The sequence below is a fragment of the Populus trichocarpa genome, chromosome 7, assembly GCF_000002775.5.
Source record: "Populus trichocarpa isolate Nisqually-1 chromosome 7, P.trichocarpa_v4.1, whole genome shotgun sequence".
Lineage (NCBI taxonomy): Eukaryota > Viridiplantae > Streptophyta > Magnoliopsida > Malpighiales > Salicaceae > Populus > Populus trichocarpa.
The window spans coordinates 2890017-3034195 of record NC_037291.2 but is presented as its reverse complement, the minus strand read 5'-3'; the positions used below and the strand labels follow the sequence as shown (position 1 = coordinate 3034195).

The 144179-nt window shown below is 35.0% G+C and overlaps 6 protein-coding genes and 3 long non-coding RNA genes across 13 annotated transcripts; 5 read left to right on the top strand and 4 right to left on the bottom strand.

Moving 5' to 3' along the window:
- The first annotated feature begins 5456 nt into the window (after positions 1-5456).
- On the top strand, positions 5457-9409 carry LOC7477976 (autophagy-related protein 101). Of its 2 annotated transcripts, none has more exons than XM_024604945.2 (7): positions 5457-5622; positions 5740-5776; positions 6151-6236; positions 6627-6722; positions 7134-7296; positions 7398-7557; positions 9027-9409. In XM_024604945.2, the coding sequence occupies exons 1-7, from the start codon at positions 5590-5592 to the stop codon at positions 9100-9102; spliced, it is 651 nt and encodes a 216-aa protein (XP_024460713.1). In that variant the 5' UTR covers positions 5457-5589; the 3' UTR covers positions 9103-9409. The 2 variants fall into 2 exon arrangements, with proteins under 2 accessions (XP_024460713.1, XP_002310165.2); XM_002310129.4 differs by having other exon boundaries at positions 5458-5622; positions 8967-9409.
- Positions 9410-10792: 1383 nt separating this feature from the next.
- On the bottom strand, positions 10793-42657 carry LOC7477978 (salicylic acid-binding protein 2). Of its 3 annotated transcripts, XM_002310718.4 has the most exons (4): positions 42513-42657; positions 11746-12141; positions 11484-11621; positions 10793-11304 (listed from the first exon to the last, which is right to left on the bottom strand). In XM_002310718.4, exons 1-4 carry the CDS (start codon positions 42546-42548, stop codon positions 11023-11025), a joined length of 852 nt encoding a protein of 283 aa, XP_002310754.3. In that variant the 5' UTR covers positions 42549-42657; the 3' UTR covers positions 10793-11022. The 3 variants fall into 3 exon arrangements, with proteins under 3 accessions (XP_002310754.3, XP_052310600.1, XP_002310756.2); XM_052454640.1 differs by lacking the exon at positions 11746-12141 and having other exon boundaries at positions 42117-42548; XM_002310720.4 differs by lacking the exons at positions 10793-11304; positions 11484-11621; positions 11746-12141 and adding exons at positions 41168-41678; positions 41858-41995 and having other exon boundaries at positions 42117-42548.
- Positions 11226-42289, top strand: LOC127905579 (uncharacterized). Its single transcript, XR_008059726.1, has 2 exons — positions 11226-11372; positions 41747-42289. It is a non-coding gene; the product is annotated as an uncharacterized LOC127905579 (long non-coding RNA).
- On the top strand, positions 30029-31229 carry LOC127905578 (uncharacterized). The gene is made up of 3 exons (XR_008059725.1): positions 30029-30169; positions 30503-30654; positions 30840-31229. It is a non-coding gene; the product is annotated as an uncharacterized LOC127905578 (long non-coding RNA).
- An 18102-nt stretch (positions 42658-60759) lies between the features above and the next one.
- LOC18101196 (salicylic acid-binding protein 2) lies at positions 60760-62004 on the bottom strand. The gene is made up of 3 exons (XM_006380668.3): positions 61559-62004; positions 61351-61461; positions 60760-61249 (listed from the first exon to the last, which is right to left on the bottom strand). Exons 1-3 carry the CDS (start codon positions 61931-61933, stop codon positions 60971-60973), a joined length of 765 nt encoding a protein of 254 aa, XP_006380730.1. The 5' UTR covers positions 61934-62004; the 3' UTR covers positions 60760-60970.
- A 9823-nt stretch (positions 62005-71827) lies between these two features.
- LOC7477980 (salicylic acid-binding protein 2) lies at positions 71828-96266 on the top strand. The gene is made up of 5 exons (XM_052454441.1): positions 71828-72132; positions 82712-82736; positions 95283-95398; positions 95525-95635; positions 95737-96266. Exons 1-5 carry the CDS (start codon positions 71899-71901, stop codon positions 96013-96015), a joined length of 765 nt encoding a protein of 254 aa, XP_052310401.1. The 5' UTR covers positions 71828-71898; the 3' UTR covers positions 96016-96266.
- Positions 96267-100262: 3996 nt separating this feature from the next.
- On the top strand, positions 100263-121271 carry LOC127905538 (salicylic acid-binding protein 2-like). The gene is made up of 4 exons (XM_052454440.1): positions 100263-100623; positions 114059-114174; positions 114301-114411; positions 120888-121271. The coding sequence occupies exons 1-4, from the start codon at positions 100365-100367 to the stop codon at positions 121164-121166; spliced, it is 765 nt and encodes a 254-aa protein (XP_052310400.1). The 5' UTR covers positions 100263-100364; the 3' UTR covers positions 121167-121271.
- A 9530-nt stretch (positions 121272-130801) lies between these two features.
- LOC127905575 (uncharacterized) lies at positions 130802-131736 on the bottom strand. Its single transcript, XM_052454596.1, has 4 exons — positions 131545-131736; positions 131354-131464; positions 131153-131263; positions 130802-130975 (listed from the first exon to the last, which is right to left on the bottom strand). The coding sequence occupies exons 1-4, from the start codon at positions 131683-131685 to the stop codon at positions 130802-130804; spliced, it is 537 nt and encodes a 178-aa protein (XP_052310556.1). The 5' UTR covers positions 131686-131736.
- Positions 131737-137988: 6252 nt separating this feature from the next.
- LOC112328138 (uncharacterized) lies at positions 137989-141886 on the bottom strand. 2 transcript variants are annotated; one of them, XR_002982775.2, is made up of 4 exons: positions 141136-141886; positions 140918-141045; positions 140544-140652; positions 137989-138035 (listed from the first exon to the last, which is right to left on the bottom strand). It is a non-coding gene; the product is annotated as an uncharacterized LOC112328138 (long non-coding RNA). The 2 variants fall into 2 exon arrangements; XR_002982772.2 differs by lacking the exon at positions 137989-138035 and having other exon boundaries at positions 140326-140652; positions 141136-141881.
- Between the last annotated feature and the right edge of the window lie 2293 nt (positions 141887-144179).

Here is a 144179-nt window from a genome sequence, read left to right as displayed (position 1 = left end):
GGAAATTGTAAGTTAGAAAAGGCTATGCTTGATTTAGGAGCATTAATTAATGTCATGTCACTGTCAATTTACAAGGATTTGAATTTAGAACCTTTAAAAGAAACAAATGTAATAATTCAATTAGTGGATAGGTCTAATTCTTACCCTGAAGGCGTTGTTAAGGATGTTCTAATTGGAGTAAATAAACTGATTTTTCCATTGATTTTTACATTATTGACATGGATGATGACTGTCGCACGTCGGAAAAACCCCGCGCGGCGTCCGCTTCCTGGCGATGGCGGTTTTTTCTCTCTGTTATTGGAATTGATTTTCTTTGGAGTCGCCACCTAGTATTTAATTGAGGGTTACTAGGAAACCCAGGTTGACTGGTCTTGTCAGAGATTTGCGAGTAAGGGACTGATTGTGGTTAGGGAAGGTATTAGCACCCCTAACGCACCCTACCTGAGGTAAGCTGCTTCGTGGTTGTGATGTGTCAAAGAAGTTTTAAAAATTTTGTCTTTTCATCGGAATTTAGAAATACAACTTTCGTACAAGTTTGTACTTCTACACCGTGATCCGATCAAAATATTAAATCCTTCTTTATGCTTTGCCATCTCGTTGTAAAAAGATCCCTGAAATAAATACAAACATGCATTTTTTGTTTTTTTTTGTTTTCTTTCTTGCCTTTTTTGTTTTTTATAACATAATAAAAAAACAAGCATAAACACACATTTTTTATTATATTTCTTCTTCTTTTGTTTTCTTTTTTCTTTTTCTTTTTTTTTTCTTTTTTTTCTTTTTTCTTTTTCTCCCTTTTGTACATCCACAATACAAATTATAATATTCAAAAATGAATAAAAACTACATCAAATAATCCAAATTTTACAAAACGGTCCTCAAAACTCCAGAAATTGCAAAGGAACCCTTCTGCATAGGAATTGGAGGCAGGAACAGCTGGCGGCGCGTGGCTTCACGCGCCGCCGCCGGCGAAGACCAGCAAGCTGGTAGATCGGGATCGTCTCCTTCTCCTCTTCTCTGTCCGTCCGTACCGGCGGTGCACCTCCCAGTCACCTGCAAAGCAAAACAACAACACAAACAGTTCCGGTTCTCCCCTTTTAGATCTGCCTCGGGTCAGCTGTTATGGGTTTCACCTTCTTCTCCTCTGCTTCGGGTAGCAGATCGGGCGGCGCTGCAGCGCCTTAGTCGCGGTGAAAAGCTGGACGGGTGCTGCTACTGTGTGACCTTGTGGAGCCGGCGTTGATGGAGATCGGTCTGTCCGTTGACCCGGAGGGAAGTGGGGGGTCGGTTGAGAGAGACCCGACTGTGGGTTGTTGCTGCTGCTGTTGTGGTGAAGCTGTCAAGGCTGGTGGCGCGTCGGTGGTGTTTGCTCCTGTTGTTGGTAGCGGTGGTTGGCCTTGTTGCTGAGTGCTGCTGCCGCTGCTCTTGGTGGAGGAGATGGAGCGCCGGCTGGAATGGGGCAGTGGCTGTGCAGAGGGGAAGAAAATTGATGAAGAAGGAGATGAAGCCGTGAATCTCTTCGGTTGGGTCTTTTGGCCGAAGGAGATGATGAAGAAGACGGGTTGAAATGGCTGGTCAACGGCTGGAAAAAGAGACGATGATGGCGCCGTTGAGGGGAGAAGATCGGGCTATGGGAGAAGGAAAATCTGTCGTGGCCGAGAGGGAGGAAGTGGTGTTGGGCAGCTGTGGAGAGGGGAAGGAAATGGTGAAACGGCGTGGAGAAGGAAAATCTGCCGTGGCCGGCTGAAGAGAAAACAAAACCGAAAATCCAATAAAGAAACAGGGGGGGCGGCGGCTGCCCTGGAAGAGAAGAAGATTAGGTTTTTTTTAGGGTTAGGTTTGTTCTTTTTTTTTTGTTGTCAAAAATGCCCCCCTTGCTTAGCTGAAATTGAAGGCTATTTATAGGCAAAATAGTTTTTCGGGCTTCAAAATTGGTCCCTCAAGTTTTGTGTTTGGCCCCTAATTTCAATCAATTCACTTGGTAAAAATTAAATTGGATCTCTTAAAATTCTGATTTTTCAATTAAGTCCAAGTTAAGCTCCCAAACTTAATTTTTCACCAATTAAGCCCTCAAATTAATTTGACCCGCTTAAAGTATAATTAAGTCCTTGCACTTAATTAAATCCTTCAATTGGACCCAAATTAATTCTTGAACATAATTAAAATTCAATTTGGCCCATGATTAAATCAAATTGGCCCATTAAAAATTTAATTATGTCATTGGACTTAATTTTTATGCAAATTCGTCCAATACTCATTTAATTTGACCTTTGAATTTGCATTTTTCTATTTTTGGGCATAACAGCGTACACTTGGGCCTTGAAATTCCTCCGAAAATTGCAGCTTGATTTTCGCCTATTTTTGCAGCCTTTCTTGGTCGGCTTTCTCCGCATTGCCAGCCTTTATTTTATTTTTTATTTTTTATTTTTGGGAAAAAAATGAATTTTGGGGAATCACCCAAAATTGGGTGATGACAATGAGTTTGCTTCAAATCCAACTCATATATTGTTAGGCAGATCATTTATGAAAACAACAAGAACTAAGATCGATGTGCGTAAGGGTACTTTATCTTTTGAGTTTGATGGAGAAATATTAACATTTAACATTTTTAATGTTATGAAATATCCAGAAGACTCTGAATTTGTTTTTCATGTTGTTGTAATTAACCTCATTGTGCAAAATGATTATGAGCATAGTTTCTTAAAAGATGAGTTGAACTTCGTATTACAACATAGCAAGACAGGTAGTGATGCAATGCTGGAGAAGAATAAGAGCTTGAAAGAATTAATTATGTCTTTGCATTCACTACTTAAAATGTCAAACAGGTTGGTTAACTCTCCTTTACAACTATCAAATTTTTATGAAAGGGTTTTACCTTATGTTGAATAGGCTCCAAAGCTAGAATTAAAGTCTTTCCCAAACATTTGAAGTATATGTACTTAATAGAGGATGAAACCTTGCCAGAATTAAAGTCTTTCCCAAACATTTGAAGTATATGTACTTAATAGAGGATGAAACCTTGCCAAGGCACTCTTGGGAGGCAACCCAAACGTGGTGTTACACCACGAACAATAAAGATTTTTTTGGTTTTGTTCATTTTATTGCTTTCTATTTCAATTTAGTATTGTTTATTTGATATTTTCTCAACCATATTTTCTTTGCCAGACTATATTCCCTTAGGTAAAAATGTAGAGCACACCAAAGAACATATCCAATGTTAAAGATAGACAACATTGTGTAAAAAGAAAAATCAAGACAATTTTCCCTTCTCTCTTTAAAATGTTTAACTGCAAACATTGAGGATGATGTTCATATTAGGTGTGGGGGGAATTAATGTGCTTTAAAATTTTAGCATTTTTGGATGAAATTTATTTTAGGTACTTTTCAATGATTGGAATGTTAATGTCTTTAACAAATTTTTAGTTGAGCTAAAACAAAATCATAACATGATTGAATGATGACCTAGTTTCTTAAAATTGTCTAGTTAAACTATTTTCTTTGGGAATTAAGTAACTGGATTTGGTGGACACAGACTTGTGAGACTTTGAACTTTAAAACCGAAACATCCATATTGATCTTTATTTTCCTTGCATGTGTGATTTTCTTCCATTGTTATGTTTTTCTAGAACTTGCTTTGATTCTTTTCGAAACCACACGTATACATGCATGCATGAACAAGATTAAGGTCTTTTTTTTTTTTTGTTAAGTGTCATATATAGCCTAATACTCCACCTTTGGATTAATCTTCCCTTGAAAACCTGTTTGAGCCGATCGACTATTTCTTTGAATTATAAACCCGCACTACAAATTTTAAACCAAAAGTGTCTTACCCAAGCTATAGAGCTAATGAAGCATCATTCATCATTATTAAAACATAGGAATACATGAAATAAGTTTGGAGGTGTCTTAATTTGCAGAGTGGAGGCAATAGAAAAAGTTGTTATGTCGAATTTTTGGAGTTTTATAAATTTATAGAAAAAAGAAAAAAGAAAAAAAAAACAACTTGTTCTAACTTCAGTGAAGGGTTAAGATTTAAAAGGAGAAAAATCGTTCCTTAGTTTGAATGCTATCAATGGATGATCACAAATTTTAATTACACTGACAATAATTTATTATTTAAGATGCACATGACATGAATTCATCAAGAGGAAAACTGCAGGGGTGAAAATAAAAAAGCTTTCGAAACGTTGGAAGCTTCCATTTGACATATTATATATTATGGATAATTGATTGATAAGTTGTTTAGCATAATAACATTTCGAGTTCAAATATGAGTTGAAAGAAAGACTATCAAAAATAAAATTTTCATCAATGAGTTAATATTTAGACGTTGATAACGTGTTTTCAAGAAAAAAAATATTTAGAAATTAATTTAATATAATCTGGTCAACTTAACAAGTTTTAAGATAACCTAAACAAAAAAAAAAACATAATTTGACTGGAAAAACTTCAGGACAACACATTTTTTTAAAAAAATATTAAGATGACAATATATTTAATCAATTTGGGTTAACCTAAGTTAACATGTAAAATTCACAATCCAGATCATGAGACTGTGATAACCTCATAGAAAACAAATCAAAAAATATTTTGAAACTCAATTCTCAATCAACTCAATATTAGAAGATGAAATTGAAAAAAAAATTAAAAAATAATAAAAAAATAACTCAAGTTAATCTGGGTTAACCTGTCAAATCTAAGTCATGAGATTAGGTTAACCCAATAGAAAGCAAATGAAAATAGGTTATGAAACTCAATTCCTAATCAATCCATTGTTGAAGGATAAAATTGAAAGAAAAAACCAATTAAAAGGATAAAAAAAGACCTAAGTCCACTGAGGTTAATCTGTCAAACTCTTAACGATGGTTAAAAATTTTAGTTTTTTTAGGAAAAAAAAAATTAAAATCATATCAGAGGTCAAATAAGTAATTTCAAATATCATCCTCAAATCAAAATTATAAAATAGACATAACTCAAGTCATTGAATAGGAATTAACTTAAATTAATCTGGGTTAATCTATTATTTTAAAGTAAATTAATTAAAATAATATTATTTTATAATTTTTTTAAAAATAAATTATTAGTTAATCTAATCATGAATTAACTCAGATTTTTCATTGTCACTCAAATTTTTTTTTTTTTTAATTTAAACGGTCAAAGTTTAGAGTCTATTTGTTTCTATAATTATAACTGTATTTTGCCACAACTATAAATTCAATTAGTTAATATAATAAACGTAAGGTTTTGCATAATTATTAATTAAAATTTTATTTTGAATATTAGTAGAGAAAAAATTAAAAATTAAAATTTATAATTCTTTTTATTTTTTTAAATAATAATTATAAAAATAATTACAATACCAAACATACACTCAATCAAATTAACTTTACCCAAAACTAAACCTGTTCTTAGCTTAAATTAATAAAAATAGTTTTTTTAAGATAAATAATCCAATCATTAGAAGAAGATCATCTCCTTCAATAAAAAGCTTAATCTCACCGACCCGTCATTTACTTCCCCAATCTCTTTACTTGAAAAAAAAAACTTCTCAATATTTGAGGTTCCACTTTAGCAAAATCATCAGCGATCATCATGAATTGTGAAGTCTGCCAACTCAAAGAACTGGTAATCAAAAACCACTGTCTAATCTCTTTTATCAGTGAAATTTTTGTGTTTTTGTTTCTGGTTTTTCTTGATTTTGAAGTTTGAATTAAATTAAATTTGTTTTGTTTTGTTTTTCAGGAAGTTGAGCACTTTGAGATACGAGAAGTTCTACGTTGTGAGTAAATTTTAGAAACTGGGTTTTGTGTTTTGATCCAGTTTGAGGTTTCTGGGTGGTTAAAGTTTTATATATATATATATATATATGTTATTAGTTAGTGTCATGTTTTGCGTGTACTTTGTTTTAAGAGTTTTGAGTGTTTCTTATGTTGCTTGGAGAATTTGATGTTCGTGGATGAAGATTAGTGAGTTATTACTTGTACGGTTATGGGATAAAATGAAATTTTATTATTATTAATTTTGTATCATGTTTTGAGTGCATTCGTTTTGGGCAATTGATGTTATCTTGTCTCATTCTGGCTTTGTAAAGTGATAATGATTATATTCATAGTGTGTTTTGTGTTCAAATTGATGAGGTGAAATTGATTGCAGGCATCTTACACACGATTGTGTTTCATAGAGCTTTGGGTCTGGTCCGGCCTAAAGACATTGATTTGGAACTTTTTGACATTACATATGTAAGTGATTCTACATTCTTTCATGTTATTGCTACAGTTTCTCTTGGATGAAAACAATCTAGAGCTTCATGATGATGTTTGTGAAAACTTGAAACTTCATGTAAGAACTAGTGATGGGAGACTACATTACTTATGAACTGTTTGTTGATGTTGCACTTTCACTATTTAAAATACAAGTGTTGACTCACCATGGGAAAAAAATGCAAATGAAAAAAATGTTCTGGCTTTTAAACGAAGCAAAAATGAATGTGTGCAGAATTTCTTTCCCTGCAGAATTGCTGGTTGACTGGAGATCAACACTTCAACTTCTGATGTCTCTCTTTGAACTGGATGTTGTTGTTTATATCGTGCTGATTGTTTTTTGTTCCATCTTTTTTTCTTATCACTTAGGTACAATGTGGTGAAGTAGAACTTGAGAAAAAGATAGAGGAGAAGATTGATCAATTCATAAGTTGGGTAGAGAAACACCCGAATAAGAAAAGTCAGGTAGGCAGTGTGCTGCATTCTTGAAGTTGATCCAACCAAACTGTTTAATGGTACAGGGATTTATCTTATAGTTTTCTAAGACATTCCTTTCATTTCAGTGGACCAGGTCATCGTCTTCTTCTTTTTCTCATGTCTCCTAGTGTTAGTTAATATTTGAAGTTGTATTTTGTGTTTGGCTCATGCATTTCATCCTCTTTGTCATCATTAGGTACCTTGCAAGTGTCAGGCCACCAAAATTCTAGTGCATATGCATACTAATCTCTGGATGCTTAACATACTTCATGTGCATAGTTTACACATGATTTCTGTTTCTAATATTATTCCTATAGCTTGCTCTTTCATTCACAAATTAGTAATTTTCATCTCTTATACTCTTTCTATAGTTTGCTGACTTCTGGATTGACCATGCAGATATGCTTATCTTTCTATGAAACGAAAAACAAACATCCATCATGGTTCAACAAAACTGAACGCCTGTTTTGGGAACAGTGGTATGTCAACTTGCATGTAACACAACATACTAAAGCACACTCTGGAAAGTCTCATCATTCAAAACCAATGGTTGACCTAGGAGGTAACATCACACTTATGTATCAACCTGATGAATTATTAATGCTTAACCCTCTAATTGCTGAAGTCTTCCCCCCCTAACTTTACTGTGTTTCATCATTATAGAAACTGTATCTGAGGACAGGGGTGTTCGTAGGGAAGCACTTGAAGCATCTCTTCATGAGGTTTTATTCCAAATAATAAAATTTGTGAATGAGAAAAAAGATCATGTTCCCCCCATAAATGAAGACATTATCTGTTTTCCCTGTGAAATTACCATCCCAAGGTCAGTCCTAATTCTCCCCGTACACGTGATACAAAACAATATATTCATAAAAAAGTTACTTATCATGTGTGTTTCTAAGCTGCAGCATGTTGTATGCCTCTCTTTCTAGAACAGTTTACCTTTTTGTTCTTTGATTTTTTTTCCTTTTAATCTCTCATTTTTCTGTAGCATCTTTGTTGTGGATGATTTTTTTCAGCATTTGTTAACATTATATCTGTATAGCTGCATTCTGTTTCATGAAAGTTCTTTTTATGAAGTAGTTTTATCACTTATTTGTTTCATGAGATCTTTCCTTTCTTCAAACAGAACTGACAAAGCGATAATCATATGAAAGGAAACATTTTAGCATTCACATTTCTTAGATGAAATGAGAAAACGGAATGTGGAAGCTGTAAGAGTGAACAATCACACTTCATGAAAAAGGCATTCATCTAAATTCATTATAATCTGCAGATAATTGCTGATGTCACTGAAATGACTTCCATGTAGCTTCATGCTTACATGCCCATTCCTTGTGGCTTTTATATGCTATAGTTTTTTGGGCTAGCTGGATTGTTTTATTACTTAGATCAATAGTTGCTTCCACGGAAGAAAAGGGTTTGTTCGCAGTGGGAGCAAGCAACCGCTCTAGAATATACCTCTTAAAATTGGTAAAACTCATTATTTGCACCCTGTTTTTTTGTTAATTAATCATAAAAGCCTCTTTATTATCATTTCAATCAATTAAACCCTTGTATTTTTTATTTCAGCCAATTAAGTATTATTTGCGAAATAAAAAATGATACTACTTGACAAGGAGGGTGGGAGTGAGTGATGATGTTAATGGGAATGAAAGGAAAGTTGATGATGACTCAAGTAGTGAAAAAGACTACTCAATTAGCTGAGAGAAATTTTCAATTTTGGCAAATTGAGTGGCAGAGGTGCATTTTCTTATGTAATGGAGAGAATTAATGAACGAAAATAACATCAAGTGTGCTAAAGTGATTTACAGGTCTTATTAGCCGATAATGTGAACTACCTTTATTCTTGTTGTTGGTACCAATGCTTGAACCTTGGTCGAGTGGTGGGTAATATAACACCAACCACAAGACCCAGGAGCATTGGCAGTGAAACCTTCATTATCAGCCCTCATTCATGTAGTGCACAAATGCAAGTTAAATTAACAGGTCCAGTTGATTGGAACTGCTTACACCTGTGATGCCAACTAAAACCAGTCTCCTGGCTTAGCAATGTTGATTTTACCTGATAAAGAAATCAAAGAAGTCTGTTACTGGCATTTTAACTAACAAGCTGCACTTATATTTACTCTAGCTGTAGTTGGCAACTACTAGGATTCATTGAATGCCCTTTGAGGCCTTGCCCTTGTCTTGATAATAAGATATTGTTGTGTCATCATTTCTCTTTGTTAGGAAATTTCTCTGAGGCTCATGATTAGACTGCTGAGTTAACATTATACTGCCATTACTCAGTTCATCGGATTCTCCTTTTGGGATGGATGTGTTCAAGAGGATGCTACAGACCGGGCATCCAACCATGCTCAGTTGATTATAATAGTTGGCCACCTGAACTGCTTCGCCGACTACTTGGAGGTTAAAAAGATTCTATTATGTTCGTGATATCTTGAATTGTGTACATATCAGGTGGGCGGCGACCTTGTGCAGACTTATGGGGCAACCAGGGTTTGATTCTCCCTTGGTGCTTGTTTAGATGCATCATCTTTCGTAATATTTGCCCTTTTTTTTTTATCTATCCTTTGCCCCTTTACCATTTCTCTCTTTACTCGACTTAAACTGCAATATATGTACTCTGTTGATTCTAGTACAATAATATTATGCGTATTATGTTGCCAGTATGCGATTTGTTTTTGTTAGGGTTGCAATTTTGCAATGCTTGCATGATTCGGCAATTTGACTCCAAGCAACCTGTCCAATTTGGATGCCATGTGAACTTCATTCTCAGTTGCTTAAAACCTCTGAGAAAATGGTATATTTTATGTGGGATTCACGGAGGAATTATCTATGACAAGAAACGTGTGCTCCCTACAGGCCTGAGTCTTTGAATTTATCACTTGATATTATTAATTTTAAGTTTTCGCCGAGCTCTTTTCTTTTTTCTAGTGTCAACAATTCAATTACTCAGATTTTCTTCTTATCCGAGACCCACAGGCATCATTGAACTTCACTGTTCATTTTGAACATTTTGGTACTTCCAACACTTGATTCAACTGGGAACACTAGCTAAGAATGATGATAAGGAACCAATAAGAACAATTATCATTTTGGTTTAGCTATAGAACAAGATTGGTGAAGCGCTGAAGGCTAGATAAATTTTTTTCTAACATAAAATAAAGAATTTTTATATTTTTTTTTTACATTAAAAAAAAACTTATCTCTATTATGAACATTTAAATTGAAAACAAAAGTTAAATTAAAAATTTCAATTGTCAATTAGTTTAATAATAAATGATAAATTTTTTTTAAAAAATCTCAAATTAAAACACTCACCAAAGCAAAAAAAGAAAAAAGAAAGAAAGAAAGATTGAGCATCAAATATGAAAAAAAAAAAAATGAAGGGGTAAAATTGAAAAATAAAAAACTATCTCAAATAAAAAGGTCAAAATCAAAAGAACAAGGATATAATTTGATATATAAATAAATTAAAGGAGGATACAATTAAAAACAAAAGAAAATTTGATAAATGAATTATAACAAAACTAATAAATATATAAAAAAATCAAGGACAAAATCAAAAGAAAAGGAACTTGAAAGGCTAATATGAGAAAGTAAAGGGTCAGGCATGGCTTTCTAGGACGAAAGAGGGAGAAAAAAAAGGATGTTGGCGACATATCATAGGTTTGACAAGTACACGCGCCATACAAAAAAAAAAAAGGTTGAGATGAATAGAATGATATGGCAAAATTAATTTTTTGACACGTCTTATGAAGACAACGAAGCAGGTGACGCGCTGATGCATGCAATGCACGCGGTAGCAGTTTTTTAGATTTTTTATTTTTTTCAAAAACACCTTCCTAGCTTCCGAACCCAAGTATTATTAAAAAAAAAACACTTTTAATTACGAATTAACCTCTCATGTTAAGCTTTAAAAATTTTGAATCTAAGAGTAATATCATAATTACACTGTAATAAAAAATATAAAATGCCAAAAAAAACCCTAAACTATAGGTAACCAATTATTTGTTTTTAAAAATAATAAAGTTATTTAACTATACAATAGATTAATGGAAAGACACCAACCCTTTAACAATTCAAAAATAACAAATAAAACGTTTTACATTACAAATACACACACAGTAGCATATCTTGTCTCTTTATTCTATTGACCACGTGAGCAATTAATGCCACTCATTATTGTTGGAAATAACCTAATTTCCTTCTTCTTTTTTTGGTCTCAGATGGATACATATATCTGCAAACCACTATAAGTAAGGGTGCTGATAAGTACAGCTTAAGCATGTTTATTTGCTATCTCTGAGAGACAATGGAAGAGTTCTTGTGGCTTGCTGAACATAACCATATGGTCTGCACCTTCAATTTCCATAACTTCTTCAACAGCACTGTTTTCAATCATCCAGCGTTGAAACTCTTCTGGTATCGCTAAATCTTCATCGCAGATAACATACACTCGTTTGACTGACCCATAGCCCGTCGTGGAGAAACTGTTTGCCTTTGACAAATCATACAGAAACAGTGATCCTGGCCTTACCATAGTCTTTGCTTGCTCAAGATCCTTGAAAAATACAAAAGCAAGGCATGTTTAGCAATCATGTAAAACCTGCAGCGCGCTTGCTCTACCAGGTTTGACTTGATCAAAAGGAGTAAAGAAGAGAGAAGACTACTTTAACTGTCATGTTATAAAGTCCACAACTAATGTAACTGTGAATTTGAAGATGTTGATAAGAAAGGTACCTCAGGTGGGCTTAGCTGATAGAGCTTGGAGGATAAGAATTTGGGTCCAAAAGACATTGTCGTGAGATGACTTTGAGAACTGCTGTATGGTAAAAATTGAGTGTCCAACCAGGAATCCGCCGGGGTCCTCTCGTTATACTTTATAGATTCAGGGGAAAAAAATTAGAGAAGAATTCAACTTGAGAAGCAATTGATATTTTCAAATAGCACTTCAAAGAATTATTATTATTATTATTATTTTTGCCAATATTTCTAGCAGTACCTGATCCAAGACAAATGATGGCTTGTGTGTGGTATCTGGCATGAAAGCTGATAAGAAAACAGCAACAGCAATCTTCTCTGGGAACTTTTCCATAGCAAGAGCCAAACTCAAACCTCCTAGGCTGTGCCCTACTAGAATGACCTTCTCCTTCGGTTGTAATGAGGCCAGAAACTCTAACAAAGGCTCCGTATATTCATCAAGTGTTTCTACATCTTGGATTGCCTTCATGTTGGCGCCTGAAGCAGCAAGGTCAAGCACCGTGACCCTGTTACTTGCTGACTCAAGCAGCGTTTTGAACTTTTGCCAGCACCAAGCCCCATGGCAAGCTCCATGTACTAGAACAAAATGCTTCTGATTCTTGGTCTCTACCATTGTTGTTTTGATGCCGGTAAGCACCTGCATCCCAGTATATAGGGTGGATAGATGCACTCTGTATTACTTAATTCATCTTGGACCCCGCCTCATGGAGGAAGAGAAAGGTCACAGTTGGCGGCCAGAGAATTTCCAAGGAGATATTTAGAAGAGCCAAACAGATCAAAATTTATCTTTTTAAATACTATAAATATAATTTTTTATGTATATTTTAATAATAAAAGATTTCTTAAATATTCAATTGTATTTTAATATATTTAATATACAAAGTTCACTTCACATCTTAAACATAATCCAACTTAATATTAAAAGTTAAAATTAATAAAAAAAAATGTAGATGAATTTACTAAACTCATAACAGAAATTAAAATACTAGTATAATCTTATAAAATATAAACTAAAAAAATATTGATTTAAAAAAATTAAAAAACTACTAAAAAAATCCTAATAAACAGTATTTTAGCATTTTACTGTATATATAGTATATATAGGAATGATATTTTTGTAAGAGAAATCAAGGTTGTCAATTCTGTTCTGTTTCGTCCGGAATGGCCGAAACATTCCATACCAATTCAAAAAACAGAACAAAACGGAATAAATTTCATCTCATTTTAAATCTCGGTCCGTTCCGGATTTTTCGGCTAAATTTCGCCCGGAATGTTCCGGTTTCATTCCACATGTTCCGTTTCGCTCTTGAAAAGTCATTGAATCAAATTGAACCTTGTTCAATTTAATTAATTAAATCACCCAATTATAAAAAGCTCTTTTTCATTACTATTTTCAATAACAATGATATTAATAATAATATTGAAAATTATTATTACTATTTTCATTAACAATGATATTAATTTTTTAAAATTAGATTTATCACTAATATATATGGTTTATATTCATGTTTTGTTTTTCATGTTTATACTTTGTAGGAATTTGAGCAAAATAAGGGATGCTTTATATTCCATTAGCCTTGATAACATTGACCTAACTTTATATTTAAAATATTTGTGTTAAAACATTTTACTTTCATAATATTTTGATATTTTATTTAAATTGAATTATTTTAAATTAAAGATCTATTTAATCTTGATTATTTAGAAATATTTTAAATTTTGAAATTATATTTATTTGGCATTGTGTTTGTATTGTATAATTTATAATTAATTTATCTTGAATTTGAATTATGTTTGTTGAATATATATATATATATGTGAACAGTACAACCTCGAAACGGCACGTCGAAACACTTCAAAACTGAAACATTTTATTTCAATTGAAAAAACAAAACATCTATCGAAACGGAATTGATAATCTTGAGAAAAATAATAAAATAGTATTTTATTTAAAATTCTTTTTAAAGCGCATATAAAATAAACATTAAAAAATTAAAATAATATTTTTTATTTTATTTTTAAATTTTCATTTAGCATTTCTATTTCTCGATACTCTAAGGATAATTCAAGTAGCCCCACTTTTGTTTCGATGTCGGGCTAGAACTCCCACCCCAACACGTAGGGTTGGTAGATTAGGGAGGTCGAAAATGGTCAAACGAGTGGTTGAAAATCAAAAGGACCACATCCACGTGGTATTCGGTTGTTTGATGCTATTTTTTAAATATATTATTTTACCAATATTTTTAAAGATCAATGCTAATAAACAAAAATAATGGGAAAAGAAAGCTCCCTATAAATCTATGTATCTCTAGGCTCATGAGTTCCTACAATTATACTATTCGGCAGGAGAAAAATATTGTGTATTTAATATAAACTTAGATTTATTGTAATATCAACAACACTGTGGGAATGATATTATAGTGACATGGAAGCGTTATTTTTACTGTTTTTTAATTAAAAAATATTGCTAAAAATATTGTTTTTTTATTTTTTATATTGGATTTGTCTTAGTAGAGCCAAATCCAAATCTTTTTTAATATGTGTTGGGTTTGGTTTGACAGCCAGACCCAATGCTATTAGGTTGAACTTGCCGAAGTTAGATATGTTTAATTTTTTTAATTTTATTTATTTATTTTTTTATATAATAAAAAAATAAATTAATGGATTTTTTTTATTTGAAATTTAGTTAGGTTTTTTTTTTTTTTTCGTTGGTTCTGCTGTCAGAACGCAATAGTATTATTTAACTATATGATCTCGATATTGCAGTCCAGTTTTTTTGTCGTTTCAATTCCACTGAAACAAAAAATCAATAACGTGCAAATCCACACACATCTCTGATTTGTGGGTAGATGAAATTGAAGGAATTACAAATCAATCTAAGTTGATTCTGGTAGGATGTGATGTTTGGTGGGACAGAGACGGTGGCGTCGGCAATAGAATGGGCCATGGCGGAGCTAATGAAGAGTCCAGAGGATCAGAAAGAGTCCAGCAAGAGCTCGCAGACGTGGTGGGTATAGAGCGGCGCGTGGAGGAAAGTGATTTTGACAAACTAACATAATGTCTCGAAGAAACATTTCCATAGACGATACACGAGTTGTCATGTATGTATTTTTTTTTCTTTCAAAAAAAGAAATAAAGACATAGACCCACGGGCCTCTCTTAAGCCCACATGAGTTTTTGTAATAGGTCCATAACTTCTTTTATTTGTTATATGAGTTTTTTTTATTTTTTTTATGAAATTATTTTTTTAAAATTTTATTATTTAATATGATTTTTTTAATTTTCTTTGGGTTTTTTTGCCCTTTTTTTTTTTAATCTTATCTTATCTTTTCTTTCATCCTTTAATATGAGGTTTTATTTAGTATTGAGTTGATAATAAATGGTATTTCATATTTTTTTATCATACAATAAAAGCTTTTTTACTCTTTTTTTTCTTGCTCTTTTGTTTTTTGTTTTAATTTATTTCAATTTCATAATTTAATATAGGTTTAATTTTATTTCCTTTATGTTTCTTGGTCTCCTTTTTATATTTTATATATTTTTTTTCAATTCTATCCTTGAATACAATATTTTTATTTAATGTTGTTCGTTAATATTAAGTTGATAATAAATTAAAATTTGTATTTTTTTTTATAATTTAATAAAAAAAATTGCTCTTTTTTTATCTTTTCATTTTTTTTTAATTCTATCCTCTAGTATGATTTTTTTAATTCCTTTGGGTTTTTGGAGCCTTTTTTTGTTGTTTTTTTTTAAATTTTATTATTTCATAGAAATTTTTTAAATTCTCAGAGAAATGTGATGTTCCAATGAATCCTCGAATCAAATATAGTTTTTGTTGACATCTTCGATGCTTTGGCATGGCAAGAGAATTGAGAATCTTCCGTACCAAAAAACTTGTTAATAAGTTTTTCAAATTTATACTTAGTTGGAAAAACATATTTTAAAAGTTTTTCATAGTTTTTCGTTTATAATTTTTTTACTGTTTCTAAATAAATAAAAGGCATGAACAATAATTTTTATTTTATTTTATATATAAACAATTTTTAACAATGTATATGATTTTTGGCTTGTTATTAATTAAAATTTTTTGCTTAAATTAATTCTATAGATAAAATTAGATACTAAATTACCATCGTACCAAATTGTCCTTATATATATATATATATATATATATATATATATATATATATATATATATATATATATATATATATATATATACACACCAGCCGCAAGAACTGGATCTTGTTTCAAACAAGAAATAGATTAAGATTGCGTTTGTGTTTTTGGAAAGTGATTCATTTTTTAAATTTTTTTATGTTTATTTGTTATTATAAAAGTTGATCAACAGAAAATATTTTCCAGTCAAAAAAAAATTTGGTTTGATTTCCAGAAAAGTTTTTTTCTTTTATTTTGGATGGAAAACACTTTCCGTAAGTTGTGAAAAATTTAGAAATGTCATATTATTTACTGATTATATCAAATTTGGTTCTCAAACTTTTGATTGCTATATATATTTTGTTTTGAATATTTTTTTTTCAATTTCATCCATTAGAATTTAATTTTTATATTAATTTCGGTCCTTATTTTTATAATTGTTATTTGCTTTTTCCTTATTATTTTTTCATTAAAATTTTTTATCTATCAAATTTGATCCTTATTCTTTTGATTGTTACTTATTTTATTTAAAATAATTTATGAAATTTTAATTATTATTATTTTAATTTCTTCATCTTTCAACTTGAAAAAAATAAAATATTAATAAATTATTTCTCAGTTTATTTTTCAATGACATAAACAAACACTAGAAAATGTTTTTTAATTTATTTTTTATTACACTATCAAACATAAAAAAATAATTCAATTTTCTAGAATTTAATTTTCTAAAATTTACTTTTTTTAAAAAATATACTTTTCAGTAAAAAAAAAAAAACTACGCGCCTAATTGTATCTTGTTTAAAACAAGAAATAGATTTTGCCGTGCAATTCAATTGGGGGGCGGCAATCATGAAGTGCTGCCCAGCTCATTGGTGACCTGAGCGGCAATCATGAATGTAAATATTGGGTGTCATTCATTTGCGGGGGATAGAGAGAGAGAGAGAGAAAAAAAAGGGAAAAGAGAAAGGGTCGAAAAGTTTTTCGGTTTTAAAAAAAACGCAAAAATCCTGCTTTGATTTGCTGTTTAAAATCTCAAATAAAACAAATCAAAACACTTATCTAATTCTTCATCTTTATCATAAGACTATAATAACTTTAAATAAAATAAATTAAAATAAATTATAAAAATCAATTATCAATAAACTCAGTGTTAAATAAAAAAATTATAAAATCTAAAAAATAAATACAATAAAATGACATTTATGAACAAAATTATAAAAATATTATCAGGAGTTTCGCAAGACCTTTCAAACTCTGATCACTCTAAAATTTTAATAAGAAATATAACAATACATAAGGAGACTCCTCATAAACATTTAACCTGATTCAACGGTCGAATTAAAAGATATAATTGATATTGTAAAAGTACATATTATTTTTTATTAAGAAACAAAAAATAAAATTATTCGCAAATAGAATTGGAATGAAATTGGCGACCTTTTTCAGGCTATGAACTAACTAAAAAATTAGGGAGAGTGATTAAAAGAAAATAAAATCCCATCCTCTGTGCATAAACAAAGGGAGAAGTTATATATATATAAACACCTCAATATTTATGAATAATTCTATGTAAGAATACCCAAGAAGTTTATAATTAAATGATCTCAAGATTTTTTTTAAAAAGAATTGAAGAGTATTTCGATAGGTTATACCTTTCAAGTCCCATAGGTACATGTTCTAACTCTTTTAGGGGTCTCCCAATGGATAGAGGAACAAACTTTTTTTTTTGTTTTATTAATGTGAGTGTTCGGACCAGTTTGCGTGTACCTCGACTAATTCCATGTGCCTTGAGATTAACGACCATGTAAATCTCCAGTAGCCCTAAGGTTTGTGGGACTTAAACTGGTAACCTTCAAACTAGTAATCTAGAGCCTGACTAGTTGAGTTATATCTTCTCAGGATTAGAACAAACCTTATTTATTCAACTTAGTCGGGTTGGTCCTCATTCCTACCATTACTCAATCAACATACAGGTACCAGAACAAGAACAAGAACAAGAACAAGAACAAGAACAAGGATTTCTCTTTGGCGAAAGCTGCCGCACCTGAACCGTAACCAGCTAATGCATCGCCTTCTATCTGCATTTCTGAGGCCAGTCCCTTATTCCGCTAACCATTTAGGTTGGTTCATCAGGTGCCAAGGCATCTCTTTCTCCCGGGTCCCATCTCGAACATTCCCGGAGAGGCGAGTCAGCCACAATGGTAATAATGATAATTAAAATAAGATTAATTTTTGGATTCTATGTATTGGGGAATCCTGAAAAAACAAAAAATAGTTGTTAGAACAAGTGAAATTTTTGTAAGATAAATAAACACCGACGATACTCTCAGGATCCCACTAGAAGTGCTGGGATCCTGAGTGTTGGTCGAATATAAAAAAATATTTAAGTTAATACTAACCTTAAATCTTCCAAACCATGCATCAATCATAGGTTTCAATTCAGGATGTTTGGAAGCTTGACTCCATAAAAATAATAGAATTTCCATCGACGATTTCATCGTCGATGATATGGTTCTGACAACCTCAATGTTTGTAAACCAAAAATTGCATTCGTTAATTGAAATTAATTTTTCAAAAATTATTAACATGTTGTTGTGAAGGGAAAACAAACTTACATTGAAATGTCATGTTTCCACTAAGCCTGATACTTCCCGGTAAATGGACCCACTTTAAAGGGACCCCATCTCGACATGGTGACATCGCACTCGTCAAGCCCACGTCAAGTGTGGATGCATGTGTCGAAGGATTCTATACTTGGTCGGCACCTAACGAGTCATGGTCATCAGAAGCACTGTTAGAAGAACTAGCAGCGATCATGCCCGTACGACGAGCTATTAACTTTCCCCTAAGGATCTACACAAATTAAAAGATTAAGATACCATAAAATATTCATATTTTTAAAAAATTAGTAGCACCTCCCTTATATGGAAGACTACCCAAAATCTTTAAACCTGCAAATACACAACTATTTAAATTTAATTGCCATAAACCATTTGATTTTATTCAATTTGTTTCCTTGTCATTGAGTGAAGAGTTCACTCAACTTGTACTCAGCCTAGTTTTTAGATTATTTTTTTTTTGAAATTTTCTTTTATTAATAAATATATTTATTATAGAGTAAACCTAATTATTGAATCTCTACTTTTTTAACTAGAATTTTACTTTATAAACAGAAAAGCTTCTTTTCTATAATTAGGTTATATATACAATTATTATCATAATAATATTATATTGTATAACATATAAAAATCAATCTAAATTTATAACTTTTACTTTTTAATGAAATTGGACTTATAATTATGAATATATGATAATCAATGATTATCAACTAGGAATATTTTAAATTTATTAATGTTTAATAGAATATTATTAACTAATAATAATTAAAATCAATCCTATACATTTAATTGAATTTGAACAACAAAATTGAAAAAAATAAATCCAACTAAAATTCAACAAAATTGTTCTCATATTAAAAAAAAAATAAAATTCCAACAACAACATTCATACAATTATTAAAAACAAAAAAAATTAAAAAAAAATAATGCAAAATAAACACAAAAAAAGAGAAGAAAAAAAGAAAAATCTTACCTTGATTTCGTTGTGATTGAAGTTTAAGAAGAGAAAAAAATACAACAAATTCAAACAGTATGTTAATTAACAAAAAAGAAAAAGAAAAACAAAGAAGTTAGTAGAAGAAGAGAGGAGAAGACATACCTGCGTGTGGAGAAAAAGAGAAGAGAAGAGAAGAGAAGAAGTTGAGGAGAGAATGAGAGAGAGAAGAGAAAGAAAGAGAGAAACATTGGTGTTTATTTGCGGAAGAGGAAGAGAGAAGAAGAAGAAAAAGAGGAAGAGAGAAGAAGAAAGTCAGCATGTCTGTTAAGATTTTAAGGATTTTGATCTTTTAATTTGGGGCTTTTTACTAATGATTTTACCGACAAACAATTAAATATTTTTAATTTTTTCGTATGTGATTCTGTTTATAACATCTAATTAAAATTTTTAATTTTATAGCAAATTAAAAAAAACCCTAAATATCATTGACAATGTTTTTTTTCATTGGTAAATACATATGTACCAAACAATAATTAAAAGTGACTTCAAAAAATGAACAATTATATTGCTCTCTAGAATATACTGACGAACTCAATCCGTTGGTCATACCTTATGTATACTGTATGTAGAGTTTGTAAAGTCCAATTGAAAATTTTAATTTAATCAAAAAAATTTAGAAACCCGCCACATATTACTGGCGTCTTTCTTGTCAGAAAAATAAAAAATTAATATTTTAATTTTTTCATCGGTGTCTCTGTCTGTAAATTCTAATTGAAACTTTCAATTTAATTAAAAATTTCCAAAAAACACGCCAAATATTGGCGATGCCTTTACCGTCAGAAAATAAAATAAAAATTAATATTTAATTTTTCCGTCAGTGTCTTCGTCTATAAAGTCTAATTGAAATTTTCAATTGAATAAAAGTTTTTCGAAACCCGCCAACTATTACATTTGGTGATACTATATGTAATGAACAGTGTAATTTAGAGGTGAAAAGCTCCAATGCTCTCTAGAATATACTGATAGACTTAATTTGTCAGTGATACCCTCTATATTGAACACAATAAATAGTGGAATTGAGAGGGAAACAATTCCATTGCTCTCTGGAATATACCGACAAACTTAATCTGTTGGTGATACCTTTTGTATTGACCATAATGAACAGTGCAATTGAGAGGTGAAAATCTCAAATGTTTTTTGCAATGTACCGATGACCTTAATCTGTCAGTGTATTTGTTGGTATTTTGCAGTCTATCAGTATTTATAGCGGTGTACAACAGTTTTGATTGCCAAATTATATCTTTATTCCTTATCTATACATCCTACATATATTTAAAATCACAATAGCACACATAACACGAGTTCTATGTAGAATATTAAAATCACATAAAATTAATGTTTCCTTGTCATTTAATAATAAATTAATGTTATTTTTATTACATTAAAGTTAATCTCGTCCATAAATATTACATTATAATTTATGGCATTACACATTCGTGTTTTTACAAATTAATTAGAATTGTCTTCTTCTTCTTCTTCTTCTTCTTCTTCTTTAATTTTGTTATCTTCATCACAATCTTCTATGTTGATTTCATCGCTATCATTTATATTAGACTAGGCCTCCAACTTTTTCCTTAAATAGTAGATGTATAGGTAGATGCTTCATTGAGTTGAAGAACGGTGGATGAAATATCATCTTAAATTTACAGATTGTCTAGATGATATTCATTTCAAGCCTCTCTATGTGTTGTGTCTGCAACTTGTAAGAGCATATATCTTTAAAGAAGTGACTGAGCTCCATAGTGCATGCATCTCATACCCCCTTTGGCAATAAATCCTGGTAAGCTAGTGAAATGAGTGTTTGCATAAACACGTGGCAGTCATGACTCTTCATTCCATATAATCTACAATCCTTCAAATTCACCAACCTTGATATGTTCGAAGCATGTCCATCAAGAAAACGCAGACTCTTAAACCATTGGTAGACAAGTAATTGTGCATTCTTGTCTAAGGCAAAACTGGTTTTGGGCTTTACAACTTATGACCCATCATAAACTAACTCTATATTTTTACGATGACAAAAAAAAGATATATCCATTCTATTCTTGTTGTTGTCCTTTGTCTTCCTTTCCATGTCCATAACCCTGTTGAAAATGTTTTCAAACATGTTTTTTTCAATGTGCATGAAAATAAGGTTATGGAGAAGATTAGTTTTTCAATAAGAAAAATTCTAGAAAATACTTTGCTTTACCCAATTGTGGGTCAAACCAAAACTAGAAAACTTCTACTTATCGAATTTAAAACCAAACACAATGTCATCGTACTCTGACACTGCTTCAAACAATTTTTCACCCTACGGTAGCAGCAGTGCGTCCCTTTCAACTCTACCAATAAAGAACTTTTTGTACTTGTGATCTGTTGGCAAGAACCACCAGTGGTAGTAAAAAAAAGATGTTTTACCACCATTTGTTAACATAAAGTCTCCTTATAGTTATAATGTTCTTGATCTTTGAGGGTTTTAACTTGTAACAATTATCCTTCGCTCTTGTCTGTCTGTGTGTTAGTTGGTATCAAAGCTTAAAGATTCTTGATGGTTTTGGTTGGAGGTCATAAATGATGTATTTTAGAGCTCAATGATTCCTGGTGGTTAGTTGTTGAATAACCATTGTTGTTACTTATTTTTGGGTTCCCACAAAAAAATGAAAAAAAATACAAAAATATATATTCGGAAGAAATCCAAAAACAATATATTAAAAAAAAAATTAGAGCGAGAAAAGGATGCTGGAATTGGTTGAGGAGGTTCAAAAATGCAAAAGGTTGAAATTTGACAATATATTTTTGACTGATGGAAACCCTGTTGACAAAGAAAATTCAAGTTGAGAAAAAAAAGTCTAAAATCAGATGTTTATGGACTCATTTAAATTTTATCTAAGGTTTAATTGAATTTATGGAGGGTTTGATTGCAAGAAAATTGATCTTTTAAGAAAACTTAGGCTTTTATTGGAAGAAATTAAAGTTCCGGGGTTCAATTATAATTTTGAAGAGTTGATTTAGTTAAATCAAGAGTTTAATTGCATAATTATTGAAGTTTGATGGCTAATTAGGGACTTAATTGAAACAATTCGAAACCATGGACCAAACCAGAAAAGGTGATAAAATTAAGGGACCCAATTACAATTTTTCCGGGGTTTGATTACAAAATTGCGAAAATTTCAATGACCAAATCAGAAGAATCCATACGGCGTCGTTTCCATTGAAGCACTATTTACTGTCTTCTTAAACATGGCAGCTGAGGCGTTAAAGGCAGGAGACGTTAGCAGCGATAATGGAGCCGTTTCAATCAGGGGGCATGTCTCACGCCACCATGTACGGCGACCGTTACTCTGTTGCCGGAAAATGTCTGCATCCTCTGGCTATAAAAGCCAGAGGAAAGAAGCAGCCTAGGAGGAAGAAAAAAGAAGAAAACAGAGGGGGAAGAGTGCATAAAGAAAAATGAGAAAAAACACAAAAAGCATAAGAGAAAGAGTGGGAGTATAGGGGAAAACAGCAGGGGAGAATCCAGAAGGGGAGGAACGAAGAGAAGTGAAAAACAAAAGGCACGCCCTCGGCTTCTTCTTCAGTAGCAGTTCCAAAGCTTCAGCGATCTACTTCACTGTAAACCGAGCATTTCAGAGAGAAAACCAGAGGAAGAAGCTAAAGAGAATAACGAACAACTGACAGAAGGAAACACCAGAGACCAAAAGGAGAAGAACCAAACAGAAGCAAACGAGGAAGGAAAAAAAACAGAGACTGGTGCATGCCTCTGCACAGGGAAGAAGAAGAAAAACTGCAGCAAACACTGCCCGCCACCGTCATAACCACCGTGATCCATCGTCGGCTTCCTCTCCACCGCCACCAGCATCACTGTGAGCGTACCCCATTACCATCGTCTTCGACATCGTTTCCGCCACCAGGTTTGTTCTCCTCGTCTCTGTGCATGCAGTTCCATTTTTGCATTTCACTGTTCAAGTGAATTATAATTCACTTGAACAGTGAAATGCAAATGTAACTGTTCAAGTGAATTATAATTCACTTTAACAGTAATTACTTCCATTTGCATATGTTACTGAGTATGCACGCGTGAGGAAGCTCACGTGTGCCTTTTGTTTTCCCAACCCTCTCACTGGCTTGGGCCAGTGACCCGGTTAGGCCTGCTAGGTCCAGCCCAACCACATGGGCCGAGCTGGATCCAGCCTAAAAAAAAATTCTAAATTTTTTTTCAAAAAATTTGTGATTTTCTTGTATGTTTTTTACTGCATTTTGATCGATATTGGTTTGTATTTTTATACTGTAAAGATACAAATCCGGTATTAAAATACCTGGTTTTCGTAAAAAAAAATATTTTGTTTTCATGCATACGGCCAAGTCTCTCAAAACAAAAAAAATCATATTGTATTTTCATACAATAAAGAAAATTAATATATATATATATATATATATATATATATATATATATATATATATATATATATATATATGTATTAGTATGCATTTTGGTTTTAATAACCAGTTTATTAAGGCCACGAGAACTAGGCCAATATTTCAAAAATTCAAAAAAAATATTTTTTGTTTTCTTTTAATATCTAGGGTTATGATCTTATACGTAAGACGTATTCCGGATATTAAATTTCTTTTGTTGAGGTTAGAACGGTTATGTTTTACCCGATAAGATAAGGACCTCCTTACCGAGGAGTACTTTTCTTAAACCATAAATAGACCAACAACTAGAAAACACGACATGACTTTAGATTTTATCAGACAATAAAACAATGCAGCCTACCTTAGGTAGGGCGTATTTGGGGTGCTAATACCTTCCCTTTAACCAGTCTCCGTACCCGATTTCTGAGATCAGTTAGGGTTCCAAGTGACCAAAATAATAGGTGGCAACTTCCATTCTAATTTTCCATTGATAAAAGACAAGAATTCCTTGTCTCCCCACATTTGCCGCATTAGATAAAATTTTGAGGGTGGATGTTTTCGCCGAGACGCCGCATACGTGCAACAGAATGACGACTCCACTGGGGACTTTATGGACTAAGCTTTGTTTTTGTCTGATAATTGTGTTTTGTTTGGTTTGCTTGTTTTCTGTTAATAAGCTTATTTTATTTATTTTCTTACATGCTTTAATTTCTGTACATATATGTTCATGTATTGTATAGAACTGTCTCATGCATCACATACTTTAATTTTTGAAAAGCACACACAAGCTTCTAAGTTAGGTGGGGAATTAGCGATCTGCCCTATGACTATTGGTCAAGGTTCAGATGCGTGAAACACCCAACTCATATCTGAGTGTCTGCTTTGTAATGGTGGGCATACGTGCCTTAACTGTTTCTCGCAACACCCCTATACTGTCTTTACGGAGATCGTCACTAGGCAGATATGAGACTCTTTTGAGACTAGATAGTCAACCTACCTTTTGTCTCACTTAATGAATAGAACATGTCCTTAGGTTGTGCATGTTACCTTTTGTTTTGCATCAGAGTAAACCCTTCTTGAAGCATCTTGAACTCAAGACTTGTGGATGACACAATGATCGTTACTCAGAAAATTTCCGATGTAGAGCAAGAATCAAAATTCTTGCAAGGATTACGACCATGTGTCAACCCTTGAAGGGCAAGCTCATCATATAAAACATCCTCATACGTTTAAACATGCATGTTTATAGTTTGAAATAAAGGTCCCCCAATTCTGCTCTCCTTTTTCAGAGTTAAGAGTTGTCAACATCTGACGGTGGCAAGGAAAATTCGCTCAAGAGACACAGCCTGTGGTAATAAGATTCTCTGTTTCAAATGGACTCAGCTAGGGACTTGTGCCGAGATGCCATCTATGAAGTGCTGACACGCTCATCAATGGAGTTTGTGGGGAAATGGAGGCTTCTTTCTAAGGAGTACAACAAGTTGACCTACGAATCCCTTTTCACAAGGCTACACAGCCAAAGAACCAACATTGTCTCTGGTTTCTTTATCCAAAGCATGATCAAGAACAAATATCAAGTTCCCTTTGTTTCAACTGACGCTGTGAAGACCCATATGCAAATACCCTTTGATTTTCTTCCAGAACACGTGGAGATTGTGTCATCAACAAATCAAGGAGTTCTACTTTGTCATGCACATAATAAATCATGCTATTATGTGTGTATCCCTTCGATCCAACAATGGCAAAAGATCCCAAATCCAAAGACACGATATGATACTATAGAATTTGGCCTAATGATTGAAAGGTCAAAGCCTTTACGATACAAGATTGTGAGATTCTCGAAGCCCAAATTCCGCTCATATAAAGAATTCTATATGTACCAATGCATTAGAGTCGAGTTGTTTGAATCAGCAATTTGGAAATGGAAGCTTTCGGACGAAGTGAAGTTGCCTCATGAAGAGTCCATTCATCGCATGACAAAAGTATCCGTAAATGGCTCATTTCATTGGCTCACTTGGAAGGGAAACGTCTTTGCATTTGATATAAAAAGGGAGAGTCATTGTTTGTTTCCACTTCCCCTATCAACCTCTGAGGGCAATGATAAAGATATTAGACTTACTGATTACAAAGGAAAGCTTGCCATGACTTGCATTGATAGGGAGAAAAATTTCATGGAAGTATGGATCATGGAGGATCATGACAGAAAACGATGGAGCAAGAGGCATTCGATAAACATAGGGGTTTTAACAAGAAAAAAACCCCACGTAAGCCCCTTGGCCTTTTGCAATGCTGATGTTGTGCTGATGGGAGAATACTTTCATGATGTGATATTCTTAAACTTTAAGACTAGGCACATTGATATGTTACGATTAGGAAGGGGTCTGCTCCATGGGTGCTTCCCATTCTAGCTCACCTTTGCCACCAAGGAAAAATCATAGTTAGATCATTGCCCCAAGACATGATCCTCTAGACGGAATAATCTAGAGAAAAAGTTGAAGAATTGAGAGAACTTTGAAGATTAAGTCCAAAAGATTTGTGAGCAAGAAACAAGCAGATTTTGTGAAGAATGATACCAACGATCATATCATCAACAGGCCATCACCAATGAGTGATAACAAGACGTGAATGACTGATGAAGAAGCTGCTTAGAAATGTCATGTTGTCAATTGTGTTGTCCATCATTTTGGTTTTGGGATCACATCTCACCTTTTAATGGATTATGTTTTGTTCTTAGTCTTATTATTGTTTTGAAATAAAAAGATGTTTCTTTCAAAATTTATTTTGGCGAAATACTTTGATCGAACTCCAACGCACGATTAAAGCTAATCAATCCTGAAAGTTTAAAAGTATTTTGATTGCAGAAATGACTCGATGCTTGTTAAAATAATATGGGGTGACCAAACAGATTTTGAGCCCACACATGAAGCTGAACCACAAATCATGTAGCTAAGTTTTAGCAGTATGCATAATGACACGTAGTGGATTCGGTAGTTATGGACTCGTGAATCATGATTCTTACAAATCCAAATCACTACCCTGGATGAGGTCAAAATTTATCGGTTCTAACCAACCTTACTTGAAATGAGAAAAGACCATCTTTGATATCCCCTCACTTTCTAAAGATATTTATCCTTTGCAAACCCATTTTGAGCCTGATATAATATTTCTTTTCAAAAGAAACCCTGACCAGGATCACACCCCACACTGGGGGGCAAATAAGAGATTTATGTTAGCAAAGATGAGGACAATGTTAGAGTCAATTGATAAAGGGAAGGCTTAGAACAAAAGTCCTACGTTTGAAAGAGAGCTAAAAGAAAGAAGACCTAGACTTGGGGCATGTTAGAAAACTGTGAGAAAGGCTATGTGAAAGCCATAAAAAAAATTGAAAATTGCCTACACTTAAAGACAAGTTAAAGATAAAGGAAGGAGAATGCCTATCGAGTTTAGGAAAGACAAAAGAAGTTTCAATCAAGAAAAGACAACAAATATCAAAAGTTGATACAAAAAAAAATAAAATACTGAGCTACAAACATGACTTTTGGCATCCATGATAAAGCCCCTGATGTTATCAGATGATTGAGATTGATTATTCATAAAAGAAAAAGTTGGATTTGCATTATGACCTATGTTAAGAGAATTCTGATATTTGAGGTTAATGTTATATGTCGCTTTCTCTACAAAGATAACAAGATAAAGAGAAATGATGAATAATTGATGTTAATCCTAGGTTTTTGAGAACCTCAAACACCTTTTGAGCTTGTAAAATTCCTTTCTTTCATAGCCATAAACCATACCTTACATTACGTGCTTTTAAAAGCTCTTTTCGATGGAGTAAGCAATTTGAACCGATAAATGGCGCTCTCAAAGCTTGAAGAGTTTTTCCATAAGGGTCGTGACTTCATGGATTAAGCTACTTGTTATTATGCATGCTGATAAAATAAGTGCTAAGAAAAAAAAGAGAAACAACCTCTCTTGATAAAGCCTGAGTTTTGACTTTAGCATCTTGTTTTGAAATTCACAAAAAGGTCACCTCATCACAGACTATCAAAAGATATACCCAAGATCAGATATTAAAATTAACACAAAGAACCATGGAAAAAAGCCATTTTAATCTTTCAACCGGTCAATTTCTGTTTTCAAAATACAAGATAATCAAAGGACTACATGACGCGTGTCAGGTCTTTAACTAAAGAAGCTTGAATTTCAAAAAAACAAATAAAATAAAATAAAATAAAATAATACTGACATTTCTTTGATTTCATTTCAACAATTAGACTTTGAAATAGACATGATCTTTGAAATATGAGAGTTGATTCCCGAACAAGAAAGATTGTCAAACAAAAAGAGCACCGATCGAGTATGCAAAATCCTTGACAGAAGTGACATCAATACTTCTCGACACTTCTTAAAATGTTGAGCAGCCGGGGGCAGTACAGTGAAATTCACAAAAAGGTCACCTCATCACAGACTATCAAAAGATATACCCAAGATCAGATATTAAAATTAACACAAAGAACCATGGAAAAAAGCCATTTTAATCTTTCAACCGGTCAATTTCTGTTTTCAAAATACAAGATAATCAAAGGACTACATGACGCGTGTCGGGTCTTTAACTAAAGAAGCTTGAATTCCAAAAAAACAAATAAAATAAAATAAAATAATACTGACATTTCTTTGATTTCATTTCAACAATTAGACTTTGAAATAGACATGATCTTTGAAATATGAGAGTTGATTTCCGAACAAGAAAGATTGTCAAACAAAAAAAGCACCGATCGAGTATGCAAAATCCTTGACAGAAGTGACATCAATACTTCTCGACACTTCTTAAAATGTTGAGCAGCCGAGGGCAATACAGTTGACCATGAGAAGGAAAAACAAACAGTATTCAGATCAGCTAGGGGCAATAAAAAAATGATTAAATGATGAATCAGTGAGGCTGAGGACAATGGTGTTGAAAGGAATATAATCAGATGAATGAGCACTGGAGGCAAGTCAATGGCTGATTAGCAATCTAAGATGAGGACAATACTAGAAAACCTCTTGATGAGTGCTGGTAGGATGCACACAGCTAATCAAAGAATGATTCTCGAAAGAATCCAGGAGATGAAATGATTTGTTAAGCTCCTTCATGACGAATCAAGCAACATCACACTCGGGGTCATTGTCAAGCTTGATAAATAGTGAAACCAATAATCATCAAAGACAGCCTATGATAGGCGCTGCATTTATAGTGGAGTAGATGACTAACACATGAACGGGCCAGTACATGGAAAGAGTAAAGAAGGCTTTTGGATAGCAAACTAAGGCACTCTATGACAATGGAACATCAAAGAGGGGGACCTATATTTGAAATCAGGTAAGGATGCGTGCATGTCATTTAACCTTAAAGCATTGCACACATATTTTTTATTCGTTACAGGAAAATCCTCAAAGAAGTCCAGCAAGATTAAAAAAAAAATAGAAAAAAAAAAGAATCATTGAGCTGATAATAACAGAGAATCATGGATTGTGACCTTAAACGGGAAGAAGATGAGATAAACCTTACTGTCATGAAAATCTCAAAGAAATGAGAAGATCAACCTTGTCATCATGATGAGTCTTCAGGTCAACCCCGCAATAAGGAAGCACCAAGTTTTCCAACCTTGTCATCAAGAAAAATCTAGTTAATTTCAGTAATCAGGAAGGACAGATGTCAACCCTGCAATTAGGAAGGATAGATGTCAGTCCTGCAAAATCACAAAAATAAAAAAAGAAAGAAAGCATTAAGTGAAAAGTTTGATCAAACCTTACCATCAAGAAGAAAAATGACAAGAACCCTACCATTAGGAAATTTTTAAGAAGAAGAAGAAGAAGAAGAAAACGAAGGAAGCAAGTTCAAACCTTGTCAACAGGAAGAACACATATTTTGGTTCTGGTTAAAGGGGATTGCTGGATGGGATCTCAGGTTAGCCCAACCACACAGATTTTGGTTCTGGTTAAAGGGGATCGCCGATTGGGATCTCAGGTTAGCCCAACCATACAGATTTTGGTTTTGGTTAAAGGGGATCGCCAAATGGGATCTCAGGTTAGCCCAACCAAGGTTATCAAAATCGCGTTTTGACTCGTAAAATCGTACGATTTTACGAGTCAAAACATATAAAACATGCAAAATCGAGTTTAAAACTCGAAAACCAGTAAAATCGGTCAAACCCGGTCAAACTCGCATAAAATCGGTTCAACTCGGAAAAAACGTTAATCACGGACCGATTTCACGATTTCACGTGAAATATAAAAGAGCTGCAGCGCCTCCACCCTTTACCTTTCCCCTTTCCCCTTTCCCCTTCCCTAGTTCCCCCTTTCCCCTTCCCCTGTTCCCACTCTCTACTCTCCACTTTTACTAATTGTCTGCTGAATATTTAAGATCTGAAATTCTGAATTTAATTATCTCCAATCTCCACTTTTCACTCTCCACTCTCTCAGCGCCTCTGGTTTTGCTTGCTAGCGAGAATAAGGTAAGAATTTATTCCCAAGCTTTGTTTTTTCTGTCTCGCCTCTAGTTTTTTGTGTCTCGTTTTTACTCCCTGCATCGTCCACCTGAAATCCTTACGTGGAGAAGAACAAATCATTGTCCCTCTATTTACTGCTTCAATAGTCAAAGGCTTGATGGTTGTAACTTGTAAGCTCACACTGAAGTATTAAAATGGGTTTCTGAAATACTTATAGAAGTAGATATGTGGGTTTTTTTTTTTTTTTACTTTTTTGGATTCTTGGGTTAATTTTAATTGTTCTCTAAGATAATTGGGTCTAATTATAATGAAAATTTTGGAATTGGTGTTTAATAATAGTGGCTGAAGAAAATGAGGAACAACATGACAGAGATCAATCAGTGGTGGGATACTGGGATGAAATTATAATGCCTGCAGACGAAGAGCCACTGCATGAAAATCATGAAGAAGATGGTAAAATCACTGAACTAGAGAGCACTAATGCAATCAAGGTACAACCATTTATCTTTAATTTTCCACTTTGTTCACTTCCATGAAAATTTGGATCAAAATCAAAGTTAGATTGTAACGTGTTCCATTCTGCCTAGCTATTGTATTGACCTTAACTCTGGGATGAATTTTGTTTCCTAGTATGTATTCAAAATTTTGATACGTGGACTGTCGGTTTGATGGAAAGTGATGCAGTGACAGGTTGTGAAGAATCTGTGACGACAAGAGAACTGGGGAATGCTTGATGATACATTGCAAATGTCTTTGTGACAAAGGCTATCAGATTCTTCTCCCTATAAGAAACTGTTACTGCAAACTTATGTAGATCATGACAGATTATTGGTCCAAAATCCTGATATCAAGTACTAATATACTTTTTTATTTGTACTGCTTGTTCATTCTTTAGGCTTTCCATCTTCTTTTTATCTGCAAGATTCTTTGAGTTGCAGTGCTAACCCTTCATATATAGTCATAAGTTTCTTTTCTTGAGAAGTTTAGCATAATGGAGAGTAGATGTTGTATGAACCTTGCTGGAATTCATAGATATGATTGTTAATCAAATAATTTTTCTGCTTCAGGCGTTTATACATTTTTTAATTGAATTCGTTTCTTTTTCCTTTTTCAAAGCCACACGTAATATGTTTCTCTTGTAGCTAGATTGAAAATGTGTGATGATTATGATATTCACACCTTCTTCACTGCAATTGCTGGAATTCATAGATATAATTGTTAGTCAAAGAATTGTTCTGCTTCATGCGTTTATACATTTTTGAATTGAGTTCGTTTCTTTTTCCTTTTTCAAAGCCACACGTAATATATCACTGATGATTATGATATTCACACCTTCTTCACTGCAATGCAAGTCTAGTAATGATGGAATTGATTTTATTAATGGAATAATGGAATGATTTTACGAAAAATTTAATTGTATAGTATATGTATGAATTTTTATTTGAAGCATGAATTTTTTGTTAATGTATTTTAAAATTCCTTACGATTTTACGATTTTACGATCCGTTTTTACGATCCGAGTTTGTTTTGGATTTTCCGTGCCGTGTCAAAATCGCGATTTTAACAACCTTGAGCCCAACCACACACAGGATATTGGTTTTGGTTAAAGGGGATCGCCGAATGGTATCTCAGGTTAGCCCAACCACACAGATTTTGGTTCTGGTTAAAGGGGATCGCCGGATGGGATTTTAGGTTAGCCCAACCATACATATTTTGATTCTGGTTAAAGGGGATCACCAAATGGGATCTAAAGTTAGCCCAACCACATACAGATTTTAGTTCTGGTTAAAAGGGATCGCCGAATGGGATCTCAGGTTAGCCCAACCACACACAGGATATTGGTTCTGGTTAAAGGGGATCGCCGGATGGGATCTCAGGTTAGCCTTGGTTCTGGTTAAAGGGGATTGCCAAATAGATCTCAGGTTAACCCAACCACACAGATTTTGGTTCTGGTTAAAGGGGATCACCTATTGGGATCTCAGGTTAGCCCAACCACATACATATTTTGGTTCTAGTTAAAGGGGATCGCCGAATGGGATCTCAGGTTAGCCCAACCACACACAGGATATTGGTTCTGGTTAAAGGGGATCGCCGGATGGGATCTCAGGTTAGCCCAACCACATAGAGGATATTGGTTCTGGTTAAAGGGGATTGCCGGATAGGATCTCAGGTTAGCCCAACCACACACAGGATTTTGATTCTAGTTAAAGGGGATCGCCGGATGGGATCTCAGGTTAGCCCAACCACTCATATTTTGGTTCTGGTTAAAGGAGATCGCCGTATGGGATCTCAGGTTAGCCCAACCACACAGAGAATATTGGTTTTGGTTAAAGGGATTGTCGGATGAGATCTCAGGTCAGCCCAACCACACAGATTTTGGTTCTGGTTAAAAGGAATCGCCGGATGGGATCTCAGGTCAGCCCAACCACACAGATTTTGGTTCTGGTTAAAAGGAATCACCAGATAGGATCTCAGGTCAGCCCAATCACACACAGGATATTGGTTCTGGTTAAAGGGGATCGCCGGATGGGATCTCAGGTTAGTCCAACCATACAGATTTTGGTTCTGGTTAAAGGGGATCGCCAAATGAGATTTCAGGTTAGCCCAACCATACATTTTCAGAACGATGCTTTTGATTTTGTTTTAAATATTTGTATTGGTTATTCAAAGTGGATATTTCAACGTTATTTGGAGGGCATTGGCCTTTGAGATTCATGGCCATGTATAGGCTTATTACAAGGAAAAGAGAGTGAAAGAAAGAAAAATTTCTCACAATTTTGAGGAAATAGAAGGGTATCTAACACATAGTTTTAAGGGAAAAGGATGTATCACCCCGTTTTTCATTCAGCCACAAAACAAAAAAAACTTTTCAATTGTACCTCCATCTATTGAAATTAACCCAATTAGCCCTCATATGAAAGCTTCTACGTTTAGATTTGTAAAATTTGATGATCTATTTTTCTTAAAACAACATTATTTATAAATTTTAATTAAGAGGATAATTGGTTAACGAAAAGTTTCAAGTTTGTTGTGCATGGATGATAACAACAGTGCAAGCTGCAGAGAACATAATATAACAAATCAAGCCAGACTAGAAATCAATCGTGTCTACTATTCATAATTGGAAAAGAATACAATAAATACAAATAAGAGCAAATCTAAAAATGAAGGCAACATCTATCTCTTCTTTATTTTATTTCAATAGCCATCCTATTATACATATATATAGGCAGCCTAGAACTCGATACAAATGTTGCAATTAACAACAATCTATGCATGCTTACGTGCGAACTCCAGAAGACATTGACAGAGTTCTTTAGGCCTAGAAGCAATTGCCATATGATCTGCCGGAATCTCCATCACTTCCTTAACCTCGTTGTGTTCAATCATGAAGCGCTGCAATGACGGAACCACCAATAAATCTTGAGTACAAACAACATAATCTCGCACAACCGATCCAAATTTCTCCTTCGTGAACTTGTTTGCCTTGGCCAGACTTTCAAGAAACAATGATCCTGATCTCTTTAAAAGCGTTTGGAGACTGAGATCCTGCAAACAAGAAAAATATATCATCACTACACTAGTTATTACAGTCAAACAGATCAGTCCAAGATCGACAATCAATTTGTAATCAGATTCAGGAGCCGTACCTCAGGGGAGGCAAGGTTAAAAGCAGTGGACTTCATGAATGTCTCATATCCCGCGGTTGAAGACACTACACTCTGCCACCCGTCTGCCACGGCTGGGCTATTTTCAATAAACTAACAGAAAGAACAAAATGTGTAAGGGTTAATTTAAAGTTAGAGATGATGGTAATGCCTTTTACATTTGCATGTTTTCATGTGCATTAATGCTATGAATTTTCCATGTTGAATTAAGCAAAAGGTTTTGCCCGTCATATCTCTGCAAAAGGTTTTCCTTTTCAATTTCAGCTAAGTTGGCCATGAACTCGATCAAGGGCTCATTATACCGATCAAAAGTAACAACTTCTTCCAGTGTTTTTGTGTTCACCCCTGATGCACTCATGTCAAGGGATGTGACAGAGAGGCCAGCTGCCTCTAGCATTGTCTTCACCTTGTACCATGCCCAAGCTCCTGAAGCTTAACCATGGATCAAAACAAATTTCGTTGTTTGATTGTTGCTATCTCCCATCTTTCTTTTTGGTGGTTGATAGTACTATAAAAAAAGTAAAGGCTTTTGGTTTTGCTAGACAGTACGTAATATTTTCGTAATGCCTTGATTGTGCTTAGTAATGTCGTTGCTTGGTGGTATATATAGAGAGTACCGTCTGTTGAAAAGTTGAAAGTGGGAAATGTCAAGTCACATGAAATTCAACGATTAAAAATATATATTCTTGATGAAAAGCAGCCATGCTTTCTTCGTTGAAGAACTTCAAATAATATGACCAAGAAGATAGCTTGTTCTTGGAGAAGTTAACTCCTCAAATACAAACGCAACTCTTTCTTCTGTAAATTCTTATGAAAATTAACATCTCACGTAACTACATAAAATACTCATTTTATCTAGTTTATGTATATATATAAGGCTATATAAGGGTATTATATTAACTTTATAATATTTATTTACAGGAAATCTGTTTCATTCTCATAACCTGATCGGTTCAAAAATAATAATCAAACATAATTTCAAATAATAAGCAAAGAGACTGTTTCGTTCAAATCCAAACAAAACTCTTTCGTTCTTTTACTCTTCAAATATTTAATTAGATTTTATAACAATGGGTAGTCGTTTCATCAAAGCAATAAGAAATAAAATATCAAACACCTTTCAAAAATTTTATAAACCTATTTTTGTCTTGAGTTTCCATCAGTCTCACAGTGCATGCAACAACAACAAAGTATGAATTCTGGTTTCATGGCCAGCTATAAGAACCGTTTACGCAAGATAAGTAGTGTCGCACGTCCCCCGCGCGGCGTCCGATATCGATTTTTCATTTGTTTTGCTTGATTGGTTCTTTGGAGTCGCCACCTAATATTATGGTCACTAGAAAACTTAACTGGTCTTTCAGAGATTCTAATGTAAGGGACTGGTTGCGTAAAGGGAATGTATTAGCACCCCTAGTACGCCCTATTATAGAATGTACTTATATAGAAAATATTGTATATAGAAAATATTGTAGACATACTCTTGTGTGGTAACCTCCACCATTACTATTGTATATTGCCCTACCTATATATAAAGAAAGGGTTGGCTAACCATTAGGTTAAGCCTCCCAATTATTCTCAACTTGGTATCAGAGCCTTCTGCCGTCAGAACTCTTTTCTCCCTTCCTTCTTTTGCAGCCGACCCTCTCTTTACTTTCTCTACATGGATTCTACTGCTGCCGCCGACTTCTCCCTCTCCACAGGTAGTGCAGCACAGCCGGCCAGCCCTCCCCAAGCTGCTGCCGCTGGCGCCCTTTCTTCCCCACAGCAGCCTCCACCTGCAGAGCTTGTCTCTGATTCTTCCTCCCAAGTCCCTGTCGTTCCTTTACCTCTCATGGGAACTCACGCTACAGCTATTGTTCCTTTAGCGAACACTCACCAAGTTGTTTCGCTAAAACTTACGAACACAAATTATCTCTATTAGAGAATGCAGATGAAGCCATATCTCCTTGGTCAAGGTGTTTTTCACTTTGTTGACGGTTCCGTGCCATGTCCTCCATCTCATATTTTTGACAGTTCTGCTGGTTCTTCCTCCATCATCAGCCCTTCTTTTCTTCGTTGGAAGCAACATGATCAACTTATTTTGAGTGCTTTGCTCTCCTTTCTCTCCGTGGATGTGTTGCATCTCGTGGTAGATTGTTCTACTTCGCATTGTGTTTGGCGCACTCTTGAGAAAACGCTTGCCTCTCCATCTAATTCTCGCATCATGCAACTCCATTGCTCCTTTCAAGACCTTTGGCAAGGTGACTCATCGGTTAGTCTATACATGCAGCAAGCCAAATCGTTATTTGACGAATTGGCGGCTGCTAGTCGCCTCATGTCTCTTGAAGATTTCAATCTTTATGTGTTTCGTGGCCTTCGTGGTAAGTTCAAAGACTTGGTAACGAGTCTCATAACCAAGGCAGAACCGCTATCCTATGCTGATCTTCACAGCCACCTTCTTACCCATGAATTTATGCACAAGAACTCTTTCCATTCCATGGCTGCCGCTCCTTCTCTGCTGTCTTCTTCTTCTCTGCCGCAATAGCCACCTCTGCTGCCAACACCACAGTTTTCTGCACACCATGCTATGTCTCATCACAGCCCCAACTTCAGCCGCAACAGGGGTCGCTCTAGAGGTAATTGGCGTCCCCACAACAACTGCTTCCCTCCCAAGAACAGGGGCCAATCTGCTGCAGATTGGCGACCAAACCACTGGCAGCAAACCAGGCGCAATTCCAGTGCTGGGCAGTGGTCTGGACAGCAGCATGTACGTTGCCAATTGTGCTCCGGTTTTGGGCACACAGCTCCCCATTGTTCCCAGTTTCGTAGCAGCTCTCCACAGCCTTCTGCTCATCTTGCTATTGGGAATATCTCTGCTGCGACTTGGTTCCCCGACACCGGTGCAAATCAACACGTCACACCTGATCTTGGAACTCTAACCGATTCTGCACCCTATCTTGGTAATGATTATTTGCATGTTGGTGACGGTAAGGGCCTTGGCATATCCTATATTGGACATACTAAATTACATTCCCCAAAACGCATGTTTACATTATCTAATGTTCTCCATGTGCCTCACATTACCAAACCGTTGTTATCTGTTCAAAAATTCTGTCGTGATAATCATGTTTATTTTGAATTTCACGCTTCTATGTTTTATGTGAAGGATCTCGTCACCAAGGAAGTTCTTCTTTCCGGTCAGAGTCATGATGGCCTTTATGTCCTCTCCGAGTCTTCTGCCACGTCAGTTCCTCAAGCTTTTTGGTCTCCTTGCATCTCCGCGACTGCCGACCTGTGGCATCGTCGTTTGGGTCATCCAACACCTCGCATTTTTAATTTGTTAGTTTCCGATAATAAAATCGTATGTACTTCTAGACGTTCTCTTACTCAGTGTCAAGCTTGCCCTTTAGGAAAGTCGTCCCGTTTGTCATTACGACCTACGGGTCACAAAACTTCTGCCCCACTTGAATTAATTTTTAGTGATGTTTGGGGTCCTGCCCTTATGTTTTCTTCTGATGGCTTCCGCTATTTTGTTATTTTTGTCGATGCGCATACCAAACATATATGGTATTATCCGCTTGTTGCGAAATCTGATGTTTTTTCCACTTTTCAACGTTTTCAAACACTTGTTGAGCGTCAGTTTTCTCTTAAAATTAAATCTATTCAAACTGATTGGGGCGGTGAATATCGTAAATTAAATAAATTTTTTCAGACCATTGGTATTCATCATCGGTTAATTTGTCCTCATACTCATGAACAAAATGGCACTGTTGAACGTCGTCATCGACATATTGTCGAAACTGGCCTAACCCTTTTAGGCTAATTTAGTGCCCCATTGCGATTTTGGAACTATGCTTTTGAATCATCGGTCTACCTTATTAATCGCATGCCTACTCTTGTTCTCCAAAATACATCTCCATTTGAGTGTCTGTTTCGACGCACTCCTGATTATAACTTCCTACGTACTTTTGGGTCTCTTTGTTTTCCCTTTTTGCGTCCATATCATGCTCATAAATTAGATTTTTGGTCTTCTCCTTGTGTGTTTTTAGGTTATAGCTCATCCCATCTTGGTTATCGTTGTCTTGACTTAGAGTCTGATCGTATTTATGTCTCCCGTCATGTTCGTTTTCATGAAAATGTCTTTCCTTTTGCGAAGTCTGAACAAGTAACATCCTCATCGGTACCTCCCACCCCACCTACCTATCTTCCATCCTTGCACCCTCCTCCATCCTTTCAGCCTACTACTTACCAAACCGGCCCCAACAGACTACCCCTTTGCCCATTGATTCTGCCACCCCTTCATCACCATCCCACACTACCATACTGTCACCATATGCTTGTCTTTCCAATGATCATTGTGCAGGTACAGGTTCTCCATCACCGGATGTGCATATTCTCAGGTCTGCTGCAACAGAGCAGCCCGGTTCTGCATCAGCTCATCCCAGTTCTGCAGCAGCCTCACCAGTGTCTGCAGTGCCGACCAGTCCCTCCACTGCTTCTCCAGCTGGTCTGCAGCTCTGTGTAGACCTCTCCTCATATCCTCTTCAGCCTCTTCCAGGTACAGGTCACAGTTCTCCATGCCTAGCTGCTAGTCAACATCCCATGGTTCTTTGTCCAAGGCAGCCCAAGACAACGCTGTCCACAGCCACTGCCGCAGCCTCTGCTGTCTCCTTCAGCCGGGTAGTTTCTCCTCCCTCTCATGAGCCACTTGTTTTTAATGATGCTAACAGATATGAGGTGTGGCATAGTGCTATGCGTGAGGAAATTCAGGCCTTACGTGCAAACTGAACTTGGACCTTAGTGCCGTTTCATCCCTCCATGAATGTTGTTGGTAGTCGGTGGGTATACAAGATTAAATGCAGATCTGATGGCAGCATCGAGAGGTATAAGGCGCGTCTGGTTGCTAGAGGTTTCACTCAGCAAGAAGGTATTGATTACTCTGAAACCTTTAGTCCGGTCATCAAACAGGCGACCGTCAGATTAGTCTTCTCCATTGCAGTTTCGTGTGGTTGGAAAATTCATCAGCTTGACATCCATAATGCCTTCCTCAATGGTGTTCTTGACGAGGAGGTCTACATGAAACAACCTCCAGGTTTTGTTGATTCTGCTCTCCCCTCTCATGTGTGCCGATTGCATAAATCTCTATATGGTTTAAAACAGGCTCCGCGGGCTTGGTACACTCGTCTGAATGATTTCCTGTTATCTATTGGTTTCCGTGCCTCTAAGGTGGATACCTCATTATTTATCTTCTCTGTTGGTGCTGATATTTGTTATCTTCTGGTCTATGTTGATGATATTCTGCTTACGGGTAGTAACTCTCTTCTGCTCCAACGCCTCATTCAGCTACTGAGCTCAGCTCAGAATTTAAGCTTCGCGACTTGGGTTCTGTTCATTACTTTTTGGGTATTGAGGTTCAGTCTACTAGTATGGGTCTTATGCTTTGCCAGCATAAATATATACTTGACATCCTCACTCGGGCTGATATGTTATCTTGCAAACCTGTTGATACCCCTATCTCTACATCCAAAGCTACCATTCTGCCAGATCCATTGTTTTCTGATGCTACCCGCTTTCGTCAAATTGTGGGTGCTCTTCAGTATCTCACTTTTACGCGCCCAGATATTTGTTTTGCTGTTAACAGAGTCTGTCAGTTTATGCATGCTCCTACAGATTCTCATTGGGCTGCCGTGAAACGCATCTTGCGTTATCTTCAGGGTACGGCATCACATGGCTTACATATTACTCGCAGTTCTTCTTTTGCCTTACATGGTTTTACAGATGCAGATTGGGTAGGCAGTGTTGAGGACAGAAAATCTACGGGTGGTTACCTTGTGTTTTTTGGTCAGACGCCGATTTCGTGGAAATCCGGTAAGCAACGCACAGTTGCTCGCTCTTCTATTGAGGCTGAGTACAAAGCCTTAGCTGATGACACTGCTGAGGTTATCTGGCTTCAGTATTTATTAACAGATCTCCAGATTCCGTCTACTTCTGCTCCTATTATCTGGTGTGACAACCTTGGTGCCACTTATTTGTCTGCGAATCCTGTTTTTCATGCTCGCACAAAACATGTTGAGGTCGATTATCATTTTGTCCGAGATAGAGTTGCAAAGAAGGAGATTCAGATTCGTTTTATTTCCTCCTAGGATCAACTTGCCGATGTCTTCACTAAGCCACTTCCTACTTCTTTGTTTACTGCTTTTCGTTTCAAGCTTCGGGTTGATCCTCCACCCTCAGCTTGAGGGGGCATATTATAGAATGTACTTATATAGGAAATATTGTATATAGAAAATATTGTAGACATATTCTTGTGTGGTAACCTCCACCATTACTATTGTATATTGCCCTACATATATATATAGAAAGGGTTGGCTAACCATTAGGTTAAGCCTCCCAATTATTCTCAACTTGCAATTATCATTTTGATTTAGCTATAGAACAAGATTGGTGAAGCGATGCAGGCTAGATAAATTGTTTTCCAACATAAAACAAAGAATATTTATATTTTTTTAAAAAAGAAACTCATTGTCGCTGTATTATGAACATTTAAATTGAAAACAAAAATTCAATTAAAAATTTCAATTGTCAATCAGTTTAATGATAAATAATAATAAAAAATATTCTCAAATTAAAACCCTCACCAAAGCAAAAAAGAAAAGAAAACGAAAAGATTGAGCATCAAATATGAAAGAAGAAAAAAAATGAAGGGGTAAAATTGAAAAATAAAAAACTATCTCAAATAAAAAGAACAAAATCAAAAGAATGAGGATATAATTTGATATATAAAGAAATTAAATGAGGATACAATTAAAAACAAAAGAAAATTTGATAAATGAATTAAAACAAAACTAATAAATATAAAAAAATCAAGGACAAAATCAAAAGAAAAGGAACTTGAAGGGCTAATATGAGAAAGTGGAGGGTTAGGCATGGCTTTCTAGGAGGAAAAAGAAAAAGAAAAAAAGATGTTGATGACGTATCAGAGGTTCGATAAGTTGATGATGAATCGAATGATATGGCAGAATTAATTTTTTAATCGTCGTATGCAAAGCAGCACACGCCTTATGAAGATAACGAAGCCAGTAACGCGCTGATACATGCAATGCACGCATTAGTAGCCTTTTAGGTTTTTTTATTTTTTCATAAACACCTTCCTACCCTTCAGACCCAAGCATTATTAAAAAAAAAAACTTTTCAATTACGATTTAGCCTCTAATGTCAAGCTTTAAAAATTTTGAATCTAAGGGTAATATCATAATTACACTGAAATAAAAAATATAAAATGCCAAAAAAACCCTAAACTATAGTTAACTAATTATTTGTTTTTAAGAATAATAAAGTTATTTAACTATGCAATAGATTAATGGAAAGACACCAACCCTTTAACAATTCAAAAATAACAAATAAAACGTTTTACATTAAAAATACACACACAGTAGCATATCTTCTCTTTATTCTATTGACCAAGTGAGCAATTAACTCATTATTGTTGGAAATAACCTAGTTTCCTTCTTTTCTTTTTTCTATTTTGTCTCAATGGATACATATGTCTGCAAACCACTATAACTAAGGGTGCTGATAAGGACAGCTTAAGCATGTTTATTTGCTATCTCTGAGAGACAATGGAAGAGTTCTTGTGGCTTGCTGAACATAACCATATGGTCTGCACCTTCAATTTCCATAACTTCTTCAACAGCACTGTTTTCAATCATCCAGCGTTGAAACTCTACTGGTATCGCTAAATCTTTGTCAAAGATAACATATACTCGTTTGACTGACCCATAGCCCGTCGTGGAGAAACTGTTTGCCTTTGACAAATCATCCAGAAACATTGATCCTGGCCTTACCAAAGTTTTTGCTTGCTCAAGATCCTTGAAAAATCCAAAAGTAAGGCATGTTTAGTAATCATGTAAAACCTGCAGCGCGCTTGCTCTACCAGGTTTGACATGATCAAAAGGAGTAAAGAAGAGAGAAGACTACTTTAACTGTCATGTTATAAAGTCCACAACTAATGTAACTGTGAATTTGAAGATGTTGATAAGAAAGGTACCTCAGGTGGGCTTAGCTGATAGAGCTTGGAGGATAAGAATTTGGGTCCAAAAACTATTGTTGTGAGATGACATTGAGAGCTGCTGTATGGTAAAAATTGAGTGTCCAACCAGTAATCCGCCGGGGTCCTCTCGTTAAACTTTATAGATTCAGGGGAAAAAAAAATAGAGAAGAATTCAACTTGAGAAGCAATTGATAATTTCAAATAGCACTTCAAAGAATTATTAATATTTTTTTTTTGCCAATATTTCTAGCAGTACCTGATCCAAGACAAATGATGGCTTGTGTGTGGTATCTGGCATGAAAGCTGATAAGAAAACAGCAACAGCAATCTTCTCTGGGAACTTTTCCATAGCAAGAGCCAAACTCAAACCTCCTAGGCTGTGCCCTACTAGAATAACCTTCTCCTTCGGTTGTAATGAGGCCAGAAACTCTAACAAAGGCTCCGTATATTCATCAAGTGTTTCTACATCTTGGATTGCCTTCATGTTGGCGCCTGAAGCAGCAAGGTCAAGCAACGTGACCCTGTTACTTGCTGACTCAAGCAGCGTTTTGAACTTTTGCCAGCACCAAGCCCCATGGCAAGCTCCATGTACTAGAACAAAATGCTCCTGATTCTTGGTCTCTACCATTGTTGTTTTGATGCGGGTAAGCACCTGCATCCCAGTATATAGGGTGGAGAGATGCACCATGTCTTACTATTCTTCTTGGAACCCGCCTCAGGGAGGAAGAGAAAAGTCAAAGATGGTTGCCATTATCAGAGCATCTCCAAGGAAATGCTCTTTAGAAGAGCCAAACAGATCATTTATCTTTTTAAATACTATAAATATAATTTTTTTATGTATATTTTAATAATAAAAGATTTCTAGAATATTTTATTGTATTTTAATATATTTAATACACAATTATTTTAATAATATAATATGGTATAGTTGACTATTTAAAAATAATCTTAATGATTTTGAATTAACTTAATATAAGAAAATAAAATTGATAAAAAGATAAAAAAATAACCCGAATTATATAAGTTACTAAACTCATGACACAGGTCATGATACTAGTATAATGTCATAAAATATGATATTTAATGAATACGTTTCATATTTTATCAATTTTATAGTTAAGTTGATAATTTCACTAAATTTGGAGAAATTTGAATTTTTGGTGAAAATTGATAATGATTAAAGGGTATTATTAAAATAGATTGAATAAGTTTGAATTGAACCACTGATAGCTAATTAGTTGGATATTGATAATTTGTTTAGTTCTCATTATTAATTAATACATGTTGTCATCAATATTCTATATATGTTTGATATAAGTCATTGATGATCGTTCTTTGATATATCGAGTTTCACACAAAGGGTTGCACATGATGAATTATTGTAATAGAGTTAAGGGCTTTATTGATTATGCACTATCTAATCTAAAGAATATTAGTGGAGGCGGTATTAGATATCCATGTAAGGGATGTAGAAATAAAAGATTTCTCAATCCAGATTCATCTATAAAAAGAGCTCATGAAAATTTTTTTTGTGTTGGTTTGTACATGGAGAACCTTATATTCCTTACAAGATCATGGTAGAAAAGATAGCTGGCTCAACTTCTACTTCTAGCAACGTGCATGAAGTTGTAAATGATAATAGTAATCCTTATAAGAGTATGACGATAAATACAATGAGAATGAATCAAAGTTATGTAGGTCACTGGTTAATTATAGATGATGAACCAAATACAGACACAACTAAGTTTTTTGAACTTTTAAAAGATTTCGACAAATTATTATGGGATGCGTGCACAAATCATAGTAAATTATCGGTCATTGCATAAGTTTTCACCATCAAGTCAGATCATGTGCTTAGTGAGGATGATTATGACATAATTATCGAATAAGCAAGAAGTATTTTACATAAAGGGAATAGGATAAAAGATAACTTTTATACTGCTAAATACATGATGAAACCTTGTGGCTTAGGATACTAGAAAATTAACATGTGTCCAAACTTCTATATATTGTACTGCCATGAAAATGCAAATTTTACCTAGTGTAGAAATTGCGGGCATGCCTGTATAAACCCAAGACTGATAAGGGAAGGAGTCTTGTCGCATATAGAAAACTAAAATACTTTCCAACCACTCCTAGGATGCAAAGATTGTTCATATCTCCAAAGACTACTGAGCACATGGCATGATATCATTTACATGATGCAATAGATCGAATCATAGTGCAACTTTCTGATGGTGAAGCTTGGAAGCATTTTAATAGGGTGCATCCTCAATTTTCAATAGTACCATGAAATGTATATCGTGGGTTATGTACAGATGGATTCCAACCATTTGGATCATTTGTTGCTCCTTATTCTTGTTGGCCGGTGATATTCATTGTTTACAACTTAAAACCGTAGATGTGCATGAGGCTGGAGTTCATGTTTGTATTTACGATCATACCCGGTCCTAATAGTTCGGGTATGAATTTAGATGTTTGTGTTTTTACCGCTGATTAATGAGTTGAATCAGTTATGGTCATTCAATATTTTAACATATGATATGTCTCAAAGAAACATTCCATAGAAAATAAACGACCTGCCATGTATTTATTTTTTTCTTTCAAAAAAAGAAATAAAGACGCAGACCTATGAGCCTCTCTTAAGCCCATCACATGAGTTTTTATAATAGGTCTATGATTTCTTTTAGTGGCTATTTGAGTTTTTTTGCCTTTTTTTTTTAATCTTTTGAATTTTCTTTTCAATTTCATAATTTAATATGATTTTTTTAAAAAATTTCCTTTGGGTTTTTTGCCCCCCCCCCCTTTTATCTTATCTTTTCTTTTCTTTTCTTTTCTTTTTGTTTTGTAATTTTATCTTTTAATATGATGTTTTATTTAGTATTGAGTTGATGATAAATGATATTTTGTATTTTTATCATACAATAAAAGCTTTTTTGCCCCTTTTTGTCTTGCTCTTTTGTTTTAATTTATTTCAATTCTGTTATTTAATATAGGTTTTTATCTCCTTTATGTTTATTTGTCCTTTTTTTATCTTTTTTTTTCAATTCCATCCTTTAATACGATATTTTTATTGAATTTTGTTCTTTAATATTGAGTTAATGATAAATCAAATTTTGTATTTTTTTCATGATTTAATAAAAAAACAATTTCTCTTTTTTTTATCTTTTTGTTTTTTTTTAAATTCTATCCTTTAGTATGATTTTTTTTTAATTCCTTTGGGTTTTTGGAGCTCTTTTTTGTTATATTTTTTTTTTCAATTTCATCATTTAATATAAGATTTTTATTTAATTTTATCTTTTAATATTAAATTTTTTTTCTTTTTTTGAACCTACCTAGTGAATAAAGTTATTTTATGACAACTCCTACACTATTCAATATAAAGTCCGGGCCAAATAAATTATCGGGTTGGAATTTTTCAAGTTTAAATTTTTGTACCGAGTTTTATAATAATTCTAAAAAATGTTTGACAATCTAGAAATCTTTGACATTCTAGATATTATTTTTTATATTTAATTTTGTTTTATCCATGCCGCAGTTAGAACGTGGTAAATAAATTAGTTTCTTCTAATGTAACCTATGAAGATGTGATATTTGTATTAGAATGAAAAGAAAATTTATGATATTAAGCTTTCAATGATGTTTATTTATACTTGGAAATTCATGAAAGATTTAAACGAAATTATTATTTTATTCTTAAAATTTAACATATTTAATTTGGTAGTGTGATTCCCCCCCCCCCTAAATAATCACGCATATAAGCATAAGCACGTCATATTAAAAATGAAGGTATTTTTTTTTTTTTTAAAAAAAAAAAAAAAAAATGAAGGTATTTTAGTTTTAAAAATAAATTAATTTTCTTGCATTCCTCCATGAGAAATGTGATGTTCCAATGAATCCTCGAATCGAATATAGTTTTTGTTGACATCTTCGATGCTTTGGCATGGCAAGAGAATTGAGAATCTTCCGTACCAAAAAACTTCTTTTCAAGTTTTTTAAATTTATACTTAGTTGGAAAAACATATATTAAAAGTTTTTCATAGTTTTTCGTTTACAATTTTTTTACTGTTTTCTAAATAAATAAAAGACATGAACAATAATTTTTATTTTATTTTATATATAAACAATTTTTAACAATGTAAAAGATTATGTTTTTTTATATTTTCATATTTAATTAGTGTCATAAATTTTATTTTTATTATAAGTCTAATATAATTTTTTTTAGTTAACAATATAATTTTTTTTATGATAACTTTCAATTTAAATAAAATAAAATTAATATTCTGTAATTAGGTTATCATAAAAAAATATTAAGATAACTAATATATTATAGATTTGATTTTTTAATGAAAATAGTTGCAATCGTGATGCATTTCTTATTTTTTTTCATTTTCAGTGAAAAAATTCATCTTTATTTTCAATAAATGAACATTTTATTCAATTTTTAATTGAAAAAAAAACTAAAAAAAAGAAAAACTAGAAATGAAAAAAGAAAATAATTTTATGTTAGGGATGAAACTAAATATTTGAAATTGAAAAAAAATTATCTAAGAAGCATAGTTTTAAAACCCGACCTAACCCGGCGGGTTGAGTATAAGCAGTTCCCTTTTCTTAGTTTTACTTTCAACTTGTCCAAAGCTCTAAAGCATCTAGGCGATGAAAAACGACATAATTCAAGTGAACACATTTAATACTTATGGAGTAATTACCGCTAGGAGTAATTCAAGTCAACACATATTATTTCACTGTAGATATCCAATTTTGTTCAACAAAAATCCGAGATTATACCCCTTTGCTTATTATTAATTAAATTGTTTTGCTTTAATTAATTCTATGGATAAAATTAGATACTAAATTACCGCTCACACCAAGTTGTCGTTATATATATATATATATATATATATAGACACCAGCCGCAAGAACTGGATCTTGTTTCAAACAAGGAATAGATTGTGCCGTCCAATTCAATTGGGGGGCGGCAATCATGAAGTGTTGCCCATCTCATTTTTAATAAGACATTAATAGCCAGCCCGCAATCATGAAGTGCTGCCCAGCTCATTTTCAATAAACAAATTAATAGCCAGCCCCCAATCACGGTGAGCTGGGGAGCACTCATGAATATAAATATCCAATGAGCTGGGCAGCACTCATGAATATAAATATTGGGTGTCATTCATTTGGGGGGATAGAAAGGGTCGGAATCAAGATTGTTAATTCTGTCGTGCTACATTTCGGTTTTAGATGTTTTGGCATGTTGTTTTGGGATTATATATATATATATATATATAAAATTTAAATTTTAAATAAAAGTAAAAAAATTAGAGTTTAATAGATATGATATAATCAATTTAACGGGTTAAAAAATAATTTGGATAAGTTATAAAAATATTATTTTTTAAAAAATATATTAAAATAATAATATATTAAATCAATTCAAATTATAAAATCATAACAACATTAAATAAAGCAAATGAAAAACACCTACCACCCAATTAACCTTCATAAACCCCTACTTGGAGTAGCGGTCTTTTCAGCCCCCAACTACGATAGATACTAGGTGAGAGACTGATAAATAGGCATCCAAAGAAAGACACTTCACCTATATAGGTTTTGTTTTTTTCCTTCTTTTGTGAAAGACTATTCTTTGTTCTTCAATTCTTTGATATAAAAATCTGTTCTTTGTTCAGAAACACATCTAAAATCTCTGTATATATATTATTAAATGATAAAATTATAAAATTTAAAAATAAATAAAATAAAATGATATTTATGAACAAAATTATAAAAATATCATTGGGAGTTTCGCAAGACCTTTCTAAGATCATCCTGAAATTTTAATAAGAAATATAACAATATGTAAGGAGATTCCTCATAAATATTTAACCCGATCCAACGATCGAATTAAAAGATATAATTAATACTATAAAACTAAATATTATTTTTTATTTAAAAAACAAGAAATTAAATTATTCCACGATAGAATTGGAATGAAATTAGCAACCTTTTTCAGGCTATGAACTAAAAAACTAGGGAGAGTGATTAAAAGAAAATAAAATCCCATCCTCTGTGCATAGACAAAGGGAGAAGTTATATATATATAAACACCTCAATATTTATGAATAATTCTATGTAAAAATACCCAAGAAGTTTATAATTAAATGATCTCAAGATTTTTTTTAAAAGAATTGAATAGTATTTCGATAGGTTATACCTTTCAAGTCCCATAGGTATATGTTCTAACTCTTTTAGGGGTCTCTGTATGGATAGAGGAACAAACATTTTTTTATAATTAATATGAGTGTTCGGACCAGCTTGCATGCACCTTAACTAATCCCATGTGCCGTTAGGTTAACGACCATGTAAGCCTCCAGTGACCCTGAGGTTTGTGAGACTCGAACCGGTAACCTTCGAACTAGTGATCTAGAGCCTGACTAGTTGAGCTATACCCCTCAGGGTTAGAACAAATCTTATTTATTCAACTTAGTCGGGTTGGTCCTCCTTCCTACCATTACTCAATCAACGTACCGGTACCAGAACAAGAACAAGGATTTCTCTTTGGTGAAAGCCGCCGCACCTTAACCATAACCAGCTAATGCATCGCCTTCTATGTACAATTCTGAGACCAGTCTCTTATTCTGCTAACCATTTAGGTTGGTTCATCAGGTGCCAAGGCATCTCTTTCTCCCGGGTCCCATCTCGAACATTCCCGGAGAGGAGAGTCAACCACGATGGTAATCATTGTCGCGGGGATGCGAGCGTCGGTACGACGTCGTCTGGCGACTGCGGAGGCTCTCTTGTCGTGCCTCATGTGTGAGGTGTTGTGTGTTGGGAAAACAGTTTGGATTTAATCATAAAATTATGATTAATGTTTAGGAGTTAACACCTAGTATTATGATCACTAGGAACCTATGGTCTGCGAGAATCTAAATAAGGGACTGGTTGTGCAAGGGGAAGACGCATCACCCCCAGTGTACCCTACCTATGGTAAGCTGCATTGTTGTTTGTTTGTTTTTTTTTAAGTCGGGTTTCTATTCGTTAGTCTTTTCTAAGGTTCAAGGCAGATCTCTTTTTATGAGAAAGTCTCTATCTTATTAGATTAAATCCTAACCATTCTAAAGTCTGAATTTTAGCATCGCATTTATTTACACCTTGTATCTTTAATACCTGAGGGTGTACTTTATCGTGTAATTTTACACCCCACAGATATTAAATTCTACTTCTAGACCCTAGAGAAAAGATTGGAAAAAAGTTTTTGATATTTTGGCCAAACCCTAATGGATGATCATAAACTGGTTATGATATCTATTTTTTTTTTTATTTTCAAAACATGAGAAAGATGCAATTTTTTAATGAAAATATGCTTGGAAAATTTTTAGGATTTGGCCGTATGCATGAAAATAAAATATATATATTTTTTGTTTTTGAAAAATGAAATTGATTTAAAAGTTTTTGAGATTTGTTTTTGAGATTTTTTGAAATTGTTTTTTTAAATATTTCGGAGAAAACCACATATTTTAATATCGGACTTGTATTTTACAGTGTAAATATACAACCCGATATTATGCAAAATGAATAGAAAAATATTTGAGAAAATCATAAATTTTTTAAAATGATTTTTGAAATTTTTTGAATATTGTTTTTTTCTAAAAAAATAAATGGGGTCCGGGCCAGGCCCAAAGACAACTTAATTATTCTGCCGCTGCATGCAGAAATGAATTCTGCATGCAGCGGCCTCAACGAAGAAGGAGGCAACGCAGGGAAGAGAAAGTTGCCTGGCTTAGGGGTCTCGGACGCGCTGAGGATGTCTGGCCGGTGGCTCAGGAGGCTTCGGCTGAAGAAATGGTGGCAGTGTTGGCTGCTTATGGCGGAGGAAGAAAGAAAAAGATGCAGAAGAAGAGAATCTGCAGAGAGGAGAGGGAAGACCTCGCGATGGTTGTGCCTATCGCCGGTGAGGATTTGGGTTCATGGGGAGGCTGAGACGCCGTCTGTTGGTGGAGGAGGAATGTTTCTATGGGGTCTTCAAGGGCTGAAGAAGCAACGGGGAGAGAGAACGTTGGCTGGAAGAAAAACAGGGGAGAAGCTGATTTTTTGGCTTATTTTGGACCCGATTAACTCCTCCCTCAGGCCATGAAATCCACCTATATTTATAGGCGGTGGAAGAGGGCAATCTTCTCTACACTGGAAAAAAATTGCAGCCCTTGATTCAGATGGGAAGGATTCCAACCGTTGGCTCAAAGTAGAAATGGTGTACTGTCAAATTGTTAAATCTGCAGCTGCAGGCTGTCTGAGTTGGCCTCTTTGAGGTGGTGCCACATCCGTTTATTTGCCAGTGAGCCTGTGCCAACCATACCCGAACATAAAGGGATGTCTGGTGATAAGTTTCATGCAAGTTTTGGAAAATGTGGTGGACGTTAGGTATATTAAATGCACCTGCAAAGTAGGTAACCGAACCAGCTTTTTCAGATAATTAAAGAAGAAGATGAACAGTACCAGAATTCTGTTTTTGGCCAAAGTTCATTTCAGTCCTTCCTCTTTCAATTGCTTTTAATTTAACCCCTAATTGACCCTAAACTTTTTCAATTAAGCCCCTGATGAATTAATGTTTGAGCCCTGGATTTACGCACCTTTTGCAATATAGTCCTTGGTCTTGGATTTCTTCAATTTAGCCCCTAATTGACCCAAAAACTTCAATTTTCTTGCAATTTTGCCCATGATTTCAATCAAATAACTTAGTAGAAACTAAATTTGACCTCTTAAAATTCCAATCTTCACCCAAATTAGGCTCCAAAACTTAATTTTTCACCAATTAAGCCCCAAATAAAATTAATTTGACCCATTTAAAGTATAATTAAGTTTTTGCACTTAATTAAATCTTTCAATTGGACCCAAATTAATTCTTAAACATAATTAAAGTCCAATTTGGCCCATGATTAAATCAAATTGGCCTATTAAAAATTTAATTATGTCATTGGACTTAATTTTTATGCAAATTCGTCCAATAATCATTTAATTTGACCTTGAATTTTCATTTTTTTTCTCCATTTTTGGGCACAATGGGGTACAATTAGGCCTTGAACCTCTTCCAAAAATTGCAGCTTGATTTCCCACCCTGCTTTCTCCACGTTGCCAACCTTTATTTTATTTTTTTGATTTTTATTTTGAAAAAAAAATGATTTTTGGAGAATAACCCAGAATTGGATTATAAAAATAATAATTAAAATAAGATTAATTTTTGGATTCTTTGTATCGGGGAATCCTGAAAAAACAAAAAATAGTTAGTAGAATAAGTGGAATTTTTGTAATATAAATAAACACCGAGGATACTCTCAGGATCCCACTAGAAGTGCCGGGATCCTGAGAGTTGGTCGATTATAAAAAAAATATATAATATAAAAATCTTGAGATTTTACAATGTAGATAATAAAAATAAATAAAAGACGGTTATTGATTACCGGTAAGCGTTCTTGGGAACGAGTGGATAGGGGTAAATTTTACCTTCCCCTAACATAAGGGAACTCTCAAATCCTAATTCATATCTTAGGTATTTATTAAAATCAATAAAATTAATATGGTGGCCAATCACACCTAAAAAATAAATAATCGGTGGAGACTCCCTATCTTTTTCACTCTTTCCTTGCCTATAGTGATTCTGCCACAACTATCAACTATCGAACAAAACACCAGTATGGCATATTTTGAAGTAATTGTAGGTAGAGAAAAAAATCCCTCAATCAAGGTGATACCTATTAGTTTCATACAGTTAATTATATGAAATCAGAGGTGAAAAGAATGGTTGAGAACAATCATACCACTTGAACTCGGCTATTTACAAGCTGCTGCATCTCTTTTTTGCTAGTCATCAATCCACACCTGCATTTCTAGAAAAAGCTCCATCTGATTTGGCTTCCATCAAAGAACTGTAGCCTGCAGTAAAAAAATATTGTTAGTTAAATATATTTATAAAAAAATAATAAAAAATGGATATAATTAAAAAAAGAATCTTTTCATCTGCTTCACATGCGAAATGAATAGAACGGACCCGTTAGTGTGCGTTGTAACGGAATTGTGAACACATTGGTTCCAGTTCTCTATACCGGAGTGTGATCGTCGCACGAAACGTTCGGACATAATGTGTTGAACATATTCAATCCACATGGATACAGCGGTTTGAAATCCTTCCAAACTGTCACCTCCTTCCAACCTGGACACTCCTTTTCTTTCGCATATTTTCTGTATTTCTTTGCGCTTCGTATAAAAAATTACACAACCTATATGATACAAATAAATTATCTGTTAGTAAATAAAAAATAAAATTGAATAAAAGGATGAAATTTTTTTATCTTTATTCCAATCTTACCTAGTTACAGCGTGATTCTCCCAAACCCTCATTGCAATAACATTGTTAGCTCTATCCTATTCAAATTTTTCTTTGCACTTAAAATTTATAAAAGAAAATTTTCATTAATATTAATAAAATAACCGAATTAAAATAAAAAAATATTTAAGTTAATACTAACCTTAAACCTTTCAAACCATGCATCAATCATAGGTTTCAATTCAGGATGTTTGGAAACCTAATTCCATAAAAACAATAGAATTTCCATCAATGATTTCATCGTTGATGATATGGTTATGGCAGCCTCAATGTTTGTAAACCAAAAATTGCATTTGTTAATTGAAATTAATTTTTCAAAAATTATTAACATGTTGTTGTGAAGGGAAAACAAACTTACATTGAAATATCATTTTTCCACTAAGCCTTATACTTCACGGTAAATGGATCCCACTTTGAAGGGACCCTATCTCGACATGGTGACATCGCACTCGTCGAGCCCGCGTCGAGTGTGGATGCCTGTGTCAGAGGTTTCTATTCTTGGTTGGCACCTAATGAGTCATGGTCATCATAAGCGCTGCTAGAAGAACTAGCAGCGATCATGTTCGTACGACGCACTATTAACTTTCCGCTAAGGATCTACACAAAATAAAAGATTAAGATACCGTAAAATATTCATATTTGTAAAAAAAATTGACAGCACCTTCCCTATATGGGAGACTACCCAAAATCTTTAAACCTACAAATACACAACTATTTAAATTTGATTGCCATAAACCATTTGATTTTATTCAATTTGTTTCTTTGTCATTGATTCAAGAGTTCACTCAACTTGTACTCAACCTAGTTTTTTGATATTTGTTTTTGAAATTTTCTTTTATTAATACATATATTTATTACAGAGTAAACTTGATTATTGAATCTTTACTTTTTTAACTAGAATTTTATTTTATAAATAGAAAAGCTTCTTTCTATAATTAGGTTATATATACAATTATTATCATAATAATATTATATTGTATAACATATAAAAATCAATCTAAATTTATATCATTTACTTTTTAATGAAATTGGACTTATAATTATGAATATATGATAATAATTGATTATCAACTATGAATATTTTAAATTTATTAATGTTTAATAGAATATTATTAACTAATAATAATTAAAATAAATCCTATACATTTAATTGAATTTGAACAACAAAATTGAAAAAATAAATCCAACTATAATTCAACAAAATTGTTCTCATATTAAAAAATATTCCAACAACAACATTCATACAATTATTAAAAACAAAAAAAATTAAAAAAATAATGCAAAATAAACAAAAAAAAGAGAAGAGAAAAAGAAAAATCTTACCTTGATTTCGTTGTGATTAAAGTTCAAGAAGATAAAAAAATATAACAAATTCAAACAGTATGTTAATTAACAAACAAAAACAAAAACAAAGAAGTTAGTAGAAGAAGAGAGGAGAAGACATACCTGCGTGTGTAGAAAAAGAGAAGAGAAGAGAAGAAGTTGAGGAGAGAAGGAGAGAGAGAAGAGAAAGAAAGAGAGAAACATTGGTGTTTATTTGCGGAAGAGGAAGAGAGAAGAAGAAGAAAAAGAGGAAGAGAGAAGAAGAAAGCCGGCCTGTCTATTATGATTTTAAGGATTCTAGTCTTTTAATTTGGGGCTTTTTACTAATGATTTAACCGACAAACAATTAAATATTTTTAATTTTTCCGTATGTGATTCTGTCTATAACATCTAATTAAAATTTTCAATTTTATAGCAAATTAAAAAAAACCCTAAATATCATCGACAATTTTTTATTTCATTGGTAAATTCGTATGTACCAAACAATAATTAAAAGTGACATCGAAAAATGATCAATTATATTGCTTTCTAGAATATACTGACGAACTCAATCCATTGGTCATACCTTATGTATACTGTATGTAGAGTTGTAAAGTCTAATTGAAAATTTTAATTTAATCAAAAAAATTTCAGAAACCCGCCACATATTACTGGCGTCTTTCCTGTCAGAAAAATAAAAAATTAATATTTTAATTGTTTCATCAGTGTCTGTGTCTGTAAATTCTAATTGAAACTTTCAATTTAATTGAAAATTTCCAAAAAACACACCAAATATTGGCAATGCCTTTACCATCAGAAAATAAAAAAAAATTAATATTTAATTTTTCCGTCAGTGTCTTCGTCTATAAAGTTTAATTGAAATTTTCAATTGAATAAAATTTTTTAGAAACCCGCCAACTATTACATTGTAATTTAGAGGTGAAAAGCTCCAATGCTCTCTGGAATATACTGACAGACTTAATATGTCAGTGATACCCTCTATATTGAACACAATAAATAGTGGAATTGAGAGGGAAACAATTCCATTGCTCTCTGAAATATACCGACAGACTTAATCTGTCGGTGATACCTTTTGTATTGACCACAATGAACAGTGCAATTGAGAGGTGAAAATCTCAAATGTTTTTTGCAATGTACCGATGACCTTAATCTGTCAGTGTATTTGTTGGTATTTTGCAGTCTATTGGTATTTACATCGGTGTACAACAATTTTGATTGCCAAATTGTATCTTTATTCCTTATCTATACATCCTACAAATATTTAAAATCACAATAGCACACATAACACGAGTTCTATGTAGAATATTAAAATCACATAAAATTAATGTTTCCTTGTCATTTAATAATAAATTAATGTCATTTTTGTTACATTAAAGTTAATCTTGTCCAGAAATATTACATTATAATTTATGGCATTACACATTTGTGTTGTACAAATTAATCAGAATTGTCTTCTTCTTCTTCTTCTTCTTCTTCTTTAATTTTGTCATCTTCATCACAATCTTCTATGTTGATTTCATCGCTATCATCTATATTAGACTAGGCCTCCAACTTTTTCCTTAAATAGTAGATGTATAGGTAGATGCTTCATTGAGTTGAAGAACGATGAATGAAATATCATTTTACATTTATAGATTGTCTATATGATATTCATTTCAAGCCTCTCTATGTGTTGTGTCTGCAACTTATTGGAGCATATATCTTTAAAGAAGTGACTAAGCTCCATGAGTGCATGCATCTCATACCCCCTTTGGCAATAAAACCTGGTAAGCTAGTGAAATGAGTGTTTGCATAAACACGTGGCAGTCATGACTCTTCATTCCATATAATCTGCAATCCTCCAAATTCAGCAACCTTGATATGTTCGAAGCATGTCCATCAAGAAAACGCAGACTCTTAAGCCATTGGTAGACAAGTAATTGTGCATTCTTGTCTAAGGCAAAACTGGTTTTGGGCTTTGCGACCCGTGACTCATCATAAACTAACTCTATATTTTTACGATGACAAAACAAAGATATATCCATTTTAGCCTTGTTGTTGTTCTTTGTCTTCCCTTTCATGTCCATAACCCTGTTGAAAATGTTTTCTAATATGTTTTTTTCAATGTGCATGAAAATAAGGTTATGGAGAAAGAGATTAGTTTTTCAATAAGGAAACTCCTAGAAAATACTTTGCTTTACCCAATTGTGGGTCAAACCAAAACTAGAAAACTTCTACTTACCGAATTGAAAACCAAACACAATGTCATCGTACTCTGACACTACTTCAAACAATTTTTCACCCTACGGTAGCAGCGGTGCGACATCCCTTTCAACTCTGCCAATAAAGAACTTTTTGTACTTGTGATCTGTTGGCAAGAACCACCGGTGGTAGTAAAAAAAAGATGTTTTACCGCTATTTGTTAACATAAAGGCCTTGTTATTTTCCATACAGTATGGACATGCTATTTTTCCATGCGTGCTCCAACGAAAAACCATTCCATACGCAGGAAAGTTCTTGAAGTTCACATCAAAACTGTCTTTATCTGAAAATTCTATTTCCTCGATACATCATATATCAAAGCCCCGGATGACCATAACTGCTTCAACTAATCAATCAACGGACAATTAGGACCGGGTATGACTATAGATAAAAAACATGAACTCCAGCCTCATATACATCCCAGATAGCAAATTGGGAACTATGAGTATCACCGATTAACAAGAATAAGAAGCAATAAATAACTCGAATGGATTGAATCTGTCTATACATAACCCAAAACACACTTTCCTTGATTCCACTGAAAAATAAGGATACACCCTATTAAAATGTTTCCATGCTTCACCATCGAAAGAGTACACCATCACTCTATTGTTGCGATGTCGCAGTCGCACAAATTAATTACCCTAACTTAAAACACAACACACAAGATAATATAGAGCAAGCAAGGGGTCGATCCCACAAGGAAGATTTAGTTCAGATTTTTATGCTATACGTTATGCAATTGGGGGATTTTGATTTGTGATGATCTAAACTATGAAAGAAATTAAACTAGCAAACAAAATCAATTGAAATCGAAATTTATCAAGAAAACAAACCTTGGTCGAAGCACACATCCACCAACGAAAATTAGAACTGATCATGGAAATGAAACATCAATTTATATTCTGAATATTTATCTCTTCTTAACATTGATTAGTTAATGGATCTGCCATATAACTAACCCTAACCATCAAACAACCACAGTTTCCGCACTAGTAATTTAATTCAATAGCAGCCTTAAGAACTAGATAAGTTGATTAATCAAGAAAACATAAATGTCTGCAATCTATGTTTGATTTGATTGAATGTTCTCCCTAAGATTAATAACGTAGATCCGCCACAATTATTAAGCTCAGTTGCTTCACAAGTTCATATATCACAACTCTGTTTTTGATATCAAACTTAGCAATAGATTGTCTACAATAATAACTTAAAGTCCGCTCTAGCAATTAAAATAAACAATCATAGAAAAAATAAGCATAAGAGAACAAACATATTCATCATATAAACTGAAAAGAAAAGGTAAAATAAATCTCACAGTTCTTGAAATCCAAAGGTTTCCGTGTTCTTGCAACCAAGAAAAAGTGTTTAGCCTTGCATATTTGTTGAACAACTAATCAAAAAGAAGGAAAAATGCATAATTTCGAGTTTCTTAGAGGAGGGGGGCATTTTTCTCCTCTTGGCTGGCTGCCCCCCTTCTCTTCTCTCATTCTTTTTATATCCTAGGAAACCTTAGTCTCTATTTTACAAAATAGTCCTCCCTTAAGTAGACTGTTTACATTTAAGTACTTCAATAACTATTTTCCTAAAAAAGAAGAAATAGCCTTGCATGAAATCTTCAAGCTTTGACTTAGAGGAGCCAAATTGCTGAAATAAAAACTTAGATATCGGTTTAGATGCTTTGGAACATAATTTGGACTCGTTTCTTCACGAAACCTGTTTGCTGGTAGAATTCAATTGTCATATTTGAAAAATCATATCTTCCTCATATGACATCTTTGTTGGCTGAAATTTTGAGCGTTTATATCCATTTGAGTCAGAAATCCAAAACAATTGAGTTTACATCAATTGGACTTCTGTAGCTCAAGATATTCAAGTTGGAATGGACAAAGGTCAACACTGGCAAATTGCGAGATTTGACTTTGAAGGCTGCGATTTCCATACTCTTCCTTATTTTATTTTCTTGACTTAGATTTCCAGAAAGTTATGAATGTTAGCTTTTTAATGCTACTGGACTCATTTCATTTCGACCTCTAGAGCTCACGCTCTGCACAAAACATCGACTGAAGGTCAAATCTGCCAATTACCTCCAATTTACTCCTTTTTGCATCTTTCATCCAAAAGTGCCTTCAAAACATAAAACAAAGAATATCAAGGCATTTTATATATAAAACATAGGCAAAACACTTGTTAAATGTGGGTCAAACTATCGAATAATATGGTTGCATCATCTATCCACCACATCATGTAAATGATGCCATGACATGTGCTTAGCAGTCTTTGGTGACATGAATAACCTTTACAGTCTAGGTGTGATTGAGAAGTATCTAAGTTTTTTTCTATGTGCGATAAAGTCAATTCCCCTACCAGTTTTGGGTTTATAATGAGCATGCCCACATGTTTTACACTAGATCAACTTTATATTTTCAAGGTAGTACAACATACAGAAGTTTGGAAACATGTCAATTTTTTTGGTATCTAGGCTGAGGTGTTTTCATCATGGATTTAGCAGCGCACAAGTTCTCTTTTAGCCTATTCCCTTAAAGTAAAATGTTTCTCGCCCATTTGAAAGTTCTGTCATAACTAACTTCACTCAACCCATGATCTGACTTAACGGTGAACACTTGTGCAACAGACGATAATTTACTATGAATTATGCACCCATCCCATAATGGTTCGTTGAAGTCTTTCAAAAAATCAAAAAACCTGGTCATGTCTACATTAGTTTCTTTATCTATGATTGAACATTGACCGATATAACCCTGATTCATTCTCATCGCATCCATAACCATATTTCTATAAGGATTACTATTATCATCTACAACCTCATGCACGTTGCTAGAACTAGAAGTTGACTCAACCATCCTTTCTACTATGGTCTTATGAGGAACATATGGTTCTCCATGTGCAAACCAACACAGATATCTCTCCATGAACGATCATCCATTACTTATGTAAAACCTGTAAAGAATAATGATGATAACATGTATTAATTAATTATATAAACTAAATAAATAACAGAACATTGGTTTAACTCAAATTTATTCAAACTAGTTTAATAGTACAACTAATTCATTATTAATTATCTATATAAATTCAAATTTCTATATATTTACCAAAAATTTCAACTCAACAAAAAAATTGACAAAATATAAAATGGATCTGTTAAATAAGTCATTATTTAATTCATCACAAAACCCCCAAGTCACAAATTCAAAATAAATTTTATCAATTTACATACAAATATAATTTTACAAAGTCTCAAACAAATCCTAACATGTACAAATCATACATTCATACAATAAATTTCTATGGCAAAAAGCTATAAAACAAGTAAACACCCAAACAAAATATATATACTACAAAAATATGCAATAAAAATTTACATTTTAAAATTGAGTTCAAATAAAAAATGGGTAGTTTTGCTTACTTAAAGTGGAGAATGCTCAATAAAATTTGAATCAGAATAGGAATGCTGATAAAGTGAGTGTTAGGGTGGCTGGATTTGTAGTAGGAGGTTGATTTGCTATAAAATTTGGGGGGGGGGGAGTGTTGTTTGTCGTAGAGAAAAATAGAGGAAGAAGAAGAAATGGAGGAGGGTCGCTCGTCAAGTCATAAATTTAATAATACAGATGAATTTATCGATGAATTTAATCGATGGATTTAAATCTATCGGTAATTTTATCTATAAAATAACATATCATCGTACTTTTTTGGTTTCTTTCTTTCTATCTTTCTTTTTTCTCACTGTAATTCCCTTGATACTAAGGGAATATTTTTGTCGATACTTACCAATAAATAATGCGAGGGCATATTTAGTCTAAAAAATTCACTGCAATCTACAAACGAAAATATTTTGTTGGTGTGTCCGTTTGTATTTGTCAATTTTCTGGTAGTGATTTTTTTCAATTTTCAATTGCATTAATTTTGTTTCCAATAGGTGCAAATAAAAATTTGATTTTCCAAGCTTAAGAGATATTATTTAGTATATGATAATTAAGATAACAACTTAATTTATTATTATGTTATTTTTCTAACATAATTCAAATCATTAAATTCAAAATCAAAACGTTTGATTTGGAATACAACCGATCATAATTTTAATAGAACATGAAAAGATCCAATTGATATAAAGGTACAAGTAATGGATACACAACTTCTTGAATAATGAAGTTGCATTCTATATACTCTATAAGAAAGTGAAAGGTGCATTTAATAAAATAAATGAAAGGATTCTAGTGCAGTGCAAGAGTTATTGGGATAATAAATATTTTTTTAACTAATTTTATTTTTTCTATTTTGTTTTCTTATGCTCATTTTGTTTTCTTATTTAAATAGAATAGTTTTCTTATTTTATTTTTTATATTCAGTATTACTAGGGTTTTCTAGTTTTTTGTTTCTATATAAAAGGTTATAATGACTTTTTGGCAAGTGAAGAAATGAATGAATAATATTAAATATTTTGAAAGTCTCCTTGTAGTTATGATGTTCTTTATCTTTGAAGGTTTTAACTTGTAACAATTATCCTTCGCCCTTGTCTGTTTGTGTGTTAGTTGGTATCAAAGCTTAAAGATTCTTGATGGTTCTGGTTGGAGGTCATAAATAATGTATTTTAGAGCTCAATAATTTTTTATGGTTAGTTGTTGTGTGTTGTTGAATAACTAGAAAAAGTCATATAACATGTGCTTGTGTAAGAGAGATAAAGAGCTTCCTTTAGGGAAAAAGATAAGTAACAACTAATGTATTTTCTTTTATCTGCATTAATTGCTGTTATTGGAAATTTTGTTGGTGGGATCTACGTGGGGAGGCTTGCACAAAGATTTTGTATTATGAATCCATGAAGGAAGAACCTATATAAAAGAGCCGTAGCTACGTATGGTAAATGAAAAGTTTCAAGTTTGTTGTGCATGGATGATAACAATAGTGCAAGCTGCAGAGAACATAATATAACAAATCAAGCAAGACTAGAAATCAATCTTGTTTACTATTCATAATTGGAAAAGAATACAATAAATACAAATAAGAGCAAATCTAAAAATGAAGGCAACATCTATCTCTTCTTTATTTTATTTCAACAGCCATCCTATTATATATATATATAGGCAGCCTAGAACTAGATACAAATGTTGCACATTATTACATTTATAATTAGCGCACCAATTAACAACAATCTATGCATGCTTACGTGCGAACTCCAGAAGACATTGACAGAGTTCTTTAGGCCTAGAAGCAATTGCCATATGATCTGCTGGAATCTCCATCACTTCCTTAACCTCATTGTGTTCAATCATGAAGCGCTGCAATGACGGAACCACCAATAAATCTTGAGTACAAACAACATAATCTCGCACAACCGATCCAAATTTCTCCTTCGTGAACTTGTTTGCCTTGGCCAGACTTTCAAGAAACAATGATCCTGATCTCTTTAAAAGCGTTTGGAGACTGAGATCCTGCAAACAAGAAAAATATATCACCACTACACTAGTTATTACAGTCAAACAGATCAGTCAAAGATGGAAAATCAATTTGTAATCAGATTCATGAGCCGTACCTCAGGGGAGGCAAGGTTAAAAGCAGTGGACTTCATGAATGTCTCATATCCCGCGGTTGAAGACACTACACTCTGCCACCCGTCTGCCACGGCTGGGCTATTTTCAATAAACTAACAGAAAGAACAAAATGTATAAGGGGTTAATTTAAAGTTAGAGATGATTGGTTAAGGGCCTTAATTAAATGCAAAATAAAATAAATTGCGCTACCTTCTCTAACATATACGATGGCCGGTGCTCGGTATCAGGCAAGAATGCTGTAACAAAAACAGCTAGAGAAATCTTCTCTGGGAACTTCTCCATAGCGAAAGCCACGTTTAAGCCACCTAGACTATGACCCACCAATACAACCTTTTCATTTTCAGCTAAGTTGGCCATGAACTCGATCAAGGGCTCATTATACTGATCAAAAGTAACAACTTCTTCCAGTGTTTTTGTGTTCACCCCTGATGCACTCATGTCAAGGGCTGTGACAGAGTGCCCAGCTGCCTCTAGCATTGTCTTCACCTTGTACCATGCCCAAGCTCCTGAAGCTGAACCATGGATCAAAACAAAATGCGTTGTTTGATTGTTGCTATCGCCCATATTTATTTATTTTGGTGATTGATAGTACTATAAAAAAAGTAAAGGCTTTTGGTTTTAATTGACAGTACGTTATATTAATTTTCGTAATGCCTTGATTGTGCATAGTAATGTCGTTGCTTGGTGGTATATATAGAGAGTACCGTCTGTTGAAAAGTTGAAAGTGGGAAATGTCAAGTCACATGAAATTCAACGATTAAAAATATTTTCTCACGATGAAAAGCAGCCATGCTTTCTTCGTTGAAGAACTTTGAATAATATGACCAAGAAGATAACTTGTTCTTGGAGAAGTTAACTCCTCAATACAAACCCAACTGTTTCTTCTATTTTGCTTATGTAAATTCTTAGGAAAATTCTCATAAACTCAAGATGAAAAGCCGCCATGTTTTCGTCGTGGAAGAGCTTCAAATTAATATGACCCTAATTTGAACATGAGTAGTCGTTCCAAACAATTTTATGTATGTACAGGAAATCTATTTCGTTTTCGTAACAGGATCCGTGCAACAATTATCTTTTGAATTAGTTATTTCATAGATTGGAATAATGAAAAGTAAGAGATGTCCGAGTACTCATAACTGGATATGATCACCACATAAGTTTACCTAAACTTAAGATAATAGGACATTTAAGACTAGTCAATGTGGAGATTTTTAAGCAAATCCATAAGTATTTTACATGAAATAGACTTCATCAGGTACTATCCTAAAAACATCAATTTCAGTATTTTAATCTTTTCTGTTCTTTCAAATTTAATATTGTTTTTTTTTTTTTAATTCTCAACATATTTTATAAGTTTTTAATTCTAATGCAAACCATAATAAATGAAAGATATATTTTAATTATGTATCTTAAATTTTTAAATATAAATGATGTAATTGTTATCAATTGGATCTTTTAATTGTTGTAGAAGATTGGATCTCCTCAAATTATTTTAAAAAGTTTCTATATGAATAAGTTTCAAAACTTTAGGAAACATTGATATGTAATCACAAGCTTAGGAGAGTTGAGAATAATTGGGAGGCTTAACCTAATGGTTAGCCAACCCTTTCTATATATATGTGTAGGGCAATATACAATAGTAATGGTGAGGTTGCAATACAAGAGTATGACTACAATATTTCCTATATAGTATATTTCCTATATAGTACATTAATACGCCCCCTTAAGCTGAGGGTGGAGGATCAACCTGAAACTTGAACCGAAAAGCAGTAAATGGAGCAGTAGGAAGCGGCTTAGTAAAAACATCGGCAAGTTGATCGTGAGAGGGGATAAAACGAATTTGAATCTCTTTCTTCACAACCCTGTCTCGTACAAAATGATAGTCAACCTCAACGTATTTAGTGCGAGCATGAAAGATAGGATTTACAGATAAGTAAGTAGCACCTAGATTATCACACCAAAGGGTAGGAGCAGAAGTAGAGAGAATCTACAGATCTCGCAATAGATACTGAAGCCAGATAACCTTAGCAGTGTCATCAGCCAAGGCTTTATACTCAGCCTCGGTGGAGGAGCGAGCAACTGTTCGTTACTTGCTAGATTTCCAAGAGATAGAAGTCTGACCAAAGAAGACGAGATAACCACCTATGGACTTGCGATCATCAGTACTACCCGCCCAATCTGCATCTGTAAAACCATGAAGAGCAAAGGAGGAACTGCGAGTGATATGTAAACCATAGGTGGTCGTACCACGTAGATAACGCAGAATGCGTTTAACAGCACCCCAATGAGAATCTGTAGGAGCATGCATAAACTGACACTCTGTTAACAGCAAAACAGATATCTGGTCTCGTAAAGGTGAGATATTGGAGGGCACCCACAATTTGACGAAACCGTGTAGGGTCAGAAAACAGAGGATCCGGCAGTATGGTGACTTTAGAGGTAGAGATAGGAGTATCAACCGGTTTATAAGAAGTCATACCCGCTCGAGTGAGAATGTCAAGAATATATTTATGCTGGCGTAACATCAGACCCATAACAGTGGGTTGAACCTCAATTCCTAAAAAATAGTGAACAGCACCTAAGTCACGAAGCTTGAATTTTGAACTCAGTAACTGGATTAGGCGACGAAGCATAGCAGAGTTGCTACCCGTAAGCAAAATGTCATCAACATAAACCAGAAGATAGAAAATATCAGCACCAATAGACAAGATAAATAAGGATTTGTCAACCTTGGAAGCAGTAAAGCCAATAGAAATCAGAAAATCACTCAGACGAGTGTACCATCCTCGTGGAGCCTGTTTTAAATCATATAAAGACTTATACAACCAGCACACATGAGAGGGAAGAGTAGAGTCAACAAAACCTAGAGGTTGTTTCATGTAGACCTCTTCGGTAAGTACACCATTGAGGAAGGCATTATGAATATCAAGTTGATGAATCTTCCAATTACGCGAGACCGCAATGGAGAACACTAATTTGATTGTCGTATGCTTAACAACTGGACTGAATGTTTCAGAATAATCAATGCCTTCCTGTTGAGTAAAACCTTGAGCCATCAAGCGTGTCTTATAACGTTTAACACTGCCGTCCACACGGCGTTTTATCTTGTACACCCACTGGCAACCAATGACATTCATCGAATGATGAAAAGGAACCAAGGACCAGGTATTATTAGAGTGTAATGCCTGAATTTCATCACACATTGCACAATGCCATGCTTCATACCTGTCAGCATCAGAGAATGTAAAGAGCTCACAAGCTGGAGAAGGTAGCACCCGGCAGTTGGATGCAACAGAGGCCGCGGCAGACGCTGCTAGAAGAGCAGTTTTCGGCAGCCGCGGACGAAGAACCATCGGATGCTGACGAGTAGCAGACTGATGGGCAGAAGGAGCTGAAATGGGGAGCTGCTGAAGAGGATAAGAGGAGAGATCAACACAAAATTGCAGACCTGGAGGAGAAGCAGAAGGATCAGAGCTCTCAGCAGCAGAGGCAGGAGAGCTTGCTGCAGAATCAGATGGGGATGCAAGAGCAGACCTGGAAAAATGCGACCCTGAAGGAGGTGAACCTGTTCCTGCAAAATGATCATTAGAGAAACATGCAGATGGTGACATAGGGGTAGGGCTGGGTGGCGGTGGTATGGTGGCAGACAGGGGTAGGGAACGGTGGGGCTGTTTGGTTGGTGCTGGAGGTGTGGCAGAGCTGCCGGGTGAGGCATTTTGTGGGGTAACCGGGAGAAAATTATGGGGGATGATCAAGTTGGGCAAGTGGGTGGACTGTGAGGAAGTAGCTGGGGTCCTTGCTAGCTGTTCAGAATCTGCAAAAGGAAACACATTCTCATGAAAACGAACATGACGGGAGACATATATACGGTTAGAGGCGGAATCGAGACAACGATAACCAAGGTGTGAGGAACTATAGCCTAAGAACACACAAGGAGAGGAACGAAAATCCAACTTATGAGCATGATACGGACGCAGAAATGAAAAACAGAGACACCCAAAAGTACGTAGAAAATCAGAAGCAGGAGTACGATTAAACAGACATTCAAAAGGAGACTGATTTTGGAGAACAGGAGTAGGTATGCGATTGATGAGATAGACTGAAGATTCGAACGCATAATTCCAAAATCATAATGAAGCACTACATTGTCCTAAGAGTGTAGATAGACCCTTATCGTCACCAACATGCAAATGATCATTACCAAGATAGGGTGTAGAATCGGTCAGAGTCGCAAGATCAGGAGTAACGTGCTAGTTTGCACCAGTATCCGGGAACCAAGAGGAGGCAGAAACCAGACCAACAGCAAGATGGGCAGAGGGCTGATGACCACTGCTGCGAAACTGAACACATTGCAGGGCTGTGTGGCCGAAGGAGAAGCATAGTTGACAGTTGACATGCTACTCAGAAGATCGGTAAGGAGGCCACTGTCCACCAGCAACAGGTCGTCTGCTCTACTGCCAGTGATTCTGCTTCCAGTCCGTGGGAGCAGAGGAAGAAGAGCCATGAAAATCAAACCTGCCATGGCTATTGTACCTGTTATTGTTGGAGCGCCAGTTGCCGCGGGAACGACCTCTGTTACGATCAAAATAGGAGCTGGTCTGCTGCTGTGCAAGATGAGCAGACGGCAGCAGAGATGGGGTAGGCAGCAGAGGTGGATTTACAGCCAAAGAGGGAAAAGAGGACTTATGCAGAAACTCATGAGTAAGAAGATGGTTGTGAAGGTCCGTGTATGACAGCGGTTCGGCCTTGGTCACGAGACTAGTTACCAAGTCTTTAAACTCACCACGAAGACCACGAAATATATAGAGGTTGAAGTCTTCAAGAGAGAGGGGCCGGCCAGCAGCAGCCAATTCATCAAACAATGACTTGGCGTGCTGCATATATATAGTAACCGAAGCATCTCCTTGGCGAAGATCTTGAAAAGACCCATGGAGTTGCATAATTCGAGAATTTGATGGAGAAGCGAGCGCTTTCTCAAGAGTGCACCAAACAAAAGAAGAGGTCTGACAATCAACCACAAGATGTAGGACATCCATGGAGAGGGAGGAGAGTAACGCGCTAAAAATAAGCTGATCCTCTTGCTTCTAACAGAGAAAAGAAGGGTTAATTGCTGAAGAAGAACCATCAGAACCGTCAGAAACATGAGAAGAAGGACACGGGACTAAGCCATCAACAAAGTGAAAAACACCTTGACCAAATAGATATGGCTTCATCTGTATTCGCCAATAGAGATAGTTTGTGGTTGTAAGCTTCTACAAGACCACTTGATGAGTGTTGGACAAAGCAACTATAGAAGGAGTCGTTGTCCCTATAATGTGCAGGGGAACAACAGAAACATGAGAGAAAGAGCCAAGGTTTTGTTCTGCAGGTTGGGGCTGCTGCTGGTGGGAGAAGGAACCAGCGGCAACAGCTTCAGAGGGGCTGTTTTGGTGGGGGGAGTAGGCGGCAGCCGCAGCAGAGTCCATTTAGGAGAAGAAGAAAGGATGTCGGTTGCAAGGAGGAAGAAGAGAAGGAGAGTTCTGACGACAGAAAGCTTTGATACCAAGTTGAGAATAATTGGGAGGCTTAACCTAATGGTTAGCCAACCCTTTCTATATATATGTGTAGGGCAATATACAATAGTAATGGTGAGGTTGCAATACAAGAGTATGACTACAATATTTCCTATATAGTATATTTCCTATATAATACATTAATAAGGAGGGACATTGATACAATTAAACCTTAGAGGGAGAAACTAGATTAATAGTCTCAAATTGGATGAACAATAAAACACAAACAATATGATTGGAAAAATAACAATACATATTGAAGGAAAAGGATACAAGTTAGACGAGCGAGTTCTCAAATAAACAATAAAAGACAGGAAATGGTGGATTTTCTTGTGGACATTTGGGAACAAGAGGGTATGTATGATTAAGCAGAAGTTCAAGAGATTTGAAGGTTGGTTAATTAGCATTAAATATACCCTCTCAATTCTTATAGCATCTGAAATGTCATCAAGCAAAAGGTGGTGTGTATATCAAGCAAAAGGTTGCTTTAATTTCCGTCCACATGCATTTAGACTTGCGTTTCGTATTGCACTGAAATTAATAGAGAAACCCTAGCTGCCACAGCTTTTACTGGTTGCGGTTTTTGCTAGTTCCTTAAGTTCCGTACTACACTGCCTAATGGCAATAATACCAAACAAATACCACACAATCACTTTATCTTGTGAATTAGACATTTTTCTCTTCTACTTCTATTTTTTATTATGTTAATAAAATATATATTATATTCTAACATTTTCTACTCTATGGATACATTTTAAAGATCCAATTACACTCCAATATCTTTATTTGTTTTAATAATTGATATTTTTTTTAAGAAGGCTAGTGCCATTGACCTAATGGTAGTCTAACGAAGAAAAGGAACTAATGTCTTTACACTATCGGATTTAACAGTTTTACCAACAAAACTTTCCGTCGGTATTTACTCTCACAGTTCGTCGGTATGTATTTTACTGACAGTATCACATACAGAAATAGTCAATAAAAAAAACCTCACCAGTAATTTATTGTTTGTCGATGGATTTACAGATGGACAAAGTGCGCCAAAAAAAATTATTCCCCCTTAATTTTTCGGTAAATCCATCGGTAAATTTAACATATTACCAACATGAATACCATCTGTAATTTCATCGGAGAGTTAACAGTAGCAGTGATATTTGCAGTAATTCTTTTCCAACTCTTTGGAATATACTAACGGAAGTGTTCCGTTGGTAACTCCATAACTCCATCAGTAATAATTTAAAATATATTTTAAAAAAAATACATTAAACAGAAGTAGAAAAATAATTAAAATATATGAAAATTAAATATATAAAATTAAATTAAAATAATAATAAAATTAAATATTTATTACAAATTTAAATATTTTTAGGTTCAACTACAATAAATCTAAAATAGAGACGGTGGAGGAGGAGGAGGAGGAGTCTAGTTGTCGCCGGGACCGTGGGGCCAATAAGGAGGAGCACATGGATCACCCATATGTGATCTCATCTCCATTGTTGTTACCCATTTTTGGGTCCCCATATAAAAAAAGGAGAAAATACCAAAAAAAAAAAAGAAGCCCAAAACGGTACCGTTTTGAACGACACTATTCTTCTTCTTCCCCTAGACATGCAGCAGGGGAAGAAGAAGGTTTTTGAATTTGTTTTTTTCCCGCGCTCTCTCTCTCAACCAAACATTGACAAGTCGTACCCCCCACACGCCCTGCCATCATGCTGAAGAAAAGAGAGGGGAGCCATACCCTGCAGAGGACGCCCCATGCCACCCTACCTTGCGCCATGACGGGACAAGACAGGGTGAACCCCTCTACTCCTGCTTATAAATACGGGGAGAACAAAGGGGGAGGTTTGGGGAGAGATCAAGATTTTAAGGGGAGTTTGTTTTGAGAACTAGGGACGAAACAAAACAGAGAGACATTATAGAGAGAAAGAAATAGGGAGTTTGCATCTTTCTAGGTCTGTTATTGTAGAGCTCTTGGTTCCGTTGCCAGCTTACCAGGTTCTACTGTCGACAAACATACAACTCACTCTGGTTTTCTAGCCGACCTGAATTTGGTTGTTGATCTCTCCTTTTATCCTCTCCAATAGTATACAAATTCAGGTTCTCCTCCATCTCATCCTATAGTTCGTCAACATCCTATGGTACTTCGCCTATGGCTACCAAAAACAGAACATCTGACGGTGTCTGTCAACCCTCTCTCTCAGGTACTCTCTCCTCCTACTTATGAATCAATTACATTCTCTGATATGAGGCTTGACATGGTGCTATGAAAGATAAAATTCAGGTATTGTGTTCTAACGAAACTTGGTCTTTGGTTCTTTTTCATCCTTCAATAAATATTGTTGGCAGTCTTTGGGTTTCCAAGATAAAACATCGAGCGAATGGCAGCATTGAGCGTTATAAGGCTCGCTTAGTTACTATAAGCTTTACTTAGCAAGAAGGTATTGATTATTCTAATACCTTTAGTCTTGTCATTAAGCAAGCTACTGTCAAGTTGGTTTTCTCCATTACGGTTTCGCATGGTTGGATGATTCATTTACTCGATATACATAATGTCTTCCTCAATGGAGTACATGCAACAACCTCTAGGTTTTGTTGACTCTACTATTTCTTCTAATTTGTGCCTATTACATAAAGTCTTTTTATGGTTTGAAGCAGACTCTGCGGGCATGGTACACTCATCTGAGTAATTTTCTGCTTTTACGCTTCGAAGGTTGACACTTCATTATTTATCTTATCTACGGGTACTAATATCTTTTACCTTCTGGTTTATGTTGATGATATCCTGCTTACGGGTAGCAACTCTATTATGCTTCAAAGACTAATATAGTTGTTGAGTTCAGAATTTAAGCATTGAGACTTAGGAGTTGTTCATTTTTTTTTTGGGAATTGAGGTTCAATCCACCAATATGATTCTGATGCTACAACAAAATAAGTATATTCTTGACATACTTACTCGAGCTGGTATGACCTCTTACAAACCTGTTGATACTCCAATTTCTACCTCTAAAGTTATAGTGATGCCTGATTGCTTGTTTTCTGATCTTATATGGTTTCATCAAATCATTGGTGCTCTTCAATATCTAATCACTTTTACAAGACCAGACATTTGCTTAGCTGTTAACAGAGTTTGTCAGTTTATGCATGCTCCTACAAATTCTTATTGGGCTGCCGTTAAATGCATTCTACATTATGTTCAAGGTATGGTCTCTTATGGCTTACATATTACTCGTACCTCCTTCTTTGCTTTACGTGGCTTTACAGATGTCGACTAAGCGGGTAGTATTGATGATCGCAAGTTTTTGGGTGGTTACCTTGTCTTCTTTGGTCATACACCAATTTCATGGAAATCAAGCAAGCAACGCACGATTGCTCGTTCTTCTATCGAGGCCGAGTATAAAGCCTTAGCAGATGACATTGCTGAGGTTATCTGGCTTCAGTATTTATTGTCAGATCTGCATATTACTCCTAGTTCTGCTTCTACCATTTGGTGAGATAATCTAAGTGCTACTTATTTGTCTGCAAATCTTATCTTTCATTCTCATACTAAACATATTAAGGTTGATTATCATTTTGTATGTGATAGGGTTGTCAAGAAGGAGATTCAGATTCGATTTATCTCTTCTTAGGATAAACTTGCAGATGTCTTTACTTAGCCACTTCTTACTGCTTCTTATACAGCTTTTTGGTTCAAGCTTCTAGTTGATCTTCCACCCTCAACTTGAGGGGCATATTATAGAATGTATATATCTAAGAAATATTATTGGATTAATCTAGTGTTGTAATCTCTACATTAACAATTGTATATTGCTTTACATGTATAAATAGAAAAGGTTGGCTAACTAATAGGTTAAGCCTCCTATTTCTCTTCCAATCAAAGTCTTTGTATTACTAAAAAAAACCTTCCAATCTCATTTTTCTCTTTGTTTTGAATAATATTTTTTATTAGCATTAAAGATAGAATAAGTTACCGTTGAATAGTGAAAATGCAGAAAGTGGAGGCCTGTCACATACAAGTTGGGAAAGTGAGTTTCCAAAGGAAAAGAAAGAGATAAGTACATGATGACATATAAATAAAATTAAACACTTGAAGGAATTAATAAATCCAATAAAAAAATAGAAAATTTTGAATCAGCACATAAAGGAGAACCCAAGCTTAGGCACAAGTGTCAATTTTGAAAACAACTCAACTGCGAAAACGGTTCTTATTGCTGGCACAAGTTGCATGCAGTGTGAGAATGATTGAAACTCAAGAGAAAAATAGGTTTATAAAATTTTTGAAAGGTGTTTGATATTTTATTTCTTATTGCTTGATGAAACGACTACCCATTGTTATAAAATCTAATTAAATATTTGAAGAGTAAAAGAAGGAAAGAGTTTTGTTTGAATTTGAACGGATCAGGTTATGAGAATGAAACAGATTTCCTGTAAATAAATATTATAAAGTTAATACGCTATATAGCCTTATATATATACATAAACTAGATAAAATGAGTATTTTATGTAGTTACGTGAGATGTTAATTTTCATAAGAATTTACAGAAGAAAGAGTTGCGTTTGTATTTGAGGAGTTAACTTCTCCAAGAACAAGCTATCTTCTTGGTCATATTATTTGAAGTTCTTCAACGAAGAAAGCATGGCTGCTTTTCATCATGAATATAAATTTTTAATCGTTGAATTTCAAAATTATTTTATGCACTTGCTCCCCATTGCATGTTAATACCATAAAAGATAGAACACATGCCTTGACTTGTCAAAGAAAATAATGCCTAGGAGTTCTTGATAGAAAAAAAAAAAAAACACGTGACTTGACATTTCCCACTTTCAACTTTTCAACAGACGGTACTCTCTATATATACCACCAAGCAACGACATTACTATGCACAATCAAGGCATTACGAAAATTAATATAACGTACTGTCAATTAAAACCAAAAGCCTTTACTTTTTTTATAGTACTATCAATCACCAAAAAAAAAATATGGGAGATAGCAACAATCAAACAACGCATTTTGTTTTGATCCATGGTTCAGCTTCAGGAGCTTGGGCATGGTACAAGGTGAAGACAATGCTAGAGGCAGCTGGGCACTCTGTCACAGCCCTTGACATGAGTGCATCAGGGGTGAACACAAAAACACTGGAAGAAGTTGTTACTTTTGATCAGTATAATGAGCCCTTGATCGAGTTCATGGCCAACTTAGCTGAAAATGAAAAGGTTGTATTGGTGGGTCATAGTCTAGGTGGCTTAAACGTGGCTTTTGCTATGGAGAAGTTCCCAGAGAAGATTTCTCTAGCTGTTTTTGTTACAGCATTCTTGCCTGATATCGAGCACCGGCCATCGTATATGTTAGAGAAGGTAGCGCAATTTTTATTTTATTTTTTGCATTTAATTAAGGCCCTTAATTGATTGCTTTTAATTTAGATGATGAACAAGAGTGCCCGGATCTGTTCTGTTTAAGGTCCAACAACACAACCCACTGAGCAGAGATATGACGGGCAAAACCTTTTGCTTAATTCAACAAGGAAAATTCATAGCATTAATGCACATGAAAACATGCAAATGTAAAGGCATGTTTTTACCAATCATCTCTAACTTTAAATTAAACCCTTATACATTTTGTTCTTTCTGTTAGTTTATTGAAAATAGCCCAGCCGTGGCAGACGGGTGGCAGAGTGTAGTGTCTTCAACCGCGGGATATGAGACATTCATGAAGTCCACTGCTTTTAACCTTGCCTCCCCTGAGGTACGGCTCGTGAATCTGATTACAAATTGATTTTCGATCTTGGACTGATCTGTTTGACTGTAATAACTAGTGTAGTGATGATATATTTTTCTTGTTTGCAGGATCTCAGTCTCCAAACGCTTTTAAAGAGATCAGGATCATTGTTTCTTGAAAGTCTGGCCAAGGCAAACAAGTTCACGAAGGAGAAATTTGGATCGGTTGTGCGAGATTATGTTGTTTGTACTCAAGATTTATTGGTGGTTCCGTCATTGCAGCGCTTCATGATTGAACACAATGAGGTTAAGGAAGTGATGGAGATTCCAGCAGATCATATGGCAATTGCTTCTAGGCCTAAAGAACTCTGTCAATGTCTTCTGGAGTTCGCACGTAAGCATGCATAGATTGTTGTTAATTGGTGCGCTAATTATAAATGTAATAATGTGCAACATTTGTATCTAGTTCTAGGCTGCCTATATATATGTAATAGGATGGCTGTTGAAATAAAATAAAGAAGAGATAGATGTTGCCTTCATTTTTAGATTTGCTCTGAGGAATATTCTTTGAATTGCAACCGCACCATACGTGTCTTCATTATTTGTATTTGTATTTGTATTCTTTTCCAATTATGAATAATAAACATGATTGATTTCTAGTCAAGTTGGCAACAAGCACTCTTAATAAAGCTAGCTACCACTTCTTCACCCGCCGATGTAGGATATTACAAAACACATATCCATTGATAAAATACTCATTGTAGCACTTCATTTTTCTTTTAGTAACCAGGCTTAGTAAAGATAATGAAACACAAACATTCTTTTCCATTTGATAAACCTTGTACATTAAGTACAATAATGAATAGTAAACAAGAATTCTGTAATGAAATTCAGTACCATGATAGATAATGAGTTTATGATAGTACTTACATGTGTTTTGAACCACATGGCAAATTATTCATCTTGTAATCGAAAGATTTAGGATTCGGTCAGCTGTGATTTATTAGACAGTAAATATTGTCGATGTTGCCTACAAGGTTTTCAAAATTATATGAGTTTGTGATATAACAATAAACAAATAGTCCATTTATAACAAAGTTTAAGTAGTATATATACTTACTGAATAAAAGGTCTCGGTTCATTGTAGTTAAATAACACATAATTGTGTACTTGTTTGAACTCTATTTCAGACAAATATCTTCCCCATACAACATTTTTAGGTATGGGTCATCCAGGATTGGAGAATACTGACAAGTTCTCACTCGAAGACACTTCACCTTCATCATCATGCCATGGAACACAGTAGATTCTCGTTCTCAAATAAGGCTTGAAATAGTACAAGTTAAATGTTGAGATTTCCTCAACAATATAGGCCTCACATATCAAAGCCTCAACAGGCGCCTTGTTCTTAACCTTTTTCTTAAGATTGAATAAGTACCTGCATGGAATTAAATAAATATTTTAAATTAAAAAAACAATGAAAATACATTAACAATACATTGCATCTATAATATCTAACCTCTCAAATGGACACATCTATCTATATTGGACTGGGCCTCTAACTTTTGCCTCATATGGTAAATATATGGGTAAATGCTCCATCGAGTCAAAAAACGATGGAGGGAATATAATCTCAAGTTTGCATATTGTCTTGATGATATTCGTTTCAAGCCTCTCAATGTGAAGTGTTTGCAACTTGCTGGAGCATATATCTCTAAAGAAATGACTGATCTCTGTGAGTGCATCCCATATCCCTTATGGCAACAAATCACGATAAACTAATGGAATGAGTGTTTGCATAAACATATGGCAGTCATGGCTCTTCATTCCATACAATCTGCATTCCTCTAGATTAACTAACTTTGATATGTTCGAGGCATGTCCATCAAGAAAACACAGACTCTTAAGTTATTGGTAGACTAGTAGTCGTGCATTCTTCTCTAAGGCAAAGCTTGCTCTGGGCTTTGCGACCCGTGACCCATAAAAAACCAACTCCATACTTTTACGGTTACAAAACAATGCTATATCCATTCTAGCCTTCATATTGTCCTTTGTCTTCCCTTTCACATCCATGATCGTGTTGAAAATGTTCTTAAATGTGTTCTTTTCTATGTGCATGACATCAAGGTTATGGCGAAAAAGATTGGTCTTCCAATAAGGAAGCTCTCAGAAAATACTTCGTTTTACCTAGTTGTGGTTCAAATCAAAACCAGAAAACTTCTGCTTACCGCACCTAAGCCCCACTCAACCAATGATTGTAATATTTTTTTCTCCATATCTAAAAACCAAAAATGATTTCTTTTGGCTTGAAGATAATTTCGAGACACGTCAAAATTAAAGCTTTCACTTTACTGCTCCAAGAAATACGATCCTAAGCAATAACAAAGCTGGAAGTTTTTGTCCTCTCCTTAGCCACTCTACAGGACAGAAACGAAATGTCCTTGGTAAGAATCAATAGTGAAGAAAAGGGGAGAAATATCAATGGTTGAGATTCTCTTAGCTTACACAATTAATTTTGAGTTTCCTCATCTTTTTTTTTACCTCTTCATATTTAGTATCTAGAATTGTGACCTACACTCAAGGTATTTTTTTTTTTTGTATTACATAAATCAATTTCTTTATATAAAAAAACAACAAAAACCTTTCTTTCCAAAATACAATTTCATTTTAATTTGCATACGGCAAAGTCTCTCAAAACTAAAAATAAAAATCTATTTGAAAAAAATAAAAAAATTCATTGTATGATTTAGCATTTTTTTCATAAACCAAAAAAATTCAAAAAATATCTTTGCACGAATTCATAAATTTAATAACCACTTTATTGAATTCATGAAAACTTGACCAATATTACAAAAACACCAAAATTTTATTTTCTTTTAATACATGACATTATGAACTTATAAGTAAGAAATATTCCCAATATTGAACAAAAAGAAACTTTTATTACCTTGGCTTTAGAAATGTTAGGTTTTAACCTGATAAGATAAGAATCTCTTTACTGATGAGGACTTTTCTTAAACCTTATACATACTTTTAGCATGTATGATTTAGCATTTTTTTCATAAACCAAAAAAATTCAAAAAATATCTTTGCACGCATTCATAGATTTAATAACCACTTTATTGAATTCATGAAAACTTGACCAATATTACAAAAACACCAAAATTTTATTTTCTTTTAATACATGACATTATGAACTTATAAGTAAGAAATATTCCCAATATTGAATAAAAAGAAACTTTTATTACCTTGGCTTTAGAAATGTTAGGTTTTAACCTGATAAAATAAGAATCTCTTTACTGATGAGGACTTTTCTTAAACCTTATACATACTTTTATGAGTTTTAGAATGACTAGGTTTTAACCTGATGAGATGAGATCTCCTTACTAAGAAGGACTTTTCTTAAACATTAAATAAACTAACGAATAAAAACACGACTTCAAACAAATAACAAAGCAACTTACTAAAGATGTTTTTAGAATAGTACGTGATGAAGTCTGTTTCAAGTAAAATACTTATGGATTTTCTGAAAAATCTCTGCATTGACTAGTATTAAATGTCCTAGTTATCTTAAATTTAGATAATAATTTTTTTTCCTTTTAAATTAGCCACCCAAAAGTCACAGGAGTATTTTGCATATTATATAAATTATTCATCATAGGTTACATTTGCAAAATGTAATATTAATCCTACTAACATCAACAATTTTAAAGTTAACCTAAAGCGTGTACCTTCTTAGAACTCTCAAGCCTCTCTTTTTTTTTTTAAAAAAAAAATACCTAGATCCCTTATCATTTGAAAAAAAAAGCGTTGAATTCATTTGTATAATTTTAACATTTTAATTTAGCAAAAAAAAAAAAAACACACACACACACACATATATATTAAACTTCAGATCCGGAATGTGTTGGGTGTTTTTTTAATCATTAGAAAATAAAGGGCGGGACTAAATTTAAAAAATCATAAATTGGAGGCCTTATCTTGCAAACAACTTTTTGGTTTAGAAGGAAAGTTACAAGAATTAGAAAGGACTACTCATGTTCAAAGTAGGGTAAAAACAGGATACCCATTGTTATAAACATCTAATTAAAGATTTGAAAAGTAAAGGAACAATGAAAGTATTTTTCATCGTCATCACGTTCGGTCAAACTCCTTTTTTTGGGTGAAGGTAAACTTATGTGGTGATCATATCCAGTTATTAGTACTCGGACATCTCTTACTTTTCATTATTCCAATCTATGAAATAACTAATTCAAAAGATAATTGTTGCACGGAACCTGTTACGAAAACGAAATAGATTTCCTGTACATACATAAAATTGTTTGGAACGACTACTCATGTTCAAATTAGGGTCATATTAATTTGAAGCTCTTCCACGACGAAAACATGGCGGCTTTTCATCTTGAGTATATGAGAATTTTCCTAAGAATTTACAGAAGCAAAATAGAAGAAAGAGTTGGGTTTGTATTGAGGAGTTAACTTCTCCAAGAACAAGTTATCTTCTTGGTCATATTATTCAAAGTTCTTCAACGAAGAAAGCATGGCTGCTTTTCATCATGAATATATATTTTTAATCGTTGAATTTCATGTGACTTGACATTTCCCACTTTCAACTTTTCAACAGACGGTACTCTCTATATATACCACCATGCAACGACATTACACAATCAAGGCATTACGAAAATTAATATTACGTCCTGTCAAGCAAAACCAAAAGCCTTTACCTTTTTTTATAGTACTATCAATCAACAAAAAAAAAATGGGAGATAGCAACAATCAAACAACGCATTTTGTTTTGATCCATGGTTCAGCTTCAGGAGCTTGGGCATGGTACAAGGTGAAGACAATGCTAGAGGCAGCTGGGCACTCGGTCACAGCCCTTGACATGAGTGTTAACATGTAACTTCAGTAGTAGATACAGAGAGGTTGAGTGAGAGACGAGAGAAAAATGAAAACCTTATTAACCTTCTTCTTTTCTGTTATTCAATCTCATTACTTTCTATAGTTAGTTAGTTATTTATATATACATGCACTGTAACAACTTAACTGCATGTAACTAACTTTTCTAACTAACTAACTAACTAACAGATTTATTAACCAATATTACACTTGTCATTCACTGTACTCTAACATCCTCCCTCAAGATCAGGCTCGTGAAGAAGTAAGCCTGAGATTGCAGCAATGAGTGCGAAATAGAGGGGCACTCAACCCCTTCGTGAGGATATCTGCAAACTGTTCCCGTGAGGAGACAAATTGGACTGACAATTGCTTCTGTGAAACACGTTCACGAACAAAATGCACATCAACCTCAATGTGTTTGGTCCGTTGATGCTGAACAGGATTAAAGGATAGAGCAATGGCAGAGAGATTATCACAGAACATAACAGGAACATGAGGTAAGGTAATATGCAGGAAGACTAGTAACTGCTTGAGCCAATCCACCTCAGCTGCAGTAAAAGATAACGCACGATACTTAGCTTCTGTGGATGATCTGGACACGGTTTGTTGCTTCTTGGAGGACCATGATATAGGATTGTTTCCCAAAAAGATCACCAAACCAGTCGTGGAGCGTCGGTCATTAGGGTCCCCTGCCCAATCAGCATCACTGAAAGCCTTTAATTGCAAATCTCCCTTTGTATAAGAAATACCAACATGCAGTGTGCCCTTAAGATAACGTAAAATTCGTTTCACAGCAGTGAAATGAGACACCATTGGATTCTGCATAAATTGGCAAACTTGATGCACAGAAAATGCAATGTCAGGACGTGTAAAGGTCAAGTACTGCAGAGCCCCTACAATGCTGCGATATACTGTAGGATTAGGATATGGTTCCCCATCCTCTTTGAGTAGGCGATGATAAGGGAGACATGGAGTATCACATGGTTTAGCATCAACCATCTCAGATTTAAGCAGCAAATCCTCAACGTATTTAGATTGGGACAGAAACAGACCAGTAGAGGTGTGAGTAATCTGTATGCCCAAGAAATAATGAAGGGAGCCTAAGTCCGTGATATCAAACTCAGTAGTGAGAGCTCGGATAACCTGTAAGATTGCTGCAGATGCACTGCCTGTGATGATAATATCGTCCACATAGAGTAGCAGCACTACGATATGAGGACCAACATGCTTGACAAACAAGGAAGAGTCAGAATAGGTTGTGGCAAAACCTAAGGAAGGCAGAAACTGAGTAAATCGATCATTCCAGGCTCTAGGCGCCTGTTTTAGGCCATAGAGGGATTTATGCAGTTTGCATACAAGCTGAGGATGCAATACATCTTCAAAGCCAGGGGGCTGAGACATGTAAACTTCTTCTTGAAGGATGCCATGCAGGAATGCATTTTTGACATCTAGTTGTCTGAGGGGCCAACTGAAATGAGCAGCAAGTGCAAGAACCAGGCGGACGGTGGCAGGTTTCACCACAGGACTAAAGGTGTCACCATAATCCAAGCCAGGTTCTTGACTAAACCCTTTTGCAACCAGCCGTGCCTTGTGTCTAGCAATAGATCCATCCGAATGACGTTTAATCTTGAAAATCCACTTGCATCCCACCAAGTTCCTTTTTGCTGGTAAGGGAACAAGACTCCAGGTGCCTTGAGTATGTAAGGCATGAATTTCATCTTGCATGGCCTGTAACCATATAGGAGCTTTGATAGCAGATTTGTAAGTAGCTGGTTCTATCAAAGACAGATCAACTGCACTGGAGTCCTGAATACTGGCTAAGAAGGCCTTCCGTTTATTAATGCCACTTTTGCTTCTGGTTTGCATAGGATGCAAATTTAGAGAAGGAATGGACAGGACCACTTGCAAGTTGTCAGGAGTAAATGCAGTAGAACTGATACTAATATCAGGCGCCACAGGAGGAGGAGAAGAAGCTTGAGTGGAAGCAGTAATGGATCGAGGACTAGGAGAAACTGTAGATAAAGCAGGTGTATGGTAGGAAGGAGAACCAGGGAAGGAAGGAATAACTGTGTTCTCTGTATTAACAAGAAGCACAGGACATGTGGAGGAGGAATATGATGGTGAGGACTGAACTGTGGGTGAGGAGATATGGGAGGATTCAGGATATGGAAATTGTTTTTCATCAAATATAACATGTCTTGAAACAAACAATCGCAGAGTAGGCACATGATAGCACAAATAACCCTTGTACTTGATGCCATATCCAAGAAACACACACTTTGATGTTTTTGGCTGCAGTTTGCTATGATTATAAGGGCGAAGGAGAGGAAAACAGGCACAACCAAAAATCCTAAGGTGATTAAGAGCTGGGGAAGACCCAAATAACATCTCAAAAGGAGACTTGTGAAGAAGAACTGGAGTGGGCATTCGGTTGATGAGGTATGTAGCTGTTAAACATGCATAAGACCAAAATTGAGATGGTAATTTGGCAGTGTGCAATAGAGTTATTGTGGTCTCCATAATATGTCTATGTTTCCTCTCAGCTACCCCATTCTGTTCAGGGGTGTGTGGACATGAGAGGTGATGAACAATGCCTTTGTTAGTGAGAAATTGTTTCAGACGATTGCAGGTGTATTCCCCCCCCCCATCAGTCTGTAGAGTTTTAACAGTGGCAGAGTGTTGTGTAACAAGATAGGAATGGAAGGCAACAAATGTAGAAAACAGATCAGACTTATTGACCAAGGGAAATAACCAGCAATAACGTGTACATTCATCAACAAAGATAGTGTAATATTTATAACCATCCACTGAGATACATGGTGCAGGTCCCCATAAATCAGTATGGATAGTGGAAAATGGAGAAACGAATGTATGATGATGCTTAGGGAAAGGCAGTTTGCTAACTTTCCCTGCAAGACAGGGATGACACATCATAGGGGAAGAAGTTTTAGGAACATGAATATGAGCTTTATTCAGCATGAGAGAAACGACAGAATTTGTGGGATGTCCTAACCTATGGTGCCATAGATTGGACTGAACAAGTTGGCCAAGAAATGCCTGAGCTTGTGATGGCTGAGTAGAAGACGCTGGTGAAAAAGCATGGATAGGATATAGGCCATTACTGCACAAGCCTCTGTAAAGAATCCTCCTGGTGGCTTTGTCCTGAATCCAAAAGCAAAATGCATCAAAAATAAGCCAGCAATTATTATCAAGGCAAAGCCGATGGACTGATAATAGATTCTGAGTTAATTGAGGAACAAGTAGCACAGAAGCCAACTTGAGTGAAGACATAGAAGAATTAATGACAGACTGACCAACATGAGATACTGTCAAACCTTCACCATTGGCAGTTTGAATTGTGTTTGTGGTTGGATATGGTGAGGCCAATGTCAGATTATTCAAATCTGCTGTCATGTGATTAGTGGCACCAGAATCAGTGAGCCATACTTGAGAGGATCCTGAAGCATTGGATGCTGGCGGTGCAGAGTTGACCATGGTGTGCATGGCTTGCATAGTAGGCTGTGAGTCTGGAAAACGAGCAGAGGAGAATGAGAGATGTGGTGATGGGGCTCGATATGAGGAATGCTGCATAGTTGGTGATTGTGTGGGATAGGACTGCTGAGAAGGATAAGCAGGAGTAGGATGCATGCCAATATAGTTTGGTCCTTTGTCATTATAGAAGCAGAACCAGGTAGTGTGATTAGGTCTGCCACATATATGACATTTAGGTTTCTTATAAGAAGAAGCATCACAAAACGGGGCAGTATGTCCCTCAGAATTGCAGAGTTGACAGATTGGCATCATGGATGCAGGGTGACTGTGAAATTGCTGATTAGGTGAAGGACCAAGAACGCCAGGATTAGAGTGTGGATGTTCATTTGCCATAGAAGGAAACACTGGTCTAGAGTGAAAGTGTCTTGCTCCTTGAGAAAAACGACCTCTACCAGTGTTTCTATTTCCACTATAAGGCTTAAATCCTCTGTTAACAGCCTGAGATGAACTATGATTCATAGAAAAACCTGTAGTTGCAGCCATTGCTGTCATTAGAGGAGCATGAGGTGATGCCTCTACAATCACTTCCTCTGCAAGCAATTGTGAACGAAAATCATGCAATGAGATCACACTCTCTCGTCCCCTTATAACACATCTAAATGTGTTATACTCCATAGGCAAGCCATTGAGAGCCAGAATAACTATATCTTCATCAGCAAAGTATACACCAGCAGCTGAAAGATAGTCCCTGGCTTCTTTAATACGATGAAGATATTGTGAAATCGAATCTGCTCCTTTTTTGATTGTTTGTAGATTAGATTTCATCTGAAAAATGCTGGTTCTAGATACTGTTGAAAACTGCTCCTTCAGTCGATTCCACAGATCCTTGGAGCTGGTGCTACCAATTGCACAAGACATAGCAATAGGAGATAATGTAGCAGTGATTAATTGCATGATGGCTCGGTCATGCATTTTCCAGACTATGAATTCATCATTTTGAGAAGAAGCGATTCCAGACTCGCATGAAGCTGAGCTGAGTTGAGGTGGACAATGAATTGATCCATCAACATATCCCATAATGCCATTGTTTTCAAGCAAAAGTTGCATCTGAAAGTTCCAATTGAGGTAGTTTGAATCATCCAGCTTGACATTAACAGACGTAGGAATAGAAGGAATGAGAGCTGTGATTGGAGATTGCAGAAGTTGAAGTTGTGAAGCAGTCACCATTGAAAGATTAGCAGATTATCAATCAGAGATCAGAATGTGGAGAAGGAGCAGATAGAATGCGGAAGCAATCAGAAAGGATCTTCAAGCGTGAGCTATGAGCTCTGATACCATGTTAACATGTAACTTCAGTAGTAGATACAGAGAGGTTGAGTGAGAGACGAGAGAAAAATGAAAACCTTATTAACCTTCTTCTTTTCTGTTATTCAATCTCATTACTTTCTATAGTTAGTTAGTTATTTATATATACATGCACTGTAACAACTTAACTGCATGTAACTAACTTTTCTAACTAACTAACTAACTAACAGATTTATTAACCAATATTACACTAGTCATTCACTGTACTCTAACAATGAGTGCATCAGGGGTGAACACGAAAACACTGGAAGAAGTTGTTACTTTTGATCAGTATAATGAGCCCTTGATCGAGTTCATGGCCAACTTAGCTGAAAATGAAAAGGTTGTATTGGTGGGTCATAGTCTAGGTGGCTTAAACGTGGCTTTCGCTATGGAGAAGTTCCCAGAGAAGATTTCTCTAGCTGTTTTTGTTACAGCATTCTTGCCTGATACCGAGCACCGGCCATCGTATATGTTAGAGAAGGTAGCGCAATTTATTTTATTTTGCATTTAATTAAGGCCCTTTAATTGATTGCTTTTAATTTAGATGATGAACAAGAGTGCCCGGATCTGTTCTGTTTAAGGTCCAACAACACAACCCACTGAGCAGAGATATGACGGGCAAAACCTTTTGCTTAATTCAACAAGGAAAATTCATAGCATTAATGCACATGAAAACATGCAAATGTAAAGGCATGTTTTTACCAATCATCTCTAACTTTAAATTAAACCCTTATACATTTTGTTCTTTCTGTTAGTTTATTGAAAATAGCCCAGCCGTGGCAGACGGGTGGCAGAGTGTAGTGTCTTCAACCGCGGGATATGAGACATTCATGAAGTCCACTGCTTTTAACCTTGCCTCCCCTGAGGTACGGCTCGTGAATCTGATTACAAATTGATTTTCGATCTTGGACTGATCTGTTTGACTGTAATAACTAGTGTAGTGATGATATATTTTTCTTGTCACCTGTCAATGTTTTCATTTAGGTTACCCAAACTTGCAAAAAATAAAATCATTAAACTTTTAATGAATTCAATTAAGGAGGAGAAAAATATATCTCTTCAATCAAAACTCCATTTTCTTATTCATGTTTCTTATTTGTTTTGATGAAAATATTTTCTTATAAAAAATAATTTTTTTAAAAAATATAAACTTATCAAGATATGAAAAGCATGTGTCAATAATCTTAAAAAATATCTTAAAACATTTCAGGAATCCAAGGATCCTACTAGACAAATCTAAGGGGTAACTCCTAAACCATATTAATTATATTCTTATGATTTACCCCAACACATTCAAAACTCCCTCGATCCAGGAGCCTTACCCGTCATTCGAAGTCGTGCACGTCATGTCAATAAAAATCTAAATGGTCTATGTTATCAAATGACCAACCTTAATAAAAAAATCTAAAAGGTTCCATGTTTGACATAATTAGCAATAGGATTCGATCAAAAGATATCTTGATTATAGACTCGAATTAAACTTAGTAATGATGGGGTTTGAAATTTTCAAATCACAGGGCATACACTTCTTGATGGTAGAGTTGAACTTTTTTATAGTAGAGCTTGAAATGTTTTTGTTGACAAGGCTTGAAATTTTCTGATTGCAAGGCTTACACTTCTTGATGGCAGAGTTGAACTTTCTAATGGTAGAGCTTGAAAATCTTTTGATGACAAGGCTTGAATTTATGATTGGAGGGGTTGACGATAACATCAACTTATTGTGATTTATTTACGAAGCACAACTTGTACATTTTGAAAGCATAATATTCCTTTTTATGTTGTCTTCATCTTCTAAGGCCTTCAGCTTTAGAAATGTTTATAACTAGGCATAAGCTTACATGAAATGTTTAAGTGATCACAATACCTTCACTGCTTACCACAAGTTTGTCTTCTATGTTCTCCTATTTTGACAACTGAATAAGTATGGTTTATCGATCTTACTAGCTTGGCCCACATTGACTCTTCTTATCATTGCCCCCTAACTAAAGCATGAGGATTATTGTAATAGAAGGAACAGTTTATACACTGTTGTTGTGCTCTTTTATTAATCAACCAAGCTGTACATATATAGGTTTAATAGAAACTAATCAACACCTAAACACAAGGAAGGATAAGACGAAGACTCATAGTCTTAAGGAAGTTTGAACTGTTGCTGAATACAAGGGAGTTTAAACATGAATGATTTGATCTTCATTCTGATAATGTTGATCTTCATTCTGATATGCCCCCTCAAGATAGGCCACGACTAGAGAGGCCAATCTTGTCACGCAAATTCTGAAATTGAGATCGAGGCAGAGGTTTAGTGAGAAGATCAGCAAGCTGATCTGCTGAGGAAACGTGTGCCACACGTAGAACACCAGTTTGCACTTGGTCACGTAGAAAGTGATAGTCAATGGCTACATGCTTCATCCTGGAATGAAAAACCGGATTGGAACTTAATTGTGTGGCTCTAATATTGTCGCAGTAGATGACTGGAGTGTGGAGCAATGTAACACAAAGCTCTGAGAGTAAGGAACGAATCCAACACAGTTCAGCTGCAGTAGCAGCAACTGATCTATATTCTACTTCAGTAGAGGACCTGGCTACAGTTTTTGGTTTCTTGGAGCTCCAGGAAATGAGATTGCTGCCAAGATAAACAAGGTTGGCACTGGTAGAAGAGTAGTCATCTTTGTTACCTGCCCAATCAGCATCCGAGAAGGCGTGAAGTGAGTCTGATACAGCATGAATGGAGAGTGGAGAGTTGCGTTTAAGAAGAAGTCCATCATGTGGTGTACCACATAGATAACGTAAAATCCTTTTAACACAATTCCAGTGCTCATCAGTTGGAGCATGCATGAACTGGGACATTCTATTAACAGCAAAAGAAATATCCGGACGAGTGAGTGACAAGTATTGAAGGCTGCCTACAACTGTTCTGTACTCAGTGGGATCTGAGAGAAGCGATCCTGAGGATAATGTAAGTGAAGATGAGTGTGTTGGCAGTGGAGTAAGAACAGGTTTTGACATTTCCATGTGTGTTTTATCAAGCAGCTCCTGGATATATCGACGCTGGGAAAGGAGAATGCCTTGACATTGAGGAATAACTTGTACACCAAGGAAGTAGGAAAGATTGCAAAGATCTTTGAGAGAAAACCTTTTAGCTAGACAAGAAACAAACTGAGATACAAGGTCTGCATTATTACCCGTTAGTATAATATCATCTACATACACTAAAAGGTATAGCAGTTTAGTATCAAGTTGCAGAGTGAACAAAGAAGTATCAGAATGTGATTTCTGAAACCAGAATCCATGAGAAATTTGCGCAACTCCTGATACCAAGCCCTGGGAGCTTGTTTGAGGCCGTAGATAGCCTTGTGAAGTTTACACACATGAGTTGGATTATCAGAGTCAAGGAAGCCAGGTGGCTGAGCCATGTAAATTGTTTCTGTTAAGGTACCTTGGAGGAATGCATTGTTGATATCTAATTAGCGAAGAGACCAACCATTTGCAACTGTTATATTGAGCACCAGGTGAATAGTGGTTGGCTTAATTACTGGACTGAAGATCTCTAGATAATCCACACCCGGTCTCTGATGAAAGCCTTTGGCCACAAGGCGCGCTTTGAACCTGTTAACAGAGCCATCAGGATTGCGCTTGATGCAAAATATCCATTTACAGCCTACAAGGTTGTTCACATTAGTTGGAGAGACAAGTTCCCATGTTCCATTGCGAATAAGGGCATTGTATTCGTCTGACATAGCATTTCTCCAGTTGGAATCTTGGAGAGCCTGGGCAACAGTTGATGGTTCTGAATTTGGGGAAGAGATTAATTGTGTGTGAAGGTTTAGTTTTTGAATAGGTTTGAGGATATTATTTTTGGCACGGGTAGTCATGGAATGGTGAGGAGGTGGCGGGGAGGCTGGTTGTAAGACAGGGGAGGGAGGTGTTGGAGAGTCAGCTGATAAAGTTGGTGATGAGGTAGCAGCAGCAGAAGACAATTCTGGTGTAGGGACGGCTGGAGTGTAAGAAGGCGGCTGGGATGAAAGGGGAACAGAGACTATAAGAACTGGTGGCAACCATGAAACTACTATAGTGGAAGTGGGACGTGGAAGCATGCTGTGGAGATTAGTATAAGGAAAAACAGACTCTACAAACTTGACATGACGAGAGATAAAAGTTTTGGAAGTGGATGGTTCAAAACAAAGATATGCATGTTAAGATAACGAGTAGCCAATAAAGACACAGGGTTTGGATTTGGGTTCTAATTTGTGGGATGAATATGGACGAATCCATGGATAGCATAAGCAGCCGAAACTTTTTAACCTGGAATAGTTGGGTGCTGTTTTGAAAATTAATTCAAATGGACTAGAGAGATTTAAAGTTGGGGTAGGCATCCTATTAATGAGGTAAACAGCAGTACTAAAGGCATTTCCAAAATGTTAATGGAAGGGATGCATGCGAGAGTAGCGTGAGGCCAGTCTCAACAATGTGACAGTGCCTGCGTTCAGAATATCCATTTAGCTCAGGAGTATAAGGTGGTGTGGTCATATGAGTGATCCCAGCTTTAGAAAGAAAAGTTCTGAGGCCTAGATACTCTCCCCCATTATCAGTGTAGAGAGTGATAATGCGGTGTTGAAAATAATTCTCAACAATGGCTTTATACCGTGTAAAAACTTCATGAACATCAGATTTGCGTTTAAGGGGATAAAACCAGACATATTTGGTAAAGTGATCAACAAATATAACATAGTATTTGAAGCCATCAGAAGACAGAATTGGAGACATCCAAACATCAGAGAAAACAATTTGCAAAGGATGTGTGGATATAAGTGAAGAATTAGAGAATGGTAACTTATGACTTTTATTGCAGAGGCATGCATTACATGAGAAGTCAGAAGTGATAGACGAAGATGATTCTAAATGAGAACTAGTGAGGATGTGTTTTAAAATAGGAAATGCTGGATGTCCTAAGCGACTATGCCAGGTCGTGCATGTGGTTTTGGTGGTGGAGAAGGCTAGAAGTGGTGGAGACTGTGGTTTGAAAGCCGACCATTCATACACTCCGTCCTTAATACTGCCCTGGAAGAGAATTGCCCCCGTTTGAAGATCCTTCACAAAGAACAAGGATGGTAAGAACTCGACAGAAACATTATTAGTGATACAAAACTGATAAACAGAAATCAAGTTTCTCTTCATAGTGGGTACACATAGAACATTAGACAATTTAAAGGATGATGTAGGAGAAGATAGATGTGAAGAACCGGTGTGTGTAATTGGAAGATTGGTACCATCGCCTATCATAACATCATCGGATCCACTGTAAGGAGAGTGCATAGATAAATTCTCCAAATTTGATGTCACATGGTGAGAGGCACCACTGTCGAGTAACCATGTAGGAGAGGTGGATGAGGTGTTGGCAACAAAGTTTACACGTGGCTGCCAAGGAGAAGCTGAGTTGTGTGCTGCTAAAGGCTCATTATTGGAGGCAGGAATCGGAATGAGCTGAAAAGAAGGACAACGTTTGGCTGTGTGACCCTGAATGCCACATATTTGGCAGAAGCCTTGATATTGTCGTAGGGGAGGGCGGGTAGGACGATAGGCAGGGCGAGTGTTTGAGGTGAAGGGAGGCCTGAAAGTGGTGGGAGGGGAAGAACGCCAATATTATGGAGTGGCAGGGGATGGATGAGGAGGGCGAAAAGTGGAGGTTGGGCGATTACCACGCCATGCATGAGAAGTCTTTTGTGTAGGATTGGCTGTTATGGGAAGGGGTGTTGCATGGGAGGAGGACATGGCTTCAAAAGAAAGAAGCTTCTCATGCAGTTCATCAAATGAAATGGAAGTGTCACGTGCTTGCACTACACGAACAAGTTCTTTGTAGTCATCATCGAGACCATCCAGAATTTTTCAGTGAGGTCTTCTGGATCCATGGGTGCACCTAATATAGCCAGTTCATCAGCATTGGCTTTGACAGAGTGAAGAAATTCAGTAATGGTCCGAGATCCTTTGGATGGATTTTTGAGCTGGTTTTTAACTTGTTTGATGCGGCCACGTGAAGGTTTAGCATACGTGTTGGCAAGTATGGTCCATGCTTCTTGAGCAGTCCCTACACAAGCAATAAAAGGAATAATGGTAGGAGAAATAGAGTCAATCAAGGCATTAAGCAGAAGCTTATCCTGACGAATCCAAAGTTTATGAGAGGGATTTGTTGTGGTGATGTTGTCTGCAGTAATGGTGTTGGGAGGGCAGGGTGTTGATCCATCGATGTATCCAATGAGATCATATCTAATGAATAAAGTTTCAAACTGAAGCTTCCAGGAAATGTAGTTTGTGGATGTGAGTTTGAGAGGTGTTTGTGCAGTGGTATTTATTGTAATGAGAGGAACCCCATGGTGTGGAAGGTTGGAAGAAGAGATAGTAGCTGCTGAGTCGATTTGTGTGGTCATGTTTATGTTTTGAACAAGAGGATCGACAGTTTGTGATAGAAGAAAGAAGAAACTAATGAAGAATAGAATTAGGCAGCTCTGATACCATAATAGAAGGAACAGTTTATACACTGCTGTTGTGCTCTTTTATTAATCAACCAAGCTGTACATATATAGGTTTAATAGAAACTAATCAACACCTAAATACAAGGAAGGATAAGACGAAGACTCCTAGTCTTAAGGAAGTTTGAACTGTTGCTGAATACAAGAGAGTTTAAACATGAATGATTTGATTTCACTCTGATATATTGTTCATTATTCTATATTATTATATATCATTACCACATGGATTTCTTCTATTTTTAGCTTTTGACGGAGTTCTTCAAAATTAATTGCCCTGATCAATTGATCTAGTTAAAACATATGCAAAAAACTATTTTTAATTACAAAATAAAACATAAGGTTAGAAAATTACAAAAATACCACTAGTGTAGGGAATTACCATTTCGACCCTAGTCAGATATATAAATTACATTTATGCCACTGACAGTGTAACTCACTATTCACACGATGCACCATCATAGACGGCTCTGTTAGGATTAAGGTGAGGTGGTGGCGCGTTGACTAGCTAAGCTAGCATTTATTGACCTCTTCAATCCCTGATGATTGTTGTGTATCTCACATAAAAACTATGGAGGAAGAACAACAATTGAACCCGATGGATATCGACCATATTGTGAAAAGGTAGATTTTAGATGGATTCATAATTGCCAATGAAGTGACTCATGGGGTCAAATGGAAAGGAGATCATGGTTTCACTCTCAAGGTTGATTTTTATAAGGCTTTTGATTCACATTTATGGGTAAAGGAATATATGGGTTTTGACAACAATTAGAGATCACTTATTCATAAATACGTTTCAAATTCTCATATAGCCATCTTTGTTAATGGATCACCAAGTCAAGAATTTGGAGTCAAGCATGGAATATGACAGAGAGATCCACTTTCACCCTTTCAGTTTGATATAGTAGTAGAGGGATTAAGAGCTCTATTTGAAGGAGCATATTCATATGGTTATTTTAAAGAAATTGGGTATGATTAGGGATCGAGAATCACTCAATCATCTTCAGTATGTTAATGACACGCTAGTTTTTATTCCAAATGATTACTATTCTTTGATAGAAGTAAAAAGAATTCCAAGATGGTTTAAGTTTGCTTTAGCTTTGTAAGTGAACTTCCATAAAAGTTTCTTAGTTGGCATTGATTTGGATGTTGAGTATACATGTGGTATGAAAAGCTCTATCTATTGTAAATGGGATAAACTACCTGTCAGGTATCCAAGCCTTCATTTGGGAGCCAACCCCAAAAAGATATCAACCTAAAATCTTGTCATCTCTCAGATTCATGCAAGATTGGGTGTGTGGATAAGCAAGATTTTAAACATGGCTGGCCGTATATATTTGCTAAAAACATGTTGAACTCTTTACCCTTATATTACATATTAATCTTTCTCATGTCAAAAAGGGCGCACAAATATTCATAAGATCCATTCAGAGATGATTTCTATGAGTTGGTACCTCGAATGCAAGAAACATATGTAAGGTGGCGTGGAATCTAGTGGTCAGAGAAAAAAAAGAGGTGGTCTAAGCATTGGATCTTTACAAGGCAAAAACAAAGCCATGGTGATAAGTGGTTGTGCAGGTTAGGAGAGCAAGATAAGGAAGGATGGCAAGATATTATCAGAAAGAAGTGTTGACCTTACTTTGAGAATGGACTTCCAAGCTTTAATCATTCACTTTCAGACTTATGGCAATGAATTTACTCCATAATCAACCGTGAAGGATATGTACCAACACCTTGAAAAAAATGTTGTTTCTACAAATTGGCAATGAGAAAGGAATAAGATTTTGGATAGATTACTAGTTGGAGAATTGTAAACACCCAACAAAAAAAAGTAAAGCCAGAAACGACTCCATCATCGCTGCCGATTTCTAAATCGGCAGCGACATAGTTTTTTATGCTGATTTATGAATCGGCAGCGACACAGTTTTTTGTTGATTTGTGAGTCGATAGTGACACAGTTTCATCGATGATTTTTGAGTTAAAAGGGCTGTGTACGCTGATGAATCCATGTGCCAGCCGTGGAAGCAGTTTCAATGATGATTTCTAAGTCGGCAACGACTCAGTTTTTGTTGATGATGTAAAACCCAACAAAAATTAGTGTTGGACCGGCCTATTCTAGGTGAGAATAATAAAGGACATGACCACTTTAGAATGACCTAAAAGAGGGATAAGAACAACCTTATCCAGCCTTCGAAACACCCCTTCACATTTTAAAGGGGTATAAATGTAGCAAAGGAGAGAGAATGACCTTTGCTCTCCCCAAAAACAACTTGCCAGCATCATTGGCTACATCAACCTCTCTTCCCAAAGCAAAGCCAGCAAACCTAGTTGCATGCACCCCCATGGAACGTGAGAGAAGAAGGGAGGATTAGAGAAAAGCAGAGGTGGTTGAAGCCATCAAAGAAGAAGGAGTTTAGAACTCTCCTTAAAAACCAGCCAGAAAACACCACTACAGCCGCCACTCCCTCAAGAAGAAAACCTAGCAACCAGTTGTATGTACATTCTTTGAGTGTTAGAGAGGAAATGAGAGTTAGAGAAAAACATAAATGGCTGAAACTATGGAAGGAGAAGGAGTGTAGGAGGCCGACTGGTGCAGTTGGAGAAGGGAGGAAGAAAACCAAAAGTAGAGGGGAAGAAAAATTGTTAAATCCCTTCCTAAAGTTGTTGAAAACCTGAGGTATGAACCATAAGCTTTCTCCCCCTATTCTTGGGACATTAGGATCGAAAAAGAAGAAGAAAACCCTAAGAAAATGGCCTAGGATTTTTACACCAGCTGTGAAGAAAACCTAAACAAGAAAGAGGGATGAAAATGGGGCTGAATGGAGATTTAATTCAAGAACATTTAACAAAGAAAATGGATAAGTTTGAATGTATAAACTTACGAGAGGACCGACCATAATAAAAACTGGATAGTATATGAATTTCCTGTGATGAAATGCATAGATGGAAACTATGTTAGAGTCATGTATTCTACTAGAGCTAAAACAGAACATATGCTTGTGTTTATGACAGAATTTCTGCATATGTGAATGTTGAAATTATGTGAAAATGTGTTAGAAAGTGTTATGACCCGAATTTTACTATCATTTGAACCGTAGAAGCATGTGGAAACCTTGAGTTTGTGTGTGTAATGGATGAACTTGTTTAATTAGGAAGCAAATGGTTATATGTATGAGTATGATTTTTATGTTGTTGGCGATACTATTGTGTTAAACTTGATAAAATGCATGCAAAAGATTGGAGAAAAGAGGCATATATGCTTCGACCGAGAATAGGACCATTAACGAAATCTCACATGATGAACCTCCATAAGTTGATGTGAAATAGCATGAATGTAGGACTTGTTTACGTGTCGTTGAATTTCTACAAATTGTATTGATGAATTTTGGATAATACCATTAAGGACTTAAAGTGATGTTTAGGGGATTCTTTGTAAGAATATGTATGTTGAGAATTGGTTATGTATTGTTGATGGTCTTGTGATAAAACTTTGAATGCGATTGAATTTTTATACGTGTTCAAACTCGGTTGGGGATGAGTTATGAAAGGGGGTAAACTAACATAGACCTTATGCTTAGTTAAGGGAAAGAGAAAAATCATAAACAACTCCATCATTGCTACCGATTGTAAATCGGCAGCGACATGAGTTGCGTTGATGATTTCTAGGTCAGCAGCGACTCAGTTTTCATCAACGATTCTTGAGTCAGCAGTAGGCTGTGTGCACTAATGATTCCAGCGTCGGCTACAGACATGGGTTGCTTTGATGATTTCTAGGTCAGCAGCGACCCAGTTTTCATCAACGATTCTTGAGTCAATAATTGGTTGTGTGCACTGACGATTTCAGCGTCAGCTATAGACATGGGTTGCGTTGACAATTTTTGGCAGCGACTCAGTTTTCATCGACAATTCTTGAGACACTAGTAGGCTGTGTACGTGAATTATTCCAGCATTAGCCTTAAAAATGTGTTGCGTTGACAATTTCTAGGTCGCCAGCAACTCAGTTTTCGTCAATGATTTCTGAGTAAGCAGTAGACTAAGTACGTTGACGATTCCAGGGTCACCCGTAGAAAGGTGTTGCGTTGATGATTTCTGGATCTACAACAACTCAATTTTCATCAACGATTTTCGAGTAAGCAGTAGACTAAGTACGCTTACACCTTCTCGTGTCAGTAGTGAATTAGTTTTCGTTGCCAATTTATGTATCAGTAGCGAACAAGTTTTCGCTGCCGATTTATGTATCACCAGCAAACTAGTTATCTCTGTCGATTTATGTGTCACCAGCGAACCAGTTTTCGTTGTTGATTTTTATGTCACCAGCAAACAAGTTTTCGTTGTTGATTTATGTGTTACTAGCGAACCAGTTTTCGCTGCCGAATTCTATGTCACTAGCGAACCAGTTTTCACTGCCGAATTCTATGTCACCAGCGAACCAATTTTTGCTGTCAATTCTGTGTCACCAGCGAACCAGTTTTTGATGCCGATGTTCTGTGACAGACTTCCATATTAGAATTGACTTAAATGCCTGGAACGAATTCATTGTATGATTGTGTAATATGTGTGGAACACTGGAATGTGAACATGTGGATTCTTGAAATATGTATGGTGATGAGTCATGTGATTTCAAAATGCAAATGTGCTGATTTGTGACCATTGATGTGTTAGGTGGTGTGACCGAGATCGGACCTTCGACCGGGCAAGGACACCCCACGGGAGGAACAAGTAGGTGGTTTCCACCTTTTTTTTGTATAATGTAAATGTTCTAAAATAAATTGTTTGACGATGATATATTATTAAGTTGTTGATGAATGGTAAACCGATTATGAAATGTTAATTGAGTTGTTGATGAACTTGAGTTGTTGCCGAATGTTAAACCGATTATGAACTGTTGATTGAGTTGTTAATGAATGTTAAACCAATTATGAAATGTTGATTGAGTTGTTGATTAGCTTCGGCTAATGGCATCCGAGATAGATGACCGGGTTGTGATTGATGATTAGCTTCGACTAATGACATCCTACGGGGATGCCTGAGATCAATTGATGATTACCTTCAGCCAATGACATCCTAAATGGATGGCCGGGTTTTGTGATGATTAGTCTCGACAAATAGCACCCTAGAGGGATGGCCGGGTTGATTATGATGATTGGGTTCGGCTAATGGCATCCTAGATAGATGGCCGAGTTGATTATGATGATTGGGTTCGGCTAATGGTATCCGTGAGAGATGATGGGTTTGATTTTGTGATTAGTTTTGGTTAATGGCATCCGGGACGGATGACCGAGTTTAGATATTGCGATTGACTACGGCTTAAATGACTAAAAACATTGAATTCATTTATAAAATTTTAGTATTTTAATTTAGCAAACACACATATTTATTAAACCTCAGATCCGGATGTGTTGGGTGTTCGTTTTTCCTTTAGAAAATAAAGGGCCAGTTGTTAGAAAATAAAGAGAGGGACTAAATTTTTTGTTTAAAAGAAACTTAGAAGGAAATTATAAAAGTCTGAAACGACTACACGTGCAAGTACAGTAAAAATAGGATACCAAGAACCAATATAATTAACTATTGAAAAAGTAAAACAATGAAAGAATTTTGTTTGAATTTTCAATCTTGAACTGATCTGTTACGAAATATGTTCATTTTCCTGAGAAATTACAGAAGAAAAATAGAAGAAAGAGTTGCGTTTGTATTTGAGTAAACTTCTCCAAGAACAAGCTATCTTCTTGGTCATATTATTTGAAGTTCTTCAACGAAGAAAGCATGGCTGCTTTTCATCATGAATATATATATATATATATATATATATATAATTGTTGAATTTCAAAATTATTTTTTGCACTTCCTCCCCAATATTGCATGTTAATACCATCAATGATCGAACGCATGACTTGACTTGTCAAAGAAAATAATGCCTAGGAGTTCTTGATCAAAAAAAAAAAAAAAAAAACATGTGACTTGACATTTCCTACTTTCAACTTTTCAACAGACGGTACTCTCTATATATACCACCAAGCAACGACATTACTAAGCACACTCAAGGCATTACGAAAATTTTACGTACTGTCAAGCAAAACCAAAAGCCTTTACTTTGTTTATAGTACTATCAATCAGCCAACAAAAAAAAATGGGAGATAGCAACAATCAAACAACGCATTTTGTTTTGATCCATGGTTCAGCTTCAGGAGCTTGGGCATGGTACAAGGTGAAGACAATGCTAGAGGCAGCTGGGCACTCTGTCACAGCCCTTGACATGAGTGCATCAGGGGTGAACACGAAAAACACTGGAAGAAGTTGTTACTTTTGATCAGTATAATGAGCCCTTGATCGAGTTCATGGCCAACTTAGCTGAAAATGAAAAGGTTGTATTGGTGGGTCATAGTCTAGGTGGCTTAAACGTGGCTTTTGCTATGGAGAAGTTCCCAGAGAAGATTTCTCTAGCTGTTTTTGTTACAGCATTCTTGCCTGATACCGAGCACCGGCCATCGTATATGTTAGAGAAGGTAGCGCAATTTATTTTATTTTGCATTTAATTAAGGCCCTTTAATTGAAAACATGCAAATGTAAAGGCATTACCAATCATCTCTAACTTTAAATTAAACCCTTATACATTTTGTTCTTTCTGTTAGTTTATTGAAAATAGCCCAGCCGTGGCAGACGGGTGGCAGAGTGTAGTGTCTTCAACCGCGGGATATGAGACATTCATGAAGTCCACTGCTTTTAACCTTGCCTCCCCTGAGGTACGGCTCGTGAATCTGATTACAAATTGATTTTCGATCTTGGACTGATCTGTTTGACTGTAATAACTAGTGTAGTGATGATATATTTTTCTTGTTTGCAGGATCTCAGTCTCCAAACGCTTTTAAAGAGATCAGGATCATTGTTTCTTGAAAGTCTGGCCAAGGCAAACAAGTTCACGAAGGAGAAATTTGGATCGGTTGTGCGAGATTATGTTGTTTGTACTCAAGATTTATTGGTGGTTCCGTCATTGCAGCGCTTCATGATTGAACACAATGAGGTTAAGGAAGTGATGGAGATTCCAGCAGATCATATGGCAATTGCTTCTAGGCCTAAAGAACTCTGTCAATGTCTTCTGGAGTTCGCACGTAAGCATGCATAGATTGTTGTTAATTGGTGCGCTAATTATAAATGTAATAATGTGCAACATTTGTATCTAGTTCTAGGCTGCCTATATATATGTAATAGGATGGCTGTTGAAATAAAATAAAGAAGAGATAGATGTTGCCTTCATTTTTAGATTTGCTCTGAGGAATATTCTTTGAATTGCAACCGCACCATACGTGTCTTCATTATTTGTATTTGTATTTGTATTCTTTTCCAATTATGAATAATAAACATGATTGATTTCTAGTCAAGTTGGCAACAAGCACTCTTAATAAAGCTAGCTACCACTTCTTCACCCGCCGATGTAGGATATTACAAAACACATATCCATTGATAAAATACTCATTGTAGCACTTCATTTTTCTTTTAGTATCCAGGCTTAGTAAAGATAATGAAACACAAACATTCTTTTCCATTTGATAAACCTTGTACATTAAGTACAATAATGAATAGTAAACAAGAATTCTGTAATGAAATTCGGTACCATGATAGATAATGAGTTTATGATAGTACTTACATGTGTTTTGAACCACATGGCAAATTATTCATCTTGTAATCGAAAGATTTAGGATTCGGTCAGCTGTGATTTATTAGACAGTAAATATTGTCGATGTTGCCTACAAGGTTTTCAAAATTATATGAGTTTGTGATATAACAATAAACAAATAGTCCATTTATAACAAAGTTTAAGTAGTATATATACTTACTGAATAAAAGGTCTCGGTTCATTGTAGTTAAATAACACATAATTGTGTACTTGTTTGAACTCTATTTCAGACAAATATCTTCCCCTTACAACATTTTTAGGTATGGGTCATCCAGGATTGGAGAATACTGACAAGTTCTCACTCGAAGACACTTCACCTTCATCATCATGCCATGGAACACAGTAGATTCTCGTTCTCAAATAAGGCTTGAAATAGTACAAGTTAAATGTTGAGATTTCCTCAACAATATAGGCCTCACATATCAAGGCCTCACATATCAAAGCCTCAATATAGGCCTCAACAGGCGCCTTGTACCTGCATGGAATTAAATAAATATTTTAAATTAAAAAAACAATGAAAATACATTAACAATACATTGCATCTATAATATCTAACCTCTCGAATGGACACATCTATCTATATTGGACTGGGCCTCTAACTTTTGCCTCATATGGTAAATATATGGGTAAATGCTCCATCGAGTCAAAAAACGATGGAGGGAATATAATCTCAAGTTTGCATATTGTCTTGATGATATTCGTTTCAAGCCTCTCAATGTGAAGTGTTTGCAACTTGCTGGAGCATATATCTCTAAAGAAATGACTGATCTCTGTGAGTGCATCCCATATCCCTTATGGCAACAAATCACGATAAACTAATGGAATGAGTGTTTGCATAAACATATGGCAGTCATGGCTCTTCATTCCATACAATCTGCATTCCTCTAGATTAACTAACTTTGATATGTTCGAGGCATGTCCATCAAGAAAACACAGACTCTTAAGTTATTGGTAGACTAGTAGTCGTGCATTCTTCTCTAAGGCAAAGCTTGCTCTGGGCTTTGCGACCCGTGACCCATAAAAAACCAACTCCATACTTTTACGGTTACAAAACAATGCTATATCCATTCTAGCCTTCATATTGTCCTTTGTCTTCCCTTTCACATCCATGATCGTGTTGAAAATGTTCTTAAATGTGTTCTTTTCTATGTGCATGACATCAAGGTTATGGCGAAAAAGATTGGTCTTCCAATAAGGAAGCTCTCAGAAAATACTTCGTTTTACCTAGTTGTGGTTCAAACCAAAACCAGAAAACTTCTGCTTACCGCACCTAAGCCCCACTCAACCAATGATTGTAATATTTTTTTCTCCATATCTAAAAACCAAAAATGATTTCTTTTGGCTTGAAGATAATTTCGAGACACGTCAAAATTAAAGCTTTCACTTTACTGCTCCAAGAAATACGATCCTAAGCAATAACAAAGCTGGAAGTTTGTGTCCTCTCCTTAGCCACTCTACAGGACAGAAACGAAATGTCCTTGGTAAGAATCAATAGTGAAGAAAAGGGGAGAAATATCAATGGTTGAGATTCTCTTAGCTTACACAATTAATTTTGAGTTTCCTCATATTTTTTTTTACCTCTTCATATTTAGTATCTAGAATTGTGACCTACACTCAAGGTATTTTTTTTTTTTGGTATTACATAAATCAATTTCTTTATATAAAAAAACAACAAAAACCTTTCTTTCCAAAATACAATTTCATTTTAATTTGCATACGGCAAAGTCTCTCAAAACTAAAAATAAAAATCTATTTGAAAAAAATAAAAAAATTCATTGTATGATTTAGCATTTTTTTCATAAACCAAAAAAATTCAAAAAATATCTTTGCACGAATTCATAAATTTAATAACCACTTTATTGAATTCATGAAAACTTGACCAATATTACAAAAACACCAAAATTTTATTTTCTTTTAATACATGACATTATGAACTTATAAGTAAGAAATATTCCCAATATTGAACAAAAAGAAACTTTTATTACCTTGGCTTTAGAAATGTTAGGTTTTAACCTGATAAGATAAGAATCTCTTTACTGATGAGGACTTTTCTTAAACCTTATACATACTTTTAGCATGTATGATTTAGCATTTTTTTCATAAACCAAAAAAATTCAAAAAATATCTTTGCACGCATTCATAGATTTAATAACCACTTTATTGAATTCATGAAAACTTGACCAATATTACAAAAACACCAAAATTTTATTTTCTTTTAATACATGACATTATGAACTTATAAGTAAGAAATATTCCCAATATTGAATAAAAAGAAACTTTTATTACCTTGGCTTTAGAAATGTTAGGTTTTAACCTGATAAAATAAGAATCTCTTTACTGATGAGGACTTTTCTTAAACCTTATACATACTTTTATGAGTTTTAGAATGACTAGGTTTTAACCTGATGAGATGAGATCTCCTTACTAAGAAGGACTTTTCTTAAACATTAAATAAACTAACGAATAAAAACACGACTTCAAACAAATAACAAAGCAACTTACTAAAGATGTTTTTAGAATAGTACGTGATGAAGTCTGTTTCAAGTAAAATACTTATGGATTTTCTGAAAAATCTCTGCATTGACTAGTATTAAATGTCCTAGTTATCTTAAATTTAGATAATAATTTTTTTTCCTTTTAAATTAGCCACCCAAAAGTCACAGGAGTATTTTGCGTATTATATAAATTATTCATCATAGGTTACATTTGCAAAATGTAATATTAATCCTACTAACATCAACAATTTTAAAGTTAACCTAAAGCGTGTACCTTCTTAGAACTCTCAAGCCTCTCTTTTTTTTTTTAAAAAAAAAAAAATACCTAGATCCCTTATCATTTGAAAAAAAAAGCGTTGAATTCATTTGTATAATTTTAACATTTTAATTTAGCAAAAAAAAAAAAACACACACACACACATATATATTAAACTTCAGATCCGGAATGTGTTGGGTGTTTTTTTAATCATTAGAAAATAAAGGGCGGGACTAAATTTAAAAAATCATAAATTGGAGGCCTTATCTTGCAAACAACTTTTTGGTTTAGAAGGAAAGTTACAAGAATTAGAAAGGACTACTCATGTTCAAAGTAGGGTAAAAACAGGATACCCATTGTTATAAACATCTAATTAAAGATTTGAAAAGTAAAGGAACAATGAAAGTATTTTTCATCGTCATCACGTTCGGTCAAACTCCTTTTTTTGGGTGAAGGTAAACTTATGTGGTGATCATATCCAGTTATTAGTACTCGGACATCTCTTACTTTTCATTATTCCAATCTATGAAATAACTAATTCAAAAGATAATTGTTGCACGGAACCTGTTACGAAAACGAAATAGATTTCCTGTACATACATAAAATTGTTTGGAACGACTACTCATGTTCAAATTAGGGTCATATTAATTTGAAGCTCTTCCACGACGAAAACATGGCGGCTTTTCATCTTGAGTATATGAGAATTTTCCTAAGAATTTACAGAAGCAAAATAGAAGAAAGAGTTGGGTTTGTATTGAGGAGTTAACTTCTCCAAGAACAAGTTATCTTCTTGGTCATATTATTCAAAGTTCTTCAACGAAGAAAGCATGGCTGCTTTTCATCATGAATATATATTTTTAATCGTTGAATTTCATGTGACTTGACATTTCCCACTTTCAACTTTTCAACAGACGGTACTCTCTATATATACCACCATGCAACGACATTACACAATCAAGGCATTACGAAAATTAATATTACGTCCTGTCAAGCAAAACCAAAAGCCTTTACCTTTTTTTATAGTACTATCAATCAACAAAAAAAAAATGGGAGATAGCAACAATCAAACAACGCATTTTGTTTTGATCCATGGTTCAGCTTCAGGAGCTTGGGCATGGTACAAGGTGAAGACAATGCTAGAGGCAGCTGGGCACTCGGTCACAGCCCTTGACATGAGTGCATCAGGGGTGAACACGAAAACACTGGAAGAAGTTGTTACTTTTGATCAGTATAATGAGCCCTTGATCGAGTTCATGGCCAACTTAGCTGAAAATGAAAAGGTTGTATTGGTGGGTCATAGTCTAGGTGGCTTAAACGTGGCTTTCGCTATGGAGAAGTTCCCAGAGAAGATTTCTCTAGCTGTTTTTGTTACAGCATTCTTGCCTGATACCGAGCACCGGCCATCGTATATGTTAGAGAAGGTAGCGCAATTTATTTTATTTTGCATTTAATTAAGGCCCTTTAATTGATTGCTTTTAATTTAGATGATGAACAAGAGTGCCCGGATCTGTTCTGTTTAAGGTCCAACAACACAACCCACTGAGCAGAGATATGACGGGCAAAACCTTTTGCTTAATTCAACAAGGAAAATTCATAGCATTAATGCACATGAAAACATGCAAATGTAAAGGCATGTTTTTACCAATCATCTCTAACTTTAAATTAAACCCTTATACATTTTGTTCTTTCTGTTAGTTTATTGAAAATAGCCCAGCCGTGGCAGACGGGTGGCAGAGTGTAGTGTCTTCAACCGCGGGATATGAGACATTCATGAAGTCCACTGCTTTTAACCTTGCCTCCCCTGAGGTACGGCTCGTGAATCTGATTACAAATTGATTTTCGATCTTGGACTGATCTGTTTGACTGTAATAACTAGTGTAGTGATGATATATTTTTCTTGTTTGCAGGATCTCAGTCTCCAAACGCTTTTAAAGAGATCAGGATCATTGTTTCTTGAAAGTCTGGCCAAGGCAAACAAGTTCACGAAGGAGAAATTTGGATCGGTTGTGCGAGATTATGTTGTTTGTACTCAAGATTTATTGGTGGTTCCGTCATTGCAGCGCTTCATGATTGAACACAATGAGGTTAAGGAAGTGATGGAGATTCCAGCAGATCATATGGCAATTGCTTCTAGGCCTAAAGAACTCTGTCAATGTCTTCTGGAGTTTGCACGTAAGCATGCATAGATTGTTGTTAATTGGTGCGCTAATTATAAATGTAATAATGTGCAACATTTGTATCTAGTTCTAGGCTGCCTATATATATGTAATAGGATGGCTGTTGAAATAAAATAAAGAGATAGATGTTGCCTTCATTTTTAGATTTGCTCTGAGGAATATTCTTTGAATTGCAACCGCACCGTACGTGTCTTCATTATTTGTATTTGTATTCTTTTCCAATTATGAATAATAAACATGATTGATTTCTAGTCAAAATTGCGCGTGTTTGTGTTTTATTTTTGTTTTTTTTTGAAATTGATAATTATGATAATAATAAGATATACACATCTTCATCAACTTGTAAAATTAAAAAGTTGTGAATCATTTAACATAAATAAAACAATTTTTTGAAAAAGATTATATTATGTTATAGTTCTTGTTAGTCTATTATATCTTAAAAGTACAACAACGAAATATAATAAAAGATTATTGAATTAATTTCAATTTAACCCATATGGTTTGAGACCAATCAAAATTCTCCTTCAAAGATGAAATTGTATCCATTTTCCTCTTCAGCAGTGAATCACCTGTCAATGTTTTCATTTAGGTTACCCAAACTTGCAAAAAATAAAATCATTAAACTTTTAATGAATTCAATTAAGGAGGAGAAAAATATATCTCTTCAATCAAAACTCCATTTTCTTATTCATGTTTCTTATTTGTTTTGATGAAAATATTTTCTTATAAAAAATAATTTTTTTAAAAAATATAAACTTATCAAGATATGAAAAGCATGTGTCAATAATCTTAAAAAATATCTTAAAACATTTCAGGAATCCAAGGATCCTACTAGACAAATCTAAGGGGTAACTCCTAAACCATATTAATTATATTCTTATGATTTACCCCAACACATTCAAAACTCCCTCGATCCAGGAGCCTTACCCGTCATTCGAAGTCGTGCACGTCATGTCAATAAAAATCTAAATGGTCTATGTTATCAAATGACCAACCTTAATAAAAAAATCTAAAAGGTTCCATGTTTGACATAATTAGCAATAGGATTCGATCAAAAGATATCTTGATTATAGACTCGAATTAAACTTAGTAATGATGGGGTTTGAAATTTTCAAATCACAGGGCATACACTTCTTGATGGTAGAGTTGAACTTTTTTATAGTAGAGCTTGAAATGTTTTTGTTGACAAGGCTTGAAATTTTCTGATTGCAAGGCTTACACTTCTTGATGGCAGAGTTGAACTTTCTAATGGTAGAGCTTGAAAATCTTTTGATGACAAGGCTTGAATTTATGATTGGAGGGGTTGACGATAACATCAACTTATTGTGATTTATTTACGAAGCACAACTTGTACATTTTGAAAGCATAATATTCCTTTTTATGTTGTCTTCATCTTCTAAGGCCTTCAGCTTTAGAAATGTTTATAACTAGGCATAAGCTTACATGAAATGTTTAAGTGATCACAATACCTTCACTGCTTACCACAAGTTTGTCTTCTATGTTCTCCTATTTTGACAACTGAATAAGTATGGTTTATCGATCTTACTAGCTTGGCCCACATTGACTCTTCTTATCATTGCCCCCTAACTAAAGCATGAGGATTATTGTAATAGAAGGAACAGTTTATACACTGTTGTTGTGCTCTTTTATTAATCAACCAAGCTGTACATATATAGGTTTAATAGAAACTAATCAACACCTAAACACAAGGAAGGATAAGACGAAGACTCATAGTCTTAAGGAAGTTTGAACTGTTGCTGAATACAAGGGAGTTTAAACATGAATGATTTGATCTTCATTCTGATAATGTTGATCTTCATTCTGATATGCCCCCTCAAGATAGGCCACGACTAGAGAGGCCAATCTTGTCACGCAAATTCTGAAATTGAGATCGAGGCAGAGGTTTAGTGAGAAGATCAGCAAGCTGATCTGCTGAGGAAACGTGTGCCACACGTAGAACACCAGTTTGCACTTGGTCACGTAGAAAGTGATAGTCAATGGCTACATGCTTCATCCTGGAATGAAAAACCGGATTGGAACTTAATTGTGTGGCTCTAATATTGTCGCAGTAGATGACTGGAGTGTGGAGCAATGTAACACAAAGCTCTGAGAGTAAGGAACGAATCCAACACAGTTCAGCTGCAGTAGCAGCAACTGATCTATATTCTACTTCAGTAGAGGACCTGGCTACAGTTTTTGGTTTCTTGGAGCTCCAGGAAATGAGATTGCTGCCAAGATAAACAAGGTTGGCACTGGTAGAAGAGTAGTCATCTTTGTTACCTGCCCAATCAGCATCCGAGAAGGCGTGAAGTGAGTCTGATACAGCATGAATGGAGAGTGGAGAGTTGCGTTTAAGAAGAAGTCCATCATGCGGTGTACCACATAGATAACGTAAAATCCTTTTAACACAATTCCAGTGCTCATCAGTTGGAGCATGCATGAACTGGGACATTCTATTAACAGCAAAAGAAATATCCGGACGAGTGAGTGACAAGTATTGAAGGCTGCCTACAACTGTTCTGTACTCAGTGGGATCTGAGAGAAGCGATCCTGAGGATAATGTAAGTGAAGATGAGTGTGTTGGCAGTGGAGTAAGAACAGGTTTTGACATTTCCATGTGTGTTTTATCAAGCAGCTCCTGGATATATCGACGCTGGGAAAGGAGAATGCCTTGACATTGAGGAATAACTTGTACACCAAGGAAGTAGGAAAGATTGCAAAGATCTTTGAGAGAAAACCTTTTAGCTAGACAAGAAACAAACTGAGATACAAGGTCTGCATTATTACCCGTTAGTATAATATCATCTACATACACTAAAAGGTATAGCAGTTTAGTATCAAGTTGCAGAGTGAACAAAGAAGTATCAGAATGTGATTTCTGAAACCAGAATCCATGAGAAATTTGCGCAACTCCTGATACCAAGCCCTGGGAGCTTGTTTGAGGCCGTAGATAGCCTTGTGAAGTTTACACACATGAGTTGGATTATCAGAGTCAAGGAAGCCAGGTGGCTGAGCCATGTAAATTGTTTCTGTTAAGGTACCTTGGAGGAATGCATTGTTGATATCTAATTAGCGAAGAGACCAACCATTTGCAACTGTTATATTGAGCACCAGGTGAATAGTGGTTGGCTTAATTACTGGACTGAAGATCTCTAGATAATCCACACCCGGTCTCTGATGAAAGCCTTTGGCCACAAGGCGCGCTTTGAACCTGTTAACAGAGCCATCAGGATTGCGCTTGATGCAAAATATCCATTTACAGCCTACAAGGTTGTTCACATTAGTTGGAGAGACAAGTTCCCATGTTCCATTGCGAATAAGGGCATTGTATTCGTCTGACATAGCATTTCTCCAGTTGGAATCTTGGAGAGCCTGGGCAACAGTTGATGGTTCTGAATTTGGGGAAGAGATTAATTGTGTGTGAAGGTTTAGTTTTTGAATAGGTTTGAGGATATTATTTTTGGCACGGGTAGTCATGGAATGGTGAGGAGGTGGCGGGGAGGCTGGTTGTAAGACAGGGGAGGGAGGTGTTGGAGAGTCAGCTGATAAAGTTGGTGATGAGGTAGCAGCAGCAGAAGACAATTCTGGTGTAGGGACGGCTGGAGTGTAAGAAGGCGGCTGGGATGAAAGGGGAACAGAGACTATAAGAACTGGTGGCAACCATGAAACTACTATAGTGGAAGTGGGACGTGGAAGCATGCTGTGGAGATTAGTATAAGGAAAAACAGACTCTACAAACTTGACATGACGAGAGATAAAAGTTTTGGAAGTGGATGGTTCAAAACAAAGATATGCATGTTAAGATAACGAGTAGCCAATAAAGACACAGGGTTTGGATTTGGGTTCTAATTTGTGGGATGAATATGGACGAATCCATGGATAGCATAAGCAGCCGAAACTTTTTAACCTGGAATAGTTGGGTGCTGTTTTGAAAATTAATTCAAATGGACTAGAGAGATTTAAAGTTGGGGTAGGCATCCTATTAATGAGGTAAACAGCAGTACTAAAGGCATTTCCAAAATGTTAATGGAAGGGATGCATGCGAGAGTAGCGTGAGGCCAGTCTCAACAATGTGACAGTGCCTGCGTTCAGAATATCCATTTAGCTCAGGAGTATAAGGTGGTGTGGTCATATGAGTGATCCCAGCTTTAGAAAGAAAAGTTCTGAGGCCTAGATACTCTCCCCCATTATCAGTGTAGAGAGTGATAATGCGGTGTTGAAAATAATTCTCAACAATGGCTTTATACCGTGTAAAAACTTCATGAACATCAGATTTGCGTTTAAGGGGATAAAACCAGACATATTTGGTAAAGTGATCAACAAATATAACATAGTATTTGAAGCCATCAGAAGACAGAATTGGAGACATCCAAACATCAGAGAAAACAATTTGCAAAGGATGTGTGGATATAAGTGAAGAATTAGAGAATGGTAACTTATGACTTTTATTGCAGAGGCATGCATTACATGAGAAGTCAGAAGTGATAGACGAAGATGATTCTAAATGAGAACTAGTGAGGATGTGTTTTAAAATAGGAAATGCTGGATGTCCTAAGCGACTATGCCAGGTCGTGCATGTGGTTTTGGTGGTGGAGAAGGCTAGAAGTGGTGGAGACTGTGGTTTGAAAGCCGACCATTCATACACTCCGTCCTTAATACTGCCCTGGAAGAGAATTGCCCCCGTTTGAAGATCCTTCACAAAGAACAAGGATGGTAAGAACTCGACAGAAACATTATTAGTGATACAAAACTGATAAACAGAAATCAAGTTTCTCTTCATAGTGGGTACACATAGAACATTAGACAATTTAAAGGATGATGTAGGAGAAGATAGATGTGAAGAACCGGTGTGTGTAATTGGAAGATTGGTACCATCGCCTATCATAACATCATCGGATCCACTGTAAGGAGAGTGCATAGATAAATTCTCCAAATTTGATGTCACATGGTGAGAGGCACCACTGTCGAGTAACCATGTAGGAGAGGTGGATGAGGTGTTGGCAACAAAGTTTACACGTGGCTGCCAAGGAGAAGCTGAGTTGTGTGCTGCTAAAGGCTCATTATTGGAGGCAGGAATCGGAATGAGCTGAAAAGAAGGACAACGTTTGGCTGTGTGACCCTGAATGCCACATATTTGGCAGAAGCCTTGATATTGTCGTAGGGGAGGGCGGGTAGGACGATAGGCAGGGCGAGTGTTTGAGGTGAAGGGAGGCCTGAAAGTGGTGGGAGGGGAAGAACGCCAATATTATGGAGTGGCAGGGGATGGATGAGGAGGGCGAAAAGTGGAGGTTGGGCGATTACCACGCCATGCATGAGAAGTCTTTTGTGTAGGATTGGCTGTTATGGGAAGGGGTGTTGCATGGGAGGAGGACATGGCTTCAAAAGAAAGAAGCTTCTCATGCAGTTCATCAAATGAAATGGAAGTGTCACGTGCTTGCACTACACGAACAAGTTCTTTGTAGTCATCATCGAGACCATCCAGAATTTTTCAGTGAGGTCTTCTGGATCCATGGGTGCACCTAATATAGCCAGTTCATCAGCATTGGCTTTGACAGAGTGAAGAAATTCAGTAATGGTCCGAGATCCTTTGGATGGATTTTTGAGCTGGTTTTTAACTTGTTTGATGCGGCCACGTGAAGGTTTAGCATACGTGTTGGCAAGTATGGTCCATGCTTCTTGAGCAGTCCCTACACAAGCAATAAAAGGAATAATGGTAGGAGAAATAGAGTCAATCAAGGCATTAAGCAGAAGCTTATCCTGACGAATCCAAAGTTTATGAGAGGGATTTGTTGTGGTGATGTTGTCTGCAGTAATGGTGTTGGGAGGGCAGGGTGTTGATCCATCGATGTATCCAATGAGATCATATCTAATGAATAAAGTTTCAAACTGAAGCTTCCAGGAAATGTAGTTTGTGGATGTGAGTTTGAGAGGTGTTTGTGCAGTGGTATTTATTGTAATGAGAGGAACCCCATGGTGTGGAAGGTTGGAAGAAGAGATAGTAGCTGCTGAGTCGATTTGTGTGGTCATGTTTATGTTTTGAACAAGAGGATCGACAGTTTGTGATAGAAGAAAGAAGAAACTAATGAAGAATAGAATTAGGCAGCTCTGATACCATAATAGAAGGAACAGTTTATACACTGCTGTTGTGCTCTTTTATTAATCAACCAAGCTGTACATATATAGGTTTAATAGAAACTAATCAACACCTAAATACAAGGAAGGATAAGACGAAGACTCCTAGTCTTAAGGAAGTTTGAACTGTTGCTGAATACAAGAGAGTTTAAACATGAATGATTTGATCTTCACTCTGATATATTGTTCATTATTCTATATTATTATATATCATTACCACATGGATTTCTTCTATTTTTAGCTTTTGACGGAGTTCTTCAAAATTAATTGCCCTGATCAATTGATCTAGTTAAAACATATGCAAAAAACTATTTTTAATTACAAAATAAAACATAAGGTTAGAAAATTACAAAAATACCACTAGTGTAGGGAATTACCATTTCGACCCTAGTCAGATATATAAATTACATTTATGCCACTGACAGTGTAACTCACTATTCACACGATGCACCATCATAGACGGCTCTGTTAGGATTAAGGTGAGGTGGTGGCGCGTTGACTAGCTAAGCTAGCATTTATTGACCTCTTCAATCCCTGATGATTGTTGTGTATCTCACATAAAAACTATGGAGGAAGAACAACAATTGAACCCGATGGATATCGACCATATTGTGAAAAGGTAGATTTTAGATGGATTCATAATTGCCAATGAAGTGACTCATGGGGTCAAATGGAAAGGAGATCATGGTTTCACTCTCAAGGTTGATTTTTATAAGGCTTTTGATTCACATTTATGGGTAAAGGAATATATGGGTTTTGACAACAATTAGAGATCACTTATTCATAAATACGTTTCAAATTCTCATATAGCCATCTTTGTTAATGGATCACCAAGTCAAGAATTTGGAGTCAAGCATGGAATATGACAAAGAGATCCACTTTCACCCTTTCAGTTTGATATAGTAGTAGAGGGATTAAGAGCTCTATTTGAAGGAGCATATTCATATGGTTATTTTAAAGAAATTGGGTATGATTAGGGATCGAGAATCACTCAATCATCTTCAGTATGTTAATGACACGCTAGTTTTTATTCCAAATGATTACTATTCTTTGATAGAAGTAAAAAGAATTCCAAGATGGTTTAAGTTTGCTTTAGCTTTGTAAGTGAACTTCCATAAAAGTTTCTTAGTTGGCATTGATTTGGATGTTGAGTATACATGTGGTATGAAAAGCTCTATCTATTGTAAATGGGATAAACTACCTGTCAGGTATCCAAGCCTTCATTTGGGAGCCAACCCCAAAAAGATATCAACCTAAAATCTTGTCATCTCTCAGATTCATGCAAGATTGGGTGTGTGGATAAGCAAGATTTTAAACATGGCTGGCCGTATATATTTGCTAAAAACATGTTGAACTCTTTACCCTTATATTACATATTAATCTTTCTCATGTCAAAAAGGGCGCACAAATATTCATAAGATCCATTCAGAGATGATTTCTATGAGTTGGTACCTCGAATGCAAGAAACATATGTAAGGTGGCAGTGGAATCTAGTGGTCAGAGAAAAAAAAGAGGTGGTCTAAGCATTGGATCTTTACAAGGCAAAAACAAAGCCATGGTGATAAGTGGTTGTGCAGGTTAGGAGAGCAAGATAAGGAAGGATGGCAAGATATTATCAGAAAGAAGTGTTGACCTTACTTTGAGAATGGACTTCCAAGCTTTAATCATTCACTTTCAGACTTATGGCAATGAATTTACTCCATAATCAACCGTGAAGGATATGTACCAACACCTTGAAAAAAATGTTGTTTCTACAAATTGGCAATGAGAAAGGAATAAGATTTTGGATAGATTACTAGTTGGAGAATTGTAAACACCCAACAAAAAAAAGTAAAGCCAGAAACGACTCCATCATCGCTGCCGATTTCTAAATCGGCAGCGACATAGTTTTTTATGCTGATTTATGAATCGGCAGCGACACAGTTTTTTGTTGATTTGTGAGTCGATAGTGACACAGTTTCATCGATGATTTTTGAGTTAAAAGGGCTGTGTACGCTGATGAATCCATGTGCCAGCCGTGGAAGCAGTTTCAATGATGATTTCTAAGTCGGCAACGACTCAGTTTTTGTTGATGATGTAAAACCCAACAAAAATTAGTGTTGGACCGGCCTATTCTAGGTGAGAATAATAAAGGACATGACCACTTTAGAATGACCTAAAAGAGGGATAAGAACAACCTTATCCAGCCTTCGAAACACCCCTTCACATTTTAAAGGGGTATAAATGTAGCAAAGGAGAGAGAATGACCTTTGCTCTCCCCAAAAACAACTTGCCAGCATCATTGGCTACATCAACCTCTCTTCCCAAAGCAAAGCCAGCAAACCTAGTTGCATGCACCCCCATGGAACGTGAGAGAAGAAGGGAGGATTAGAGAAAAGCAGAGGTGGTTGAAGCCATCAAAGAAGAAGGAGTTTAGAACTCTCCTTAAAAACCAGCCAGAAAACACCACTACAGCCGCCACTCCCTCAAGAAGAAAACCTAGCAACCAGTTGTATGTACATTCTTTGAGTGTTAGAGAGGAAATGAGAGTTAGAGAAAAACATAAATGGCTGAAACTATGGAAGGAGAAGGAGTGTAGGAGGCCGACTGGTGCAGTTGGAGAAGGGAGGAAGAAAACCAAAAGTAGAGGGGAAGAAAAATTGTTAAATCCCTTCCTAAAGTTGTTGAAAACCTGAGGTATGAACCATAAGCTTTCTCCCCCTATTCTTGGGACATTAGGATCGAAAAAGAAGAAGAAAACCCTAAGAAAATGGCCTAGGATTTTTACACCAGCTGTGAAGAAAACCTAAACAAGAAAGAGGGATGAAAATGGGGCTGAATGGAGATTTAATTCAAGAACATTTAACAAAGAAAATGGATAAGTTTGAATGTATAAACTTACGAGAGGACCGACCATAATAAAAACTGGATAGTATATGAATTTCCTGTGATGAAATGCATAGATGGAAACTATGTTAGAGTCATGTATTCTACTAGAGCTAAAACAGAACATATGCTTGTGTTTATGACAGAATTTCTGCATATGTGAATGTTGAAATTATGTGAAAATGTGTTAGAAAGTGTTATGACCCGAATTTTACTATCATTTGAACCGTAGAAGCATGTGGAAACCTTGAGTTTGTGTGTGTAATGGATGAACTTGTTTAATTAGGAAGCAAATGGTTATATGTATGAGTATGATTTTTATGTTGTTGGCGATACTATTGTGTTAAACTTGATAAAATGCATGCAAAAGATTGGAGAAAAGAGGCATATATGCTTCGACCGAGAATAGGACCATTAACGAAATCTCACATGATGAACCTCCATAAGTTGATGTGAAATAGCATGAATGTAGGACTTGTTTACGTTTCGTTGAATTTCTACAAATTGTATTGATGAATTTTGGATAATACCATTAAGGACTTAAAGTGATGTTTAGGGGATTCTTTGTAAGAATATGTATGTTGAGAATTGGTTATGTATTGTTGATGGTCTTGTGATAAAACTTTGAATGCGATTGAATTTTTATACGTGTTCAAACTCGGTTGGGGATGAGTTATGAAAGGGGGTAAACTAACATAGACCTTATGCTTAGTTAAGGGAAAGAGAAAAATCATAAACAACTCCATCATTGCTACCGATTGTAAATCGGCAGCGACATGAGTTGCGTTGATGATTTCTAGGTCAGCAGCGACTCAGTTTTCATCAACGATTCTTGAGTCAGCAGTAGGCTGTGTGCACTAATGATTTCAGTGTCGGCTACAGACATGGGTTGCTTTGATGATTTCTAGGTCAGCAGCGACCCAGTTTTCATCAACGATTCTTGAGTCAATAATTGGTTGTGTGCACTGACGATTTCAGCGTCAGCTATAGACATGGGTTGCGTTGACAATTTTTGGCAGCGACTCAGTTTTCATCGACAATTCTTGAGACACTAGTAGGCTGTGTACGTGAATTATTCCAGCATTAGCCTTAAAAATGTGTTGCGTTGACAATTTCTAGGTCGCCAGCAACTCAGTTTTCGTCAATGATTTCTGAGTAAGCAGTAGACTAAGTACGTTGACGATTCCAGGGTCACCCGTAGAAAGGTGTTGCGTTGATGATTTCTGGATCTACAACAACTCAATTTTCATCAACGATTTTCGAGTAAGCAGTAGACTAAGTACGCTTACACCTTCTCGTGTCAGTAGTGAATTAGTTTTCGTTGCCAATTTATGTATCAGTAGCGAACAAGTTTTCGCTGCCGATTTATGTATCACCAGCAAACTAGTTATCTCTGTCGATTTATGTGTCACCAGCGAACCAGTTTTCGTTGTTGATTTTTATGTCACCAGCAAACAAGTTTTCGTTGTTGATTTATGTGTTACTAGCGAACCAGTTTTCGCTGCCGAATTCTATGTCACTAGCGAACCAGTTTTCACTGCCGAATTCTATGTCACCAGCGAACCAATTTTTGCTGTCAATTCTGTGTCACCAGCGAACCAGTTTTTGATGCCGATGTTCTGTGACAGACTTCCATATTAGAATCGACTTAAATGCCTGGAACGAATTCATTGTATGATTGTGTAATATGTGTGGAACACTGGAATGTGAACATGTGGATTCTTGAAATATGTATGGTGATGAGTCATGTGATTTCAAAATGCAAATGTGCTGATTTGTGACCATTGATGTGTTAGGTGGCGTGACCGAGATCGGACCTTCGACCGGGCAAGGACACCCCACGGGAGGAACAAGTAGGTGGTTTCCACCTTTTTTTTGTATAATGTAAATGTTCTAAAATAAATTGTTTGACGATGATATATTATTAAGTTGTTGATGAATGGTAAACCGATTATGAAATGTTAATTGAGTTGTTGATGAACTTGAGTTGTTGCCGAATGTTAAACCGATTATGAACTGTTGATTGAGTTGTTAATGAATGTTAAACCAATTATGAAATGTTGATTGAGTTGTTGATTAGCTTCGGCTAATGGCATCCGAGATAGATGACCGGGTTGTGATTGATGATTAGCTTCGACTAATGACATCCTACGGGGATGCCTGAGATCAATTGATGATTACCTTCAGCCAATGACATCCTAAATGGATGGCCGGGTTTTGTGATGATTAGTCTCGACAAATAGCACCCTAGAGGGATGGCCGGGTTGATTATGATGATTGGGTTCGGCTAATGGCATCCTAGATAGATGGCCGAGTTGATTATGATGATTGGGTTCGGCTAATGGTATCCGTGAGAGATGATGGGTTTGATTTTGTGATTAGTTTTGGTTAATGGCATCCGGGACGGATGACCGAGTTTAGATATTGCGATTGACTACGGCTTAAATGACTAAAAACATTGAATTCATTTATAAAATTTTAGTATTTTAATTTAGCAAACACACATATTTATTAAACCTCAGATCCGGATGTGTTGGGTGTTCGTTTTTCCTTTAGAAAATAAAGGGCCAGTTGTTAGAAAATAAAGAGAGGGACTAAATTTTTTGTTTAAAAGAAACTTAGAAGGAAATTATAAAAGTCTGAAACGACTACACGTGCAAGTACAGTAAAAATAGGATACCAAGAACCAATATAATTAACTATTGAAAAAGTAAAACAATGAAAGAATTTTGTTTGAATTTTCAATCTTGAACTGATCTGTTACGAAATATGTTCATTTTCCTGAGAAATTACAGAAGAAAAATAGAAGAAAGAGTTGCGTTTGTATTTGAGTAAACTTCTCCAAGAACAAGCTATCTTCTTGGTCATATTATTTGAAGTTCTTCAACGAAGAAAGCATGGCTGCTTTTCATCATGAATATATATATATATATATATATATATATATATATATATATATATATATATATATATATATATATATATATATATAATTGTTGAATTTCAAAATTATTTTTTGCACTTCCTCCCCAATATTGCATGTTAATACCATCAAAGATCGAACGCATGACTTGACTTGTCAAAGAAAATAATGCCTAGGAGTTCTTGATAAAAAAAAAAAAAAAAAAAACATGTGACTTGACATTTCCTACTTTCAACTTTTCAACAGACGGTACTCTCTATACATACCACCAAGCAACGACATTACTAAGCACACTCAAGGCATTACGAAAATTTTACGTACTGTCAAGCAAAACCAAAAGCCTTTACTTTGTTTATAGTACTATCAATCAGCCAACAAAAAAAAATGGGAGATAGCAACAATCAAACAACGCATTTTGTTTTGATCCATGGTTCAGCTTCAGGAGCTTGGGCATGGTACAAGGTGAAGACAATGCTAGAGGCAGCTGGGCACTCTGTCACAGCCCTTGACATGAGTGCATCAGGGGTGAACACGAAAACACTGGAAGAAGTTGTTACTTTTGATCAGTATAATGAGCCCTTGATCGAGTTCGTGGCCAACTTAGCTGAAAATGAAAAGGTTGTATTGGTGGGTCATAGTCTAGGTGGCTTAAACGTGGCTTTTGCTATGGAGAAGTTCCCAGAGAAGATTTCTCTAGCTGTTTTTGTTACAGCATTCTTGCCTGATACCGAGCACCGGCCATCGTATATGTTAGAGAAGGTAGCGCAATTTATTTTATTTTGCATTTAATTAAGGCCCTTTAATTGAAAACATGCAAATGTAAAGGCATTACCAATCATCTCTAACTTTAAATTAAACCCTTATACATTTTGTTCTTTCTGTTAGTTTATTGAAAATAGCCCAGCCGTGGCAGACGGGTGGCAGAGTGTAGTGTCTTCAACCGCGGGATATGAGACATTCATGAAGTCCACTGCTTTTAACCTTGCCTCCCCTGAGGTACGGCTCGTGAATCTGATTACAAATTGATTTTCGATCTTGGACTGATCTGTTTGACTGTAATAACTAGTGTAGTGATGATATATTTTTCTTGTTTGCAGGATCTCAGTCTCCAAACGCTTTTAAAGAGATCAGGATCATTGTTTCTTGAAAGTCTGGCCAAGGCAAACAAGTTCACGAAGGAGAAATTTGGATCGGTTGTGCGAGATTATGTTGTTTGTACTCAAGATTTATTGGTGGTTCCGTCATTGCAGCGCTTCATGATTGAACACAATGAGGTTAAGGAAGTGATTGAGATTCCAGCAGATCATATGGCAATTGCTTCTAGGCCTAAAGAACTCTGTCAATGTCTTCTGGAGTTCGCACGTAAGCATGCATAGATTGTTGTTAATTGCAACATTTGTATCGAGTTCTAGGCTGCCTATATATATGTATAATAGGATGGCTATTGAAATAAAATAAAGAAGAGATAGATGTTGCCTTCATTTTTAGATTTGCTCTGAGGAATATTCTTTGAATTGCAACCGCACCGTACGTGTCTTCATTATTTGTATTTGTATTCTTTTCCAATTATGAATAATAAACATGATTGATTTCTAGTCAAAATTGCGCGTGTTTGTGTTTTATTTTTTGTTTTTTTGAAATTGATAATTATAATAATAATAAGATATACGCATCTTCATCAACTTGTAAAATTAAAAAGTTGTGAATCATTTAACATAAATAAAACAATTTTTTGAAAAAAATTGTTTTATGTTACAGTTCTTGTTAGTCTATTATATCTCAAAAGTACAACAACGAAATATAATAAAAGATTATTGAATTAATTTCAAATATTGAACCCATATGGTTTGAGACCAATCAAAATTCCCCTTCAAAGATGAAATTGTATCCATTTTCCTCTTCGGCAGTGAATCACCTGACAATGTTTTCATTTAGGTTACCCAAACTTACAAAAAATAAAATTAAAATTAGTACCTCAGTTTTTTAAATTTAATCATACAGAAGCCACTTAAAATAATTTGATGAGATTTAATTTCACAAAAACATGTCTTTTTTATTAGTAGAATATTACTTAATAAAACTAAAGAAAATTAAAATAAATAATCATTAAACTTTTAATGAATTCAATTAAGGAGGAGAAAAATATTTCTCTTCAATCAAAACTCCCTTTTCTTATTCATGTTTCTTATTTGTTTTGATGAAATTATTATCTTATAAAAAATATTTTTTAAAAAAAATATAAACTTATCAAGAAATGAAAAGCATGTTTCAATAATCTTAAAAAATATCTTAAAACATTTAAGGAATCCAAGGATCCTACTAGACAAATCTAGAGTTGTTTAGGGTTTATACGAAAAATACATGAAAATCATATGTTCTTTCTGGTTTTTAATATTTGCTTCAAAGCTGCATTGTCGCAGAACACAAACCGTCTAATTGGCCGCCTCTAATGGTAATCCACACAAACTACCAGTGAAAAATCTTCTAAAACCTTTTAGAAGAAAATGAATGTTATACCTAAAAGTGGTAGTTCTTTTCTTTTGTGTTTTAGGCATTTACATATTGTACCCTACTTACATTTTACATCGCATCATAAGAAATATAAGACATGATTTATAAGGAAACCTGAAAAATCTATAATTAGAAAAATATCAATTTTCCCCTTAAATTGTCTAACGATGGCTCCACAACCATTGGTTTATTGAGTAGGAGTTGTCAACCTCCTCCACCAAATATGAGAGATTGGACACTGAGAATATGGTTGTTATTGCTGAAAAATTAGGATGCTATGTTTTTTTTTTCTTCCTTGTGCCAGGGTTTGTGCTAGTTTAATTTGCAAGAGTATCCCCTTTTAATCTCTATTTATGTTCTCCCTTTGCGTGAATGCCTCCCACTTATATTGTCTGGGATCCTCAGCAAAACAGAAAAAACTCTAAATGGGTCCAAGTTATCATGTGACCAACCTTGACAAAAAATCTAAAAGGGTCCATGTTATCAAGTTCTCAACCTTGACAAAAATCTAAATAGGTCCATGTTGTGAGGTGACCAACCTTGACAAATGTCATAACCCAATCTTTGGTTCCCCTAAATTTATCTTGTATACAAAAAAAAAAAAGTTTGAATATTCAAATAAAAATACAGAAGAACAAGCTGAAGAAGGATCTACATGCATATATATATATAAGAGTTGGAGTGACCAAACTGAATCTCTGACAACTTTGGAAATTCAAAGACTCCTTTGAAAGACCTAAATATTAAAGATAATGCAAGTTGAAGATGAATTTTGGACGAAGTTGCATAAAAATTAAGTCTGAGAACTTAATTGGATTTTTAATAGGCTAATTTGATTTAAAATCATAGGTTTAATTAAGGATTTAATTAAGTCTATAAATTAATTTAGGCCAAAATTAAAAGAATTGAGTAAGTGCAAGGAATTAATTAGACTTTTAATGGGTCAAATTATTTTTATTCAGGATTTAATTGGTGAAAAATTAAGTTCGAAAACCTAATTTGTGTTTAATTGAGAATATTGGAATTTTTTAGGACCAAATTTAATTTTTACAAGCTTAATTGGATGAAATCGCAAGAAAATCAAAGTTTAGAGGATTTTTCTTGAACCTTAGATAAATCAATGAATAGAAACACGACCTTAGAAAAAAAAAAACAATTAATCTACAATGCAGCTTACCATAGGTAGTGTGCACTAGGGTGATGTGTCTTCCCCATGCACAACTAGTCCCCTTACCCAAACTATCGCAGACCATTAAGTTTTCCAGTGACCATAATATAACGGGCGACTCCTGAACCATATTAATCATATTCTTATGATTAACCCCAACACATCCAAAACTCCCTCGATCCAGGAGCCTTAGCCGTCATCCGAAGTCGTTCACGTCATGTCAACAAAAATCTAAATGGTCTATGTTATCAAGTGACCAACCTTAATAAAAAAAATCTAAAAGGGTCCATGTTTGACATAATTAGCAATAGGATTCGATCAAAAGATATCTCGATTATAGACTCGAATTAAACTTAATAATGATGGGGTTTGAAATTTTCAAATCACAGGCCTTACATTTCTTAATGGCAGAGTTGAACTTTTTTATAGTAGAGCTTGAAATTTTTTTGTTGACAAGGCTTGAAATTTTATGATTGCAAGGCTTACACTTTTTGATGGCAGAGTTGAACTTTCTAATGGTAGAGCTTGAAAATCTTTTGATGACAAGGCTTGAATTTATGATTGGAGGGGTTGACCATAACATCAACTTATTGTGATTTATTTATGAAGCACAACTTGTACATTTTGAAAGCACAATATTCCTTTTTATGCTGTCTTCATCTTCTAAGGCCTTCAGCTTTAGAAATGTTTATGACTAGGCATAAGCTTACATGAAAATGTTTAAGTGATGGCAATACCTTCACTGCTTACCACAAGTTTGTCTTCTATGTTCTCCTATTTCATCGACAATTCTTGAGACACCAGTTCAGTTTTCATCAATGATTTCTGAGTAAGCAGTAGACTAAGTACGTTGACGATTCCAGGGTCACCCGTAGAAATGTGTTGCGTTGACGATTTCTGGATCTACAACAACTCAATTTTCATCAACGATTACCGAGTAAGCAGTAGACTAAGTACGCTTACACCTTCTTGTGTCAGTAGCGAATTAGTTTTCGTTGTCGATTTATGTATCACCAGCGAACAAGTTTTCGCTGTCGATTTATGTATCACCAGCGAACTAGTTTTCTCTGTCGATTTATGTGTCACCAGCGAACCAGTTTTCGTTGTTGATTTTTATGTCACCAGCAAACAAGTTTTCGTTGTTGATTTATGTGTTACTAGCGAACCAGTTTTCGCTGCCGAATTCTATGTCACTAGCGAACCAGTTTTTGCTGCCAATTCTGTGTCACCAGCGAACCAGTTTTTGATGTCGATGTTCTGTGATAGACTTCCATATTAGAATTGACTTAAATGCCTGGAACGAATTCATTGTATGATTGTGTAAGATGTGTGGAACACTGGAATGTGAACATGTGGATTCTTTAAATATGTATGGTGATGAGTCATGTGATTTCAAAATGCAAATGTGCTGATTTGTGACCATTGATGTGTTAGGTGGTGCGATCGAGATCGGACCTTCGACCGGGCAAGGACACCCCACGGGAGGAACAAGTAGGTGGTTTCCACCTTTTTTTTGTATAATGTAAATGTTCTAAAATAAATTGTTTGACGATGATATATTATCAAGTTGTTGATGAAAGGTAAACCGATTATGAAATGCTAATTGAGTTGTTGATGAACTTGAGTTGTTGCCGAATGTTAAACCGATTATGAACTGTTGTTAATGAATGTTAAACCGATTATGAAATGTTGATTGAGTTGTTGATTAGCTTCGGCTAATGGCATCCGAGATAGATGATCGGGTTGTGATTGATGATTAGCTTCGACTAATGGCATCCTACGGGGATGCCTGAGATGAATTGATGATTAACTTCAGCTAATGACATCCTGGATGGATGGCCGGGTTTTGTGATGATTAGTCTCGACAAATGGTACCCTAAAGGGATGGCCGAGTTGATTATGATGATTGGGTTCGGCTAATGGTATCCGTGAGAGATGACGGGTTTGATTTTGTGATTAGTTTTGGTTAATGGCATCCGAGACGGATGACCGAGTTTAGATATTGCAATTGACTACGGCTTAAATGACTAATCTTAAATGTCCTAGTTATCTTAAATTTAGATAGCAATTCCTTTCCCTTTTAAATCACCCAAAAGTGGAACGAGTATTTTACAAATTATATAAACTACTCATCATAGGTTACATTTGCAAAATGTAATATTAATCCAACTAACATCAACAGTTTTTTAGTTCACCTTTTAGAATTCTCAAACCTCTCCTTTTTAAATGAAAAAAAAACATTGAATTCATTTATAAAATTTTAGTATTTTAATTTAGCAAACACACATATTTATTAAACTTCAGATCCGGATGTGTTGGGTGTTCGTTTTTCCTTTAGAAAATAAAGGGCCAGTTGTTAGAAAATAAAGAGAGGGACTAAATTTTTTGTTTAAAAGAAACTTAGAAGGAAATTATAAAAGTCTGAAACGACTACACGTGCAAGTACAGTAAAAATAGGATACCAAGAACCAATATAATTAACTATTGAAAAAGTAAAACAATGAAAGAATTTTGTTTGAATTTTCAATCTTGAACTGATCTGTTACGAAATATGTTCATTTTCCTGAGAAATTACAGAAGAAAAATAGAAGAAAGAGTTGCGTTTGTATTTGAGTAAACTTCTCCAAGAACAAGCTATCTTCTTGGTCATATTATTTGAAGTTCTTCAACGAAGAAAGCATGGCTGCTTTTCATCATGAATATATATATATATATATATATATATATATATATATATATATATATATATATATATATATATATATAATTGTTGAATTTCAAAATTATTTTTTGCACTTCCTCCCCAATATTGCATGTTAATACCATCAATGATCGAACGCATGACTTGACTTGTCAAAGAAAATAATGCCTAGGAGTTCTTGATAAAAAAAAAAAAAAAAAAACATGTGACTTGACATTTCCTACTTTCAACTTTTCAACAGACGGTACTCTCTATATATACCACCAAGCAACGACATTACTAAGCACACTCAAGGCATTACGAAAATTTTACGTACTGTCAAGCAAAACCAAAAGCCTTTACTTTGTTTATAGTACTATCAATCAGCCAACAAAAAAAAATGGGAGATAGCAACAATCAAACAACGCATTTTGTTTTGATCCATGGTTCAGCTTCAGGAGCTTGGGCATGGTACAAGGTGAAGACAATGCTAGAGGCAGCTGGGCACTCTGTCACAGCCCTTGACATGAGTGCATCAGGGGTGAACACGAAAACACTGGAAGAAGTTGTTACTTTTGATCAGTATAATGAGCCCTTGATCGAGTTCGTGGCCAACTTAGCTGAAAATGAAAAGGTTGTATTGGTGGGTCATAGTCTAGGTGGCTTAAACGTGGCTTTTGCTATGGAGAAGTTCCCAGAGAAGATTTCTCTAGCTGTTTTTGTTACAGCATTCTTGCCTGATACCGAGCACCGGCCATCGTATATGTTAGAGAAGGTAGCGCAATTTATTTTATTTTGCATTTAATTAAGGCCCTTTAATTGAAAACATGCAAATGTAAAGGCATTACCAATCATCTCTAACTTTAAATTAAACCCTTATACATTTTGTTCTTTCTGTTAGTTTATTGAAAATAGCCCAGCCGTGGCAGACGGGTGGCAGAGTGTAGTGTCTTCAACCGCGGGATATGAGACATTCATGAAGTCCACTGCTTTTAACCTTGCCTCCCCTGAGGTACGGCTCGTGAATCTGATTACAAATTGATTTTCGATCTTGGACTGATCTGTTTGACTGTAATAACTAGTGTAGTGATGATATATTTTTCTTGTTTGCAGGATCTCAGTCTCCAAACGCTTTTAAAGAGATCAGGATCATTGTTTCTTGAAAGTCTGGCCAAGGCAAACAAGTTCACGAAGGAGAAATTTGGATCGGTTGTGCGAGATTATGTTGTTTGTACTCAAGATTTATTGGTGGTTCCGTCATTGCAGCGCTTCATGATTGAACACAATGAGGTTAAGGAAGTGATGGAGATTCCAGCAGATCATATGGCAATTGCTTCTAGGCCTAAAGAACTCTGTCAATGTCTTCTGGAGTTCGCACGTAAGCATGCATAGATTGTTGTTAATTGCAACATTTGTATCGAGTTCTAGGCTGCCTATATATATGTATAATAGGATGGCTATTGATATAAAATAAAGAAGAGATAGATGTTGCCTTCATTTTTAGATTTGCTCTTATTTGTATTTATTGTATTCTTTTCCAATTATGAATAGTAGACAAGATTGGTTTCTAGTCTTGCTTGATTTGTTATATTATGTTCTCTGCTTGCACTACGTAGCTACGGCTCCTTTTACTAAAGTTAAATAAATTATATAATTTATTTATATAAAAAACTTTATAGATAAATCATAATAATATATTTAAAAGTTAAGTACACATAAGCAATTGAGTTATTATTACTTACATTTTATTCAACTTTCTCAAATAAAAAGGAAGCAAAACATAGAGGAGAAGAAACTTGACACCAATTGTTTGTGTCAAGTTTGCACGTAAGCATGCATAGATAATAAAATGAGTTCAAAAAGGAATTCATTCTCGCTCACACACACCCAGTGTTCTAGCTTCAGTGGCTAATGTTATTAATGGAAAATCAGTTACTTCAATTGTAAATCCATTAGAAGTTTTTCAATTCAAGAATCAGAACAAATTAAGGCAACAAATACTTCATATAAAAAATATTTATGTTTAAAGAAATATATAAAAGAAAAGAAATAAAAAAATTCCAAAAATAAATTCAAAATTCAAAAATAAAATAACACTTCGTATCACAATCAAGTAGATATTTAGTTCATAGCTCGTTAAAACACTTAGATGGATGGATATTTTTGGATCTTGCTGAAGAAACTTTGAAAAATAGATTGAGATTTTAATAGAAATTGTTTTTTGAAATATTTTTCGATGAAAAAATGTTTTAAAATAATATTTTTTTAAAATTTATTTATATTATTAGCCCATCAAAATAAAAAAAAACAAATTTTAATAAAAAAAATTAAATGCAGATTTTTCAAAAAAAAAAAAAAAACCTGAAGCCTCCAGCCGCCCTCGCATAAAAAAAAAGACCCACCATTCTTCTCTCGCACACATACAAAGAGAGTAGAGTCAGAAGACCAAAACGCAAAGTCAGTCGTTCTTTCCTCCTCCCCCATTAGACCATTAAAATTAAAACTTCTCCCTCATCTCTCCATTATCAAGAAAGCAGCCACCACCACTGCCCCAGATCGACGCCCAGCAGCTCACCCTCCTCATGACAAAACTGTTAAATTAATTGAGATCAAATACAAAAAGGAGGCTGAAATTCTGAATAATCTGCATATTATGAATACTTAGTCTTAATCTAAATACAAATAAAGTATATATAGGTTAAACTGAAAGTACTATTCTACCCTTAATAAATAAGACTACATAAATATTATTTAACATCTCCCCTCAAACTCACGATGCGGCAGCTACAAGCATCGAGAGTTTGCCAACCAGAAAATGAAAACGAGAGATGGAATGCGCCTTGGTAAAGAAATCTGCAATCTGCAAGGAAGAAGGAACAATAGGCAAAGCAATGGTGCCATGTTTGAGATGATGACGAGTAAGATGACAATCGATCTCAATGTGCTTAGTGCACTCATGAAAAACCGAGTTATGAGCAATTTGAATAGAACTCTGGTTGTCACAATATATAGGAATAGGATGAGAAAAGGAAATTCCCATATTAGCAAGTAACCAACATAACCAAACAATCTCTTTGGTAGTAGATGCCATGGCACGATATTCTGCTTCGGTGGATTATTGAGAAATAATAGATTGTTTCTTGCTCTTCCAAAAAATAAGAGAATCACCTAAAAAGATACAGAACCCGGTAACAGACTTGCGATCTGTGGGATCACTACCATGATCAGCATCAGAGTATACACGCAACTCCAAGGAAGAGGTGGATGAAAGTAAAAGACTTTGAAAAACTGTACCCCGAAGATATCACAAAATACGAAGAACAGCTGCCCAGTGAACAGTAGTAGGAGAAGCAACAAACTGACTAACAACATGAACAGCATATGCAATATCTGGAAGAGTAATGGTGAGATATACCAAACTCCCAACAATAGTGTGGTATAAAGTAGGATCTATCAAAGGTAAATCATCAGAAGAAGAGTACCTTGCATTAACCTCAATAGGAGTATCCACAGTCTTGTTATCAGTAAGTCTAGCCGCTCAAGAATATCAGCAACATATTTCGACTGAGAAAGAAGGTAACCTCTAGGTGAGTATGCTACCTCAATACCCAGGAAATATCAAAGATAACCCAAATCCTTCATTTCAAATCGTTTAGTCAACTCTGTCTTCAAAACTGAAATACCATCAATATCATCACCAGTAATAATCATGTCATCAACATATAAAGATAGAATGATACGACCTGCATCAGTGCACTTAATAAAAAGAGCAGAATCATGACTGCTAGAAACAAAGCCAAAAGACGAGATCACAATAGAGAATTTCTCAAACCAAGCACGGGGTGCTTGTTTGAGACCATATAATGTTTTCTTAAGCTTACAAACATATCCAGAGTCATGTGAAATACCAGGAGGGGGTGCCATATAAACTTCTTCTTGAAGATCTTCATTCAAGAAGGCATTTTTAACATCAAGCTGAGAAATATGTCACTGACGAATCGAAGCTACGGTAATAAGAGTACGAATAGTAGTCATTTTTGCAATCGGGGCAAATTTCTCCTCATAGTCCATACCATGCTATTAAGAGTATCCTTTTGCAACCAGCCTAGCTTTGTATCGCTCAATAGACCCATCAGAATTAGTCTTGATCTTATACACCCAACGACAACCAACAACACTCTTACCAGGAGGTAGAGGAACCAGATCCCAAGTATCTGTCTTATGCAAAGCAAAAAGTTCATCATCTATAGTTTGCTGCCAAAGCGGATCTAGAATTGCCTCTTTATAGGAAGAGGGCTCAAAGAGACAATGAATAGAAGCTAAAAATGAAGTAAATGATGAAGAATAACAAGAATAAGCAAAATTTGGTAGTTTTGTGGACTTACGAATGCGGATGGACTGACGTGGAGGTGGATCCACAATCTCAGATGAAGCTTGAGGGGCTGTAGATGAGAATGGAGCTTCAGGTGTGCCAGAGAATAAAGTACCAGTACCTGCAAAGTTATGAGTACAAATTGATCGAACATAGGGAGAGGTATCATTACCAGAATCCTCAGAAAAAGGATCTATACGAATAAGATCAGATTTTGTCAGGCTATGAGTAGTGGATGGAATAGAAAAGAAAGGTATATGCTCAAGGAAGACAACATGACGAGACACATAAAGTTTCTGAGTTATTAGATCAAAACAACGATACCCCTTTTTACCTTCACATTAACCCAGAAAGACACAAATAGCGGATCGAGAGGATAGCTTACTGCGTTCTACATAAGGACGAAGAACAAAACAAGTACAACCAAAGACTCTAAATGAGGAATAATCAGGGACATACCCATATAACTTTTCAAAAGGAGATAGACCCGAACTATGAGAAGATGGAATTGTATTAATCAAACTTACAGCAGTAAGAACAGCTTCTCCCCAAAACTCACTAGGAACAAAAGCAGACAATAAGAGAGAACGAGCAGTTTCGACAATGTGCCTATGTTTTCTTTCAGCAACACCATTTTGCTCAGGAGTATCTGTATATGAAGTTTGGTGGATGGTTCCATCTAAGGCAAGCATTTGACAAAATTTATTAGAGGTGTATTCCCCACCCAAATCACACCTAAAGCATTTGATCACAACAGAATGTTGAGTTTTGATAAGAGCTCGAAAAGTTGCATATATCTTAAAGAATTCAGAACGATGTTTCATTAAATAAACCGAACAATAACGAGTATGATCATCAATAAAAGAGACATAATATCGAGACCCTCCTTTTGTGGCAACAGGAGAAAGTCCCCATACATCAGAATGAATCAAATCAAATGGTGAAGATGAAACAAAAATACTTCGATTAAAAGGTAAAACAGAAAATTTAGCCAGTTTACATCCACTACAATATGAAATGTCACAAGTTTTTAAATTTCCTAAAGCTCATGTGGATGCCAAAAATCTCAAACGAGAAGACGAAACATGACCTAGACGGGAATGCCATAAATAAAAACTAGAAGATGAAAGACTCAAACGAAAGGAAGACAAATCAACAGTAGTAGCAGCAGCGGCAGCGGCAGCGGCAACAACTGGCACTTTTAACTCATCCAAAATATATAGTCCATTCTCCCTACGACCTGTCCCAATCAGCTTCTGAGACTGCAGATCCTGTACACAACAAAAAGAACCAGAAAACATGACTAAATAATCACCAGAATCACATATTTGACCAACAGAGGCAAGATTCAATTTGAGTTTTGGAATAAGATAAACATTAGGGAGAGACAAGTGAGATGTGACAACAGAACCAACACCTGCTAAGGGCATAGGAGTGCCATCAGCAGTCATAACAGGAATGGAGGACAAAGGGGACACAGAGGTAAAAGATGAGGAATCTGGAGACATATGATGGGAAGCACCAGAATCCAAGACCCATTCAGAGTGTGACGTACCTGAGGAACTATAAGGCAACTGACCTATGAAAGAAGCGGACATTGCTTGTGGCTGCAAGGAGAGAAACTTCTGAAATTGCTCAGCCAAAGTATTAGGATCGGTGATAGAGCCTAAGGAAGCTACTGCTGCAGTATTATGGTGTGGTGGTTTATAACTCTGAGGTGGTCGATGAGCATTAGATTGTGACTGACTGCCAGACTTCCAAGCTTGATTCTGCTGTCTCAACTTAGAACACTGAGTCTTCTAATGACCTTTCTACTTACAGAAACTGCACTCATCAAAGCCAACCCTTGTGTAAGGCTTGTTCTGATGATTAGAGAATGGCTTAGAAGTTACTGCTAGTACAGAAGGATTTGAAGCAGAAAGAATTCCCTTTTCAGAATAAGACTGAAGACGTATTTCTTTAGCCAATAACTCACTGACAACAGAGTCAACAGAAGGCAATGGAGAACGATGCAGAATTGAACCTCTAAGTCCTTCGAAATCACTGCGAAGTGCTGTTAAAAATTGTATCAATCGTTGCTGCTCTCTACGTTCAATATAAGCACCACATGCTTTTAATTCTGCCGATTCTGTAAGAGCCAATTGATCCCAAAGATCTGTCATGGCAGAATAAAACTCCTGAATACTCATATTCTTCTGGTGAAGAGCTCGTATGTCATTCTTTAACTGATACTGTTATGCAAAATTTGATTGCGTGAATAACCGTTGCAGATGATCACAAACCTCCTTTGCTGTCTCATAATTTGCCAACTGTGTACCTATAGAATGCTCAACAGAATTGTTGATCCAAGTAATGATTTTTGCATTGTTTTTTTCTCATGCATCTATCGAAGCAGTATCTCCTTCTTCAGTATTCTTAGGTACCACATAAGTTCCACTAACATATCCCCACATCTTCTTACCCTTAAGAAAATTTCTCATTACATAGCTCCAATACGAATAGTTCTTCCCATCCAACCTCACACTCACAGACTGAAGCGAATCATCTCTTTCAGTAGCCATAATCAACAATCGCAGAGAACCAGAATGCAAAAGCAGCAGAAAACAAAATACCAAATTGCAGAAACTAAACAGAGATTGCAGAAACTAAACAAATATCTTCTCAAAATTATACGATTACTCCAAAACACAAAACAAATTTGCAGAAATTGAACGGAAATACCAAATTGCAAAAGCTGAAGGAAAGACGAAATATCAAAATAATTGCAGAAACTGACGAAATACCAAATTTTGCAGAAGAGGAAGACAAAATCTCACTCCAAAAAATTTGGTATCCGCGAACTTGTGTTTGGGATTAAGCCTCGTTTCATAAAACCAGCTCTGATACCATGTTAAATTAATTGAGATCAAATACAAAAAGGAGGCTGGAATTCTGAATAATCTGTATATTATGAGTGCTTAGTCTTAACCTAAATACAAATAAAATATATATAGGTTAAACTGAAAGTACTATTCTACCCTTAATAAATAAGACTACATAAATATTATTTAACAAAAACCACCAGCGTCGCCGCCGAATAGGAGCACCTTCTCATCAACGGCAGCAGCCTCACCAACCACTAGTCATCAAGAACGCCTCCAGCCCCTCTCCTCCGTTTCCAGTCATAGAAAAACCAAAACCTCGCAGCTGTTGTCCTCTCGATCAAAGATGAAGAGAGCAAGTAATTAATTTCAAAACCTCTTTGCCCTGCATCTCAAATAAATAACCCAGCCTTTCTCTTTTAGTTTCCCATCCATAAAACCCAGCTATCACAACCCGCACACCCAGTCAATATCTAGATTTTTCTTAAATTATTCTAATGTCTGAAATGTTCTTGTGGCTAGATTATTCTTGAATAATATATAAAAATACCCATATGTGCACAATAATCTCTGTATAAATAAGGCTAGAAGGTGCTAGTTGGAAGTTGTATTGAATAAGTACTAGAATGATCCATGAACTAGTATAAGTAGGGGTCCATCCATAGCATTTTGTACAAGCCAAGTTTGTAGTTTGATTTGAAGTACTTATTTATTAATGGTTTGCTTAAAACAATATAGAATACAGTCTTTATAGGTTGTAATGGAAAATTCTAGTGGTGACACTTACAAATCTAAAAATATTGAACGAAATACTCGTTTGACTGAGTTTCTAATGCTATTACTTGTAATCTTGTTGTTTCTAATTTTAATGAAACAAGTTTAATGCTCAACATTCTCTTATCTTAAACAAGTTTCTTCCACGGATAATGGGAAACATTAGGTTTAAGAGGCTTTGCAAATATATCAACAACTTGATCACTTGTCCTCACATGAATCAACTCAACTTCTTTTTCTTTCACATGCTCTCTTATAAAATCAAAACGAGTATCAATGTGTTTTGTGTTTTGAATGTTCATGATGAACTAGATTTTTGACTAATGCAATGGTAGATTTATTATCAACATAAATCCTAGTCGTTTTTAATGTAATTCCTCCAGTAATTTTCTTAACTAAATAACAATGACAGATACAAGAAACAATTACAAATATATAATTCTGCTTCACAAGTTGATAAAGCAATATTAATAAATTGTTTCTTAGAAGACCATATAAATTTTCTTCTTTCACTCAAATAAAATACAAAGCTACGAGTACTCTTTTGACCATTATAATTTCCAGCCCAATCCCTATCACTATGACCAATAAGTTCAAGGCTTGGTGAAGATGGATGAAACAAATCATAATTGGATATGTCTTTAAAAAAACACAAAATCCTCTTAGTTGTTTGAAAATGGGAGGTTTTTAGATTTTTCATATAATTGCTAACCAAACCAGCTCCAAATAAGATATCAGGCTTGGTGCAAGTAATGTAAGCACCCAGCAAGACTCCAGATTCACCAATGTTTCTACTCCTTCTTTTTTGTCAGTTTGGCACCACATTTAACTGGAGTGTGGACTTGTTAATAATCTTCCACAGCAAAATTCTTTAAAATTTATGGTGCATATTTTTTATTTGTGAGATGAGAATTCCATATCTGCATGCCTTGCTTTACGTCAATTCCAAGAAAATAAGCCATGAGTCCCAAATTTGTTATTTCAAATTCCTTTACCATATATTTCTTAAACTCTTTAATTAATTATAGAAGGATTATTGCCTGTAAATATTATATCATCTATAAATAAATAGGCAAATAAACAAAATATTTCTTTGAGATTTAGATTTCACATACAAAGCATGCTCATATAGATATATGAAAAAATCATTTTGTGTATAATAAGTGTCAATTCTAGAATTCCATGCTTGTGGTGCGCTTGTTTGAGTCTGTAAAGATCTATATTTAGCTTGTATACCTTATATTCTTGCTCTTCGACAATGAACCAAGGTGATATCTTCTTCTTCAAGACATCCATTAAAAAAGGCTAACTTTACATCCATCTATAGCAATTTCCGCTTCATCTGAGCTGCTGGTAAGATTAACAATTTCACTGTTTCAAGTCAAGCCACTGGTGCAAACACTTCTTTATAGTCTACTCCATATTGCTGCTTGTAGCCTTTTACCAGTAACTTGGCCTTGTGTACAACATAGCATTTTTCAAGAAACTGACCTAAGTTTAAGCTATTATTTTTCATATTAGGAACATAATAAACATCATAAATGAATCACTACTCATCATTCTTAAGTTCAAGAATAATTTTACCTCTACCTTTAAATGGTGTTTGAGATAAATCACTAAAGGTGATGTTGCCATAGCTTTCTTAATCAAGCTCAATAAAACTTCATTTCACATATGCGATTTGACACACCTGTATCAAGATACCAAGTGCTTCGATTGCATGATTCAAAATTTCCACAAGCCAGCAACAAAGCAGGCTCTTTCATAGCAAAATTCACCTTTTAATTTGTCTTCACCAATAGTGGTGCAATGACAATTTGAAGCATAATGACCAAACTCTTTGCAATTGTAACATTTAATTTCTAATATGTCATACCTCCAACTTCATCGGCCTCGGCCTCGGCCTCGGCTTCTACCACATCCTCTTAGAAAAGAATTTTGATTGTCATCGTGCCCTCCATGAGTTTCATGGCTTCTATATGACCTACAACCTCTTCATCTTCCTTTTCTATAAAAGATTCCACCTCTTTGAAAACCTTCTCTACTAGACTTAGTCTTGTCCTTTGATCTCAACTTTTCTTGTAATACTTGCTCTTCTGATCTTCTTTCTATTAATTTGTTTTTCAATCTTCTACTCATGGGCTTGAAGAGAACTCGTGAGTTCTTCCACTGTCATCTATTCTAAATCGTTTGACTCTATTCTAAATCTTTTGACTCTGCTATTACCACAACAACATAATCAAATTCTCAGTCTAAAAACCTCAAAACTTTCTCTATAACATCATCAATGTTTTCTCTATGTATTCTCAAATGATGAAGAACTAAAATTACGTTTGTAAAGTAATCGGAGATGGATTATGTGTTTTCCTTTTTTAACCTTTCAAAATCTCCTCTCAAAGCTTGCAATCATACCCTCTTCACTTTTTCTACACTCACTACTAAAAAATGGAGTAATTAGCAACGGACTGTTCCGTTGCAAATAACACTAAAATCCGTTGCTAAAACAATTTAGCAACGGAATCAGCAACGGCAAAAATCCGATGCAGATTTGTCGTTGCTGATTTTTTTGCAACGGATTTATCCGTTGCTGCCAAATCAGCAACGGATAAATCCGTTGCAAAAATTGTGAATCAGCAACGGATTCTCCGTTGCTGATTCATGCATCAGTTGCAATCACCAACGGAGAATCCGTTGGTGATTGCATTTGTTTTTATTAAATTAATTTTTATTTATTTATTAAAATGACTTTTAATTTATTTATTTAATTATTTATGGATATTTTAAAAGTTGTAGAATTTATATAACCAACATAAATTAATTAATATTAAAAATAATTATATCATTAATAAAAAACAAAATAAAAATAATATTCATATTATAAAAATTTAGTTAAACTTGCATTAATACAATTAAGTTCAAATACAATAAAAAAAAAACAACAAAAGATACAATCATGGTGCTGGTTGCGAAGACGAACCATGATATTGTGGATCAATACAAGATTGATTAGGATATAAAGGTCAAGGTGTAGGTCGAAAAATTGGTTGAGATGCAGGACCCATAGGTGTCATTATCTGAGGAGCCATAGGTGGCGGTATTGATGGAGTCAAAGGTGGTGGCATACCTTGATCAATATTTGATGTCCCACCATGGTATTCAAGATTGTTCACAAGATATTCTTTCATGGAATCCATCTGCCGTTTCATTTCAAGAATAAAATCATCTTTTTTCTTTATCTCCTCTTCTTTATCCTTTATCTCCTTTTGCAATGCTCGATACGATGAACTGGGATATGATGACTCCACCGAGTAGGAATGTGATGAAGAGCTTGTACTAACTTTTGATTTTGGCATACGAGGTGCACCACATACCCTACCCTTTGTAACTCCTCCTGAAGCCACACACCAAGCTGCTCCATCAAATGAAGGATGATTTTCCCGATCAGTTCCATACTTTGAAATCATCTCCATTTTATAATTTTCCTACAAATAAAATACATGCAATAATAAATTAATTTGAATGTTGAATAATACTTAAGTTATATTAAGAAATAATCAAATAAAAATACATACAACCACTTTTTTAGACTTGTTGTCGACGAAGCTACCAGATTGCTTAATACTTTGATGCAAAGCTGAAAAGACATCATCCCATGGAGGTTCTTTTCCACCAGCTTCCTCTTGCTTTCAAGATTAATAAATATTATAAAAGATAAATATACAATTTTAATTTATTATCTTAAGCATAAAAAAAAAATCCATACCATGTTAGCTCGATATGATGCAAATGACACTGTTCCTCCAGAATGAGTGCTTATTTTGCCATCTGTTTTGGTTAATCGATTCCTCCTAGCAGATTCAGATCTCCTTTGAAATTCAGGGGTGGACCAAACATCTTTGATCATTTGATTCCAGTCATCATTGTTTATCCAGGCAGGACCTTTATCAAGACAATCTATAATATTTGTAGTGTTTTCTTTTGACATAGCTTTCTTGCGAGCTCGTGTTAATTGTTGATTCAAAGCTATCCTAGCCTTATCTTCCCAAATATTACGAACAATCGACTCATCTTCCTCAGGAAAGTAATATTTTTTCTACCAAATAATATATATACCAAGTAAAAAGAGTGCACAAAATTTCAAATTATATAAATAATTAATCATATTATGTTATCTTGTTCAGAATTTGCAAGATGATGTAATAACTAAAGAAATTAAATGATATTAAAGAGTAAACAAGAAATAAGAACAAATTATAACACAAATCAGTCATAGCTATTCAGTTGATAATTTTCATAATTCTACATTAAAGTGATAAAAATTGAAAAGAATATTATGACGAATCAAATTTGGTTCTTACCTTAAACTCTTTAAAGAGTTCATCCCTGCACATTGGATCTACTTTTTCCCAAGAGTGCCATGCTCCCTTAAAATTGGACCTCAAAATATCTCCGATTGCACGGCCACACGATGCGTTATTGAACCTGAAAATATATAATAACAAACTTATATTAAACAAATAATTACACAATAATAAGTAATTTTTTTCATACTTGAAAATATAACCTTAATAAGTTAGTTATTAAAAGTTTGAACTTACTCTGTTGTTCCATACAAACAAAGCTCTTTTTTTCTTGTTATTGGATCTATTGGCGTGTCAAAACCCTTCATTTTAACACTTTGATCATAATTGTATGGAGAAGATGTTGAACCGTGATATGATGGAACACCATCTTGATCCTCATCACATACATCTCTCTCATCACATACACCTCTCTCATTACTACCGTCTCCCTCATCTTCATTTCTAATGTTCACATCATCATCATTACCATCAACTCTCCCATAAGTCCCATATAAATTATGTCCTCCAGAAACAAGTTGGTTATCTCGATAGAAACCTCCTTGAGTTTGAAGCAAATCTTGAAAACGAAAGCCCTCACAATATTGATATGCATCAACCCTCCCATAATCATGTTGAGGAGGATGTGTACTCCCCAAAGTGGGTATATAATACTCATTTACGTTCTGATACACAGGTTGATGAAATGTGGATCCTTTGTTATTATGCCTTGATGTAGTTTGAAATGACTTGGATGAAGTGGACCTGTCACTCCTTGATGTGGACCTGTCACTCCTAGATTCTAATATGGATCCTCGTCGAGGCATGCTAAAAACCAGAAAAAATAACTAACATTTAATATGAATATATACAACATAACAATAAATTAGCTCATATTTAAACTATCAGGAACAAAAAATTCACAGATATTTTTCCAAGACTGCCATAACTAGAATGAAAACAAACTGTTAAATCTTATTTTTTTCCCAATTCATTACAAACAATATCTAGATTATGATGTTCAAAATCAGTATAGATTGTCCACTTAATAGTCATCACTCCAAAAAATATTATACTTCAAATAAAATAATTACTGTAACAAAACCAAATATATAAATAACATCAAGACAATTTCATTAAGCATTCCTTGCAATGACAAAACTCAGCCATGAAGTTTAAATTGTCAAAAGCCAATTAACACAAACAATAATAAAAATAAAAATCTAAATAATTAATTAAGCAGAAATCAAAATTTATAAGTATGTTTACCTTAATGTTTGGTCCTATAAATCAAAACATTGAGTAGGAAGAACCCTTTCTTTCATGCTTCAGCATCTGTAAGCAAGAAAACGAATCACAAAATAAAATATAACATCAGAATCACAATTTAAAGATTGATACTTGAAAGCTTATAAATGGTTTCAAAGGTGAATGAAAATGATTTATGTAATGTGATGCATAACACACACTTGAATAAAATAATAAAAAAAACATTGAAAGCCTAAATATTGTGAAATAATATGAGTTCATTCATACATATAATAAAGATAATTCATTACATATACTACAAAATATAATTAACTTGTGCTACTCATTATTATCATCATTCCTAACCATCACCACCATAACAATCATCATCATCATCATCATCATCATCTTCTTCTTCTTCACCATCACCATCACCATCACCTTCTTCTTCATCATCTTCATCTTCATCTTCATCATCTTTGTTTCCCCAATTCATGTCAAGTTGAATCAATTCATGTTGCCCAATTTCTTCATAATAAGATGATTCAACAAGTATATTTGGATCATCAAGTGTTGGAGTAGGAAGGACACGACATGGTTGAGAAATCTCATCTGATTGATCAACATCAAATGATCTCACATTGTTGGCATCTTCAATAAATTCACCCATGTCAACATTATAACGACTTCTAGCAGTTGTCTTAATAACCGTCCACCATTCAGATGATTTATTACCAGGTGGATATGTATAGTAGACTTGTTGACATTGTTGTGTTAACACAAAATCTTCATTTCCATGTAGTCGAGATGTATGCTTGATTTCAACCAAACCATTCGAAGGATGAACTCTAATCCCTCGTTTTGTATCATACCAATTACATTTAAACATAAATAACTTGCACTTACTCCCCAAGTATTTTAGCCGAACAACTTCTTTAAGCATTCCATAATAATCACGTTCATTATCATCATAGCAACTTCCTTTCACACAAACTCCACTATTCATTGTCTTTTTAAAACGGCCATAACGTTGAGTATGAAATTTAAAACCATTCACATAATACCCATTATAACATTTCACTGAAGTTGAAGGGCCCATAGCAAGTCCAAAGAGCTGATTTTCAATTCCGTTAGATTGGTATTCCACCTAGCATAATAGTTAACTCCATAAGAAATAATGATTTAAAAGAGATTAATAATATTTTTAAAGTAGCTAATTGACATAAAATATAAATTAATTTTATTAAAATACTTACATTATTTTTTAACCAATTTGGAAAGATCGCTTCGCATAATTTTTCAATTTCACCATCACTCGCATATGGTTGTTGTGACTTTAGCTCTTGTCGACATTGCCTAAAATTTTAAAATGTTAAAGTTAATAATAAATTATTATAAATTTAGTACAAAATAATATTTCATACTTACTCTAAATAAGGCTTCAGTTCTTGACAATTGAATATCACATAGTTATGCGCAATTTGCATTTCAGCATGTGACAACTGCCTTTTATAAAATCTTTTGGATAATTTTTTCCCTGGATAGGAAAAAATAGAGAGACATCCATCTACACTTCTAAGGCCACCATCATCATTCCGTGGAACTCGATTCCAAATTGTTTGCACGTCATCACCAAAATAATGAGATGCAAAATTGGTAATTTCATCAATCAAGTATGTTTCACATATGGAACCCTCAACTTTAGCTTTATTGGTCACTTTCTTCTTCAAATAAAACATATACCTATATCATTTCTGTCAATTAGTTTATTTTTAAAAAATAAAAAGTGAATAAAATTAACATAGTATGAAAACATACCGTTCAAATGGATACATCCATCGATATTGAACTGGTCCACCAACTTTTGCCTCGTAAGGTAGATGTATCGTCAAGTGTTCCATGGAGTCAAAGAAGGATGGAGGAAAAATCCTTTCAAGTTTGCAAATTATTTCAATTATATTCATCTACATTAACTCCATGTGTTGGGCATTTAAATTTGTTGAACAAATATCCCGAAAAAATACAGACAGTTCAGTTAATGCCTCTCACAGTGGCCTAGGTAAGTAAGGTCGGAAAGCGGTTGGAAGAAGTCTTTGAATGAAGACATGACAATCATGGCTCTTCATCCCCGAAACCTTACATTGTGCCTCTTTCACACATCGTGAAATGCTTGAAGCATAACCATCAGGAAATGATAATTCCTTCATCCATGACAAAACTTCTTGTTGTTGTTTCTTGTGCAGACAATAAGTGTCTTTAGGTTTGTAAAGCCGACCACTCATATCTTGTTGCAAATGTAAATTTGGCTTCTGACAATACAATTGAATATCCAACCTAGCCTTTAAATTGTCCTTGCTTCTATTTGGACAATCCATTACTGTATAAAAAATATTGTCAAAGACATTTTTCTCAATATGCATGACATCAAGATTATGACGAATCAAATTTGTATGCCAATATGGAAGCTCCCAGAAAATGCTCTTCTTCACCCAATTGTGCTTAACACCAAAGCCAGGAATTTTATCATTATATGATGAACCTCCATTATGTCCCTCAGTATACTTGGACACTTCATTTAACATTTCCAAACCAGATGGACGAGGTAAAGGAGGAAGCCTTTCAATTACTCCTTTCAAAAACTTATCAGATTGAAATCTATATGGGTGGTTCATGGGTAGGAATCGTCGATGACAATCAAAAAATGTAGTTTTCCCCCCATTTTTTAATCTAAAAGTCTTGCTATGCTCCATACAATAAGGACAAGACAAATTTCCATGAGTACTCCACCCCGATAACATGCCATATGCTGGAAAGTCACTAATGATCCACATCAAAGCTGCCCTTAATTGAAAATTTTCCTTTCTGTATACATCATATGTTTCAACACCAAAAAACCACAAATTCTTTAACTCATCAATCAAAGGTCTTAGAAAAACATCAAGCTTTTTACCCGGATTCTTTGGCCCAGGAATCATCATTGTCAAAAACATGAATGGTCTAGTCATGCACTTCCACGGAGGCAAATTATAAACAGTCACAATTACTGGCCAACAAGAGTATGTATTTGAAGACATGTCAAATGGACAAAACCCATCAGTGCACAACCCTAACCGAATATTTCTCGGATCTGATGCAAAGCTTAAGTGGACACGATTAAACTCCTTCCATGCCTCCCCATCAGATGGGTGCACCATAACCCCATTATCAGACTTATGATAATGATGCCATGTCATATCTTTGGCATGATATGGAGACATGAATAGTCTCTGAAGCCTTGGTGTTAGAGGAAAGTATCGGAGTTGCTTCTCCGCCTTATTGGAACCTTTACTAGTTGGATTTCTAGGTTTGTATCGTGAACTTCCACAAAAATCACAATTTATTTTCATTGCATCTGCCCCATAATACAGCATACAGTAATTAGGACACACATCATATTTCTCATAACCAAGTCCAAGTGGCCGCATGAATTTCTTGGCATCATAAAAATTTGAAACCAAATTTTCATCATTAGGCATGCAACTTTTTGTAAAGTCAATGAAATTGTTAAAGGCATTCTGAGTCAAATTTAAAGTTGACTTCATATTAAGCAATTGTACACAAGCAGATAATTTGGATTGCTTGGTACACCCATCCCACAACGGCTCCTCCGCGGCTTTCAAAAGCTTAAAAAATTTAGTTGCATCCGGATTTGGAATTTCTCCTGCTACCACAGGACTAGACACATTATCATTGTAGAATGCATCACCCAACCCCACTGCATCCATAACCATATTCCTATATGGATTCTCTAGACAAACATCATTCACAACATGACTCATTCCAATCGATGAAGGTCCAGCCAATATTGGTTCTGCGACATAAGGCTCCCCATGTACAGTCCAATTTTCATAACAAGGTAAAAAACCTTTTATCAATAGATGTTTACAAACATCATCTTCCTTTAAAAACTTTTGATTTTTGCACCTCACACAAGGACATCTAATTTTTCCCCCAGATATATTTTTATCAATTGAAAATGCAAAATTGATAAATCTTCTAACACCGGTAATGTATTCAGGACGAAGGCGACCATCTATAAGACGACGATACATCCACGATCGATCATCCATGTTAATCTAATTAACATGACAACACCAATAAGCATTTTTTGATATACGCATACTTCTTTAACTACTAGTACTTAAACAATCCTTTAAAATAAAATATGTACCACATGAATAAACTTTAATTATTTGTCTCTTATCACATACATTGTATCTATCTTTTGGTCTCTTATCAATAAAATATGTACGACATTTAAATTTGCAATTAATTGATATATTATTTAGCCACCTCTAGGTTTCATTTTGGTCTCATAATTTCCATCCAAAATAAACTCAATATCAGATTTAATAAAAGAAAATCATTCAATTAGTTTTCTTATATAAACTATCAATATTGTCCCAATGAAAGGCAGAGTTCCAACTACTTGAAAAGATTACAATAGGCATGCCCAACAAAAAAATTATGCACGATATAATTAAGCAACCATGTAAAAATGGAGCAAAATAGACTTACCTAAGCCCCAAGAATCAATGGCACAAGGTGGAGGTTTTCTTATTGCAACCCAATCAGATTTGGCGAACTCTATTGGATTATATTATGATCCAATAAGCCATTCATATTGCTGGAAAAATAAAAAACGTAAACAATATGTTACACCCATCAAGTTATAACAATTGCTAGTCTTTAAAATAAATCCAAGTTAAATTGATTCCAAGGATGCGTCTGAGAGGGTGGAAAGACATGAAGGGAAATAAAATGCACAGAGGGATCGGATGCTTGCTTTGTGTAAAAAGCTTGAAATGATCCAGAAGACAAGGTCTTCCAGATAAGTGCTAGCTAATTGGAATCTGTTGGAATTTAGCCGGAGAAAAAAGTAGACATCTCCTTTTCAAATGGGAAATCATTAAAAAAAAAATACTATTGAATGCAAAATTAAAGCTTGTCACTTTTCAACTCAACAGAATTGGTGCATTTAAATAAAAACCTACCATCCGGTGAGCTAGTCGTACACACGTAGCTAGCCTTTTTAATGAAAGATGAAAAAATATAATGAGTTCATAAGCTATAACTCTCAGGGAGTCAAGAGAAATGGCAAAGGGCGAAGATAGAGGATATATATATTTTTATGTGTTTTTTCATTTTTTTTAATTAAACATATTTTTATCTATATTTTTATCATTTAATTAAACATATTTATCTTTTTTCAGCAGGTATTATAGTTTTATTGCGATTCATCTTGACTAATTTATCTTTTCTTTTTTATGTAATTTTAATTTGGTTATGTGAAAATGGTTTTCTTATGGATTTTATGTTTGAATGATATATGCATGATTGCGAGTTCTCTTGATTAATTTTCCGACTATTTTCACAGTAATTTGATTAAAATGAAAATAATCTTTGCATGGATTTTATGGAAGGATGGTATACGCATGATTGATGTGCTTAATGTTTTCTTAGCCTTATAATTTATTGAAGAGAATTTGAATTTTCTTTTCAGGCCGTCTAACAAGTCTTTCACCACTGAAAAACACATAAATAATTCAAATTTCCCAAGTGATAGTAAAATTATTTCATTTCAATTTCAGGTCCATCCATCCATGACCAATAAACCTTTTAACTTTGTAGCTTGTCAAATGAATTATAGTTTATATGTGTGCAAAATTTTACAAATTAGGACATTCCAATTGATTTGAAAATTAATTCACGTGAGTTATAAACATCAAGTTCAATGATTGAATCAGTGGTAGTCAGATGTCATGGAATGGTGTAAATCATGGAAATCATACAATTTTAGTGCATGGTTGATGAAAGCAATAACTCCTATTTTAAATTCATTTTTTAAAAATGTACCAAGGACGTCTGAATCAATATTCCTTAGTTGTAGTCATTGGTATGGTGGTTGGATAATTATTTACCATGTTTATGAGCTATGAAGGTGCACATTCAACACAGAGGGGGCAAAATAACGAAGGAAAAAAAAAGTAATTCTTACTACCATGAAAATTAAAAGCCCTCATCACGCATTGATTGTGTAATCATTAATTATTAACTTAGCTAACTAGCCAATCATCAACAGACATGTCAATAATTTTCCCTTGTAAGGTCAGTAAAAAATATAGATTTTAACCTTCAATAATTATGAATATTGGCCTAATGTTGGTTTTTTAGGATCGCAGCTTGATTAAAGGATTTTTTAAATAATTAAAATGTTGCTAGATAATTACAAAATACTTTTTATAATTTATTTGTTTTTTCATTTTGCTTCTAGTTCTTTAAAAATTACACTTTGCATTCTAAATTAATACAATAATAAAATTACCAACATAGCAATCCCAATTTCAAACCAAAACCCTAGTCACCCTTGCCATTTTTACACAATCTGCATATCAGAAATCAAAGTTCTAAGTAATTCTAATAGATTAGAAAGCTCCTTTCCAGGTAGATTTTATTGCTGGAAATCAAAGTAAAGAAAAAAATAATCCCGAATATATCATGTTATGTTTTTTTTTTTTTAACAAAAATCAAGCAACCCCACAACACAAAATTCATTAAAAATACACAACTTACTCTTGTAATGTTCCCCATAAGATTCCACCCTTAAATATGTCCTTATCACCTCTTACCCCATTCTTTTTACTCTTGTAATGTTCCCCCCCCCCCACAGCTTATTGTAAAAAGCATTAATTATTATTTTTTGAACTACCCACCCAAAGTTCTAAACTACCTTGTCATTGATTTATATTGTCTAACCAAATAATCAAAATGGGATTTGGGCCTCTAAATGCCTTCATGGTTTTCAAATTAAATAAAGAAGACCGAGGCTTATTCTTATTCTTCTTAAGAGGAAAAATACCAAAAACATGAACTTCAGGAAGCAATATGTAAAAGCAGAAATAAAAAAGACAGTACTATGCCCAGAAAAGTTAATTTAATATAATCCCAGCATCATGTTCACATAAACCTCCAAAACTAGGATCTACAAGGACAATAAATTTAAATATGAATAATCTTATCCCAATGAAAAACAGAGTTCCAATTAATTGAAAAGATTACAATAGGCATGCCCAGCAGACAAATTAAGCATAATCTAATTAAGCAACCATCAAAAAATGGAGCAAATTTGACTTACCAAAGCCCCAATAATCAATGGCCCAAGGTGGAGATTTCCTTGTTGCAACCCAATCAGACTTAGCCAACTCTATTGATTTATATTGTGATCCAATAAGCCATTCATATTGCTGGAAAAATAAAAAAACATAAACAGTATGTTAAACCCATCCAGCTTTATCAATTGCTAGTCTTTAAAACAAATCTAAGTTAAACTATGAAAAACAGAAAGAATATCCAAGTTAAAGTACTGTTTAGTTTTCATATTTTCATGGCAATTGTCTTCTCATAACAATTTTTTTTCTGAATTGAATAAGGAAAGAAAAAAAACAGTCCTATGCCCTGAAAATTTAAAGATGCATATTTAAATTTTGATACAAGAGAATCAATACACACCACTTAATCCCGTCTTTGGTAGCTATTGCAATATCTGAATTTTGTTTGCTGAAAACAGGAACTCCATCAACCCTCCTGCTCCCATAGCTATGTGGAATAGTCTTGAGAAGTTGGTGTGCTGCCTTGACCTGTGAGAGCATAAATCAGATAAACAGCATTATGAATCTATCACAATAAATACAACTTTGTTAATACAATGTGGTCTGAACAAATGGTACCTGCTTTTAATTTGGAACAAACTGAAATAGTTGAGGTTTCTCCTGCATAACACAGCAAAATAAAAGGTGGATTATTCCAGAAAATGATACGATATTACAAATATGAATAGGATCGCAAAATTTGAATTTTGTCAAGGAAAATAAGTGCGTATAAGTTTTGCAACTAAAACTAATAATTGCATATTTTGAAATAATATCTACACGAATCAGCAACCACCACATCCTAGTAAGTTGGATTGGCTGTGACTAAAAGGCAGCACTAAAACTCTGCAAGCATGCTCAATCAAATCACAGCAAGAAAAAAGAAAAAAAGAAACACTTGGACTGCTACAGAAGAAGAAAATGCATCACAGGTTAACCAGTTGCTAGACTCTCTAGATTTTAACAGCATCCATACGCTGCTGTAACACTTCAAAATTATAGAAGTAGAGCATTACAATGTAAAAAGTTGAAGCAACAGGGTAGCAAGTTACAACAGGGTATAATATTCAGAGCCAATTTCAGTGGGGCAAAGGAGGAGTTATTTAGCCAAAAAGCCTTGCTTTGTTTAAAGACAATTATATGCCTGAGGAGATGAGAAAATGTGGAGATATAACATTGGATCTTACAAAACAGTAGTTTGAACAGAAAAATGCATCCCACTTACACGATGATATGAAGGTATCTCATGGGGGAAAACAACTATCTACTGGCAAAAAGAAACCAAAGGGAAGCAAAAATGATTATAGCTCAACTGCTGGGACATCAAAAAATTTATGAACCGTAACCCTAAAAATTAAATTGGGGGTTTTGATAAATTTTCAATTACACATGCATAATTAAACATTTCATAAACCCCTATATTATCGAATTAATAGCCTAAAACCATTATTCAAAGTATTGAAGAAAAAAAAAAGTTACCTATGTTCTTGAGTTACAGGTGACCGAGATCGTTCTACAGGGACAGAAAGAAACCTGGATTGGGAAAGTTAGGTGAAAAATTTTTAGTGCAAGTTAAATTGCAACAAACAAAAAAAAAAACCCTTAATTACTTACCTGAACTATTGAAGAAAACCGTGAAACACCCAACCCGTTTACAAGGAGATACCTTAAATCAGCATGTCCGATGGTGATAATGATGGGTCTGGTTCGATTTTGTTCGGATGAAGGAGAAGAAGATGAAGAAAAGAAATTAGGGTTGCTGAAGACGCGAAGAAGATGAAATGTTTGGGATAAAGGAAAATCAAATCGATGAAGAGAGGTTGATTTTTCTACAGTTATGGATCGATGTTGTTAGGGACGAAGGAGACTGGAAGAGTGGAAGATCATTAATTTTAATCTTTGGTTTTGTTCATTTCGTCTCTGTAAACATGAATGGTGTGGGGGGGGGGAGAGCAGTCCTGGTGTTAATTTACAAAGCCAGCGAAAAATAGACGGTTGAGATTTAATATTTGTAAATGTAATCAACGGTGTTCGTAATTTTGGTTTTATATTAAAATTTAAATAATTATTTTTTAATTAGCAACGGAAAATCCGTTGCTAAATTCAACGTAAATTTTGCAACGGATATTCCGTTGCTAAATTCCGTTGCTGATATTAAAAAAATAATATATGTGTAATCCGTTGCAAATCCGTTACTGAATTTAGCAACGGAATTATCCGTTGCTAAATTCAGATGCTAATACCCCTTTTTTTAGTAGTGACTACTATAGGATTTGTTTTTTTTTAGAATCTCTCATGCCTCTTTTGAAGTTTTTGCTGTAGTCACTATCTCTTAGGCAACTTTATCAAGCCCTTGATAAATCGTAAATGAGGCTTTGTTATCTCTCTTCCTAGATTCTTTAAGAATCATTATTTTTGCAGTAAAGGTTGCTTTTGCTCTTATTGATTATGGTTCAGTATATTCATCTTCGTTTAGTTCTCACAAATCTAAAGAGCCTAAATTGTATACACCATAGGTTATAATTTTGTTTTGTGAGACGAGGAATTTGAGATTGAAACTGGTGGTTGTTGTTGCTGCTGGAAACCCTTACATATACCTACTCTCATACCAAATTTGTTGGAGTTTTGTACGAAGAAAAGAGCGGAACACTCGCAACTCTCTGTTTATTAATGGCTTGCTTAAAACAAAGCAGAATACTTAGTATTTATAGGCTTTAATGAAAAAATCTAGTTGTGACCCTTACAAATCTCAAAAATGCTGAACTAAATACTAGTTTGACTGAGTTTCTAATCCCACTGTTTCTATCTCACTGTTCCTAATTGTCATGATACAAGTTTAATGCTCACATGTGTTTGCATGGGCTACGAGTTCATAAAGTGCAAGCCCTTTAAAATCCCCTGAGGTCTGCAAATCTGATCACAAATTATCAATCTTGTACTTGTTTTCTTTGTGATAACTGATTAATATGTTGTTCTTGTTTGCATATTTTGCAGGATCTCTCTTCAGATGCTTTTAAATAGACCAGGATCAATGTTTGTAGAAGCTCTGTACAAGGCTAAGAGGTTCACTGATGAGATTATGGATCGATTCCGCGAGTACATATAGTTTGTACTGTGGATTTAATGATGTCTACATCATTTCAGCACTTCATGGCAGAACACATTAAGGTTAAGCGATGGAGATTCCAGCAGAACACATGGCAGTTTTTCTACGCCTAAAGAACTCAGCAATCTATACTGGAGTTGGCACGTAAACACGCTTGGACTGACATATACAGTTTATGACGTATCATTAACCAGTGTTCTTCATATGTATGTGATGGTGTGCAATGCATCTTGGCTGCATATGCTTAGGATTTGTCTTTGAATGTTAGAGGAATTGACTTTTCTCGCTAGTAAAGAAAGAAAAAGGAGAAACACATGTAGATACCACATGTCGTCTGCATAGATGATGTTCATCTTCACCATTTGGGTTTGTTGATTAATATTTAAAATGATATCAGTTTCTGCTTGTGCTTATTGATTTCCAGTACTTTACCTCATTAATCTTCTGAGCACTGGTTACACTTTTGTCATCATTATTCACAGGAATTCGAAGTCTTTCACTTTCCCTATGTGAATTG

What these genes read in the sequence shown, in the direction of transcription:
- LOC7477976 (XM_024604945.2), top strand. Translation starts at nt 5,590, where the DNA reads ATGAATTGTGAAGTCTGCCAACTCAAAGAACTG. An exon ending in GATACGAGAAGTTCTACGTT is followed by an intron (nt 5,777 to 6,150) that starts GTGAGTAAATTT and finishes AATTGATTGCAG; the next exon opens with GCATCTTACACACGATTGTG. An exon ending in ACCCGAATAAGAAAAGTCAG is followed by an intron (nt 6,723 to 7,133) that starts GTAGGCAGTGTG and finishes TTGACCATGCAG; the next exon opens with ATATGCTTATCTTTCTATGA.
- LOC7477978 (XM_002310718.4), bottom strand. Translation starts at nt 42,548, where the DNA reads ATGGTGCATCTCTCCACCCTATATACTGGGATGCAG. An exon ending in CCCTATATACTGGGATGCAG is followed by an intron (nt 12,142 to 42,512) that starts GTGCTTACCCGC and finishes ACTGGGATGCAG; the next exon opens with GTGCTTACCGGCATCAAAAC. An exon ending in CATCATTTGTCTTGGATCAG is followed by an intron (nt 11,622 to 11,745) that starts GTACTGCTAGAA and finishes GAATCTATAAAG; the next exon opens with TATAACGAGAGGACCCCGGC.
- LOC18101196 (XM_006380668.3), bottom strand. Translation starts at nt 61,933, where the DNA reads ATGGGCGATAGCAACAATCAAACAACGCATTTTGTTTTGATCCATGGT. An exon ending in CATCGTATATGTTAGAGAAG is followed by an intron (nt 61,462 to 61,558) that starts GTAGCGCAATTT and finishes TCTTTCTGTTAG; the next exon opens with TTTATTGAAAATAGCCCAGC. An exon ending in TTAACCTTGCCTCCCCTGAG is followed by an intron (nt 61,250 to 61,350) that starts GTACGGCTCATG and finishes TCTTGTTTGCAG; the next exon opens with GATCTCAGTCTCCAAACGCT.
- LOC7477980 (XM_052454441.1), top strand. Translation starts at nt 71,899, where the DNA reads ATGGGAGATAGCAACAATCAAACAACGCATTTTGTTTTGATCCATGGT. An exon ending in ACTTAGCTGAAAATGAAAAG is followed by an intron (nt 72,133 to 82,711) that starts GTTGTATTGGTG and finishes GAAAATGAAAAG; the next exon opens with GTTGTATTGGTGGGTCATAG. An exon ending in CATCGTATATGTTAGAGAAG is followed by an intron (nt 95,399 to 95,524) that starts GTAGCGCAATTT and finishes TCTTTCTGTTAG; the next exon opens with TTTATTGAAAATAGCCCAGC.
- LOC127905538 (XM_052454440.1), top strand. Translation starts at nt 100,365, where the DNA reads ATGGGAGATAGCAACAATCAAACAACGCATTTTGTTTTGATCCATGGT. An exon ending in ATTGGTGGGTCATAGTCTAG is followed by an intron (nt 100,624 to 114,058) that starts GTGGCTTAAACG and finishes GTCATAGTCTAG; the next exon opens with GTGGCTTAAACGTGGCTTTT. An exon ending in TTAACCTTGCCTCCCCTGAG is followed by an intron (nt 114,412 to 120,887) that starts GTACGGCTCGTG and finishes TCTTGTTTGCAG; the next exon opens with GATCTCAGTCTCCAAACGCT.
- LOC127905575 (XM_052454596.1), bottom strand. Translation starts at nt 131,685, where the DNA reads ATGATCAAAGATGTTTGGTCCACCCCTGAATTTCAAAGGAGATCTGAA. An exon ending in ACAAGTCTAAAAAAGTGGTT is followed by an intron (nt 131,264 to 131,353) that starts GTATGTATTTTT and finishes TTTTATTTGTAG; the next exon opens with GAAAATTATAAAATGGAGAT. An exon ending in GAGGAGTTACAAAGGGTAGG is followed by an intron (nt 130,976 to 131,152) that starts GTATGTGGTGCA and finishes ATGAAACGGCAG; the next exon opens with ATGGATTCCATGAAAGAATA.